At 34.4% G+C, this 144179-nt stretch overlaps 8 protein-coding genes across 8 annotated transcripts in view; 5 read left to right on the top strand and 3 right to left on the bottom strand.

Annotated features, from left to right (window-relative positions):
* Window positions 1-21383, bottom strand: part of rempA (intraflagellar transport protein rempA) — a 24214-nt gene extending 2831 nt beyond the window's left edge. Inside the window, exons 1-16 of the mRNA XM_065355766.1 lie at window positions 20928-21383; window positions 20098-20253; window positions 19451-19675; window positions 14646-14904; window positions 14051-14226; window positions 13650-13842; window positions 9349-9563; window positions 8944-9124; window positions 8632-8857; window positions 8120-8335; window positions 2947-3103; window positions 2688-2825; window positions 2461-2609; window positions 2186-2363; window positions 1806-2092; window positions 1442-1718 (exon numbers count right to left, since the gene is read on the bottom strand). Of these exons, the coding sequence (XP_065211838.1) occupies window positions 1442-1718; window positions 1806-2092; window positions 2186-2363; window positions 2461-2609; window positions 2688-2825; window positions 2947-3103; window positions 8120-8335; window positions 8632-8857; window positions 8944-9124; window positions 9349-9563; window positions 13650-13842; window positions 14051-14226; window positions 14646-14904; window positions 19451-19675; window positions 20098-20244 (3024 nt within the window). The 5' untranslated portion in view covers window positions 20245-20253; window positions 20928-21383. The remainder of the gene's footprint in view (window positions 1-1441; window positions 1719-1805; window positions 2093-2185; window positions 2364-2460; window positions 2610-2687; window positions 2826-2946; window positions 3104-8119; window positions 8336-8631; window positions 8858-8943; window positions 9125-9348; window positions 9564-13649; window positions 13843-14050; window positions 14227-14645; window positions 14905-19450; window positions 19676-20097; window positions 20254-20927) is intronic.
* A 15757-nt stretch (window positions 21384-37140) lies between these two features.
* On the top strand, window positions 37141-42771 carry LOC135839646 (uncharacterized). The gene is made up of 2 exons (XM_065355768.1): window positions 37141-37239; window positions 37316-42771. The coding sequence occupies exon 2, from the start codon at window positions 37317-37319 to the stop codon at window positions 39006-39008; it is 1692 nt and encodes a 563-aa protein (XP_065211840.1). The 5' UTR covers window positions 37141-37239; window position 37316; the 3' UTR covers window positions 39009-42771.
* A 13052-nt stretch (window positions 42772-55823) lies between these two features.
* LOC135839648 (very long chain fatty acid elongase 4-like) lies at window positions 55824-119862 on the top strand. The gene is made up of 9 exons (XM_065355770.1): window positions 55824-56537; window positions 89463-89599; window positions 89879-89917; window positions 92842-93032; window positions 103703-103789; window positions 109768-109824; window positions 111942-112047; window positions 118509-118645; window positions 118934-119862. The coding sequence occupies exons 2-9, from the start codon at window positions 89563-89565 to the stop codon at window positions 119156-119158; spliced, it is 879 nt and encodes a 292-aa protein (XP_065211842.1). The 5' UTR covers window positions 55824-56537; window positions 89463-89562; the 3' UTR covers window positions 119159-119862.
* A 4210-nt stretch (window positions 119863-124072) lies between these two features.
* Window positions 124073-125916, bottom strand: LOC135839643 (methionine--tRNA ligase, mitochondrial-like). The gene is made up of 2 exons (XM_065355764.1): window positions 125653-125916; window positions 124073-125573 (listed from the first exon to the last, which is right to left on the bottom strand). The coding sequence occupies exons 1-2, from the start codon at window positions 125827-125829 to the stop codon at window positions 124086-124088; spliced, it is 1665 nt and encodes a 554-aa protein (XP_065211836.1). The 5' UTR covers window positions 125830-125916; the 3' UTR covers window positions 124073-124085.
* Window positions 125917-126159: 243 nt separating this feature from the next.
* LOC135839647 (polycomb protein eed-like) lies at window positions 126160-132331 on the top strand. Its single transcript, XM_065355769.1, has 7 exons — window positions 126160-126366; window positions 126485-126618; window positions 126693-126864; window positions 126955-127254; window positions 128931-129170; window positions 129242-129394; window positions 129469-132331. Exons 1-7 carry the CDS (start codon window positions 126316-126318, stop codon window positions 129670-129672), a joined length of 1254 nt encoding a protein of 417 aa, XP_065211841.1. The 5' UTR covers window positions 126160-126315; the 3' UTR covers window positions 129673-132331.
* A 680-nt stretch (window positions 132332-133011) lies between these two features.
* LOC135839649 (mpv17-like protein 2) lies at window positions 133012-134519 on the top strand. Its single transcript, XM_065355771.1, has 4 exons — window positions 133012-133559; window positions 133626-133861; window positions 133937-134065; window positions 134409-134519. The coding sequence occupies exons 1-4, from the start codon at window positions 133403-133405 to the stop codon at window positions 134442-134444; spliced, it is 558 nt and encodes a 185-aa protein (XP_065211843.1). The 5' UTR covers window positions 133012-133402; the 3' UTR covers window positions 134445-134519.
* Window positions 134511-134885, bottom strand: Rpp25 (ribonuclease P protein subunit Rpp25). The gene has a single exon (XM_065357294.1). The coding sequence runs from the start codon at window positions 134883-134885 to the stop codon at window positions 134511-134513; it is 375 nt and encodes a 124-aa protein (XP_065213366.1).
* Window positions 134886-136209: 1324 nt separating this feature from the next.
* Cnb (Centrobin) lies at window positions 136210-141193 on the top strand. The gene is made up of 11 exons (XM_065355767.1): window positions 136210-136401; window positions 136479-137276; window positions 137347-137446; window positions 137516-137749; window positions 137817-138029; window positions 138107-138289; window positions 138375-138601; window positions 138677-138893; window positions 139013-139132; window positions 139208-139264; window positions 140713-141193. Exons 2-11 carry the CDS (start codon window positions 136507-136509, stop codon window positions 140773-140775), a joined length of 2184 nt encoding a protein of 727 aa, XP_065211839.1. The 5' UTR covers window positions 136210-136401; window positions 136479-136506; the 3' UTR covers window positions 140776-141193.
* The last annotated feature ends 2986 nt before the right edge of the window (window positions 141194-144179 follow it).

Genomic DNA, 144179 nt, shown 5'->3' with positions numbered 1-144179 from the left:
TGACAATTTTTACAAAAATTGACAGTATTTGACAATTTGAACAAGGTTGACATAGATTAGCACTTTTTAATAATTTTGACAAAAATTGATGCTCTTTAACAATTTTAACAAAAATTGATGCTTCTTGAAAATTTTAACATAAAATTGACACTTAATGACCTTTTTTGACAAAAATTGACACCTTTTCACACTTTTGACAAGATTGCACTTTTTGACAAAATTGACACTTTTTGACAAAAATCAACACTTTTTGCACTTTTTGACAATTTTGACAAAACTTTACACTTTTTGACACTTGTGACAAAAATTAATACTGTTTGACACTTTTGACAAAAACGGACACTTTTTGACAATTTTGGCAAAATTGTGTCTATTTGCACAAAATTGCACTTTTTGACAAAACTTGACACTTTTTGACACTATAGTCACCAAAATTGACACTGTTTGACACTTTTGACCAAAATTGACACTTTTTGACAAAATCAACACTTTTTGCACTTTTTGACACCTGTTACAAAAATTAACACTGTTTGACCATTTTGCTAAAAATTTACATTTTTTATGTTCTCCCAAGACACTTTTTGACTACTTTTTCAAAAATTGACATTTTTAAAAACAATTTTGACACTTTTTGACAATTTTAACAATTTTGATAAAAATTGACAATTTTAACAATTTTGATAAAAATTGACACTTTTGACAAAAATTGACACTTTTGACAAAGATTGGCCCTTTTTAACAATTTTGACAGAAATTTATGCTTTTTGGCAATTTTAACAAAACAACAAGTTCTTTTTTTAGCAATCTTGGAAAGAAACTGTTTGATGATTTAGGCAAAAATTGGCACTTTTTGACGATTTTGACAAAGATTGACGCTTTTGGACAATTTTGACAAAACTTATGATGCTTTTTCACACTTTTTGATACTTTTGACCAAAATTAACACTTTTTTTTGATAATTTTTACAAAAATTGACATATGTGACCCGCTCAGACAAAACCACCCATTTAGAGGAAAAAAAGTGCCCGAAATAATGACGTTTGAAATGAATTCTAAGGGTTCAAAGATCAGATTTTTCAGAAATAAAGATTTTTTGAAATTTCGTCGAAATGGTTGGTTTTGTCAGAGCGGGTCACATATTTTGACAAAGATCGGCACTTTTTAATAATTTTGACAAAAATTGATGCTCTTTAACAATTTTGACAAAAATTGATGCTTCTTGGAAATTTTAACAAAAATTGACACTTAACGTTCTTTTTTGACAAAAAATGACACTTCTTAACACTTTTTTTTTTACAAAAATTGACACTTCTGACAAATTTTGACATGGTTTGACACTTTTGGCAAAAATCAACACTTTTCGACAATTTTTTACGAAAATTGACATAATATGATATAAGGTCATTGGTAGTTCCTTTTGCTTCGAAGTCGAGACACTTACTTTACAGATACGTATCGCGTTTGCATACCCATTCGATTTAAGGAAAAAATTGACCGCATTTTCTGTTTGCCCGACGCTTTCGTAATGCCTAGCCAAATGATAACAGGCGGCTGGATCATTGCTCGTGTCAGCTACTTCGGCAGCTTGTTCGATGTTTTGTAAAAAGCAGTGAATACGCACGATTGAATAATAGTCTTTGGCTTCTTCGTAGTATTTCATGGCTAATTCCATGTTTCTGGTGCTTTCGACGTATTGAGCCCACCATTTCATTAAAGCTCTGATGAACCAAAAAATTCACTCGTGATTATGTAGGTAAGTTAAAAAAGTAGAAAATGATAATTATATAATATTATGCAATTCTTACGGATCTTTGGATTTTTGAACGTATTGTTCCAAAGCTACCGGATTATGCAGGAGTAATTTCGGAACATGTTTTCGATACGTGTTCGCCATTTCGTACATTTTGATCGCCTCGTGAATATCGCCTTTCTTCTCCAAATATCTTCCATACGCGTCGTAAGTATTGCGTAAATTGATACGATTTTTCTTCTCAGCCAATAAAATCGCCTCGTCCCAACGATTCGCGCATTGGTACATTTTATTCAACAAATCGTATCGTTTGGCTGATTTATACATAGCTTCTGCGTCCTCCTGATGGAATCAGGTCGAAATTTCTAAATTAATTACAAGCGTTTTGATGCAGCTGTATGAGCTGCAGAAGGTAGGTATCTAAATTTTCCATACCAGCATCCCCATATGAATAGCTAAAGCTGCCAATTTCACCTCGATCTGCGATTCTGAAGAAATAGTGCGTAATATTGATACACCTCTGGCATCGTTCATATGCCCTAAACACACCTGAGCCACATCCAGTCTCCTCTTCTTGATACTCATACGAGTGAGATTTGTCCAAACAGCTACACTGCAAGCAGACAATGTAAGCAATTCAATATTTATACTACATTATTATTGTCAATGTGCAACGAACTAATTTAAATTTCAATCTCGCTCCAACATACTTTTTAATCGTGCTAATGGTCTTAAACGCGTCGTCTAAATTACCTATACTCAAATTGAAACTAAATTTGATTATGGCGTTTTTCAACACATCGTCGTCAGCAGATTCTTCTTCAAAATAATTCATTAATAGGTTTTGCACGCATGCGTACTGCAATAAGATACGAGAGTACATTAAAACGAATGAAATCATATACGTGTTATGATTTATTATTGTCATTATTATTACGGTATCAGTTGCAGATTTTTTCAACGTAACGAAGTACGGTATATCGACTCCCAACAGCTTTATGAACTCAGTCGATGTTGTTTTCGTGTCTTGCAACACGACGCCTTTTTCTTTTGAGATAAATAACGTGTTTAGTTTCTAATAAAAAATGAAAAAAATTCACCCGAGAATTATTATTATTAACTAAGTACATTAACATTATTGTTTACTTTTTTTAAAACGTAATTTCGTAACGAAATATTTTTTCAAAGTCACCTACCGGTAAATTGCGACTGGTTTTGTTTTCACTCGAAAACAGAGATTCTTCTTTGCTAGGCTCTTCGGCTGATTCAGCCTCAGTTAGCGTTTTGGTTTCGCAAATCAACATATTCGGTTCGCTCGAATCCCAGTAGTGGCCGGTGATGTATTTTTTATACCTGCGAAATTTGATAAATGCGGAGGTGGAAAATGAAAAACGAAAAAAAACGACGATTTATAAAAATTGAAACCAAAATTTCTAAACCCAAACAATATTGTTTTTTTTGGAGTGGAACATTATGCTTGATAATTTGAAAGGTCGCCAAAGAAACAAACAGCCCCTCCCTCCATTCAAGGCTGAATGAGATCAGTTCAGAGACGGGACGAAGTGGAGTGCCGGGGGCAATTTTCATCCCCCTCCCCCTCCTTCCAGCATTTTTCATGCAAATTATCCGGATGTGGTTCGAACAAATTTTGGAATGGAGGAGTTGGAAGCAAAAATATTGAATAATGTGGAATGTTCAAAAACGATGCTTTTAGTCCGGCATATGACAATAGGAGTAATTGCACCCCCCCCCCCCCCGCCGATCATCCGGGACAACTTTTTTCTTGAAGGGGACATCCTAAGGAACATTTTAAAGCAAACTTGCTCAAAAAAAAGTTGGCCTTACTTACAAAATGGCGGCCATTTTGATTGACAGGTTAGCTGAAATCGCAGATTTTGCGTTTCAACAGAGGACTTGCACGAGATTTTTCAAACCTCAAGTGCTAAAGTGCGTTTTTCGATTTTTGGTGAATTTTTGAAAATCCAATTCAGGCCAAAAATGAGGGAAAAAATCAAAATTTTACCACATTGACCAAGAAAGCTGAAATTTGGGATATACCCTATTTTCGACATGCCAAATCGATTGGAAGCGGTTTCAACCTGTTTTGAGCAGTTCTGGAGCCTGCAGCTGGTTTTTGAAACTCGAAAAAATTTCATCAAATGGAGATGGAAAGCTGAAATTTACTCTACACTCCAATTTTAACACCCTCTGAAGACGACTTCAGGTGGGAGGTTCAAGTCATTTTAGAGCCTCCAGTGACTTCTTTGAAAATTACTGGAGCCTCCAGTAGATTTTTGAAACTTGAAATTCCCGCAAGATTAATTTATCAAATGAAGTTGGCAAGCTGAAACTTACTTCGCAGACTACATGGTCGTTTCAAATGGTTTTGAAGATTCCAGCTACTTTTAGGAAATTTCAATTTTCCAAAAAAACGCCATACAACCTATCAAAAAGTCGCTGGAGGCTCCAAAACGACTTGAAATCTACCAGCAGTCAACTTCGTAGCGTGTTGAAATTAGTTTGCAGAATGAAATTCGACTCTCCATCTCAGTTTGATGAAATTTTGGGGAAATTTCAAGTTTCAAAAATCTACTGAAGGCTCCAGTAATTTTCAAAAAAGTCGCTGGAGGCTCTGCAATGACTTGAACCCACCTGAAGTCGTCTTCAGAGGGTGTTAAAATTGGAGTGTAGAGTAAATTTCAAATTTCCATCTCCATTTGATGAAATTTTGTGAAAATTCAAAGTTTCAAAAATCTGGTAGAGACTCCAGTAGTTTTCAAAAAGTCGCTGGAGGCTCCCAAATTAGTCGAACCCACCTGAAGTTGTCTTCAGAGGGTGTTCACATTGGAGTGTAGAGTAAATTTTGATTTTCTATCTCCGTTTGATGAAATATTGGGGAAATCTCAATTTTCAAAAATCTACTGGAGGCTTCAGTAGTTTTCAAAAAGTCGCTGGAGGCTCCAAAACGACTTGAATTTCACCTGCAGTGCTTTGTAGCGTATTGAATATAGTTTTTAAAATAAATTTCAGCTTTACAACTCCAATTTCATGGAATTTTGTGGGAATTTCGAGTTTTAAAAATCTGCTGGAGGCTCCAGAACTGCTCAAAACAGGTTGAAACCGCTTCCAATCGATTTGCCATGTCGAAAATAGGGTATATCTCAAATCTCAGCTTTCTTAGTCAATTTGGTGAAATTTTGATTTTTCCCTCATTTTTGACCTGAATTGAATTTTCAAAAATTCACCAAAAATCGAAAAACGCACTTACTCGTATGCCCCCTTTGAGAAAAAAGTTGTCCCGGAAGATCGGGGGGGAGGGTGCAATTACTCCTATTGTCATATGCCGGACTATTTTGACAAAAAATTTCAACTGTTCTATTGCAAGGTTTGTATTGAAATCCAAAATCCGAAATTCGCTATTTTTTTCATGGTTTTCTTTATTCTTTTGGATTTTGAAAATTAAATTTAAACAGAACATTTTTGATTTTGTTCGAGCAAAAGTCTTGGAAAATTCACAGTTTGTGAGGTGCAAAGAAATAATTTTCAATTCTACAAGATGTCTAACGCATAACGGTCCTTCAAGTCCTGCAGTAAGGGTTTTTTCTATCGGTTTTTCAATCAGATTTCAAATTATTGAATCAATTTCTCCTTTTTGCGGAATTTTGAAGAAATTTCTTGTAGAAGGGCTCATTTGTCGACTTTTTTAGAAACTTAACTACACATTTTTGAGAGCTCTTGCTCTCTCTTTGCTCGGACTGTTTGCTCTTCTTTTTCCAAGTAAGAAACTTATTGTTAAAATTCAAGAAATGTTCGGAGTTTGAATCAAAAAAAATAAACTTCTCTCGCTGCATAAAGAAACTTTTTTCTACTTCTCAAAACATGAATTTTTGAAAATTCGGGCTCATTTGCTTTTCTTTTTCAAGTTTGAATTTGAAAAAAAATCATAATTCAAACTTTCAAAAATATTGATGCAAAAATAAAAAAACACCTTTCTTCATACTTAGGTACATATCTCTGGAAATACTCATTTTCAAGAGCATTTTTTGCACTTTTGCTTCGCTCAGGCTTGTTTGCTTTTCTTTTTTGATTTTAAACTAAAAAAAAATCAGAATTTGAATTTCAAAATTTTGAAGCAAAAAAATAAACTTTTTATACCTAAGTTAACCATCACACAAAAAACATGTTTTTTTTTATACCTCTTCAAATACCGACTTTAAACAGCTTTTGCACTCCCTTTTTTTGATTTCGAATTTTTCAAAAAAATCATCATTTTGAATTCCATTGTTTTAATGTCCCTTGGAGTACTAATTTTCGAGAGCTTTTGCCTTCGCATCACTCGGGCTTGCAATGTGTTTTATGCTTATTTTTGTGCGGGTAAAGTTATTACATTTGGCAATGAGGAAAATGTTTTATTAAAAAATTTTTTTGTTTTGCAAACAAGACACCAACACACAAGACACCAGACAATGGCTCCTAGATGCAAAAACCAACAGCCAATGACACCAACATTCAAAGAGACACCTTTTGCTGGCTTTATGCCAAGTTTCCAGCCATATATATTTTACAATACAACAACGAATATAAAATTTCCACTTTGCTGAATTTTCTCCGCACTCAGAAGAGTGGCGATACTGTAAACAAAGGTTTGAGCTTGAAATCAACTTGCACGGCTTAGATGACAAACTTTATGCAAATCTAAATTTATTGCTAAAAAGGATTAGTCTGGACTGTTACCACATGGTGAGTGATCATTTTGATCCAAGACGAGTGATAGATTCAACTTATGACAAAAAAGTGCTCTTCCTTGACCCTTTATTACCACCCTACAACTAACTATCTGTCAGAGTGAGTAAAATTTGTCCAAACCACCAGAAAAAAACACGCAAAATATCTCTCAATTTGTAGAAGACCTACATTCAAAAGCAGCGCTGTGCAAATTCAGAAAGACATTAGATAAAAGGTCGTGAGATCAATTCCTGGTTGGCATAAACAACTCGTCAATGCTCGAAAAAATCTTAGCCAAACATCCAGATGAACATGCTACATTTGACGATGTTGTAAAAACAGCCAATCTGAATCTACTCGAGTCAGCTCAACTGCAACACACACATCAATCATCACATCATCAGCTGAAATGGTAACATCAACTCTACACAAATTACTCCCTTCCACGCAGAATGATGTGATGATAATAATTGACGCTTCAAAATATTGTATTCATTGTGGTTGTGAATGTCGCAAATTTGATGTAAAATGACCAGTTGCCCAAAACACATGCCAAAGCTGTGACAAAAACGGTCATTATCAGCAGTGCTGCCAGAGCTCAGGTAAAGTTGAACTCAAAAACTTCAAATCAAAATGTCCCAGTACAGAGCCAACAGCATCGGTAAATGCGATATCAGTGGCACACAATAGTAACAATACCGCTTCTGCGATCTATAAATTTGTTCATGAGGTATTGAATGGTCTCCAACAGAAGAAAAGCCTATTGGCAATTCTTTGTGACTTATATCCAAGGCTTTTGATAGGGTGGATCATAAAATTCTTTTAGAAAAATTGGAGAAATATGGTGTTAGAGGAACACTATCACATTGGGTCAAAAGCTACCTGTCTGATAGAGTTCAAATTGTGAAAATTAACAATAGCACATTTTCTAATGCAGAACCTATTACACAAGGGATACTTTAAGGATCTATCTTAGGTCCACTGTTCTTCATTATTTTTATCAATGATTTATCAACCTATTTTGGATATAGTCTTACAGAATTTGCTGATGATACAACAGCTCTACTAGAAATTAATGAAGGTGTTGACACTGATCACATTCAGGGAATTATAAATAAGTTAAGTATATAGGATATGTAACGTATAGATGTAACACTGTTCATTATGGCAGTTGAAAATAAACTTAAAGCGACGTGGGGGTAAAGTCATTACACCCTGCATAAGAAATGCCCACACCAAAATATTTTTTTGTTATTTAGCACTTTTTTGCTCTGGTATCAGCCCTGTAGGTATCAATTTGGATATAATTCTTAAATTTCCGAAGTAAATTTCTCATTTTTGAAAATTCTTGAAAAATTTCACGGTAGAATAATTCAAATTTGTTCGAGCGAAGCGAAAGCACAAACGTTGAAAAAATTGATATAAATTTGAAAAGTAAAATAACTGATGCAAAAAGTTGATTTTTGCAATTTCAACATATTTTAAAAATTTCAACAATAGTTTTTGGGAAATTATATTTTCAAAACTAGGAATTACCCAACTTTTTTCTACTCTATTAATTTTCCCCAAAAATCCCCTACTTTTCGCCTAATTTTTTCGGAAGGGGGGGTGGTGGAAGGTAGAGATGCGATGTATGGAACTTACCCAGAGTTCTGTAAATCTGTTTCATTGAATTGGTAACTCAGCATTTGGTCACTTTCGATATCCCAGATGTAAATAAAAGGAGATGGTATCAAATTAGAATTTGCGATGGTAAATGACACCATTGATCCGTTGCAATTAGTCCGAATGAGTACCACTTCTCCAAAATCGCTTATAGCTTCAACCAAGTCTTTGGGATGCGCGTGGGATTTGGCTTCTCTGACATGGAACAAAAAAAGTGAAAAAGTGATTACAGGTCTCAGAGTGGCTTGCTTGTTCAAAGACTAGTTCCAGATCCTGTGCTCATTTTCACAATCTTGGAGAGGGGAGGGGAGATATTGGGCCTGATTAGATCAGGAAAATAACTTGAGCAGATCTGAGCATACATCACTGATTAGATTCAATCAGACGTGTCTAATCAGATTTGATTTAATTTGAAGTCATTTCCCTTCCCTCTACAGGAACCTGGACCTAGTGGTAGGAAAATTTTGGAAAATTGAAAAATTCATCCTTACCGACGGGATAAATCCCAAATCTGTAACATCCCGATAATAGTTGCGGCTATCAAATAAGACTGATTCAAGTGAATAGCTATCGGTTGCCCATCGCAGTCTAAATTTTGTTTAACAGTTCCTTGAAAGGTGCATATCAGCAATTTACCATTCTGCAGAACTGAACTGGGCAATATAACGAGGCTCTGTTCGTAAATCACCAGTGATTCGCATTCGCTATTGAAAGTACCTTTGAGAAAAATCCATTCCATAATCAATGAACATAATTTATTTATTTCAATTTTGCCAGATTTGAAATCAAAAAAATGAATTTACCTAGAACATTCAAAGACGAAGTTCCAATGAATTGATACACAGCCACAGTCTTTCCACTCCAAACAGCTACATGGTCTTCGGAAACTGCCACTCCGATTATTTTCAAATCCGTATTGAGTTTTATTTGCGTTTTCTTTCGGCTTACTATAACCTCATTAGCTGACGTTTGAACCCCGCAAACCTAATGCATAAAATCAATGATACCGAATAGTGAATGCATATTCTCTCTAGGACGATTTCAATACTGCGTAATATTCGTATGTATTTGAAACAAAACATAAGTACGAGCTAGATCTACCTAAGCTACGTTTGAAAAAAAGCTCACTCGCGACAAAGTAGAAAAAAAAGAGTTTTTTTTTTTTGGAAAACCTTGACCTGTAATATTTCGCTCTTATCTCTACGTACTCGTTTATTATAATTTGAAGATAATTCGTGTTCTTGTAATATGAACAAAGAATTCTCTGTAACAATGACAGAATGTTGCGAACCCCACGAACTATATAATGCGCTATCCTTCAATTTACACGTCGATATTTCTTCCCAGCAATTCACACCGACTGCCGCATGGTTCTTCTTCCACATTGTAATATTACCGGTGTCTGAACCACCGCATAAGATACCTGATTATTAAATATTATGTACAGTTAATTCGTGTCATTTTAAATATATATAATTAATGCGGACTAGGCATAAGAATTATAAAAGTACAAATAAGTAGCGGATAGGCGACTAGACGTGCATAAATAATGTTAGTTTTCGGCCTACAATCTACAAGAAAGTGATTTGTTTTTTACTTTTTCAACTTTTTTGTACGTAAGTTTGGCAAAAGCTTCGCTGCTATTTTTAAAGGGTTTCAATTTATCCGAAAAATGTAAGTAGAGTGGTCGAAAAGTGACAAAAATATGTAATTATTTTGCTATTTAGATTTTTAAATTCCCATTTTTTTCTTCAATTTTTTATTACAGTTCCATCACATTCATTGAAATTCTTCGTTCAACACTTCCGCATTCCTACTTTTCTCAGCCATTCATTTTCAGGTTTCTATTACCTACTCATCCTGTTGAAATATGAAAATTGTACATCCCGAGGTCATTTTTCTCGAAGGAGGGAGGAGGAGGGTGGTTGAATGTAACTTTCTGATTCCGGAAGATGTGCAAAATCTTCCTTCGTTTGAAAATTTTGAAAAAATAAAGAAAAAATAACTTGAAAATGTAAAAGAGCTCTGCTTGAAATTGAAAATTTTACGCATCTATATACCTTTGATAAGTATTCCAAAAGTTTATAAAAAATTCTTGCAAAACCGTTTAGAAACTCTTTCAAAATGAGCGTGGAAAAATCCATCAACGTGGGAAATATCCCTCGAAAAATTAAGCAAAAATCTATCTAATGTTCGTCAAAAAATTTACTAAAATCTGTCGAAAATTGGAAAATTTTCAAGGATTGACTACGGTTTTTGAAAATAACGTGGTCTGAAATCCGCACGATCAAAATTTTAGCTGCTCAAATTTGATTTTTCGACTTTTGGCGATTTTTTGAATATTCAAAATTGGCCATTTTTTGGGATTTATGCTTGTTATCAAAAATGAGTACCTACATACTTAATGCTCATTCGATAAATATGGTGGAAATTAGTCCTGAAACTGGTATAAATTTCCCTGAACCAAATTTCCTGGTCATTCTCTCTATAGCCTTCGGCGCGATTTTAGATTTTTCCAGAATTCTAAACTTTCTAGATGGAAACCTCGAGTGTGATTTTTTGATCATAATGTTTTCAATTACGACGGGAAAATGCCGGTCAAAAAACACATCTGAGATGTCCGTTTGGAGGTTGGCTCAAATAAAGATTATAATCGTCGAATACTCATTAGTGAGGTCGAGCATAAGCTACAAATCGAATTTCAGCTGCCCAAATGAAGAAATTTTAAATCCCGAAGGAATCGAAAATCACGCTGAAGGCTCCAGAATGGCTCGAAATTGTGAAATTCGGGTGCGGAGGTGGGTGGGAGGTAGCTAGTCTTAGACAAGTTACTCGTACAACTATTTAAGCAAATTTCAAAAATTTCCTCCCTATAATAATTTTGAAATTTCTTTACAAGAAAGGTATTCCAACTGGCAAAACAAATTTTGAACCAGATAGAGAGGAATCGAAAAGGACCCTTGAAATATAGAATGCCATAAGCCGAGATTTCAGGTGCTGAAATTCATTTTTCGATTATTATCTTTTAAAAATTCAAATTGACAAAATTGAAAAAAAATCAAAATTTCAGAAAATTGACCTAGAAAGCTGTAGTTCCGTTTGTATCCTATTTCCGACCTACCGAGTCGATTGGTGACATTTTCACCCTGCTTGCAACGTTTTTTTCGAAAACTTCAGAAACCAGAAATCTACCGGAGACTCCAGAACGGTTCGAAACCATCACCAAATCGACTCGGTAGGTCGAAAATAGGCTTCAAACCAAATTTCAGCTTTTTCGTTCTTGCGTTCTCAAATTATGATTTTTTTATCTATTTTTTTTTTCAAAAATAATCACTGGAGAAAATTTTTGATTTGAACCGTCACAAAAAGATTTTGATAATACGTGCTTAATCGACCGAAAGAATCGCGAAGATGGTAAATCCGAGTTTATAATTGCTGAATTTCATTTTTATCCTATTTACAGCGATTTTTTCGAAAACTGGAAAAACCAAAAATCCGCTGGAGGCTCCAGAACAGTTTAAACCCGTCACCAATCGTCTAGGGTGCTTGAAAATAAGATATAAACCAAATTTTAGCTTTCTAGGTCAATTTGCTGGAATTTTAATTTTTTCTAATTTTTACCCAAAATTGTATTTTTTTTTTTTAATTCAAAATTGGTTCAAAAATGAAAAAAATCAAAATTCCACCAAATTAACATTTTTTTTTCGTCAGAAATTGGTCAACAAATTTTTAAAAATTCGTCAAAAAAACCAAAAAACAATTTCAGCGTGTTAAATTTTGCCTGCTGGTGGCATATTTTGGGGTCCTTCGATCGTCGATCCTCCTATTAGCCCGGCATATGACAATAGGAGTAATTGCACCCCCCCCCCGCCGATCCTTCGGGACAACTTTTTTCTTAAAGGACACATCCTTAGGAACATTTTAAAGCAAACATGCCCAAAAAAAAGTTGGCCTTACTTACAAAATGGCGGCCACTTTGATTGGCAGGTCAGTCGAAATCGCAGATTTTGCGTTTCAACATAGAACTTGCACGAAATTTTTCCAACCTTACAAAGGTAGATCGAAAGATCATGCAAGAATTTATCACCTGTCAAAATTTCAAGGGCTAAAGTGCGTTTTTCGATTTTTGGTGAATTTTTGAAAATCCAATTTAGGCCAAAAATGAGGGAAAAAATCAAAATTTTACCAAATTGACCAAGAAAGCTGAAATTTGGGATATACCCTATTTTCGACATGCCAACTCGATTGGAAACGGTTTCAACCCGTTTTGAGCAGTTCTGGAGTCTCCAGCAGATTTTTGAAACTCGAAATTCCCACAAAATTCTATCAAATTGGAGTTGTAAAACTGAAATTTATTCTAAAAACTAATTTCAATACGCTACGAAGTACTGCAGATGAATTTCAAGTCGTTTTGGAGCCTCCAGCAACTTCTTGAAAATTTATGAAGCCTCCAGCAGATTTTTGAAACTTTAAATTCTAACAAAATTTCATCAAATGGAGATGGAAAGCTAAAATTTACTATACACTCCAATTTTAATACCCTCTGAAGACAACTTCAGGTGGGTTCAAGTCATTTTAGAGCCTCCAGCGACTTTTTTGAAAATTACTGGAGCCTCCAGTAGATTTTTAAAACTTGGAATTTCCCCAAAATTTCATCAAACTGAGATGGGAAGTCGAAATTCATTCTGCAAACTAATTTCAATATGCTACGAAGTTGACTGCTGGTGGATTTCAAGTCGTTTTGGAGCCTCCAGCGACTTTTTGAAAGGTTTTATGGCGTTTTTTTGGAAAATTGAAATTTCCTTAAAGTAGCTGGAAGCTTCAAAACCTTTTGAAACCATTATGTAATCTGCGAAATAAATTTCAGCTTGCCAACTACATTTGATAAATTAATGTTGCGGGAATCTCAACAAGTTTCAAAAATCTACTGGAGGCTCCAGTAATTTTCAAAAAAGTCGCTGAAGGCTCTAAAATGACTTGAACCCACTTGAAGTCGCCTTCAGAGGGTATTAAAATTGGAGTGTATAGTAAATTTCAGCTTTCCATCGCCATTTGATGAAGTTTTATGAAAATTTAAAGTTTCAAAAATCTGCTGGAGGCTTCATAAATTTTCAAGAAGTTGCTGAAGGCTCCAAAACGACTCGATATTCACCTGCAGTACTTCGTAGCGTATTGAAATTAGTTTTTAGAATAAATTTTAGCTTTTCAACTCCAATTTGATGGAATTTTGTGGGAATTTCGAGTTTCAAAAATCTGCTGGAGGCGCCAGAACTGCTCAAAACGGGTTGAAACCGTTTTCAATCGATTTGGCATGTCGAAAATAGGGTATATCCCAAATTTCAGCTTTCTTGGTCAATTTAGTAAAATTTTGATTTTTTGCATTGACAAGTCCTTATCCCTACCTAGACCTACTGATGACAGATGACGCTCTATGACAACTGAAATACATATTTTAACTACTTGAGCAGATAGCTAGGTGCTTAAAGTGCTTATACTTAATCTCATATACCTTTTGAATCTAAATACGACACAGTGGTAAATTTCTGAGGTTCGCCTTCTTCGCCAAATGTGCCATGCAACAAGTATGTGTCGGTAGACTCTACTTCGAAAAATCGAATCGTATATGTATTAGTCGTGCAAGCCAGCAAATCATCCCCAGCCCAGATCAGGACCGAGTCGTTATCCACATCGTTCAATTTCACCTGTAAATTAAATCATACATAAATCTGTAAAGAACCAGCAAAATGCCAGTAACCTCAATTCATTCAAGGAAAGAAAATCCACATCAGCAGATTAAACGTAGCCTATTTAATAACCCAAAACCCTTGGGGGGGCGATAAACCCAACTTTTCAAGGAGCACAGTAAGTATAAGGAAAGCAAGACGATGACCAATTTGATATTAAGCTTACCCTTCCAATATTTTTAAGCTTGCCATCGACTTCTGTATTGTACGTATTCAACGATCCGTCAATCAACATCACGATTAGTATATTTTTTCTATCATGATGCAGTATGAGCTTAATATCATTATCCATTTTCGAAACATTGCTCACAGTGCCATTTTCATTGACGTAATTTATATCATCTGTAACATAACGTATAAGAGTACAGGGTGATCGCAAAAAATTATGATCATTAAATCCAAAACAAAGCAAAAGAAAAACAATAAAACTGGATTTTCCCTACGGAGATCAACATATTACATATTATTGCGCAGAATACCTACATTTATCGCCAATATGCATAATCGAATAGGTATACACAGCAGTGTTGTCATTATGGCAAAAATTCACTAATTTGAGTAGTGATATAAAAATGAAGAAAAAAAAAACTCTCGCGACGAAGGTTGTTTACTTGTAATGAGATGTAACCCGGAACGAATGAATAATTCTAATGCATTTACACGCCGCGCCGCCGTTTAAAACGACTAGCTAGGTAATTGGTTCGTAATAATTAATTCGTCGTAGTAGAAGGTACAGATAGGTGTAGGTAGAGGAGGAGTACCTGGCAACGTAGCCGCATAGAAACAAACATTATCGGTGCTGAATGTTGGACGAAATCCGCCGGTTTTAGGACGCCACGCGCTAAACATATCTAGAGCTTTTTCATCGCCTTCCACAGCTTTTCTAGCCAAACTGTTCACATCGAGACCAGGTTTGGTGTTACAGTATTCTATCGAGAAAGGTATTCCTTGGACCGAGCTTTGGAATATTCGTACGATCAAGGAACGACTGTCGGTTTTCCAAGCGACTATGTTTCCTGACTGAAAAATCATCCGGTTGGTTAGTTCCAAATGCATGAAAGTATGCGGAGGCGCGACGAAGTGATATTGTGTCGTGGGGGGGGGGGCTGAAATATTTCCAACGTTTGTCGCCAGACTTTCGCCCTCGCTTTCCTTTGGACCAATTTGTTTCTTATTTTGAATAAAAAAAATCACATTTGGGCCCCCAAAAATCCAAAACAGAAATGAAAATTTTTGAAAGTCAGATAAAAATATGATATCAATCGACAAAATCGACATTTTTTTCCCTATATGAGTTGGCAAATTTTCAGTGGAAACCCCCCCTCCCCCTCTCAAAATCTGCGGATAATTTCATCCCTAGAAATGGGACCGGACCGAATTATAATTGCATCCGGCCCGCATTGGCTCTTGGCGGCCCTGAAAACAGTGCTCAGCACGTTAAAATTTTGATTATTCAGGATATCCAACAGGTAGTGAAAGTAGTGAAAAAGTAGTGAATTTTGTTTTAAAAAAGTACCCAGTGAAAAAACGAAAAAATTCAAATTCGTTCCTTTTTCTCGATCTTTGTTCTGTAGAAAAGAACTGATTTGTCGACTTTTTCAGAGCTTTTCCCTCGCTTCGCTGGGGCTGTCCGCACTTTTTCCACATGAAAGACTTATTGTTCAAATTCAAGAAATGTTCAAAGTTTGAATCAAAAAAATGACTTAAGGAGGCTTAAGGAGCCAAGGGGGATATAATATAATAAATTGAGTTTTGGTGTGGATAGGAAGGGTTGGTGGATGCATTTGAGATGAATTTGTTTGGTATGAGTGTTCTTCTAAAATCTGGGAGTAATTCTGCTGCTTCACAATAAATGCTATTGGAGAGGAATAGGGGGCTCCTATACAGATCCTTAGGGCTGAATTTTGAATTGTTTTTCGGATATTAGAAGTTTTATTTGAGATATTTGCAAAACATGGGCTTCCATACTCAATTTTACTGCAAATTAGAGATTTATACAAGTGGAGTAAAAGTTTGCGAGATGGATTATACTTGGTATTTTTGATTATTTTCAACAGATTTAAGCGTTTCATGAGATCTCATTTTACTTTTAGGAAATGAGGAGTCCATATTGAGTTTTCTATCAAAAGTTGAGCCAAGAAATTTAGTAGTGGCTTTGAATTCAAAGGAGTGTCCTTTAAAGTTGAGAATGAGATTTGGAGAATCTTATTTTTTTTGGTGAAAAGTATACAGTGGGTTTTTGATTCTGAGAAGGTTAGACTATTAGAATCTGCCCATGATTCAATTTTTTCAAGGGTTTCTTGAATTACATGAAAAGCCAGTTGAATATTATTTGAACGAAAGGAAATGTTTATATCATCAGCAAAGATTCTTAGTGAAATGGGTGTGGAAACAACATCGGAAATGTCATCAATCAAAAGTATAAATAAAACTGTGCTTAGAACTGAACCTTGGGGATCTCCATTTTCAATTTCATAATATTCTGAGTATGTATGTATTGTTAACTCTCACTCTAAAAGTACAGTTTGTTAAGAAATTTTGAATAAAGGCGGCCAAATGTCCTTTTTAGTGTGCGTAGCACACTATTGGTTTCGCTTTGAGAAATTGGAAATTGACATTTCAATTACAATGAATGTTCTCTTAAGCTATCCAACCGTTTTTTGTACCTATTGGACACCATTTGAGAATCATTAAGGTGGAGGGAATAGATTAATTTTCATTCAATTCGGATGGGTAATTGCTGAGTAATTGCAATTTTAGTTCATTATTTTAATGCATTAAATCCTAAAAAAGGGAAAAGGGGACTTGTAGAACACCTGCCGCTCATTGTACCCTGCTATATCCCCAGTCTATTCCATCACCAGCTGTGTTTCATTGTACCCTGTTACACCCCCGGTCTGTTAGCTGTAAATTCCAAGTGGGAGTGGTTTGGTGGGGCGTTTACCAAACAAATATATTATTTTAATGCCCTAACCCTCGTAGTGAATTCGTGGCTGAGTGGTTAGGGCATGCAGGTAGGAATAGGAAATTTAGGGACCCAGGTTCGAATCCCCGTGAGGTAAGTAGGTAGGTGACAGATTTTTCGTAGGAAAATTGGATAGGTAAATGCTTTGGAGTTACCTATGTAGTACATGATAATGGGGCAAAAATAATGCTGAAATTGAGTTATGAATTATGATATCATTTGCTAACTAAAAATTCATTTCATTAATTTTATGTCTACCTATAGCCATAAGTATAGTTAGAATTACCTTGACATGAATAATTTTTAACTTTTTACTTATAATTCAAAAATTACTTCAAAATGAGTAATTAAACTAATTTTTGTACAATTGAAACATGTAATTTTTATTATCATGATTTAGTAAAAATTATTAAAACAAAATGATTTTTACTATTGGTAAGTACCTATAGTAAAAATTTATTAAAATGATAATTTTTATGTACTTTATGATTACAGTAAAAATTATTGAATGGGATCTGGTACTTAATTGTGCTAAATACCAGTATTTAGTTAAATTTTTTTGTAAAAATTACCCATATTTTTTTCATGTAATTTAGAGGCAATGCGAATTCTTGACATATTTTATAAGATTTAATTCTTAATTTAGAATAAAAAGCAAGTTCTGAAAATTGGTTTGAAAATTTATAAATTTGAAGACAATGGAAATTCTAAAAAAAATAATATGAAAATTTGTATTTAGAGACGCTGAGAATTCCAAAAATTGATTAAAAGTTCTGTAAGTTGCAGATAATGTGAACTTGAAAATTATATGAAATGAGTATTGTAATATTTATGAAGAAGATGAGAATTCTGAAAAATTGGAGGCAATGTGAATTCCAAAAATTGAGTAAACGTTTTACAATTTGTGGACAATATGAACTTGGAAATTGAATTTGAAATTTTTTAATTTAAAGACAATAAGAATTCTGAAAAATTATTCAAAATTTGACTATTTAGAGGCAATGTGAATTCTAAAAATTGATTGCAAATTTCCTAACTCAGCAGCAATGCAAAATTCTGAAAATTTATTGAAAACTTTATGAAATTGTAGCGATGGGGAATTCGAAAAATTGATTTGAAATTTTGTAAATTTTAAAACAATGGAAACTATGAAAAACAACTAGAAATTTCTTAATTTAGAAGCAATACAAGCTTATAAATTATTCTGAAATACCTATTGTAATTTGGAAAATATGAAAACACTGAAAAACAATTCTTATTTTGAAGCAGTGAGAGTTTCAAAAATTCTCATCACTGTGACATGGTTGATTCACTTATGGACTACCTAGATGTAATAACGGTTATAGCTGTAGAAAAGGCAGCTAGCTACGCACACTTTGCAGCTAAGCAAGCTGTCTAGTTTTCTAATAGAATGTAATTTTTAGAGAATTTTATAACACCAGGCTTTATCATATGCCTTTTCAAGATCAAAAAAGACTGAAAGAACACTTTCTTTATTCTGGAAGGCTGAACTGATTTCTTTTTGGAGACTAAAGAGGTGGTCTAGGGTAGATCTTTTCTTTCTGAAACTACTTTGATATATGCTAAGAGAGTTTTTGGATTCAATATACCAATTATTAAGACGTTTAATAACCATTTTTTCAAGTATTTCGCAAGGAACTGAAGTTGAAATGATAAAATTGTATTTTTGACATCCGCTTGTTTGAAAAATTGTTTGGGGTGTTTGAAGACATTGGAAAAGCAAAAAATTCTAATGTAAAATTTTGCCTCCCTCTAGGCTCCCTTTCCTTATAAAATCTCTAGTGTTTAAAAAATGTCCTGCTAAAGTCCTGATTTTTTATTCTGTGAGCTCATTTGTATTGTTTTTTTAAAAATAATTTTGATTGAAATTAAAAAATACTTTATATAGAAATTTTTTTCCAATTTCAATTTTTTTTAAAAATGTCCCTTTGAAAAATTTGACTTTGTTAATTTTTTTGTGTGAGTGGCGGAGGGGGGGGGGGGGGGTGGTCGAGTGGATAGCATTCTGAAAATTTGGTTGAAAAAAGGTAGTGAAAAAGTAGTGATTTTTTCAAAAAACAAAAATCCGTTAGATATCAATTATCAATATACTAGTTCCTATCATGTTATTGTGGGTAAAATTTCAATTTTTGTCAGCAAAATGACGTGAAACATCCCTTCCCCCCTCCAAATAGCGTGACTTCAATCCGCCCCTGATGTTCAAAAACGATGCTTTCATACTTGACAAAAAATTTGAATTGTTTTATTCCAAGGTGGATGTACTGAAATCAAAATATCGAAAATTCGCAATTTTTTCGTGTTTTTTAGCCTTTTTGGTCTTTGGAAATTCAAATTCAAAAAGAAAACAGAACATTTTCGATATTTCTCGAGGAAGAAGTAAAACTCCACGTTTTTTGATTGGTAATTGTTTGATGTTCTCTGCTTGCACAATCTGTTTCCAACTTTTTTCAACTCATCAAATTTTCCTTAAAAACTCCCAACTTTTCTCCTACTTTTTTTGGTAGGGGGGGGGCTCGTTCGGCACGCCTCTGAATGTACGTTATGTTTAAGTATAAGAAATGAGGTACATGAATTCATTACTTCGTCCATCGAAATCAATCTGGTTCCTAGTTCGGACCATTTTAAAATTTTCACACATGTTTTATGAGATGAAGGCACGTTGATGAAATCGGATTGTCCATTCCATAATTGAATATCGCCACTGGTTAATCCAACTGTTAGAATTTTCTTGTTTGGATGCCACGATAAAACCACAGTGTCGTTGTTTTCTTGATACAATTCATTAACATCGGCCAAAGCTTCTCCCTAAAACGACATAAATGCAAAGAATAATTTTTCCACCATAGCCAGACAATAATAGTAAAATTACCTAGAACCAAAAGGTATACATATATTCGAGTTATTTGTTTGTAGTACTGTCATGTCGCTGATGTAAATACACCACCCGGAAAGTTTTCCAAAAATTAGCATTGATTAATCGCTTATTATCGAGAACAATTATCGTGTAATCGTGAGCAAAGCTTTTAACACATTTATTTTACGTGTTTTTCTTAATTAAGCGCATTTAAACGATTTTCGCTCGTTTTTCTCTCTAATATATTGGAATGTAACGTTTCGCTTTGAAAAAATACGTATATTTATGTCTCGAAAATGTTCCACCATTTATAATCATTTAATAATTATATCCGGTATGTGTGGCTGGACTGGCTGAGCCTGACGATAATTACCAATTGATCAAAAACGGTGACGTACGTCGTTAATGGCTGAAGTGTACGAGTTCCTACAGCTAAAAGTGGCAGTTGATTGTGCCACTGGACGTAGCTTACGAAATTTCCACTTCTCGTGTTCACTTTGAAGTCGAAATATACGCTCATTTTTCTGATCTGAAAAGAGAAATACCAGATTTTTTTTTTCAGTAATTGGCGTAACTAAAGGATTAATACCGCTTCGCAAATACCACTACCTACGTACATATGTATAAGGTGCTCGTGTAAGGAAAATTTGCACCTATGAAGAATAAATATAAATATACGCTGTTGTACGATACGATATACGAGTACCAACCAACCAATAAAATTCAAAACCAGATACCGAAATTCTTCGAACGAGTAACAATTTTATGTGCCTATCTTATAGGTAACCTTGAAAATTAAACGAGAATTTTATACATAGGTAATCGATAATAATAATAATAATGCTCGATACAACTGCATTTGATGATACCGATGAAGTTATTACGTTATATTTGTGATTTTAATGTTTATCTACGTTTGATTACCTACAATGAAGCTGTGTTAGGATGCAGTGGGCTATAGATATTCATTCGTGTATTTGAATTTATTATAATTTTTTTTTCTTCAAAAAATACAGGTTTGATTACATAACGTTATGAAGAATCTGTCTTATTCAGTTATTCTGTTAATTGAGGAAAATGTCGATCTATATTAGCGAGAAAAAAATTAACCTCCAATTTACTACTACATATATTTACATAGTTGCTGTTGTTATTTATTTTTTTTCTATATAAAAATTCATCTCTACTAAAAACAATAATTACCGTAGTAGATGCCGCCGAAAGTTCCAGAAATCAAAGCTGTCTGATTACGAGTATGATGAAAATTTCGCTGCAAAAAACATGTTCGGTGCAGAACGTAGTAAATGAGAAAACTCGTTTGGTAAATTACAACCGCGCAGTTCGTTCAAGTTTTGCTTTTTTCCGATTAATTGCAAGTTACTTCTGATAGAATTTATGGAATATTATACATGTGGATGAAAACTTATACTATACCGATCAGTGATCATAACAAACGGTTGCTATGGAAGTTCAACGTGTTTGAATTTTTACATGGCTATGGGCCTATATTATGGAGGAGTGCTCGTAGATAGTTACCTACGCGTTATCACTGTTAGAAGGTTTTGTTTACGTTTTATTAATGACATTTTCCGAGTAATTTTATACTTACGCCGATAACAACTGAATTTGAATCGCCGGTAGGTTGAAAAATGTAACACCAGACTGGTTAATTACCTACTTGCGATTATCTGATTAACCGAAAAATTGAGAAAGTGCTCCAATTTCGAGCTCGTACATTCAAGGATTATCATAACATAAACATATTTGGTTCACTTGTTGACCTGTTTCAGCGATGAGAGCAAAGGCCTAAAATAAAATAAAAATGCTAAAATTGAACGGGTTTAATGTATATAAATGTCAAAAAATCAATTTCTATACTGAGAGCCAACATAAAAACATGAATAGGTATCGAGATTTGATCATTGAAGAAGAGGGTATCAAGGTATTATTTCAACATTGAAAGTTACAAAATGCTATCTACTTACCCCTTTCATTGAAAAATAAAATTGCAATTTTTTCCATCTCTGTTTGAAACTTTCAAGTATTTTCTACAATTTTTGAGCTGTTGTAAAGGGAGGAATTGCGCCATTTTCCGTCGCTTAGGTGAGGGAAAATTGTTCTCCTTCTACCTTTCGCTCAATTCTCTTACGTAACCACGCTATCTAGCTGTTTAGTTCGCGTTAGTGAAGTGTTTCACGTTATCCGATCACAACTTCAGTCAATCACGGACTCACTAAGCGAGAGCTTAGTTTCCATTCGATAGATAGGTTGAGGTGCGGAGCCCTATCAGTACGTTCGACGTATGGAGCACGTACTTTCCACCTTATAATTACTGGGATATGGAATATCTTTTACGTAATGGACTATCGGATCGGATCGTGGTTACTCAAGAGATGAACTGCAGCATCTCTAAATTCTCTTTTAGAGTCATTCATACTGGACCTGCCCTATCCGGCATGAATGCCCTTGTCCCTGGGTGGTGTTTTTAACACACATTTGCGACTACATGTACTCGCTTCCTTTAAATCAAATCGTAATTCTATTTACGTAATATAGTCAGACTATTTACATATAATGCTTAATAACCAATAAAGCTAATGTAACGTTATAGTCGTCCGAGTATTCATTTATATTATTCTATGTGTATAATTTCTCATCTCATATTTATCTCCGAAGAGTAGGTATACGAGGCGGTAAATCGCCAGTGCCTACCTGTGCATAGCACTAGGTATAGGTCTAACTAGGTCGTTAGGGTGAAGTTAGACCATGTAAGACATTAGCACCGCAGGTGCGAATAAAAGTTAAATAGAGTCTTTACATTTGGCGCCCAACGTGGGGCACGAGTGCCATAAATGCCATAAAATTTCCATAGAAATCACGAAGATCCAAGGACCAAATACCATCAACCAAGGTCAACTTCAACACCCATACCTACTTTTCACATGTGTGTGTTTAGTTCATAAGATGTTATTCAATAAGATTCTTGGACCATAAATCACCATAAAGAAGTCATTTACGTAAGGATTTGATCCAGCAGTCAATGGATGGAAATATGGTATCATTTATGGTTCGCATTCATTTCATATGTATTTTTACGTAATGGAAAATGAACCAGTTATTTCATCAGTTCGAGAAAAGTTCATGTTTCGAGAAGATAGGAACGCGAGTTCATTACCTATTTATCAAGCAGTGACATGGCAGTAAAATACAAGTTATTTGCGCTTTACTGCACGAACATTTTCGACTTATAAATAGATGGGGATTTTGACATTACATTATTTTAATGTGTTCAACAACGCGAAGTAGGTACTTACCTACGAGTCGGCGATTATATTCGAGCATTCAGCATTGTTACAACGGAATTACGTTCAAACATGTTACCATGATAACGGAGGAACGTGATTTTTGCTGAATTTAATACAATAGAAATTGTGTTCAAGTTTTTATGGGAAAATACTAACTCTACAGGCATTGTACTCTGGCCTATAATCCCCACCTCCGAGATAATTTATCTCTCACTTTCAACGGAGCTCCGAGCAATCGATACGATATGCGAATCATTATGTTTATTTCTCTCGTATGAAGAAGTTCTCAATATCGTTTCACTTTGCGTAACTTAGCATTTGCTTTCGTTATACTTCCAAACTTACGTTTTTCGTTAGTTTTGTTACAGATACATTGTGTCTCTTGCGTAATTAATTGCGTTCCAGTTCAATTCCAGTTCCAGTCAAACGGTTCAATTATTGAAATGGATTCCAACCAATCTAATAACGTGGGAAATGTCAACGGACAATCCAATGGTCAAAACCAAGGTAACGTTCCAGTCAATCCAAACCAGTCTGGATACTATGTTCAACCTCAAGTTTTCAATCCAAACGTGACTCAGTGGCCTCATCCTCAATATTTTGCGAGTTCCACTCAGATTATGCCTCCGAATGGTCAACCTCCGATACCATATGGAACCCCTGGTTTCTACTTTCCAAATCAATCTATGGTTTATGGTCCACCTCAACCAATCCAATACATGGCTCCTCCTCAAGGTAATTCTCAGTCGGTCCAGCCAACTCGAGGCACTGCTCAATCTAATCCTCCAAGCCAAACTCCGAGTCAAGCCAATAATTCGATTCACTCAAATAGCAACCAAACTGGCAATACTACTGTGATTCCGAACCCAGTTGTTTCTCAACCTGGTACCTCAACTCAAAATATACAAACGAGTTCGAGTACTCAGGGGCAGAATACAAGTACGAACCAAGCCACTCAACCTCAACCAACCAATCAACGTATAATGAATGGTCAGGGCCATCGCTTTCATCCTAAATCACGTAACTTTACAAAGTATCGAGAAGATCTGAAAGCCGTCGATCAAACTATAGATCTTCCAGTTACGAAAGCTTGTGCGAGGTTTGTATCAGCTCGAGGGTATAAAATAGGAAAAAACGTTTCTAAAGTTCTAAACTTACGTAATAATGAAGAACAATCTCGTACCAGTCGTGCACATAATAGTTTACTAGAAGAGTTACACGAATCTATGAATAGACGCCCACAGAGTCAACCTCCTCAATACCAACCTCCTCAGCAGCAACACACTGCTACACCACCTAATATTTCCGATCAAGAGGAAAGAGAAGAAAGTGCTTTTACACTTGAGCAAACTCTGCAGTGGTGTGATTTTGACAATAGGGCTGCGTGTGAAAACATAGGCAAGGATGTCTCCAACAAAAATTTATCAATAGCTGCTATTTTAGATCCTCCTAGGAGAGAAGGCCAGGCAGTACGTCGAGTTTATAATTTTGATGCTCTTGATCATTCAATGGGATTTGATGGCGTTGAAATAACGGTTCCGACCCCAACCGAGAATACTGAGCTACAAGATCATATCAAATGGTCATTAGAATGCAATGAGGATCGTATCAAATCTACTGAGGATATGCAATTACGGATACGTTCTCTTGAAAAGGAATTGTCAGACACTAGAGAGGATATTAAAGATGTATATAAGAGACTATCTACCCAAATCGAAAGAGGATTTCTATACTTTCGCGAAGCCATGATCAAAGATACCCGTACAATAAAGAATTTATTTCACGAATCATATAAACAAACACAACACATTAACCATGTAGCATTAAGTGGTATGAGATTGGGCCTTGCTGCTACGGACGAGATGGCAGAAATCAGACCTATGTGCGAAGATTTGTTAGATGCTGCATCTGACACTTATGAGGTCCTACAACCTATGATTAGACGTTTCAATGAGATTAGTCCAGTCCCATTATTTACCTCAAATGGTATACCTAATCCACCACCGACTACTCCACAACCTCAAACTACCAATCCCACAATTCCAGCAATTATGTACCCACAACCGCCACCAGTATACAATCATACGATTCCATCAAACGCTACATCATCTAACGTTACGTCAAACGTTATACCAACTGATACGAATGTATCAACTCTTAATAACGTTAACACCGCCAACAATGTGGTTGATTCAACCCAAGATCAAACTCCACCAGGTATTGAAATTCTTAAGGAAAGTGGAAGGTTAGCTCAGACCAAGGAAGTTATGGAAAGTATGATTAATAATTCGGGATTAATTTATAAAAAATCGAATGGAGAAGAACAAATCGTGGAATTCCAACTTGGAACGAATCATCTCATGAAGACACCTGATGCCAATCCCAGGCAACGGCAGTTAAGTTATGACTTAGATATTGCAGAGAAAAATAATTACAAATTGAAATCAAAGAATATTTTCGACAACAGACACAGGTTGACCAACACCAACTTATTTGAAGTAATTTCCTTTGTCCTCAAATTTGAACAACAAATGTGTAATAAAGGTGCATCCAACTCTCAATATATTGAATTTTTCAACGAACTTTTAATTAGTGAGGCTGCCATCAACTGGAAAGATTCACTCAAAAGATCATTTTCTTTTTATTACAATCATCGTACATCATTCATTTTAACTATGTGGAATCAACAACAACACGAATGTGCAAAAGCACATTTCCGTACGATCAATTTAGCTACCGATTCAACTAAGAGCTGGGCTCTAGATTTTCTAAAATGGTACACTATCCTTGGAGATACTAATATGACCGATGACGATCTTATTTCTACCCTACATTCAGTTGTACCTAACAATATGCAACATCATTTTGGTCTTGAAATCACTTGCAATAGAGTAGCATTCGAAAAACGTATCCGAGATCTAACTATTCGACAGTTACCTACATCGTTACGACAACCCAATTCGTTACTATACCAATCTACCCCAATTCTGCCTGTTAAGAAAAACAAGAAATTCAATAAATTCGGCAAAGGTTTACAATCCAACTCCAAACCTAATCAGAACACCACTGGGGCATCCAACCAATCAGCGACAGGAAATTCTGGTGCTCAACCGTTTCGAACTCAAGTTAATCACACGGAAATCTCCCAGCCGTCATCCTCTCAAACACAAAATGACGGAGACGATTTCCAACAACACCAAAATGATGAAAGTTCAAAAAACGGGGAAGACTCCGACTCCTCCGACGCAGAGGAGGGGACGGGGAACAACGATCAAGAATAAATAATACATTACGTAAGAAAAAAGAATTCCCATTTTCGGAATACGAGTTTTTCGGGGATTCTTTAGCACAAAAATTATCTGAAATAGCCGAATGCGATATTACGTCTTCTTCGATTTTACGTAACGACATTGCAATTCGCGATTTACTACACCAAATCAAGAACAACAAATATAATAAAAAACATGCTATTATTTCATTTGGTCAACGCGAATTAAATAGCAAATTCGTGGATTTCAGTCAATTTGCTAAACTCTCAGATCAATTAATGGCTACTCTCATCGATAAGAAATTCCAAGATATTATTGTTCTATTTCCATTAGTTTTACCACCTAAGAACAACTTGCATCATGTACAAACCACACGATGGCATGCATTTCAAAAGTTATTTTCTGCTTTATCAAAGTTACGTAATGTACGGGTCATTTTCGAAACTTCATTAATTTTCACATCAGTTAATCCGGATCCCTACATTGATGGCAATTATATCGTTGATGAAGATATGCATGGTAATGTAAAGCCTGATATCACGAAATTCTTCAAAAACAATGCCGGTATATTCTATCCAATACAGCAACTGAATGAGAAATTGAAAGAAGTTTTCACAGATGTAGCTTTTGATTCCAGTCCGGTGATTATTCGTCCCAAATCCACGGATACCTCTGAAAAAGACAGAACCATCTACAATGAATTATTTGAAGCCAATAGACTTAAGGAATATGAATATTCAAAACCTAATAATTACGATCCAACGTTTGATTTACCAGTAAACGCTTTCACTATCGATTTCCGGCCACCTATACCAGAACCCGAGTATGAATCTGACTACATTATCAATGCAACACGTGAACAATTAGCAATTTGGTATCACACGTATAAAACAGCTCATCTTAACGCAAAACGAATCCATAACAAGATCATAAACACTGATGAAGATAATATCGAAAAATTAGTTGACATTGATGATCTGGAAATTGGTATCTATGATAACTCCGACGGTTTCTTCAAACACGTACCATCTTCTAACGTAATCGACCACAAATACAAGCACGACGGGAAACGTTTCATTAAATCGAAAGATCTTGAAGATAACAAACGAGTACCAGCTTCTGAAACATTAATCGTAACGAAAGAATCAAGAGTTTTAAGTGATTATGACCTGTATCTTAAGTGTAAAAATATCAATATCAACGACTTTGAATTACCTTACACTAAATTAGTTCAAGGAGTAGCAGGTTGTGGCAAAACGACGTACATATTGAGCAAAATACTCCACGATGGATCCGACTTAGTACTATTTCCAACTAAAGAAGCTGCTATCGATTTCCGTAACCGATTAGCTAAGAAATGGGGTCTATCAATAGATGATGTCGAACTTTTACGTAATTATCGAACTATTGACTCATATTTAATGCATGGGAATGATTATCAATACAAACGTATCTTCATAGATGAAGCTTTACTAGTTCATTACGGTGCAATCTTATTCGCTATGATGAAGTCACGAGCTAAACGCGCGGTGTTGATAGGAGATGATCGTCAAATTAAATACATTAACCGTTCACCTTTGAGGAAAACACAGTACCAATTAATACCCAATCAATTAATTGATGAAAAAGAACATCTATCAACATCTTACCGATGTACACTTACTACAGCTAAATTACTCACCGATTTATACGATGGCGGCATGTATTCAACATCTGTGGTTCATTCTGAGATGGAAATCTTCGATTACTACTCAGTAGACACTATTCCACGGGTCTCTGGGGCACAATATCTTGTTTTTACGCAACACGAAAAAGCTATATTGGAAAATAGAAAGTTCAAAGTCAATACGATACACGAGTATCAAGGTAAACAAAATGATCACGTTATTATCGTACGCCTCAATAAACAACGCAATCCTGTTTATGAAAGTTTATCCCACGTAATAGTAGCCCTAAGCAGACATCGTAAAAAATTGGATTACCATACCGTTGATTCTAAAGATCTGTTATCATCATTCATTCATCGCACGAGTAACTTTACAATTCACGACTATCGCAGCGTTAGAAAAGGTGATGGAGAAATTCCATGGAAAAATCACAATGAATACACGTTAGATTACCGCAATTCGAACATCAATTATATTCTAAATATTACCCAAAAAGGTGCTCAAAATGATCAATCCGTGTTATCTCAACTGAACCGAACCGAAGTAGAGATCAAAACAACAGTAGTCAGTGTAGGCATTGGGAAAGGTAGTTATCCCGCACAGCTCGACACTGGGGCAACCCCTAACGTAATCTCTGAAGAAACGGCTAAGTATTTGATGGAAAATCACTCCGAAGATATGGATTACATTCCATTATCTGAACCAGTGAGTTGTGTATTAGCAAATGAACAAATCGTAGAAACTGCTCATTACGCATTGGTACCAACCATACGATTTGGCAAACACACCTTGAAAATTCCCTTTTACGTGATGAAAAATTGTAATCAAGTATTCTTAATTGGAATGCAAACGATGATTCAACTCGGGATTGATCCTAGAATACACGAAGGAGTAGCTTACTGCCAGCCTACACCAAAACATGATATTGATTCAATACCTTTTCTAAAACCAGAAGAATACGTTACGAAATTGAAATTAAATCATGTATCAATTCAACAATCTTATCTTCCAGATACTTACATGCTATTGAATCGAGCCAATACGTTACGAAAATATTATAAGCTGCCTGAGGGTGTTACTGATACAGGTCCAGAAATTTATCTCAATCGATTACGAGCTGACTTAGATGAAGCTGTATCTGAGAACCGAATTACTCTTCAACAAGCGGATCATGCGTACAATATTTTAGCTCCATTTAAAGACATTTTCAGTAAATTTCCAGGTCGTTCCAAAGGAAAAAAGGAAAAATTGGAATTTAACATACCCGAAAAAGACATCATTTATAAATGTGGAAAATACAATCCCTCGAAAAAAATGATGGAAGCTGTTAAACGGGAGATTCAAATTATGCTAGCAATTGACGTGATAGAACCTTCCAACTCGAGATATATCAACCCTATCGTAATCAATATCAAAAAGAACGGCGAAATGAGGATTTGTTTAAATCCGGTGGATCTTAACCCAATTTTAAATGAAAATTACAACGAAGCAGGCCTTTTGGATCGTATTATAACGGAATATGCGGAAGCCAAATTTTTCAGCACATTAGATTTTGTTGCTGGATTTTGGCAAATAGTACTTGAGGAACATTTTCGTAAATACTGCGCATTCCAAATCGATGGTAGAGTATATCAATTCATAAGACTCCCATACGGCCTAAAAATATCTTCTGCGTTGTTCGTAAATCTTGTTAATGATATCATTCCAGACAGAAAGGGTATAACCAAGTACGTCGACGATATCTTACTTCGTGCAGATACCTTCGAGGAGATGTTGGAATTAATGGTTGAAGTCTTTGAGATATTACGTAAGAATGGACTCAAACTAAATGCCACCAAATCCAGATTTTTCAGAAGAACAACGGATCATCTAGGATTTGATTTGGAACCAGGCATCATCAAGAAACAATCGAAGAAAATATTGAAATTTTTAGAGTATGTCGAAAAACATACAAACAAAAAAACCGGTAAATTCGAGTTGAAAAATGCCAACGAAGTACTAGAACTAATTGGGTTAACAGGACTCTACAGACGTTTCATTCCATGCTATCAGCAAATCTTACGTAATCTTTACAAACTAACCGAAAAAGGGGAAGTATTCGTCTGGGGACCTGATCAAGAAGAAGCTTTTGAAAAATTGAGAGCAGAATACATCAAGGACTTTGTTTTAATTTCACCTCGAAAAGGATACGATTTATACCTAGACACTTACACGTCATCTGATGCGATGAATGCAGTATTATACCAAACTGTGAAGGGTCAAGACGAGATCGTTATGTTTACAAGCTTCAGCTTTAAGGAACACCAAAAAGCGTATACGTTAATCGAACGTGAGATGTATAATTTAACAAAAACAATTCGCAAACTCCAACTGTGGCTACATGGAAGAACAATACATGTAAGAAGTGACTTAAAATCAATCGTAGCCAATTTTGAAGTAATGGCCGAAATACACCGAAAAGCGGCCATTTGGATTACACAACTAAACTGTTACAATTTGATTTACGACTTACGTAAGAAACATAAACGCTGGTTTGGAATTCAAGCTCCGGAAATTACGTTAAATTACTGCAACTTTGCCAATTTAGTATCCATCGAACAAAACGTTGGAGATAAAATCAGAGAACGTCTCATATCAAGTTTACGTAAAATCGATCAATTCCAAAAGAAGGACAAAACTTGCAAAGGAATAACGTATCGATTAAAAGTCCCTGATGAAAGATTAAACCAACGTGATTTAGAAGCTAAGAAAAGATTAGCTATGCGATTCTCAATACATACTCAAAACGGCAAAGAAATCTTGATGTTCAATAACAAAGATGAAACAGTAGTTCCAGTTCTCCCTGATGAACTTTTTACTGATACGATGACACATCTACACGAAGTATTTGGACATGTAGGTGCGAATAAACTGGACACTCTATTCCGACGAATGTACTATTCTGCGAACTCAAAACACTATGTACGTTACCTTACTAGTGCATGTTTATACTGTAAAGCAAATAAGAATTACGGTATGAAGAAACCAATTGAATTTGCTTACGTTAACGCATATCGACTAGCAGACGTATTATCAGTTGATTTATTAGGTCCTATTGCCAACGAGTCAGATGAACCAAAATACGTATTCGTAGCCAAGGATGTTTTCTCTGGAAAAATATGGTTACGGTTACTAATTAGTATTAAACAAAAAGCAGTAGCCGATACGATGGAAGAAGTTATTAAAGAAATCATTACGTTAGGACATAAAATACGAAAAGTAAACACTGATAATGCAGTACAGTTCAAGAATAATATCTGGAAGAAGTTACTCAAACGTTATCGTATTCAAAATGGAAAATCAACTCCATACAATCCTCAATCGAATATTGTAGAAAGAACGATGAGATTAATTGGAGAACATCTTCGAGTAAAAATCAACCTTGATAGTGATGGAGCTTACACTCACCATGGTTGGCATCAGCATATCAAAACCATCGAAAATGAAATTAATCATCGTCCAAATGAAGTTGAAATAATCCCAGATGAATTGTGGCAATTACCAGGATTTGAAACCGGCCTACCTGTAAATTATGTACCCATCAATGCCAAACTTGAATTAAAAGCTACCAGACGTAAAATTAAAGAAAAGATTTTACCTTCGGTAACCAGTGCTGAGCTTATGGAAACACCATTAGATATGCTAAATGATGTATACACTGCCAGCGATGGATATGTGTGGATTTTTGTAGATGGAGCCTGCGCTGATAACGGAAGCGAAGACGCAGTAGCCGGCATCGGAATCTGCTGGCATCCAGAAGGTACTAAAAACGTATCTGAAAGAATCAATCACGAAAAATACATCAACACGAATAACTTAGCCGAATTAATAGCACTGAAAACTGCTATGGAAATAATGTTACGTAATAAAGTCACCAAATTATTGATATTTTCGGATTCGCAATACCTTACTACTGCAATCAACACAGAATACAATAAATGGAAAGCTAATCAATGGAAAAATTCGTCAAACAAACCTGTGTATCATAAAGAATTATTTGAAGAAATCGTAGCATTAAAGATACAATTTGAACATTTCCAACTCCACCACACGTATGCAAGACAAACCGACTACGGAAATTGCATAGCTGATCAGCTGGCTCGTAAAGCTGTATATACAGATGATTTTGACGATTCAAGGATTGATGAGATGACAAATCATCAAGCACTAATCAATCTAAACGCAGAAAAACGTAAATTAAAACGACAACAAGAAGAACAAAAGTTCAATGATAAACGAGGAGATTTACGATTACACCAACCTGGTGAACTGGTGATGATTACGAATCACAAGCAATCTTCATCGGATAAAGGAACAACCGAAAAATTGTATACAAAACGTTCTGGTCCATATCTGATCGTCGTACGTGCTGGAAAAAATTGTTATGAATTAGTACACATCAAATTTAGCGAAGATAAGAAACTGATAAGCGTTCGACAAATTATATCCTACCTAACGTTACATCAACAAGAAATGCTGCGTAAAGAGCCTAAACTCCGTTCGAAGTTCAATAACAGAACGCTGGAGCAAAAAATGCTGGAATTCACGAACCAAAAGGAACTACTAGAAGAATTTGTTGCTAAATCATCAACCAAACAAGCCAAAAATAACAATGATGAATTCAAAATGATAAAACGAAGCTTACGTAACAATCTGTCGACTGATAAGCAAGCTGAATTTGACTCAATCCTGAAAGAAGTTGTCAAAAACGACACAGAACGAAACTTGATCAAGTCCACTGCTAACCAAAGATACAACCTACGAAAACGGAATAAAAAACTAAATTATGATGAGAGTATTGCGCATGTTTCAACCAAACAATACAGAAAGCGGTTTCTAGCTATCAATTATCTCGTTGTTAAAATCCTCTCTGACTCTCAACGTACTAACTTCATCAAGTTATATTCGTCCGTGCGAAAACCTGAGTGAATTTTTCAAAATTGATTTTATTTTGGTGTTCACTTACGTAATACCGATTGAACGTGTTGAATTTCACTTGCGAAGAATTCTTCCAGTTTCCAGTTCGTTATTATTTACGTAAATTGTTCCAGCAATATCAAGGTAACATAATCTCATATACATATAATTAACATCGTTACAATTACGTTATGGAAATTTGACCGCATGTGTAAATCCACAGATGGCTGACAACTCGACGAATGATTATTCCATCTCGCTTCCAACATGTGGCATTTGTAAGTTTGCCCTCCTGCCAACTCAAGCACTCGTGAGGACTTCATCATGTTCTCATGTGCTTCATGAACGTTGCCGTAAGGAAATAATCTATGACTTCGGACCTGAATTCCGCATTCCTACGCCTTGTATGGTGCCTATGTGCACTGGGCAGTTGGATGATCGAACCATTTATCCAGTGACTTTTACAGTGCAACGGTTTCCTCTATTGATCGACGAATCGGAGTACCTAGAAAACATGATAGATCTCGAGCGACAGCTGTCTGAACTACATGTTGAGCATACAAATATCCGCAGAGAGAGAAGTCAACTAATGATAGAGCTTCACGAAGCTAATCATCGAAACTTACTTACTGAACGTAGAGAAGCTAATACGATTAACGAATTGCGACTACAGATTGAGCAATTATCAATAGAAGCACCAAGAACACAACGTAACGAAAACAGACCCTGTGACAATCGGAACGTACTTGCCGAATGCCATCATTTCTTACCAAGGACTTTACGTAATGTAATGGAAGTAATCCGGGAACTAGATTTACATATCTGTACAAAAATACCTCAGACGTTAATGGATTCCAACTCATTCGAACGAGATCACGACTACGCTTACGTTACGAGATACTTAGCAAATTCGCCATCTGGTAGCACTACGACTTACTTCCTAAACGGCGTCATGTGTATGGGCGATGGCCTAGTACACGACTTAGTGGATTTAGCGATTACCAATAATCAAGAAAGAAGAAAAAGATGGAGGACTAACTCATTATCCAGAGCCGGAATCACAAGAAAAACATTAATCGAAAACATCGACAAATATTTGATCAGAATACCGCGATCGATTCTAATTTCTTTCGGCGAAGCGCAAATCGACGATGCGGCAAGAAAGCATGAAACCTACGACGACATCAAGGCGATAATAAAACATCTTATCTACCGCGGCGTTAATCAAATATTCCTAGCACCTATACCGAACAGAAGAGTTGGATCAATTAATCACCGTGCGAGAAATTGCTACAGGGCATTTCTACAAAATCAAGCAGATGGTGTTATCGTACACTACCTACGAGGGCTGGAAGAAATCATTGATGAGCAAATTCCAGATTACGTTATCGGGTCTCAATCTCTAGTATTGTCACCAGAAACACATCTACAGATAGCTTTATTCTTAATCGAACGATTTGTTGCACACGCAGACTAAAGACATCTCTCATCACTTTCACGTAATAAATTTAGTTCAATAATCAATCTAGAAATAGAAATATCGATTCACATTACGTAAGATAAACCTGTAATAAGAAGAAATATATCAATTTTAGTTATTAGTTATAATCTATATCAAGAAGAAGAATAAAATTATCATTTTCCTTACCTGTGTCGAATTATTTTGATAACATACGTGTTCAATTTATAACCTGAGTAAAGATGACAAAAGCTGAATATCATTCTCAAATTAAGGAGAAGTAAATTTTAATTCATCACTGCAAATTTCAACAACCACTCGTAAAACAAAAATTGCAACATACAAAAACATTCAAAGTAGTTATCAGCTGAGAAACCATTTTCCAAAACACATGAAAGGCAGTGGTGGGGATCTTTTCCGTAAACCAATCAGAAATGTCTTCTAACACATTTCAAAAGTAAACAACTAGTTGAATGTGTTTTGTCCGAATTTGAGTAATTGCTGTACCAAAGTAAATTAAAAATTATTAAAACACTGTGTTAAACCATAACTGGAGTATTCTAACCGGTAGCATCGTTTATAGTGGCGATTTTAATATCGTGTCGAAATGAACAGAGACAAAGAAATGGATCGAGAAGGTAAGCTTCAACAATCACTAAGATACCAAAGTAAATGATCAATAAACCAACATTAAACACGTGAAAATGTTCAACAGACGTAAAGCCGAAAGTATACCGCGAATTAATGTCAGCAGCCGAGCCAATTCAAAATCTAATGACCGAATATGGTAGAAGAAATATCGAACTAGAAAAATCAATTGCAATGAAGGATGATAAAATCGCGACATTGGAAAAAGACCTAACCCGAATGGAAAAACGGTTCCACCTAAACGATCAAGAGCTACGTAATAAAGAAAAAGGTTACAAGATTTTAGCAGACGATTTCCGAAAAGAAAAAATGTTCCAAGAGAATTACCGTCAACAATTGGAGAAGAAGCTAAAAGACAGAGACGAACGATTACGTTACGAAGAAGGGGAAAAAATCAAACTCGAAAAGCGAATTGCATACCTAGAATCGAAGCTGAAAGAAACCGAACGCGAATGTAATCAATTAAGACAACAATTCAACGCTGAGTATACAAAATCACGTAATACAAATCGAGAAAGGTACTCACAAGAAATCACGTCATCGACGAAACAGCATCATGAATCCAGTAAGAAAAGAAAGATACATAGCGACGAAGAATCCAGCCGTGAAAACCATAAACGCAAAAGCGAAGAAAATCGAGAAAAGCCACGATTACGTTATATTAACTACAACCCGGTGATGTACTACGAAGGAGTACTTTTCCACGACAGTAAAGTAAAGACGCAGATGCCTATCGAAATCGACGTATTTTCTTTAATGAAAGACTGCAAAAAGCGAGGCTTCCAGTTCAATCAGTCACTATTACGTAACGAAGTAGAAGACTTCCATTTCGAATGTCAATGGGATTACGTATCTACGTATCTACACAAAGGTCCAAAAGGAAACATCATACGTTTATTTTACATCAATAACTACCTCACAATTGGCGACAGTTTTTTGTATGCCACAGTACGTCAAGGTTTACACAAGAATAAAGTTATGCAATCAATTTACGTCAGTAGCGAACTAGGAGGAGGAACTTTGTCTCCAGGACAAATCAAAAGACAATTAGCAGAAAACCTACGTTATATTACAAGCAAGGTGATGATATCATTCGGCCTACACGACATCGACACGGAAATTTACCAAAATGCATTGAATAACACTCGACAAACATTGGACCTAATCATCAAAATGGGAGCGAAAGAAATCATTGTATTCCCGCCAATCGAACCATTTCAAGATGAAGATATGCAGAAAAAAATTACGTGGTTCAAAGACTGGTGGAGAAATATTGGAAAAGAATATACAGACGTAAAAATTGAATATCTTGAAATAGTAGAAGAACTTAACATCAAATATCCAAGACCGACTTTCATAGACTCTCGCCGAAATGTGTTTATTATGCCGCAGGCATATTTCGAAGCTGTAAAATACCTCGCACCAAAGATTCATAGGTAACTAACGTAATAAAAAGGATCGAAGTTTACTATACGATGAATATATCCAAATGGCTCGTTAAACCAAAATTTAACATACCACCTGTTAGGTTATCTTTATACTAATGGAAGAATCAAATTTTACGTTACAAAAAATCACTACTCGAAGAAATTCGGATATTATAATTACAGAAGTCGATTGTAAAATAAATATTTTTTTGTAGCCGAAGAAGAGGCATTTCATGTAACGTTTGCTACATATGATTTAGTCGTAAGAATTTGTTACCACATTTGTTCATTTATTGTTAAACCGAAGATGTATTATTGTCATTACGTTAGAATTTATTTTGTTTGTGAATCATTTAACCATTTATTTACCAAACATAAAATAATCAAGAAGATCAACAAAATTCAAATTATTTCATAGACACCACACCCACCAAACATAGGCAAACGAGATATTCACCACAACATCACCTCTCTAGATGAATTAGACAATAAACAAAACATTGAAACACATTGTGTAATCAACCGTAAAGAAAATAAGTAAGACATAATGTGCTTTGCGATGACATTTAATTAATTCAACGTGAAATTTTAATGATATCTGACGATAATAACAAAGAAGAACGACAAAAGGTGAGCACCATGCCATTACAAGTTTACTACGTAGAAATTGATTAACTAATTACTGACCACTGCATAATTTCCAATAGTGTGACCGAAGAAAAAGCTGATAATTCAAGAATTAATTCGAACGAATACGACAAGCTTTTCCAATCTACAGAATAAGGTAACTCAATTTAATACGGCAATACATATAATAAACCAATCAAGTATTTACAACAATATATCTATTTGTCGATTAGAATGGCGAGCAAAATGATAGACGATTCATTGGACCTGACCGAATATGAAGCGAGCGTCAAGATGCCGATATGTGCAATATGCTTACTACTGATACTGGACGATGAATACTCAAAAGGCATAGCAGTCCTTGATCGGTGTCGACACATTGCACATCAACGATGCGTTAACCTGATGACCTGCGTAATCATCAGCTGCGAGGAAAAAGAAAATCCAGGAAGATGCCAGATCCCTAAATGCAAAGAAATCTTCGAAGTGGAAAAAACTCGTGCAATTAGGATAGCAACCGACGATATGGCAAGTGTCATTGCTCGATATGTAAATTACAATCGTAACCTGAAACTCCAACTTAATGAATTAGAACAAACAGTCGAGGACCTACAACAGACGATTAACACCCAAAGCAATGATTTAGACCAGAGAGATTTTCGGATACGAAACATGGAAGAAGATTTAGAAGGATTTAGAAAGCTTTTGTTCGACAAGGAAATGAAACGCGTTTACGAAGAAATGAAAAAAGAAGACGGAGTCAAGCTAGGAGATGAGTTGAAATTCGAAGAAGATCAATTCGGACACAATCCTCACCTACGAGACGTGATGAAAACCGAAATTATGACTATAACGTTGGAAAACCCTCAACCATCAGCGTCAGGATTAAATAACGTAACGCAATCAACTTCGGAACGCTTGCATCAGCCCATGTTGAACCCAAATAACGTAATAACAATTGAAAACGACACCGAACCCATCTATATCGAACCATATCAACATTGGAAAAACTTAAAGGACAACAACAATTTTTATTACGTAACGTTCAAAGATCCGATTGAAATAAGACCGATGGTGATGCACAACAGAAAAACCTACGACATACCGATCGAATACAACATCAACGAATTACGAAGAGAATACTTCAAGAAAGGATTTTATTTCAACAGTGACGTAACAACACGATATTCTGAGCGATTTACCGACAAAATTCAAACCGACTTTATCACCCAATATACTTACAAACACCCTCGCGGATATAACGTTAAATGCTATTTCATGGGAAACTATATGATGGTCGGCGACGGGGCACTCTGCGCCATGGCCTGGGAAGGCCTATACGAAAACAAGCCTCTACGGACAACTATGATGAATTCATTACTACTGACAGGCACCCTATCCCCGAAGAAACTAAAAAACCATCTTATACATGCTATTAGACAATTGCCTCCCATGTTAGCAGTATCCATCGGAAACCACGACGTCAGAAAAGAAATCTATCGTAACGTAATAAAAAACACGAAGCAACTATTACACCTAATGATCAGCAAAGGTGCCAAGAGGATTCTACTGATACCCATGATCTATTCCTATGCAGCCATGGAGAAATATGCGCTAAAAGCAGAGCAGTTTAATAAATGGTTAAAAGAAGAGGCGGTGAAAATAAAAGGCGCAGATCTTATTTATATGGAGCAGTTCGAAGAATTATACCAGAAGCACCCGATTCCATATTTTATAGATCGTCAAGAAAATATCTTTCCAACATATACGGCGAACTACGAAATGGTTTCTTTGATAGCAACAGATATACACGATGAAAGCGAATTATTCCTGACTCAAGTACCCGAACAACCTGATACGATAACAGAAGAAAGATACAGAGAATACGAAGAACGCATCGGTATTGAGACATTACGTAATGCATAATTAACGTAATAAAGTATATCCAAAACGGGAATATATCGTGTAAACCTATATGAGAATGTGTATATGCTATAAGACTAACGTAACAACTAAGCAATTCCAGCAGTCGTGGAATAAACTATGCGATTTATATTTATAGGATATCCTGCATGTATACTATTAATATAGTAATTATTAAGATAACGTAACGCATCTAATAATTCCAGCAGTCGTGGAAATTTCAATGATGTTCCTTACTAATGTCCTAAGTATTCGTCGCAGGTTTCTTTATGTTTTTACTCGTTACTTATTTTATAGGAAATAAAATAAAATTTATCATCGTGAGAGCAAATTTCATTTATTTAAAGAGCAATCTCATTCGTTAGCACAACTCTAACAACACACAGCAAAATCGTACAAAGTGTTCGAACAAAATAAAAAAACCAAACATGAAATAACGTGAAAAATAAAACCACAGTTAAAGAAGTTACAGTGAGACATTGAGATAACAAATGGTATTTTATTTCGTACAAGTACAACAGCTTAGTAAAATTCAAAAGTTTAATGCTACCAAGAAGTTATTACAAATAACACATCGAAAATAATCCACCAAGACAATAGTTACACGTAAGTACAAAACAATACATCAATAAAATATGTATAAAGTACATTGGATTACAATATAGAACGTCCAACAGACTCTCAGACACGTGTAGCAGATCGTCGTGCTTGGCCAAAGAAAAATTTTCATCTTACGTAATCCGAATTCGATTATTACCAAGCGTATCCAGTTCCGTTCAATCCTGGGCACCAGATTTCATCTTCGTAACGTAATTCATGGAAGAAAAGCCGTATTCTGAACCAACTAGGAAGAAAATGGAAGCAATACGAGTAAACATCATTACTTGCTCAAGCTGCAACAAATCACTTGGGCAAGGCCCAGACCAAGACCGGACAAATGCGAAATTAAAACTAACTTCGTGTAGACATATCTATCACGAAAAATGTCTAACCAATCTGTATATGGCTTACGCACCCGGGACTGAAAAATGCGTATTCTCTAACTGCAATACATCGCTGATTCTTGCATCTGACGTCGAGATACAAGCAAATAACATCCAAATTACGACTGTAAAAGATGATTCAACGTCACCGGCAACTTTAGTAGAACAACTATGGAAGTTACGCAAAGAGAACCAAGAGCTGAAAATAGAAAATAACGATTATATGAACGAAGTCGCTAAATTAAACTCCGACGTAGAACATCTAAATGATCGAGTAAAAGCATCAGTAGAAAAAATCATATACCTGAAAAAATGTGAACCAATCGATAACGTAACACCGGAACACAAGTATGACAATCCGATCGATGAATTTATACAACCTTTAAGCGATGAAGAACAGAACCCGGCAGAATCAACATCTAACGAAAAAGAAATCGATGAATCTCAATTCGAACCGAAATACGAAGACACATCGGACGAGGATACGAATTGGAAACATGAACATCTACAAAAAGAAAAAACAGATGAATTCAAAATCCCGCTGGTTAAATCAACTATTACGAAAACAGCAACATTACCTGCTAAATCTTCACCGAAGAAATCACCACCGAAAAAACTATCATCGCCAACCAAAACCAGCAAAACTATGATTCAAATACGCCGCAAGTCTCCTGAAAGAAAACCGATTAATACAAAAAATCTAAAAGTAATACTTAAGCCATCAGGTTCACGATATGTACCAAGAACGCCTTTACGTAATACTCACCGACGAAATGCTATCAATCGATATAGAACGAAATATGAACAGAATAAGTTCGAGTCCATTATAGATAACAACCAAACTCGTAGCCCTCTCAAGCCAGGACATTTTGGAGCGATTCGTGACGTAAAAAATTACCGAAATCGACTAACAATCCCAACCTATGACAAAAAAGAACAAGTAGTTCATTTACCGGTAACCAGAAAGATTTTTCAAGAAGAAATCAGAAGAATGACACTAAAAACATCCATACCTGATGAATTCGGTTCGACGTGTAGAAAGTTTCGATATAACCTATACACAACCGGAGCTACACTTACGTTACGAAATAAAGGAACGGAGACTATTTTCTTTTTGCAGCAGTACTGGATGCTGGGCGATGGCCTGGTACATCAAATGGTCCATTTTGCGATAGCCGGTGATCAAGCTTATACTGAAAAACTAGAATATAATGATTACGTAAATGGTTTTATATCAACAACAGATCTAAATAGATCAATTTCAAAAAACGTAACAAAATTACCTAAAAAGGTGCTGATATCGATAGGTCATAAAGATCTTCATGAAAACGCCAACGAAGAAAAATTGAGAGACGATTTTAATGCGCTGATCAAGACGTTGAGTACTTCAGGCGTAAAGAAAATCTATGTCATACCACCTATAAAACACACGGTACATAGTGATAAAACGAAGAAATTTAGAAATTGGCTAGAAGCTATCAGCATTTCGAAGAAAGATACACATAACACAAACTATATAAAACAGCTTGAAAGCATACTAGATCGAACGTTACCGGAAAAGATAGTCGATAAGTGTCCTTTTCTTGATCACCGTATCATTCTGGAGGCTGTTCTGGGTTTACTACCTCTTCTTGCTGAGTAAACATCTGTAAATACGGAATCACGTTACAAAGTATCGAAAATCTAGAACCTTATCAACCTTACGTAATTCATACTTCCCGGAATGAAACAGACATTGCAACATGAAATCAAACTACAGCTCATCACATGGAACCTGAAACAATAAATAAATTCATGTTAGTCATAGAATAGAATAACGTAATAATGTACGAAATTTATACATACTGTAATAGTCAATAATTTTCACCACTAATGTATGTACATTAAGCACTTTTGATTTGCCTTCGGTACTTTGATTCATACGATGTAATGTGACTTTTCTTTATTTTGTACAGATATACTGTTTAGATATTATTTCACTTTATTTTACGTTTATAATCTTTAATTTTCCCAGAAGTTGGATACATTTTTTTTATCTTCTTCTACATTTTTTTTTATTATTACTGCTTTTTACTGTATCACAGTTGATAAGAAGATGTTTATTCTATTATTTTGTTTATTTTAATTATTTCAATAGCAACATGTAAACACCCGGGGCAAAGGATAGGGCACATAGGACATTCTCCCTTTTTAGTTGTTAGAGTGGTTACATATTCCTATAAGTAATCACTCGGGGCAATGTAAAGGGAGGAATTGCGCCATTTTCCGTCGCTTAGGTGAGGGAAAATTGTTCTCCTTCTACCTTTCGCTCAATTCTCTTACGTAACCACGCTATCTAGCTGTTTAGTTCGCGTTAGTGAAGTGTTTCACGTTATCCGATCACAACTTCAGTCAATCACGGACTCACTAAGCGAGAGCTTAGTTTCCATTCGATAGATAGGTTGAGGTGCGGAGCCCTATCAGTACGTTCGACGTATGGAGCACGTACTTTCCACCTTATAATTACTGGGATATGGAATATCTTTTACGTAATGGACTATCGGATCGGATCGTGGTTACTCAAGAGATGAACTGCAGCATCTCTAAATTCTCTTTTAGAGTCATTCATACTGGACCTGCCCTATCCGGCATGAATGCCCTTGTCCCTGGGTGGTGTTTTTAACACACATTTGCGACTACATGTACTCGCTTCCTTTAAATCAAATCGTAATTCTATTTACGTAATATAGTCAGACTATTTACATATAATGCTTAATAACCAATAAAGCTAATGTAACGTTATAGTCGTCCGAGTATTCATTTATATTATTCTATGTGTATAATTTCTCATCTCATATTTATCTCCGAAGAGTAGGTATACGAGGCGGTAAATCGCCAGTGCCTACCTGTGCATAGCACTAGGTATAGGTCTAACTAGGTCGTTAGGGTGAAGTTAGACCATGTAAGACATTAGCACCGCAGGTGCGAATAAAAGTTAAATAGAGTCTTTACACTGTATTTAAAAAAAAAACATTCGGTGTAATTTTTAAACATTTTCAGAATTGAAAAAAATTTCAAGTTTTGTTCAAATTTTATCAGTTTTAGAAACTTTTTTCAAATTTTTAAAACCATTTTTGCAATGTTTTGAAAAACCATCTAAACTTTGAAAATTTTTGTAATTTCTGAACTTTTTTTGTTGCTTTTAATACGTTTTTTTACTTTTTTTTTTTAGCTTAAACCATTTTAAAAAGTTTTTTGAAAAAAACATAGTTGCAATGTTTGAACATTTTTGCAACTTTTGAAACATTGTTTTCAATTTTTGAGACGTTTTTTGAATTTTCAAGCCATTCTTGCAAGTTTTTTGAACAATTTTGTAACATTGAAAAAAAATTGTCATTTTTTAACACATATAGTGTTGACGCATATGAACATTTTTCAGCATTCGTGCCTTTTGCAATGTTTAAACATGGCTTAAAATTTTTGAACTTCGTAGCAAATTTTTCGCACATATTTTTTGCAATGTTTGTGCATTTTTTTGTAATTTTTTGGATATTTTTCCAATATTTGAAACATTATCAACAGTTTTTGCAACTTTTTTGCAGTTTGTGAGGCGTTTTTTTGGAGCTTTTAAGCCATTTATGCAAATTTTTAAAAGGAATTTTGCAACATTTTGAAACTGTTTTTTAAAACAATTTTATCGGTTTTTTGCAACTGTGTTTCAATACTTATATTTAAAAATTTCATGTTTTAAGTAGTTGAGCATCTTTGCAATTTTTAAAATATTTTTTAAAACTTTCACACTTTTTTTTTTGGAATTTTTGCAGTCTTGCTGGTAACCGTATGCCTACCGAGGCCCTGGTTGACCAATGTGGTCGTAAGTTGTAATGTGGGAGAGCGTCCGTTGTTGGTTTGCGAGTTTGTTGCGACCTATCGCGTACTTAGCCACTGAAAGTAATGCCTACGATTTCCCCAAGTCATGAGGAGATCCGTACAGTACCACTAGGCCCAGTCTGAATACTTAGGATGATGCAATTTGTCTGTCCCATAAGGCCCATTCGTATTGCAAGGAGAGGGTGTAATATCTGTACGTACCACAGGGCCTGTGCAGATATTGGAATGAGTGAGATAAGTAAGTACCACGGGGCCTGTTTGAATCATAAGAGATTGAGGAAAATATCCGTCCATACCACGTGGCCTGTTTGGATATGTAACTGAGAGAAGGAGAACTCAGCAGCAACTACACCTGGACCAGCAGGCCCCTGTGTAGGTAAGCAAAGTCTGGAGAGAGAAGGAATAAAGGCAACGCACCTGTACAACCACACACACCTGGAGTTGAATGGGTGCAAGAGAGAAGAGAGAAGAGTGAGAGAGAGAGAGAATGCGGGTCAAGAAAGGCAACACCGAGTTAACAAGAGAGATGTTATTTGGTTGTAGATATTCACAAGACTAGTTTCTAAGCTAGATACAGCTTATATTTATATAAAACCCCTTATTTCTATTGACCAATAGAAAAGAAGCTAGCATGTAACCTTTTTTTGATAACGTTGTTTTGTAAATGTAAGTGGTTAAACTAGAGCCCTGCGCCGCCGCCACCACCAATTTTTCACACATTTTTTGAGCCACCGCCGCCACCGCTTTAAAAATGTTTGAAGCCGCCATCACCGTCGCCGAGTAATTTGCTCGGCTGAGCCGATTTAAATCACTCAAATGGCAAATTTCAGGGAAATTTTCCCCAGATTTTGGATTTTTTCAAGTGGCTAAATTTTTCAATTTTGCCATACACTACCTAGAATGATTTCTCTTCTCAGCTTGAAAAAGAATGCTTATTTGAGAAGTTGAATAACTTCCGCAAAAAATTTGTATTTTGAGGTAATTTTATGATTTATGGAAAATTACCTCAAAATTTCAACTTTGTAGTTGGCTGAGCCTCAGCCGAGTAAAATTTTTGCTGCCTCCGAAAACGTTGGCTGGAATTGGCTACACTGCCAGCCACAATGCTGCACTCACCATAGCCGCCGCCGATCATTTCGTCATCGGCGCAGGGCTCTAGGTTAAACCAATCACATTACAGAAAACTGTATAAGGAAAAAGATTCAGTTTAGGTATACTGGCCAGTGTTCTTCACTACAGTATTACATTGTATACAGAAAGAGCGACTTTAAAACGTATATGTATCACTATAGTATGTATAGGGTGGTTGCAAATGCATCCGACTCACAAGAACCGCTTTCAGATATCTGGAGGAATTCCATTAGGTCGAGTCAAATGTAACACAAAGGCTCTCTTGCTTGTCCAATGCGATCACAATACCCCTGCAGCAGCATTATTCGCAATTTTAAACATTTTTTAATAGTTTTTGAAACGTTTTTCGCTACTTTCAATCCATTTCTTATTGCTCTTGGCACAATTTTGTTGTTTTTTGAAAATTTGAACCTTTTTTGTTTGCAGCTCAAGTACGGAATATTTTGTGAAATTAAAAAATGAAAAATTCACGTTTAGGGTAAAAAAATATTTTTAGATTTTTAAGCTGTTTTGTAATCTTTTGAAATGGCACCATTGTAATTTTTAGCATTTCTATCAACTTTAACGTCTTGTTTTCCGATTTATACCTAAACCTTTTTTTGTGGGTTTGTAATTTTGTTGCAATTCTTGAACATTTTTACTGTTGAAAAAAAAAATCGCCAGCTTTTATTTATTCATTTGTCTTACTTTTGTAACATTTCAATTTCAAAATTTTTGCAAACGTTTGCAATAAATTTGCAATTTCCTAGAGCAAGCGTGCAGTTCATCGTTTTGAAAAAGAAAATGTTCACTCTCTTTTATAATTTTTAAACCTTTTTCTTTCAATTTTGGAAATATTTGCTAATTATTATCAAAACACTGTGGTCACATTTGAAAACAATTCTAAAACTTTTTGATGCAATTCAGTGAAACCATTTGCACCTTTAGAAGCATTGTTTGCAGTTTTCAAACAATTTTGCTATTTTTTAAAGGAAAAATTAGTACCTACTTTTGTACAAATATTTCATATTTATAAGGTTTTGGGCACCTTTTTTTTTTTGCAAACTTTTAAAAAAAGTTTTACAATATTGAAAGCACTGCTCACAATTTTAATGAATTTTGCTATTTTAGTATTTTTGAACCTTTTTTCAGTTTATGGAATATTTTTTGCAATTTTCAATTGTTTTTGCTCGTTTTCCATATTTTGATTTTTTTTTTATTTTTATTTTTCAGGTGTCTCGAGTTCTCTGCTGATATGCAAAACAAACAAGATTCCACCTCTCGCTACGCCTCAGTCGCTCTCGTGGAACTTGGGTGTTATTTCGACGACCACATTGCATGAAAATTGGAAAATGGGGATAATTATACATCTTTACCCGGCTAACATGTTTCGCAGATTGGAAAAACAGAAGGTAAGTGCTAAGTGGCCGTTCTTCTCAGAATTATGCACGATTAAGAATAGAATATGCACCTCGTCAATGCAAATTGCAAACTCTCGAACTCGTTCCTAAACAGTTTATTGGTTGAAGTTGAAAACCCCCGTGAAATAATTGCTGCCTTTTTTTACTATGTTCCAAATTATTTATTTTTTTCGTTCCTGTACTGTACTTCGTTTTGGATTAATTGCTTTTGTAATTTGAGTATCTTGTAATACAACGAGCATTGTGAATGATCACTGTTCACTGCGTGTGTGCATAATCTACTGGATCAATCAGCGATATCGTTTCATATGACTTGTCAAAATGACAGATACGATGTGTGGAATATGATATGTGTGTATGTTTGGATATACTTAATTTGACGAATACGCATTAATGTGTACGAGTATTATTTAACCGTACATTAAATACGCTAATAAATTTTCATTCATATACCGGTACTACCGTTGTCTCAGACAGATATTAAAAATTTCGAATTATGGTTATAATAAAAGCCAACTTGAACTTTGTAAATACGTTATAAATCAAAAAACTCATTCAACCAGAACCGGATTCAGACGAATCAATCAGAAAATCATTATGACATAATTTTTTAAGTAAAAATTTTCGTATTCGCTTACGCAATTACATTTATTCAAGTGCAAAAATACTCGTACCATTTGAAGTTGCAGAATTCGCTCGTTACGAAGCAATAATTTCAATTTTACAAATTAATTTTCCTATATCTATGTACCTATATCGTCTTTCTATTCCAACGACCTTGGGCAAATACCTCATTAGTGATTTAGCAATATAATTTGGAAATGAATTTTCCAGTTATGCATCAACTTTTTCATTTTTATATTGATCGACAAACAACAACATTAAAACTCTTATGCATCGTGCAAGTGTACATCTAACTAAGGACATGGTGCTTGATTGTAATGAAAATCAACACAGGTAGCTCCGTAGTTAATGAGCAGCTTACTTCTGAGACGTATGTCTCATTCATTCTCCCATCCCTTTGATAGAAAAATTTGGATAAAAAGATGGGAGTGTTTGGAAAAAATTGGGTGAGTTGGAAAAAGTCGAAAAATTTGGGAAAATTGGGAACCAATCATTTTCCTTTTTAGTCCGGCATATGACATCGTATATGAAGTAATTGCACCCCCCCCCCCGCCTCCTCCTCTTCCGATCCTCCGAGATGACTTTTTTTTCAAAGAGGACATCCTAAGGAACATTTTAAAACAAACTTTGCAAAAAAAAAATTGGCCTTGCTAACAAAATGGCGGTCATTTTGATTGACAGGTCAGCCAAAATGGCGTTTTCCAACATAGGACTCGTACGAAATTTTTTGAACCCGACTAAGCTAGATTGGAAGAGAATGCAAAAATTCATCACTAGCCAAAATTTCAAGTGCTAAAGTGCATTTTTCGATTTTTGGCGAATTTTTGAAAATCAAATTCAAGTCAAAAATGAGGAGAAAAATCAAAATTTTACCAAATTGACTTAGAAAGCTGAAATTTGGATTTTTGACTTGCCAAATAGATTGGAAACAGTTTCAAACCGTTTTGAACAGTTCTGGAGCCAGGAGAAGTCGACAATATTTCTACCGGATCCTACCTTATCGTTTTTCAAATTTTTCAACTTCTAAATGAACAAATTTTTTGCATCCGAAATCGATACATTTTTTGCATCAGAGGTTGATCAATTTGCGCATCAGAAATTAATAAATTAATTCTTTCATCGTAAATTACTCACTTTTTGGCATCAGCAATTCATGAATTGTTTGCATCAGAAATTGACAAATTTTTTGCATCAGAATTATATCAATTTTTGCATGAAAATTTCATCAATTTTCTACATCAGTAATTAGTAAATGTTTTGCACTCAGAATTTGATGAATTTATGCATCAGAAATTGACAAATTTTTTGCATCAGAAATTGATAACTTTTTTGCATCAGAATTCCATCAATTTTTGCGTCAGAATTTGATCAATTTTTCCATCAGACAGTAATCGCTTTTTGGCATCAAAAATTGACAAATTTTTTCTATCAGAAATTATCAAGTTTTTTGCATCAGAATTCCATCAATTTTTTCATGAAAATTTCATCAATTTTTGCAGCAGAAGTTGGTAAATTGTTTGCATCAGAAATTGATAAATTGTTTGCATCAGAAATTGATGAATTTTCTACATCAGAAATTGATACATGTTTTGCTTCAGGATTGGATCAATTTTTTCATCAGAAAATAATTACTTTTTTGCAACAGAAATTATCAATTTTTTTGCATCAGAATTCTATCAATTTTTTCATGAAAATTTGATCAATTTTTGCATCAGAAGTTGATCAATTGTTTGCATCAGAAATTAATGAATTTTTTGCATCAGAAGTTGATGAATTTTTTGCATCAGAATTTGATAAATGTTTTGCATTAGAAATTGATGAATGTTTTGCATCAGAATTTAATGAATTTTGTTGTTTGAATCAGAAATTAATAAATTGTTTTCATCAGAATTTGATCAATTTTCGCTTCAGAAAGTATCCATTTCTGCGTCAGAATTTGATCAATTCCTGCACCAGAAATAAATTACTTTTTGCATCAGAAATTAATAAATTTTGTTGTTTGAATCAGAAATTAATGAATTTCTTGCATCAGAATTTGATCAATGTTTGCAGTAGAAATCAATATATTTGTGCATCAGAAGTTGATCAATTTTTTTCATCAGGAAGCGATCCATTTTCGCATCAGAAATTGACAAACTTTTTCATTAGAAATTGATGAATTTTTGCATTAGAAATTGATACATTTTTTGTTTCCATTAGCAATTGGCAAATTTTTTGGATAAGAAATTGATCTATTTTTTGTATGAGCAAGCTATCGATTTTTTGCATTAGGCAATAGTTCATTTTCAGCATGGAAAAGTCGTCAATTTTTGCATAAATTATTCATTTTATAGCATCAGAAAGTTGTTCATTTTTTAAGTCGGAAAATTGTTTATTTCAGGCGGTGGTAAGTTGTTGATTTTTTGCATCAGAAAATTGTTCTTATTGCATCAGAGATTTGTTCTTTTTAGACATCAGAAAGCTGCTAATTCTTTGTATCAGAAAATTGTGCATTTTTTGCATTAGGCAATCGTTTATTTTCAGCTTCGGAAAGTTGCTCATTTTTGCATCAGAAAATTGTTGAGTTTAAGTATTAATTTTATTGCTACAGAAACTTAATAATTTTAGGCATCGACAAGTTACTATAATTTCCTGCATCAGAAAATCAATCATATTTTGAATCAGAAAATTGATCACTTTCTGCACCTGAAAATTTATCACTTCTTTCAGCGTATTTATAGTGGAATTAATAACAATTTTGGGAAATTTTTGGTTCAGAATATCAAAAGAAACGCTTTCATCATACTTTTTATACGTTTTTTCAACCAAAAAAAAGGCATTTTTGTTTTTCAAAAATGGCTTATAACAGAGAAAAAAAAGAATATTCCCAAGAATTTGGTATTTTCTAATTTTCTATACAAAATTTTCTCATAAAAAATACGATATTTTTTCAGGAAATGAACTTTTTTTTGCCCCAGTTCTTCCATCTTCATGCCTACTGAAAAAATTGAAATATTTGAATTTCCGAAGGTCAAGAACGTGTCTCGGGGAAAATGTTTTCTCCAACTTTATCCTCCTCATGCCTTAAAAAATGCTTTTAAGGCTATAAAAATCAAATATGATTGATGAATTTGTTTACCCGTAACTTGAAACTGCAAACTGAAGTTATAAATTTACCAGACAGAACGAAGGTCGAGTTTCTAAAAATAAATCGAATTTTCACATTATAGACTGAAAAAGTGCTATATTCAAATATTTTTAGAATGAAAAATGTTCGAATTTAGTAACCATTAAAATAAATCCTCGAATTCTCGGGGCGTAAGTAAATTCGAATTCAAAACTTTCTCTAGATTTTCGAGAAAAAAAAACACAAAACTTGCAACGATATTTTTTTTGATGGGAAATTTACATTTTAATACTTTATTTTTACTGAACTAAAAAAATGTTCAGCCTTTCAAAAAAATGACCTTTATTGTCATGTTTTATCACTGGTAACAAGGTAGGAGCCAGAAGCTGAGTTGGCGAGTACATCATGATAAATAGTGTCATTATTTTCATAACGAACTCCGCAAAAGATGCTCCTACCCTACCTTGATTTGAAATTTAATGTAATAACCCATACCCATAACCCATGTTATGTCCGACGTATGTATCGTACTTGAATATAGGCGATAAAATAATAAAATAAAATGTAGACCAAAACGAGGTCAGCATAGCAAAAAATTTAAATAATATAATAGCCAGCGAGCAGATCTAGATATATAAAATGAAATTCGTAAAATTGTAACCAGTTCATTTAATTGGTAAACTAGCTACGCTAGTTAATAAAAATTTCGCTCGAAAGTCATTAGGATACGATTTAACAAATCATTGTTAATTTGTTGATTTTTATTACCGGTAATTATACTACGAGTATTATTCTCTATTGACAGAAAAAAACGCGATTCGGCGATTCGGCATACGAGTCGTCAAAGAGTTACCGGGTGTTTTTATAATTTTCGGCTCACGAACTTACCATAGAGAACATATAAGTACAATAATGTGTTTGCTGGTAATTTTGAAAACTGCATTAGCCAGGGTTTTTCGAAAGATGATTTCTTCCGAGTAGATGTCTAATTTATTCAGTTTTCAAGTTCTTATCAGGTTGACTTAATTTCATTGCAAGTTGTACAATGTATGTACATAATTATGTGCAACAAGGCCAGAGGCATGACGAAGTGTTTTGTCGTGCTGTGGAGGGGGAAGAGACTGAAATTTTACTCATTTTTTCGCCAAATTTTAAAACTTTTTAACGCATAGAATTAAGAATTTTTCACTAAAAACTTAATTTTTGGGTACCCCCTCCCCCAAAGGGACCCTTAGGAGGGTCCAACTGCAAATCTAACTTCATACACGTGTTCAGCGAGTTCGATTCATATGATAACGATACCCATATTGTCAATCTTCTTTCGCCCCAAAATGGGGGAGGAGGTGCCTATGGCACCAAAATTGGGGTTTCAAGAAGTTGGTTGGTTTTATATCGTTTTTGGAGGCCTGCGTGCGAAATTGCAGAGTTATGTTACTGGCAGTATCGCTTTTTTGGTGATGTGGTGACACAAAAAATACAATTTGAGTGTTTTTTGGGTTTTTGAAAGAGGAAAAATTTGAAAAAAAAATACCAATTATACATGGTATTCCTGCAGATATATTTTTGAAAGAAGAAAAATTTCGTGTGTTTGAATTATATTCGAAGGTATGACGATTTCAAATTTTATTTTGTCAATATCTCCCACCTGGGAGGCCGAAAAATGTTGAAAAAATTCATGTTGCTAGACTAATGTCTCCTCCGTAAATTTTGGGTGAATTCAAAATTTCTTATTCAAAACTCGTTGAAGCATATTTTTTTCAGAAAAAAATTTTTTTCGCCATTTTGTGAGCAAGGGGAAGGAGGGGTTGACTTCAACTTTTTTTAAAGGTACCCATCAATGTGTCATCAAAATTTCAAAAATCTGAGAACAGGGGTATTTCCTTTTTTTTTACCCGGGAAATACTCTTCTAGCCAAAAATGAGGGATGAAATCAAAATCTTAAAAAATCTACTGGAGGCTTCAAGAATTTTCAAAAAGTTGCTGGACGCTCCAAAATGACTTAAACTCACCAGCAGTCGACTTGAAAGCGTTTCTAAATTGGAATGCAGCGTGAATTTCGGATTCCCAACTGCATTTGGCGAGATTTTGTGGTAATTTAATGTTTCAAAAATCTAATAGAGGCACCAGAACTGCTCAGAATGGTTTAAAACCCTTTCCAATCGATTTGGCAGGGCAAAGAAATAGGGTATACAATACTTGTATTCCAAATTTCAACTTCTGGGTCATTATGGTAAAAGTTTGACTTTTTTTTAAATTTTTAGCTCGAATATAATTTTCAAATTTGAACCGGACGAAGCTAGATCGAAAGAGCATGCAAAAATTTATCACCAGCCAGAATTTCAAGTTCTAAAGTACATTTTTCGATTTTTTGGCGAATTTTTGAAAATCATTCAATTTAGGTAATCCAAAAATGGGGGGGGGGAGGGAATCAATTTTACCAAACTTACCTAGAAAGCTGAAATTTGTAATTTGTACGTACATATATCCTATTTTTGACCTGCCAAATCGATTGGAAACGGTTTCAAACCATTCTGAGCAGTTCTGGAGCCTCCAGCAGATTTTTGAAACTTGAAATTTCCACAAAATTTCATCAAATAAAGTTGGAAACAAAGTGAATTTTATACTTCCAGCTATATTTGGTAAAATTTTATGAAAATTTCGAGCTTTGAAAAATCTGCTGGAGGCTCCAGTAATTTCTAAAAAGTTGCTGGTTGTCTACAGGAGTTTGTTGACCCAAAATCACTACCTTCTAAAATATTTTTACCCACCCCTCTCTCCCTCCCTTCCTCCCTCCCTCCGATCGATTTTGTAATTTTTGTAAAATTTGGACTTCGAAATTTTTCACATTGGAATTTACGTTTGTTTTCAATGTGATATCAATATTTAATGATAAAACCATCGCTACATGGAGGGTTTTTTTTTCATTTTTAGCATTGATTTTTATATTTTTATGCGTCAGGGTATCTAACAGGTAATGAAAGTAGTGAAAGTAGTGAAAAGGTAGTGAACTTAGTCAAAAAAGTAGTGAAAATTATAAAAATTCAGACGTGCAACAAAAACCTTCAAATCATTGAAAAAAAAGTTTTTTTTTTTGATGAAATTAAAAAATACTTTGTAATTTGTATAGAAATTCTCTTCCAATTTCAATTATTTGAAAATTTTTTCGCGAAGAATCGGTAATTTTTTGAGTGTGGGGGAGGGGGGTTCAAGTGGAGAGCTTTCTGAAAATTAGGTTGAAAAAAGTTGTGTAAAAGTTGTGATTTTTTTCAAAAAAATTCGTCAGATCTCAGTCTAATTTTTTCTATTTTCAAATAGATCTTGATAAACACGAATAAAAATCAAAATTCAGAAGAACAAAAAATCGTGAAAATGAATTGATTGAGAGAAATAGAAACAAGACGAGCATTTTTCCAAGTTTCATTTTAAAAAATCAAGACTTTTTGGAAATTTTGACAAAAAATCGAGACAAAAGTACAGAAATCAGGATGCACAAGAGGGTATTTAGGTGTCTTGTTTTTTCAAAAAACTTTCTGTTTCTGTATGGAAATTTGAAAGAATTCCTTTTCAAAAGTCCTGCTTTTTTGCCAAAATTGCAAAAAATCTTGCTTACGAGTATTTCCGTTTTAGTCCTTCAAATTCAAACTTGAATAGATTTTTTGACCTGCTCCACCACCCCCTCCCCCCGGGGGACTCATGAAAACATTTTGAAAATTTTTCAGCTAAAAATCCAACCTGCTGCCAAACTTACTCTCTATTTTATTCTGTTCGCTTTTCACGATTTTGATTTTTGATGTATTTTTTCTTGTTTTCTTTGAAAAATAGAAAAATTGTGGCCAGACAAAAATTGCCTGGAAGAAATTCTGATCTGATCCCACTGGTCCCCTCCTCTTTCCTCACTACAATTGAATCAGCTGAAAAAAAATTTTGGCTAATAATTCTGCTTCTCTGACTTGTTCTGTTATAATTATCAAGGAGCAGTTTTTTTTCACTGGAAAAATTTAATGATTAAATTATTGACAGTCGTGAGTGAATTTAGTCAAAAAGGTTGAGAAAAAATGAAAAAATTCAGTAATGCGTTCATTTGTTTTTCCCCCTCCAATTTCATTTTTTTTTTTAAATTTTCCTGTGAAAATTTGACTTTGTTAATTTTTTGTGTTTGTGGGGGGTTGGGAGACGATCTAGAGGGAAGCTTTCTGAAAATTAGTGTACAGATGCTGTACTATGAATCAAATAAACTCAAGATGGATAAATGTGTTTTGTTCGTGTGACACATGGAATAGTATGTTTTTGGTGACGCTGAACACGAATATGACGTCAGATTTTTGATTGGACCCCATCCACAGCCCACTGTGCGGCCCCCAATAATTTTTTTTGGACTTTTACCTACTGGGGCATGTTCTGGGGGCCATGGGTGAAGTCGATTCGAAAAACTAAGGCAATATTCGTGTTCAGCGATATCGAAAACATACTATTTTATATGTCACACGAATGTATCCATTTTTTTGGGGGGGTCACCCCCTTTGGGGAGGTGCTGGGGGCCGTGGATGGGGTCCAATCAAAAATCTGACGTCATATTTGTGTTCATCGTCCTCAAAAACATACTATTCCATGTGTCACACGAACAAAACATTTTTTGAATTGATCAAAGTATCATAGTTTTGGAGGAATGGGCTGCTGAAGTTGAGTACCTCGAGACAATGTGAAAATAATGGAAGGCCCCCTCACCCGCCCCCTAAGGGGGCTAGAACCAAACTAATTGCGGGGTTCTTACTTACTGGGTGGGTATATATTGTAAAAAAAATTTGAGCGAAATCGAAAGACATGACTTTCAAAATCGCCTCTTTTTGGTTGAGTTGACATGGAATGACCCATTTTCAAAAATTCGCCAAAAATCGAAAAATGCCCTTCGCATTTGAAATTTTGGCTGGTAATGAATTTTTACATGCTCTTTCGATGTGGCTTTGTCCAGTTCAAAAAAATTTTATGGGAGTCCTATGTTGGAAAGCAAAATCTGCGATTTTGGCTGACCTGTTGATCAAAATGGCCGCCATTTTGTTAGTATGTCCAACTTTTTTTGTGGCAAGTTTGCTTCAAAATGTTCCTTATAGGATGGCCTCTTTTAATAAAAAATTTGTCCCAGAATATCGCCAGATGGAGGGGGTGTGCAATTATTCCTATGGTCATGTGCCGTACTATAGAATTAGTCACTGGTTTCAAAGGCCATTTTCATTACCCTGGATCATCTGATGCTCGATCATTTCTGAAAAAAAAAATTCTCGAATCACCTACCGTTATTTTAATTACTCGACGGGGAAAACAATCTCGATCGAAAACCTGATTATTAAATTTAATAGGCCTAGATCATAATACAAGATCGAATATTCTGTCATAAACCCCCCTTTCATCTCGCTCTCGGTTTTCCCCTTTGAAAAAGCGGATCTTCGTACGTACGTAAATTCGACGATTAAACCATCAAAATAGTATACGATACGTAACGTACGCACGCTTATGGCACCTCGTTAGATGACCGATTTATCCGTTTGAATGAATCAATTTTCACGTGTGTGCGAAAGATCGGCATCGGCATCGGCTGCCGCATCGAACTGGCTTGGCGCGCCAATAATCAAGAGAGAGGGAGCATAGGAAAGGTACGGCGAACCTGTTGACATTGATACGCTAGTTCGGAGGATTTGCGGACATTCTTAATCGTATAATCGTAAAATGGTCATCGTATAGTGACCGCGCGTCGCGATCATCAGTCGAGAGCTGTGACTAGTGAATTAATACATTTTCGAATCGCCGCCGAAAAATCATCGACGAGCTTTTTCAAAAGTGTCGTGTACCCATCGTCCGCGTCATCGAGAAGAGACTTCGTTGATGAATTCGTTCGTCGCCGGTTGTCGACTTTTTTTTCGTGATTTTTGCCCCTTTACGAGATTTTCCGGTGACATTGAAAATGACCATCGAATTAAACAAGCGATACTTGATTAACCTGTCATAACCTTTCTTTTTTTTTTTTTCTTTAATCGAGTAAACTTTATTAAGGCGTCACCTTAGTATATCAATATTGTTTTCAGTGACGTTCGCATTAATAGCTATTATATCGAACATTTCATTAAAAAAAAAATTATCTGAAAAATCGAGTTTTCCAACATTTGATTTTAAAACCCGGTTTTCCAATATTGCCGCGCTCTTTCTCCCTGTATATTTTTTTTCTCTCTTTTTCAACTTATTCTATAACAAACAAGATAACATAATGAGATTGAGAATTTTCGTTAGTTTTAAATCAGTAACTGAGTTAAGTTGTTAAGTGCGTTCGGTCCGATTGTACTTATTGCGATTTTTCTTCATTTCGTATTCGAGTGCTTCGTTTTTTGTTTTTCATCTACGATCGTCGAATATTGTATCATTTTTTCGGGTAAGTTGAGTTTATTGATGTTGTGATTACTATTTGTAATTTGCTGCGTTTTTACATCTTTACGTAGGTATAATAATATGTAGATTTATTATACCTTTACTTACTACAGTCGATTTGTGATGTGATTTCCACCGCTATGTATTATTTCTTTATACCAAAGTCATTAAGATTCGCATATTTGTACGCGTTGATGCGCGTAAACCGGTAAAATATTTTACATGTTTCGATGAATTTACGTATATTATTAATGTACATGCATAGTGTGCCGCTTATGTAACAACCACCGGTGCTGGATATTATAACGTCCTATCTATGGTAATTGATGTGGTGTTTGTCGAATAGGAAAACTAGTTGTTAGTTATATATTAAGATTGCTCGAAAGTCCTCAGTTTTAGTCAATTTTACAAGTGCGAATGAGATATGAAATTGAAAATACGCGGATTCGGAATTTTTCTACATTTTGAAATCGCAATGAAGTATTTTTCGTTTTGTGTCGAGTGTATCTACATTTTGGCAGAAAAGTATACATTTATGCCATCTCACTGCGTTCATTAGATGTTGACAATTTTGAGACGAGGTAGGTCTAAAAGTTTCATTTTTACCTCACATGCACGATTCGGCGGTTTTTAAATTGTAGAAAATTTCAAAAATCCCCTTTCTTATCTCCGCCTTTCCCTCCAAAAAAAAAATTAATTTCGAATATTTTCAACGAAACTTGCTTCAGAAGAAATCCTTTTCTAGCACCAGAAAAAAAATCGTCGAATAATCTTTCATCTCAGCTCTTCCTCGTGTTTCTTTTCAAGGTTACTTTTCATTACTCGTTTTTACTATACGATATTCGTGTAAAAAGTGCAAAAATAATATTGAAATGTGTTTCGTGGTTCTCATTTTGTGTTTATAATTTTACCTGATTTTTTTTTATGTACCTTTCTTTCGAAAACCACTTCGAAGACCTTGGACCAATTCTGTTCGATTCTAAGTTCGACTTTTTCCAATTTTTATCCTTATTATTTTGAAAAATTGCGACTATTTTCACCAAGCGTCAAATTGTACCTACAGTTCATCAGTCGAATCGAAATTTCCAACCTTTTTGTGTCTCGTCCGTTTCAAGTGGTTTCCACCCCTCCCCCCCATCCTTCAAAAAGAATCTTCAGAGATCTTTCCGAGTTTTTTTTTACCGTTTGGGACATATTTTGTTCGAGCAGAAAAAATTTTCTCTTCATTTTTGTAAAACACTTCTTTAAGTTTTCTTGTAATATCAAAATATATGTATCGTTTCGACCCCCTTCTCATCCTCCCACCCTTCCTCCCTCCCTCCATCGTTGGAAACATTCGGTCGAATTTTGGCGGTAAGTCTAGGTATGTCAACATTGACATTTGTGGTGTAGGGAGGGGGATAGGATGAACAAAAATCAACCTACAATAGTCATCAATTGAGTAAAAAATGCTAAAAATCTTCAATAAGCAGCCGAAAACTTTCGATTTAATTGGCCAAAAAACATTTGTGAGTTTTTTATATCACACTACTGAGTGTAATTAAATTCTCGAGGAAAAAATCATGAATTATTTTTTGGAGATCCTGAAGTAAGTAGTGATAAAATTTTTCGAAAAAATTCTGCAATCTACCCTCAATGGACATGAATACGTAGACGTACATAATAAATTGGAGTCACTCATGAAGGTGTAGATTTTTCAAAATTAATTTAAAAACTTTAATTTTGAATTTTGATCCCTTTTTTTCAATTCAAGAACAGCCATATTATGTAGTTGCTTTTCTTAGGTCCATATTTTTCGAATGGGGGGGGGATACATCTCTGAGTCGATTACAACTTTCGATGATGGTTTTCCTCAAAAATGAATGAAAAATTTGAAAAAAAATATTTTTATGGAACAAAAGTTTGCAAGAATATGACAAATTTTTCCATCTTTGAAATTTTTGAGTTTTGATTGATCACTGATCAAGAACTCGATTTTTTGTTTTTGCGAAAGTTTTCGAATAATTTTTGAAAGCTATAAATTTTCAAAATATATATTTTGGTGATATTGTAAACATATTGGCCCATTTTTCATTTTGATAAGACCGTTCTTGAAGGTTTTTTTTTCAGGGTGTCTAATGGTCCTGGAAGTCCTGTAAGTACTGCCAAAATCCTGTTTTTTTCACTTTTCATCAAAAAGTTCTGCTTTTTTTCAATCAGTCTTCAAATTATCAAATCTATTTCTCCTTTTTCTGGAATTTTGTAAAAAATTTCGTGGAAAAGGGCTCATTTGTCGACTTTTTTACAACTTGAATTACAAATTTTTGTTTGCTCTTCTTTTTCCAAATGAAAAACTTATGGCTCAAATTTAACAAACGTTTGAAGTTAAAATTGGAAAAATTTTGTTAAGACACCCTGTTTTTGAGATTTTGATGGACGCCCTGTTACTTAGGATCTTCAAGGATTGTTTTTTTTTCATCATGGTTAGAATGTCCATATATTTGTAATGCTGACACCCCACAATTTTCATATTTCATCGCATCCCCCTCCCCCCTCCCAAGAAAAAATGAATTAAATCTGAAATGAAATTCATATACAGTTACTTAGACATTATAATTGAGATGTTTATCTCTTGAATATTTACAGTGGAATAATCAAAACAATAATTTCATCAATTCAGAATAGAAAGGTATAAAGTAGCCAACAATAACTAACCAAAAAAAAATACTCCTAACATTTTAACTTACCTACAATCATAAAAATCTTATTTTTATATTAATTGTAATCGCAATTCACAACACTCACGACGAGAAACAAAATATTTTACTTTAAAATTTTTTTAAAATTATAATTCAGTTCTAAAGGGTACAATTTCTTAATGGGTCTAGTTAATATACCCATTTTGATTTTAACATTTGCTGAACGAATGTTTCCATCACTGCTAATATGAAGCTGATCAACTACACCTAATCTCCATTTTCCCCTCAAAACGTCCTCTCCTATTAATACAGGTTCTCCGACACTCAGTATGAGACAAACAGCATTTCTTTGTATAGAATTATTGTCCTTTTTGTGTAAATTGGATAAGTAAACTTTGTACCAAATAGACCAAAATTTCGGATCTAGTATTAACAACACCCAATTTGTTGTCGACTGAAATGTGACTTGAATTACCAATGAATTGAGCTGGAGTAATGACATCTTTAAGATCACCACACACATGTTAGAGGCCTTGAATTTAATACGTGTCATTCTGCTGGTAATGGGTCCATTTGGTTGATATTGAGTTATGGGTGGGGGGGGGGGTGAAGTAGATCTCTGGAGCAATCATATGAGCTGGATAGAAGCCCAAAAAGTGCAAAACAACCTCCAAAAAATCCATGATTAAAAATTTGAAAAGCTCAACTTTTGAGAAAATTGCCTTCAAAGTTTTTTTTCTGAAAAAAGCTGAAATTTCATGTAATCCCAAAACCTTCATACCTAAAATTGAAGATTATTTATTGTTTATAGTGATTTTTTTTACTCAGTCTTTTCATGTTCATGAGTATTTTAAGCCTGAAAAACAATGATTAATAAATTACAATTTCGCATTAAAATTCATTACTCTGTTCAAAAGCAAAAAAAATTACAGTGGAAATCACTTATAACGAGATTGAAGGGACCAGACATTTTGCTCGTTGTATCCGGTCTCTCGTTGTAAAAGGTATTGCATTTAAAACGAGTATCTTGTACAATAACCGAGTATAAAGAGCTTCTCGTTATAAATGATACTTGTAACTCATGTAGCAAAAAAAATGTCAATTTTAATTATTACTATTTTCGACTTGTCAAATCGATTGGAAACGGTTTCAACTCGTATTGTCCATTTCTGTTCTTTAAAAAAATGCTACAAAATCTGTCTGAATTTCAGAATTTTATCAAATTAATTGATAAAGCTGAAATTGGGGATTTAATGAATGTTTTCTGCATGAACACTCATTATAAATGGAAGAAAAAACACTAAAATGAACCAAATTTCAAGAATTTCAGCTCATACTATCCGAATTCCTCGTTATATATGAGCTCGTTCTAACAGGTACCATTTTGTACATCTTTAAATGGCGTTGTGCTCGGGACTGAGCATTTTGCTCGTTGTATTAATTTACTGTGAAAAAAACAAAATTGACTAAATGGGCCCTTCTTAGAAAAACTTTAGTTTTGTTTTTCTCCGCTTGGGGCGGGCGCACCTGCGACCTTGATACTTTAACACGCGATAGTCGGATATGTTCATACATCGAAATCCATCAAAACCTCGATTATCGATTTTCTCAAGTTTTTCACTAAAAACACGATTATCTAGATAAATAGAAACGACCAAATGGGCCCATTACCTACAGAATGACACATATGTTTTCAATATCTTTCAAAGTCGTTTTCAAATTTTCAAAATTAATCATGCCAGAGCCTGATTTTTTTAATACAGTGGAGTCTCGATAACTCGAAGCTGAAGGGAGAAGGAGTTGACTTCAAGTTATCGGTGTTTTTGAGTTAAGTATCGGAGTTCGAGTTATGGAGGTTAATTTTGGTATATTTCGAGTTAGCGAAGTTTTGAATTAGATGAGTGTTTTTTTTTTTTACTAGAATGAAATGGAAACACGTATTATACCTGGTAGAAAATATTAGGTATGGAGTATGGAATGAGATTGTACAATAGGTACCATTGAAGATAACCGATATGTGAATGTGAAAGTATTTTGTATCAATGAGATTCGAATTTACAAGTGTTTTCAACTAGAAATTCGAGTTATAAAGGCAAAACGTTGGCAACGTTCGACTTACAGAGGTTCTTCTTGTCTTTTTCAAATATTTTACTTCGAGTTATCGGAGTTTTTGGACTTTTTACTTTGAGGTAAAGAAGTGAATTTTACATTGAGTCTTATGGAGAGTTGAAGGGAAACAGACTTTGCTTCGAGTTATCGGAGTTTTCGAGTTAACGGAGTTTGAGTTATCGAAACTCCACTGTGCATTTCTTCACTGACAAAATCAAACATTTGTACTTTGTAGACACTTCCCATCTAGGGAGCATTTTCAGAAATAAACTTCCATTCAATATTGTTTTCAAGCCGGAAGGAAACAAATTTGTTGTTCTTTCTTAAATTTTCTCTCCACACATGATCAATGAAGGATTTGAATTTTTTAAATTGTGCAACGTTATCAGAAATGATCTTTTTCAGCATGTTTCTCTCCGCAATAAAACAACAAAAAATGATTAAGAAATCTGTAGCTTTCATACTTTTGACAAGTTCCAAATTAATAGCTTTGACAGTTAAACAGGTGGAAATAAAAACGAAGAATTTCTTTACATTTCCACGACATTTTGTCATACAAAGGACCAAAGTGGGTAATTGACACCAACATAAGTGAAAGGAATAACTTTTGAGACTCGTTCAGTAGGAAAAGGTGGAAGATCAGGAATGATAAATGGACCGCCACCAACTCATCCACAATTAACAGTAACACATTCATTCCACACTTTCATGACAGCTTGTCTACCATTTTCCTCCTTTGCTCAGGGTCTGCGAAAATGAACGTGAGCCCCAATACAAAAAAAATTGATGCACTTCCTAATAATGTATACTTTCTAAGTTTCTACCATGTTTTTCAAGAACTTATTTGCCTATTTATTTATGTATTTATTTTGGATTACTCATACAGAAATTTATAATTCCTCAAGGGCATACTTTTGAGCGAAATTTTGTTTTACAAAATAATATGTAGGTCACTGAAATTTGTCCGATTCACTTCGAATGGGCCCTCTACAGGACCCTTGGAACCACAATCAGTGTCGAGGTCTCGCTGCATGTGCACTTTTTGTACTCTCTCTCTCATAATCTCTGGTATCTCCTTTCTTCTCCTTTCCTTTTCGTCTTCGTAAACCGGCCGTCTGATACTAATGTATAAATTTGACCCATTTCCTGTACGAAAAATTTTTCCGGTTTTTATACTCCCTGACCAAGGTCAAACTCGGTGCATGAACTACTTAAAACTTTATTCGTTATCGTTTCATGTCCTCTTCTTTTGCATTGCTTCAATTTTTTCAATCGATTTAAAAGTCTAGCTCTATATACAGCCAGGGCATCCAATTTCCGTTTGCATTGACCATCGATTAATCGAATGGTAAATTAAAACAGCGCGATGTGTCGTAATCGTATAATTCAGGTAATTTTAGAACGAAAAGAAAAATCGAAACCGTTTAGGTTGAGGTAGCTATAGCCATATGCCATGCTATGTTACGCGGTCTTACATATACATACTCGTAGGTAAGGTATACAAAAGCGAAAGGCGTATCGTTTACGAAAATAAGCTGAATTAACTTAACAAGTATGCTCATAAGGACATACTAGCAGTTTACTTACTAATGAATAAGTACATTAACACCAGCTTACCAACGCAGCAACGCCAATATAGCCGTACGCTGGTTTGTTTGTTTTAATTCTACGAGTATCCATCTTCAGACACGACTAGGCTATGTAGTACGAGTACTCTTGTCTAATAACTTAATTACCACAACAATGACGAAAGTTTCATTAATTTATTCGTGACGTATTCGTTTTCGTTTTCGTTGATCGTTCTTGTACCTACCTGACGAGGCGAAATATTCACCATACGATGCATTTTCATCGATGATTTTTTTTTTTTTACAAATTTCCAGCCACAATCATATCTACTATTACCTACTGGTCAAATGAGCGAGTGAATTTGCATATTCAAAAAAAAAAAAAAAAAAAATGAAAACAAGAAAGAAATTAGCGCGTAAATTTATTTCTAAGGAAATTACTCGTAGATGAATACCTAATTTGTTGGTTATTAGTATTGCCGGTCTGCGGAACATGATTCTTACGAATGACATTTGAATGAATTAAATTCTCATTTTGATCATCATTATCATGGTTAAGGTCTGGTACAATGTTACTCGTATTTGAAAAATTATTTACCATTTCCAAAAAATATCCGTAGGATTTCCCAAACCTATTGCGATGGTAATTTTTATACGAGTAGGTTTTGTTTTTTCTTCGAACGTGTTCGCGTATTCGTAGCCTATTTGCAATGCGCGATGAATTGAACTTAATTCATCGGTTTTGCGAACAACGATGATTTTTTATTAATTTACAATTGTAAATCTTCCTATACATATCTACTTACATAATGCAAATTTTCTAGTTTTCAATAAATTAAAACTGGTTCAATTTCGTGGTTGTTAATTAGTATAGGCATACTAGGTTACTAGATTATGTACTATATTTGGGTGTTATGGGACGTTGATGTGCTTTTTTGCTGCTTTCTTTTGAGATCAAGTTCGGATTTAATTCTTTATCAAATGACCCGAGTCATTTTCTAAAGTAGCCGAGTCATTATTTAACCTTTCACCCCAAAAAAATATCCTAACGGGGGGGAGGAGGATTTTTTAAACGTTGGATGCTCTCATCTCTAGATGACGAAAATCGCTCAGAATGAGCCATGGATGAGACCTTTTCAAAAATGAAGTTTTCTCCAAAAATATGTCTTCCACGAGAAAACGATTATTTATGCACGAAATTGATCTCAAAATTTGCGACAAAAACGGTTCTCATCAATTTTTTTTTTTTTGTAGGATGAACTATTGTGCGAATGAACGTCCTCGAATGTTGAAAAATTATTCAATTCAATTGAAAAAAGTGAATTTGGGGAGCCAATTGGGGTATTTCAACGCTCTCTGAGCTCGAATTTGGCATTCATTTTTGCAAAATATAATTTTTAATCGTCAAAGTGTGCGAATTAATGGTAAAAATTGAATACATCGGTTGGTTTTTCGCAATTTATTTCGACTCTCACGTATTCGAATTCATCTAAAAATGAATACTCATAAAAATCATTGTAGTTTTGTGCTCAGACCCTAATTTAACCCCCCCCCCCCCCTCCCTTTCCTCCCTCTTGGTTAGGATTTTTCGGGAGAAAATATGCAGAATGAGTGGGCTAAAGGTCGTTGCACTTCGGATTACTGCTCGACCTCTCTTTCTCTCTCCCTCTGCTCGATTCTCCGTGGGTCTCAAATGACCCTGAGATCTTCGAATGCGATTAAATTTATTTCCTCAGAAAAATTTTCGACGTTGAATTTTCTCTGCGCGAAATAATGTCTCGTGAGGTCAATTTCTTAATGTTTGCTTTTTACATATTTTTTGAGGGTTCTTTAACCAAAGATGTCATTTCAAGAAATTGCTAAAATACCCATTTTCAGAATTTTTAGGGCAGATAAACGATGCTTTCTTTCAGTTCGTCTGAAGTTTTTACAGAACTTCTTTCAATTCCTTATTCAAAAAAAAATGAAATAATTTAGCTTTTGAAGCCAATAAATGTTTGACTTTTCAGAATAAAAGCCACTCCACTCCACCCATGCCCCTCGTCGCCACCGATTTTGTTTATTCCACGAACATTGGTGAACAGTTTGTGAATTGAGTAATATTTCTGAAGCTTTCACAATTTCCAGGCATTTTTAAAAATTTCAATTCGATAAGAAAAGGTTAATAATGTAGGTACTGTATTTTAAAACCCATAATTTCAATTTGTTCATTTCTAGATATTGACGTTCATTTTTGGCCCTTCCACAGCGATTTGAAATTTGCATAGAAATTTTATAACTCGCTGAAAGCTCCAAAAAGGTCAAATTGCAAACTCAACAGATGGTATCTTGCAGGGGAAAACGCTCCTATTGCAATTTCTTTGAAAATTTGATTCTCTTCACATTTTCTGGAATTTTCAAATTTGGTTTAGAATTCCATTTTGCAGTGATACTCGTGGAATTTAAAACTGTCACAACCTAAACTGGTCACGAGGGTGCCCCTATAAAGCATCAACCAAAAATATAAAGGGGTTTACCGGGTCATCAATGTTATCAAAAAGTCACACTTTTGGTCAAAAATTGACCAAATATTCTCAAAATTGAACGAATTTGTCGGTATTATTGTGGAATTAACCTCCCAGTTGCTGAAAATAATTGACCATTGCCATATAAATTGGTGAAAAAAATGAGCATATTCTAGCAAAATTTTGCGAAAATTATTTGCAAAGGCTGTTGAAATGCAATTGTTTAAATTGAATGAAAAATATTGTAAAAAATTGAGCAAAACTTTGCAAAAATGCTCTGTTATGAAAAAAAAAAGTATTCAAAATTTGGATTAAAAGATGAAGTATGGAAAATAAAATGAAATTGTGAAAAAAAAATCACGTAAGGAATAACGAAAACTGTAAAATTACCTTAGAAAATGACTTGAAAGTTACCGAAAATTGAAATAATTTTATATCTACTAAAACCTGTGTAATTTCAAAAAAAAGTTGTCCAAAAATGAAAATTTGGCCATTCGAAAGTCATCAAAACGCCATTTTTTTCCCTCAAAAAAAAAGGTAGCTCAAAAGTGAAAATTTAGTCTTTCAAAAGTCATAAAAAGAGACTTTCGATTTAGTAGATACTAGGTTCTAAAGTTCATTGTTGGCCCATCCAGAGTGATTTGAAGTTTCTGGATAAAATATAGCTCAAAACTAAAAGTTGTTGATTTGTGGGAGTTTTTGAAAAAATTATTCAGTGATTGGTTCAAATTTCTCAAAAATATAATATATATATTTCTTTAAAAAGTTCAAAAATCACTGTTGAAATCGATTTTTTAAATTTTTTATTTTTCAAAAAAATACCAAAAATGAACTTTTTAGCATTTAAATTTTGGTTACCAGGGTTTTTTTTGCAGAAGAGAAATATGTATTTATTTGGCTCAGCGCCTAAACGCTGTACACAAAGTGATCAATTTTTATACAATAATAACGCGATACTAGGGTAGGCAAAAAATTGTATAAAAAACCTACGAATATAACGATTTGAAAGAATTATTGTTTTATTGCATCAAAAAAGATCTTGAGGATTTTTATGTGTTTTAAGACGATTCATAAGATTTTTGCTAAGTAGGAATTTAAAGTCATCAAGCGATTCCAGCATGAATCGGTATTTTTCAGTAAGTCGTTCAGAGACGGTGTTGATTGATTCTATTTGCAGTTCATTGTGTAAATGATTGTTTTGGAGGAACCATAGTGCGTTTGTAATGATTCGCAGAACTTTGTTTTGTATAATTTGTAGCTTATGTTTGTTAGTTTTTGAAGCTGTTATCCATATTGGCGCTGCATATGTGAATGAGCTATGGATGAGACTTTTGTAAAGAAGTAGACTACAAGATGTAGACAATCTGGAATGACGATTCAGTGAGGGGTAAAGTTTAGGGAGTTGGTGAGTTGATTCCCAAAATGAAAAAAGTGTACGAATTGATTCCCACCTTTTATTTTCAAATGTCCGAATTGATTCCCACTTTTTATTTTCGAGTGTCCGAATTGATTCCCACCTTTTATTTTCGAGTGTACGAATTGATTCCCACCTTTTATTTTCGAGTATACGAATTGATTCCAGCCTACTAGCGTTACCCAGAAGACAATAAAATTATAAATGCTGGGATGGCAGGAATAGAAATCGGAATTTAGTTTAGAATGGAAATTTTCACAGGAATTGGTCGTCCGATTGATGGTTGCAGCATACTGAGCCCAAAGTGCTGGCGGGAATAATTGAGATGATGCTGAGATATAGTTGTCGTAGACATATGTCTTAAATTCAGAAATCTTATCATCGTTCGTTTTCTTTTTACGAATCTCAGTTATGGTTTTGAAACATTCAGGCACATCTTCGGGTGGGAGGAAGGGAAGACCGAAGAAGTACTTTAAATGTTTCCCATCGTCATTGCGGTATTTTTGTAGGCTCTGGTTAGGCCTAGTTTCTGGATTTTCCTCCACCAACACTGAGCCAGATCAAATCAGCAATCACGTATTGTGCTTTGTGGCCAAACTTCCTTCACAGCAATTCGTACACTCGAAAATAAAAGATGGGAATCAATTCGTATACTCCAAAATAAAAGGTGGGAATCAATTCATACACTCGAAAATAAAAAGTGGGAATCAATTCGTACACTCGAAAATAAAAAGTGGGAATCAATTCGGACACTTTCATTTAAAAAAAAATCAAACGGGAATCAACTCACCTACAGCCAAAGTTTACGTAGTTTGAGGTAGGCATCATGTGATTTGAGAACAATATGGTTTTTGAGAGATAGTTTCTGGTCCAAGTGTACGCCGAGATATTCAACTGTTGATGTATTCCATGGTACCACAGTGTTATCGATTTAGATTTCTGGATTCAGTGAGATTTTGCGAAGTGTGAAGATTTTTGTTTCACTTTTGAGATGATTTAGCTTAAGTTTCCAGCGTTCAAACCATGGTTCCAATTCATTGATACCAGCTTGAAGTTGATTACAAGCAATTAGAAGATCATTATTTTGGCTGAGTAAACACGTATCATCAGCAAACATTGCTATTTCATGATCAGCTGGTTTAGGAATATCATAGCAGTATAAGATGAACAATGTTGGACTCAATACAGTGCCTTGTGGTACACCTTGGCTGATTCCTCGAAGCAAAGAGCTTTCATCGTCGATTTGAACATAAAATTTCCTATTTTGAAGGAAGGAAGAAATGAGTTTATGTAGAAAAGTGGGTGTTTTGATTGTAACTAATTTGTGAATTAAACCGCAATGCCATGCAGAGTTGAAGGCCTTTTTGATGTCTATAAAAGCTGCAGTTGTGAATTGCTTCTTTTTGTAGCCATTGTTAATAAGTTGTACCAATCGATGGAACTGATGAACTGTGCTCGTTTTATTACAAAAACCATACTGAAAAGATGGCAAAATCTCAAATCTGTTCCTTTTTCAGAAAGTCCAAAAGACGTTTACAAATGACCCAGGGTTTGAAGACATGCTGTTTTGATCTACTTTGGTTTCGTTCATATCGGAGAGTGCTTTTTTAAAAAATTCCTTTGTCAGTTTCTTAATTTTTGGAGCCCTGCGAAAAATTACAAGTAGATCGGGGTAGAGTGCCTTTTTTGTTGCTTCCTCTCTCAGTGGAACTGCATCTTCGGCGACCTTCTCCCCCTTGAATTAGATTTTTATCATTTTCTCAAGTTATTTATATATTTTGTGCTGTTTATAAAGTCCAATTAGGGTAGGGAACTATAACCCAGGTATGTCAGACGGCCATTTTGTTCCTGGTTTGACGAACTTAGCATTGCAGTATATGGGAATTCGGCAAACTTTAACCGCGTATATCTTCAAAACCATGCACTTTTACAACTTTTTCATAATAACATTTTTGAAAGAGAATTGAATGAGCTTTCCAATGGTATGCTACATGTATCAATAAATTGAAATACATTTAATTGTTTTGAATTTCAGTCATTTTTCAGCACTTCATTTTTGGGTTAAAAATAGTTTGAAATTGTGTGAAATTCACAGCATGTGCTCTAATTCAATGATTACTTTCATTCTATGCCAGAAATTCCGTCATAAAAACCTTGAATCGAAAAACAACAATTTTTTTCGTGAGGAACAAAATGGGAGTCTGACATACCCGGGTTACAGTACCTTAATTAGTGTTCTGGTCGTTTCATCAAAATGCCATCTTTGAAAAAATCATTATTGAGTTTTGAAATTTTCAAAATCATAATGAGAAAATTTTTTCAACTTGCAACTTGTCCCATTAATTTTTTTTGTGTATTTTGGATTTTCCAAAATTTTAAATTTTGCCTAAAATACCTCCAAATTTCCCCGGAATTTTTGCAAATTTTTGGACTAAGCTCCTGAAAATCGAGTTGAAGTTGAATTTTCTGCAACCCATAATTCCACTTTAACATTTCAATTTGAATTTCCATAATTTACGAAGAAGATAGAAATGGTGCTCCAGACTCCAGATTAGGTATATAAAGACAAACTTTTGTTGTAAGATACCAATTAGTCGATGAACAAATTTCCAGACCTGTACCTAAAACACGTATTTCCCAAACTTCTGTTGAAATTCGATGAAAAGTGCTACCTGTATAATTATTCAATTTGGTAAATAAGCAGTTAGGTTCTTAGCCATACCTATGTAAAAGTACGTAGATACCTCGTTCGTGTCCACAAATGAGTATAACTAGGTAGGTAGATACTAGATACATACGTCATTCAATACGTCGTCAAAAAGTCCACATCAAATTCTTTCTTATGCGGATTTGTGCTCGTAGTTCGAGTATCCGCGCATAAATATATAAATCAACCTTGACGATCGTTCGATCGAAAACCCAAACAAAATTAACCGACTCGAACTCGGTTAGTGTGTTCATCGTTCGCTCTCTCTTCAAGTCACCCTCGAGTGATTGTCATTTTCTCGCATATATGGAAACGGCCGGAATAGGTAAATGCACATACTCGTATTCGGTATTATAGCTAATATCGCTAGCCAAGTAGACATAGGCAGGCACTACAGATACAGAAACGGTCGCCGAAAGTGTAACGCATTGTACACATAGGTATATTTCTATCCGTATAATTATCCGTGAAGTATACAAATCAACGCACCTACACATAAAATACAGATCAGTCGACATTTCGGATATTTTGTGTCAATATTTTACGCGTATACTCATTGTGAGAATCGTTTTTAAAAAGCAGTAACCGACATCCGCAGAAATTCCACCTTCGTTTAGGTATATAAATATTCATCACGAATATTCGTCGAATGATGACTTCGCTTCTGCGATCTCCATCAATAAGATCGAATTTTATTTAACTCGAAAATTGGTACATACTCGTAGATACCTGGATCAGGTATATTTTTAACTTTTCATCACAGCGAAATTCCATCATCGTATAAAAGTACATATACAAGATATCTACAATTTTAAGAATAATTTATCCATCCATCATACTAAAATGATGCTCAGATCTCAAAGGCATCAATTTAAACGTCATTCGGTGTAAAAATAAAAATTATAATAAGTAACAAAAAAAGTGATCGAATTTTAAGTAGATAATTACATAGTTATGTACTTGTCTAATAACAAATATGTACCTATCTATACTATGGGTACTTCTACTTATCTTCACGTCATTATTGCATTTTCACTTTTAGCGCGAATTTAATTAACGTTCAAATACCTGAACTTGAATAATTACGTTTAAATAACCGTGTAATTATTGAGAAGGGTTGTAGTATCGATTGAATGATTACCTACCACGTGTAGATAAGTACGAAATGTTGCAGTGGAGATAGAAATTTTGAAACCCGTAGGCAGTAGTTTTTTTTGCAAAAATAACGAATTCAGTTACTGATTAAAAAATAAAAACTTGCGCACGTTTTACGATAATTTTTCCCTCTTTAATTTTCAAAATGAATAATTATTGACGTAGGAAGATCGAATCTCGATACAATTATACGTATGATGCCAATGATTTCATCCTTTTGATGTTGTTGTTGTTGGTTTTTTTTTGAAAAAACCTACTAATAATAATAATTTAACCTCCAAATTTGTGCAAGGTAGTAATCACCACATGAGAGTTTTTTCATTACAAAATCAAGGCCAAATTTCACGATCGCATAAATTTATCAAGTCGGAACGCAAAAAAATGGCGGGAAACCCTTCTCTCCGATGAGGAAAGTTTTAAATCACGAATTTTTGTTTTTTGCCCTAAACTTGTGATGAAAATGTCATTGATAGGAACTCTACAGGATTTTCTCTATAAATTTTTAAAACTCAAAAGTCTGATTAGACGAAAAACCTCGTAGGTATAAAACGAATTTCAAGTTTGACATAATTTTCTCCATTTTATTGTTTTTTTTTCAAGTTCCTTCTCAAAAATCAGATTCAATAATTTATCTTTCCTTCAGTGAAACTCAAAGCGTCAGAAATTGATCATTTTTTCAAAGTTTTTGAAGATCTGACAGTATGTCAAGAATTTATCGCAACTTTTTCTAATGTAAAATCAGATTACGGTGGGAGGGGGGCTGGAGAGGGTAAAATAAAAAAAATAAAAAAATGAATTGATATTCGTTTTAAACGCTTTCAAAAACATGGAAAACGATATGTCACACGATATTTAATTTTTTTTACATTTTAATCGACATTTAGAGGTCTCCCTCCCCTCTATCCCCTCGTGATTTTGCGGATTCTATCACGCAAAGTTCATAATCGTAAATACATATCATTGAAATATACGCTTTCTGGATTTTTAAAAATTTTTTTGAATAATTAGCTGCAGAATTTGGCAAACTTTTGAAAATTTAGCGTTTTCTTTTTTTAAAAAAACTCAATTTTCAACTTTTGAAATTTATAGTGAATACTGTTGAAACCACGCTCGATTACCTTGAAAACGCTGCAAACAAATGTTCTCCAAGTTGCCGCATGTCCCAAAAATTAGACTCCATAGTTGAGAATGATGACGAAAAAGTAGTATAACCTACTTGAATCTGTGATATTTGAAAGGATCTATTCGTATTTCACTTGCAAGAACTACGAGTAGTTTGAACGTTTGGACCCCCGAACTGCGGCCAATATGACGTGAAAGAACCACACTGTGTCTCTAGTTATTCCACATGTTAAAAAAATCCATTTTTTTCAACATTATTGACTGTTTTTTGGATAAGTTGATATCGAAACAAGTGTTGAAATTGATCAAAATTACAGAGTTTGAAACATTTAAAAAAAATGTGCAAAGTTCCAAAAAATTTCTCAGCCAAAAGCCTCCTCCAAGTGTGTACTTTCAGGTTCAGCAGTCATTAGGCATTTTCTGCCACTGAGCGCCACTTCACGAAAAAAAAATTGATGTTACTCAAAAAAATGTGAGATAGCCCGAAAAAAGGGGAAAAATTGAAATTTTCTATATTTTCGAGCGGAGTGCCCTAATGTATGTTATTTGGCCTGCTGATTTCAATTTTCATAAATAATGATTTTACCCAAAATGTAATTTTTGACTTCGGGGGGGGGGGGCTAAAATTGAATTTTCCCGTATTTTCAGGTGAGATGTCTAAATATACATTTTTTCAACTTCCTGATTTCAATTTTTATCCCGATTTTACCTAAAATGTAATTTTTGACACCCCCCCCCTTCTCCACGGGTGAAGAAGTGTGTGGGGTGGGGCAGAAATTGAGATTTCCTAAAAAGAAAAAAAAACGAAACCGAAACTTCTATTTGAAAAATCTATAACTGAATCTTAGAACTAGACCCAAAAATATTGTTTTTTTGGAGTAGAAGATCGTGCTTGAAAATTTTAAAGGTCGCCAAAGAAACAAAAAGTTTTCATTCAAGGCTGGATGAAATCAGTTCAGAGGCGTTATGAAGTGATGTAACGTGACCGGTGGGAGGGGGGGGGGAGTAGACTGAAAATTTTCCAACTTTTTTCGCGAACCGATCCAGGGGTTCCCAAAGTTGTGAAAATTGAGCACCTCCGTTGTCATCTGTTTTGGCCAATAAATCCTAACCCAAGGGGGGTAGAGGGGTGCTCGTGGTCTCAAATTACTCGTATTGGATCACTCTTGAAATATCTACCCATGATTGTTCTCATTTAGTGATACCCAACATTTCAGTGGTTCCCAAAGTTGAATTTTTGTATTCCAAGTTTTTGAAGTCACGCATTCAAACGAATATTGCCAGTAAATGAATTTTGCAATCAAAAAATGTTTCGGATATAAAATTTGCAAAATTTTATGACGATTTCAAAAATGTGTAATTTTTTTCCTTAGCATTGATAGGGGCCGAGGTGAGGGGGCTGGAACGTCAAAAAACGTGATCTAACAAAGTTGCATCCAAACCTGAATTTGAATTTCTCACGAGGTTTTACCGTTGAACTGTTCTCTTCAGTTGCACTTGAGATTGTTCTCGATACACGCATCCACAATCCACTCCCCCACGCCTCACCCCCCTCGCTAGAGCCTCAATACCTACTAAAAGTGCACTTTGAACCTGAAATAGCTTCACTTATGAGTTTTATGTTGTTGAAGTGATGATTCTAATTAACGAACTTTACGTATGTATTTTCCGATACACGTATCCACAATCAACCCCCACACCCCCACTTGAGCCTCCATATTCACTCGAAGTCCACTTTTGACCCCAAGATTGCATTTCACGCCAGAAATTGATATACAACATACTCGTATACCAACGACTATACTAGTGATTTAAAAGATATAAAATTTTCGTGATATTTCCTCGAAAGGGGACCATTTCTTGACCCCGAAACCACCATTACATTTTTGAGGTCGAATTTCAAAACCGATCCAGGGGTTCCCAAAGTTGTGAAAATTGATGTCCAGTGTGATTTTTCTCTGCAAATGTGAATTTCAATTTTCGATTTTGGAGTTGCAGAATAAAGTTTGAAAAAAAAATTGAAATTGATTAAAAATTCTATTTTTAAAGACATCTCATCCATCTTTCATTTTTGAGGTAAAGTGAGTGGAATAAAGTATTGTCACCAGTTCCACCGGAGCCTATTTTGTGAGGGAGTGCGGTGGAGGGATGCAGTGTAGAAGTTTTCCCAAAAGGAAATTTCGAAAATATCGAAAAATTGCCAAACAAAACTAAAAAAATGAAAGAATTAAAAAAAATTCTGGTAACTTTTTCAAAGAATTTTGAATTTTTTCATGTCAAAATTATCAAAATACAAAATTTATAAAGTTTGCCACACTGAGAATTTCGAATTATGGAATGTTATTACCGGAAGAGCAAAAAAAAGTGACCAAAATTTTTCATTTCAAAAAGCTTATAATTATGTACTTCCAAAAATATTTTTTAGGTACTTCCTTGATTTTTTTCTCAAAACAGTACCAGCCACCAGGCAGGGTTATGAAAATTGGGGAATTGCAACTTCAATTTACAATTTAGCGTCCTCTAAAGAAGGAAATACAAAAAAGGCCTGATTGTCTTGTCACTACACATGTATATTTTATTTCAGCATTTCAACCCCTAATCCTATCCTATAATAAATTATTGTTTTTCTTTTTTCATTTTATTTCATAGAATAATTTTGTTGTAAAAATATTACACCTTTCAAGTTCAAAAATGTACTTTTATTGATAATGGAGCAGTAACAGAAGGAGGGGGGATATCATGGCCAAGTGCATCGAGAGGTATCTTAAGTTCATTTGGAGTCAACACTTCAGCAACATAACCTCATAAGTGAAGCTATTTCAGGGAGGGCACTTTTAGTATGTAGTTATTGAAGCTCTAGCGAGGGGGGGTGAGGCGTGGGGGAGTGGATTGTGGTTGCGTGTATCGAGAACAATCTTAAGTGCAACTGAAGAGAACAGTTCAACGGTAAAACCTCGTGAGAAATTCAAATTCAGTTTTGGATGCAACTTTGCTAGATCACGTTTTTTGACGTTCCAGTCCCCTCACCTCGGCCCCTATCAATGCTAAGGAAAAAAATTACACATTTTTGAAATCGTCATAAAATTTTGCAAATTTTTTATCTGAAACATTTTCTGATTGCAAAATTCATTTACTGGCAATATTCGTTTGAATGCGTGACTTCAAAAACTTGGAATACAAAAATTCAACTTTGGGAACCACTGAAATGTTGGGTATCACTAAATGAGAACAATCATGGGTAGATATTTCAAGAGTGATCCAATACGAGTTATTTGAGACCACGAGCACCCCTCTACCCCCCTTGGGTTAGGATTTATTGGCCAAAACAGATGACAACGGAGGTGCTCAATTTTCACAACTTTGGGAACCCCAGGATCGGTTTTGCAATTCGATCTCAAAAATGTAATGGTGGTTTCGGGGTCGGGAAATGGTCTCCTTTCGAAGGAATATCGCAAAAATTTTATATCTTTCCGATGCCATTGTTTTGATAATTTTCGCTTTGGTACCCCTACTAATGGTAATGAAATCCAAAATCAAAAATTGCAATTTTTTGTGGGGTTTTTAGCCTTTTGGCTTTTAAAAATCAGAGGTAAAAATAAAAATTTACAATTTTTGAAGTAAAAAAAAATATTTTCATTATAGAAAGTTTCAACGCCAAAATCAGGCTCTAAAACGGTTTAAAACTGTCTCCAGTCGACTCACCTTGTTGAAATTGGAGCTTGAAGTAAATTTCAACATTCAAAAATGTATAAGCTCCAGAATTACTCAAAACAGTTCGAAACGGTTTCCAATCGGTTTAGGAAGAGGGGGGGTTGAAGATGGGCTAGGTACGTTCTAAAGCTCAGCTTTTTGAGTCAATTTGATAAAAACTTTGACTTTCCACATTTTCGGCTCGAACGTGATTTTGACTCACCCAAAAATCGAAAAATGTACCTTAACACCTGCAATTTTAACTGGTGATGTATTTTTGCATGCCCTTTCGATTCATCTTTTTCTGGTTTAAAAATTATTCTGTCAGTTGAGAGACCTTTTCGACTTTTTTAAAAAAGGGCTGGGGGCAGGGAGAAGGGCGTAGAACCTATCCGAAATTCCTCGCCCCAATTGACTTCTGATAATCGGGAGTCAAACTCGTATATTTCTTCATTAAATAGCGAGTTTCAAACACTTTTTCAATGAATATTTTTTCCAGTTTTCAGAAAAAGCAACATTGACAAAAAAATAAAGTCTTTTTTGCTGTTCAGGCAAAAACCCAACACGTCTTTTCTCAACTTTGACCCCCAAAAAAAAGAACTTCGTAGCAACTTTGGCCAAAAAAAAGTACACTTCTACAATTTTCGAAAAAAAGCAGAACTTTTTTTGCAAGTTTGAAAAAAAGGAATTGTTAGAAAATTTTTTACAAAAAAATAACTTTTTTGTAATGTTGAAAAGCGAGACTTTTTTTTGGAAATTTCAGAACGGGACTTTCTTACAATTTCAGCAACAAGAAAGACTTCTTTGACAATTTCCACAAAAGATCCTTTTTTATGCAATGTATTTTTGACAATTTTGGCAAATCAACATGACCTTATGTAGAAATTTTGACGTAAAATTGATTTTTTTCGGTTTCTTCATTCTACTATGTGGCTATTTCAAAATTTGAGTCCCAAACGTGAATTTGAAAAAATAACGATATTCGACTACGTGTGCCAATACTTTTTATGCCCACTGTATACCATACTCGTAAGACTAAAGAAGCCAGTAGCTATAGCTATATAGCATCGTATTGACGTAACACAAATGTAGCTAAGTAAGTACATATAACTTGCTTTTGCTTGTACATATATGTAGGTAATGTACATACATTTGTACAGCGAGTACATATCTTGTCTTCGTTAATTGATATTCGCAATTCGACCTTATAATCAATTCCATCATCGTCGCGTATATTTTCACATTTATCTCGACTATTTGATAGAAAAAAATATTTCAATCTCGGTAAGTAGTGTACAGCTTGCACAGTGCACCATTCTCCAGGCACGCGGTGGCTGTTACGCATCGTTGATGGCTGCGTGTGAAGTGCAATTATATCTATAATATTACGAAATGGAATTTTTATCTATGAAACAATATAATATGTACAAGTAAAAATAGAATAAAAAAACTAAGTAAGCGACAAAACGTTCGTTGGCCATTAATACCTACGGCGATACGACGACGTGTAATATTACGTTTAATGTACTCATTTTAATCATCGCTCGATTATACATACGTATTGTACATTGTACAGGCTACCTTGAGAATTAAACAAGATTCTCTCTCACTTGTCTAAATGCATATTACAATGTAGGTGTATAGGGATGAAAAATGTACCATCTTCCTTTCACCAAGGACGTTACTTTTTTTCATTGTTTTTTAAGTGCTTTTCTACTCACTCGCAGCGTGTACTTATTAGTTTAAGTATAATTCGTACAACGTGTAAGATAAAAATTGGCATAATAATAGGACTTAGACAGATTAGATGTGTACTTTGTGCGAGCCCGAGTCAAGTTTGTGTTTTATTAACGGTCTGGATATCGGCATCGGCGAATGTACTACTATACGAGTACCTAACGTGTATTTTCTAAATGGCATGTCGAAGATTCTGATATGTGCGTACGGTACGCGTTACGCATTAGGTCAATGAGATCCAGTTTTATTAAATGGAAATGTGGAAATACTTAATTAATTTCATATTTATCTGTTCGAACGCGTGTTTACGCGTTTATTCGTTTTTTTCCACTCGATTTTTTCTTCTTCTTCTACTATACTAATACAGTCGCTTGTCGAGTGAATCGATTAAATGGCTCCAGTTGGATGGAAAATTTAATAATCGAGGTGCGAGATGAATAATTATTTACTAGGTATTAATGGGCATTAGATGATTTGTGTTTTAAAAAGAAAAGTGTTACGTTACTGCGGACTGGAAAATTGGTGGATGTGGTTCCTTATTTTAGTTATTTTACAGTTTGATAAAAAAAATGACAAAAAATTGATCATCAAATCAAATCAAATCAACTTTATTTTTTGCAATAGGCAGCATTGCTGCATTTACAAAGTCGACCTATGTAGGTACGTACTAACAGTGTAGGAAATGATAAAGATATAAAAAAATGAATAATAAAATGAAATAATATGAAATAAAATGAAATGAAGGCGCCGTGTACAGCATTATAGAGGTATAGGATTAGCACCGATATTTAAATATATGCCTTCAATAAAAATAATAGAAACTAAAAAAAAACCTCAAAAAATAAACAACATAATTGTAATAAATTAGAAAAAAATACATTCTAAAAAATTGAGATATTTTATACATTTATAAAAATTCTTAGAATTATTTACAACATCCAAAAATTATCGATTATCCATACAAAAAAATGAAAAAAGAAACAATAACGCTGTATGAATGATCATGAGTATTGAAAGATAATAAATGAAGGGCTAATTGTGAAAGTCGCCTTAGTCATTTTTTTGTTCACACAACTTTAAACATTTTTTTTTCATATTTCATCAATTTTAAAGGGAAAAATGAGTATTGTAATGCATTCTGGGATAGTTGAAGATCCCGATTCGCGCAAATGGCAAAATATTTTGCCAATGCCACTAGGTGTACTAATGGCAAAAAAAAGGCAATATAATGGCAAAGCTCCAACCAATGAGATGACAGCATTTTAACTTTGCCAATGTGGCAAAAGATTAAATTTTGCCAATAAGATTGCCACTGTTGGCAATCTCATTGGTAAATGTTTTGCCACCGTTTTGCCACTAGTGACAATTTAATTGGCAATTATTTTGCCTCTGTTTTACCACTGCTGGCAATCTCATTGGCAATTATTTTGCCAATGATTTTGCCACTCAGTGGCAATCCTATGGCAATTGATTTAGGTACCTGTAAAGAACACATTTGAAATTTGAAAATCGTTTATTTTAACGGTCAAAGTTGCAGGGAATGATGCAATTAATGTCTGAAGTCGAAAATCAATCTGTACCTAATTATATGTACCTGTATACATTCATTGTAGCATTAGTACCATGTGCTTTGTTTTATCTTGTTGTAAGTAGGTACACGCATATTATGTAATTTGGTTTTCAAGTGATTCAGACGTTGTTACAGTATTGTTTTCATTAGACTATCATTATGGAAACTGCATCATCTAAAGACTTGGCTGGTACATGGTGAGCATAAATACACCCAAGTTATGATACCAGATGATGTGATTTCCTCAACGATCACTGTAACATAACGTCTGAATCACTTGCAATCAATTCACAAAATACATACGTGCATAGGTATAGGAAGTTACAGATACCCACAACAAGGTAAAACAAAAGTCATGGTACCTATCCCATGATAGATGTATACAGATATATGGTACTTACCGATTCATCTTCGACTTCCAGACGACATTTTCACGCATCAATTATAGGTACCTAACCAAATTTCTGTACAACGTGTTCACTACTTCACCATCAACTGAAAACTGAACCAAAGTATGAAGTAACCAACGAGGCAGAGTAGAACATGCGCTCGACTCTGCCTAATCTCATCTTATCTTCCCCACTTCTGCGAATAGATTATTTTTTGAAATTTAACGGACAAAGTTTTGTCACTATTGGCAAAATGTTGTAAACGTTGGCAAAATTTTGTCAAAACTAGCATAAACAGAGTGTAATCTGTATTGTAGTAAGTTTTCAAAATTGCCATCACTGGCATTTTCGTCTGGTTTTCATTTCAATTTGAGCTTTACCACTCTTTTGCCAAGAATGGCAAAAAAAAGTGCCAATCAAATTGCCACTGCGCGAATCGGGATGTTTTTTTAATACTTGACCATGAAGTTTTTACATTATCACTGAAGCAGGACAACAATGTTTTCATTGATTATGTACAAAAATCACTGCTGACTAAGGCGACTTTCACAATTAGCCCTTCAAATCAAAAATACAAGGAGTCGCTGAAAGTTCAGTTTCTAATGCACTCACTTATGTAACAGTGTCCATATATTCATCTATTTAATAAAATGCTTTTTTTAGCAGCCATTTTTTCAGAGTTTTAGAAAATAATTTTGATTTTATTTGGAATTTTGTTATAAATTTTTGCAGCCATGAAGTCTATACTAGCTTGGTAAAATTTAGTCCTGAACTGTGTGCTATGTGGTTGTTGGCTATTTCTAGTATGAGGGGTGTTTCATAAGTCATAGCCACGCATCTGTAGCTCAGCTTCTATGAGAGCTACAGAAACGAACGACCGCACGTTGGATTCAGCAGGATTTTTTGAGTTTGAATACAAAATTTTGTGTCGCTAGGTACATTTTTGTGTGTTTGACACTCATTTGAAGTGAAAAGTCATCTGTCGCGTCCGTCCAAATTTGGTAAAAGACGTGCAGTTGTCAATTTTCACATTGAGGAAAAAATTTTGAGGAAAAAAAATCACTGATCTATTGAAAAATGTTGATGGAGAGCGTGCCATGCCATTTTGAACAGTTAGAGCTCGTGTAGGATGATTTAAAGTGGGTAGAGAGCGAATACTCGACAAAAACCGAGCTGAAAGGCCGAGCCCACTGTCAGCTGCGTTTTTTGGCATTTCAGCTCCGTTTTTGTCGAGTATTCGCTCTCTACCCACTTTAAATCATCCTACACGAGCTCTAACTGTTCAAAATGGCATGGCACGCTCTCCATCAACATTTTTCAATAGATCGGCGATTTTTTTTCCTCAAAATTTTTTCCTCAACGTGAAAATTGACAACTGCACGTCATTTACCAAATTTGGACGGACGCGACAGATGACTTTTCACTTCAAATGAGTGTCAAACACACAAAAATGTACCTAGCGACACAAAATTTTGTATTCCAACTCAAAAAATCCTGCTGAATCCAGCGAGCGGTCGTTCGTTTCTGTAGCTCTCATAGAAGCTGAGCTACAGATGCGTGGCTATGACTTATGAAACACCCCTCGTATAATGACTACATTGAGGGGTATGTAATTTTACTATGCCCTTCTTCACAATTTGGGCTATCAGATATATGTATAAGCAGGGTAAGGTTAAAATTTCATTTGAAAGAAAGACATTCTTGCATGATTCTGTGACTTGCATTCGATAGATGATTCTTATTGCTCGTTTTTGTATTACAAAAATTCTCTGCATAAGTCTGATATTACCACTCCCAAAACATTGAGCCATATGCCATATTAGACTGGAACATTCCATAATATGCTATTTTTAAAGTTTGCACATAGCTGACACTTTTTAATTGCCAAAGAAGATAGGTAATTTATTGATGATAGTTTCCCAGCTAAATAGTCTGTGTGATCAGTCCAAGTTAGACTGGAGTTGAAAAACAGTCCAAGTTAGGCTGGAGTTGATGCATACTCCCAAAAATTTTAGACATTCAACTTTAGTAATAGGCAGTGCCAAATTTAAATTTTGTGTGCTGTGACTAAAATACAATAGGTTTGTTTTCTCAACATTTAATTTAATTTCATTTATTTTGAACCACGCTACCAAATCATTCACAACCTGCTGTACTGAGACACCCATATTCATAGGAATCAGTGCTGTAGTGTCATCTGCAAATAGGATCAAGCTACTCCTCACATTTTTTGGAAGGTCATTGACATAATAAATAAAGAACACAGGTCCTAATATTGACCCCTGTGGAACTCCTTGCTCAACTGGGTGTTGTTCAGAGAAATAGTATTCTGCATTTATATTTTCTGTCTTAACAATTTGAGTTCTATTTTTGAGAAAGGATGTGCTCCAATTGAAAGCCACCCCTCTATATGTAATACCATAATTTTCTAGTTTACCTCGCAATATTTTATGATTAATCGTATCAAATGCTTTTGAAAGATCGCAAAATAACCCTATAATGTCATTTTTGTTGTGGAGATTTTCCAAGATATTGTGAATAAGTTGATGAATGGCACTTATTGTATTTTTGTTTTTGCAAAATCCATATTGGGAGCTGTGTAACAAATTATTATCACTGAAAAATGTTGATATACATTTATAGAATAAGCTTTCTAGAACTTTGGAAAACACTGATGTTATAGAAATGGGTCTGTAGTTATTCATGGCACTTCTATCACCCTTTTTGAACGCAGGTGTCACGATATTGACCTTAAGGATATTGGGGAAGGCTCCTTCCTGAACAGACATGTTGAAGAGGCTGGCTAATGGTTCAGCAATGTATAAGGCTTTTGACATATCACGGGTTGCATATCGGTTTGCCTGAACTTCATCAATTTGGTGGGCATTCTTATCAGTGAGCATTAAAATTTCATATTTTGAGCAATTTTCACAAGGTGTTTTTGAAATTTATAGCTTCTATTTAGTTTTTTCTTCAATTTTAAACACTGTCCAGCCCTGTGATGGAAAAAAATCCGCTCTTTGTCGAGGTTCACAGACGTTTTATTAACTTCTTTAAAACTCGGTGAAGAGAGGATTTTTTTCCATTACAGGGCTTAACAGTGTTTAAAATTGAAGAAAAAACTAAATAAAAGGTATAAATTTCAAAAACACCTTGTGAAAATTGCTCAAAATATGAAATTTTGATACTCACTGATAAGAATGCCCACCAAATTGATTAAGTTCAGGCAAACCAATATGCAACCCGCAATACGTCAAAAGCCTTATGGCACTGCTATTTTCAGTATATAGATATCAAGTCCATAGTAGTGTTTTGAATAGGAATTTTTGAGTGAGTGAATTATATTCATGGCCTCAACTGAGTTTGTTTGTGCAATAAAGAATGTAGAATTATTGAATGGGTTTAAATTATCTAAGGGATTTTCATCATCCTTCAAGTTGTCTACTTTTGGTAAATTACAAAAGAATTCATTTAAAGCAGAGGCAATTTCCAGCGGATTGGTTACCATATGGTTTTGGTCCATAATATAATCTATACAGTTATCTTTGTTTTTTGTTTTGATAAGTTCCCATGAGGTTTTGTTCAAGTTTTTGGCAGTTTGGAGTTTTCTATGTATCATTTGCAGTTTTTTTTTTTGCATTTTCAATTAAAGTTTTATATTTTTGTTTAGTTATTTTATATTTTTCTTTTAGGTATGGAGAGTCAAAAGTCTTCTACATACTATGAAGGTCCATTAAATTTTGCTTAACAGTTTTGATTTCAATTTGGGTGGGTAGGGGGAATTTTATAATACTTTTTTGTTTCTCTTTCACTATACGAAATGGAAATGACACATCATAGTGCAACAAGAACACATTTAGGAAACTCTGAAAAGCTGTATTAATGGTATCTGTTTCAGTCCAGCAGTTACTCCAATTCTCATCCTCAAGATTTTGTTCTTCAAAATGATAATATTTAGAAGAATTCTGACGCAGAAATGATACCTATAAATTGTAACAAAAATCGGATTTTTGTTCATTTTTTGTTCTTCGACTGAACACCACTGTTTGAAAGGAACCGTCAGCTTCGCGCAGACTTGATAATTGATAAGTTTTTCTTATTCATTTTTGATGGAAAATAATCCGTACCTATTCTATTCATCCAGTTGTTTATTTCTCATTCTCGTATCTAATGAGCCTACGAGAATTTTCGTTCACGCAGATATGCTAATAATAATTCCACTGTTTATAGGAGCCAGTCACTCATTTACCTATTATGGATCCACGATGAGGTATAATTCCATTCGATCTACTCATCATCATAATTTCAAATATATATATTTTCGATGTAAATCCATCTGTTTGAAAAAAACAATACAATTAGGTGTAACGCGATTACACTGACGTAATATATCTACCTATACAATATAGGTAGCTTACGCACTTAATTATTCCTTACGCAGACACACACATACACCCACCTATATTGTGCGAGTGCGTCAAATTCATTTTAGAACACTGACCCGACCCATCAATTATAAACGTGTGAATACAGGGAATTTTCCATTGGAAAATATTATGCCCTTAATTTAAATACATCGTAGTGTAGCTGTACGAGAACTTGTTTCAATTTCAATGAATGATGATTAACTACGTTCGAATTTTTATACGCGGATGGATTTTTCCTCGATTTGGAAAACATTTTGCTGTTATTTATGAAGAAATTTCCGGAATATTGATATGTTATGTTATTTTCACTTGAAACGTTATTTATTAAAAATTAAAGCAGTTAATATGTAGATTCAACCTTTAAAAACTTTAATCCGATTTTATTAGTGTAGGTATAATTATGATTGAAAATAATATTATTTTACCTCGGATCGAGTAAACTGCTGTACTACACGTTACACTGCCAAGAATATTAAGAATATCAACTACAGTGGACACTAAAAGTATTGGCACACGATATCAAAAATCGCAATTTTTCAAATCAACGTCAGCAGCTCAAATCTTGAAATACTAATTGCTCAAGGTCATTATACCATTGTTTGTGCATCTTCAATAGTGTGGGCAGTATTCAAGAAATTTTTTTTATCAAAATTGTCAAAAATCATTACACAAAATTCCTCAAAAAATGTTCGCCCTCTGTCTTCATTTTCTTCACTTTTCAAGCTTACCATCTCTTTCGGTTTTGAAGACAGACAAAATATGAAAAAATAGATAATCATTTTTTCGTAATCCTAATACCTTCCTCGGGGCTTTTTGCTAGAAAAAGTCCACATATGAGACTTGCCTTTGTGAACAGAAGATCTCAACGTATTCTACAAATGTAAAAATATTTTCAATAATGAAAAGTTATCGTTGTGACATATCCTTTTTTACCTTTTCGGATCCGGTGAGTTTGTATTCTCGGTCATTTTCAAATTCGTCTATTCCTGTCTACTTTCGCAAATCTCGAATTTTGAAAAAACGATTTAAATTTTCTCAAAATTGATATTTTTTTCTATTTTGGTGTTTTTAAAAATACTTCTCAATTCTCATAAACGATACTTAGATATTGCGAATGAATAATAGGTTAAGGATCAATGCCAACTTGCAAACTCAAAGTAGGCACCTGAATCCATCTCTTGGAAGATTTCACTTCCAATAAGTACGCAAGTAGCCAAGTACCAACTATACGAGTACCTACATTAATGAACTTATATACGTACTCGAACTTGTATAGAACCGTTTATCGTAATTATTTCGCAAACCGATGTAAACAAGTCAGCCTTATTTATAGCGGAAGATATCTAGTAGCCTACGCGATTCGCAAACCAGTCTGACTCTGAAATTCACGAGTAAATGACCCTTTGGAGGTAACCAGACAAAGATCGCGTATAGTTCGTTTACCGCAAAATGAAATAACCAGTCTGAAAATCGTAATTCGCGCCTACATGCATCCTATTAAATGCATTTGTGGGATACAAACAAATACTTACACACCTCACCTGCGGCACGGCGCCTCAATCCTTAATAAACCGCGATCAATGCTGGATTAATTATTATTACCGTGTAATCGGTTTGAACGATGCTGTTCAATGACACTGCACGATTCTTAAAGAAGAATCTTTGTTTGTTATACGAATCGAAAGAGTTTATAGTATTTTGAAGGTGGTCACTATACCTGTGACAAGAGTGTGACTGTACAACAACAGGTGGAAAGTTCCATTTTCAAATGAGCTGGCAAAATCAGCGGTTATAAGTAGATGGGACTGATGGGAGGTTCTTAGCTTTATTCGAGAAGTACCTAGGTATAAATAGGATGATGCATGGGGAAATGTGCAAAATTTCGACTATTTGGTCTACGATACTTTGATTTTTACGAAAAATTTAATCTATCTGCTGATATAGGTATTTTTACTATAAGAATTATGAAAATCAGTTCTGAAGCTATAATGGATATATCAAATTCAGAACTGAACGCCTTCTTTTTCAGTCACTCTGAAGCCTCCAGTTCAATTTTTCAATTTTTGAAATTTTCAAAAAAGATCAAGACATCGAACTACAGGCTTTTGAAATCGAGTTCTATCTTGTTTTCGATTTGTTTAGCGAGTTGAACTGACATTTGGCGGGGGAGAAGGGGTCCAAGCGGATTTTTTGAGTGAATTTCATTGACTATTTACTTATTTAAGTACACTAAATTTCTTAATTTAGGAAATACACTCGGGACGTTCTCCTGAAGATCGCCTCAATGGTAAATAAACTCGTTAAGCAGGTCGAAAATGAGTCAAAACTCAATTTTTTAGCTGTTTAAATTATTTTCCAATATTTCTGGAGAAATTCGAAAATCCTTAGACTCCAGAATGGCTTGAGATGGTGAAATTCGGGTCCAAGGGCAACTTCTTTGTAGGTAAAATAGGGTCATTTCGAGTTTCAAAAATTTCACTCTGGGCAAAAATATTCAATTTTCTGCTTTATAAATGTGTTATAAAAAAAAACAAAAAAACAAATTACGAATGAACTCGTTGAATGGGTCGAAAATAAGCCAGAACTCGATTTTCAGCTGCAGAAATCAATTTTCACAATTTCTAGAAAAATTCAAAAATCCTGGAAAAATATAAAATCGCGCTGGAGATTCCAAAATTACAGGAAGTTATAAAAGTCGATGAGGTGGGGAGGAGGGGGGCTTGATATTAGTTTCAGATCAAATTTACGAATGCATTTTTCAGGAGCCCAAAATTTTAGAAAATCGCCGTTTTTGGATTTTCAAACAAAATTTCCAAAAATCGAAAAATAATTTGGACTGCTGAAATATTGGTTGTAGGAGGCTGGGGCCATGTTTTTTGTTTCATTGATTGTGCTCCATAACCAAGGGGGAGGCAAGGGTTTGAGATTTTACAGAACCAAGGAGGAGGCAAGGGTTCGAGATTTCACAAAACCAAGGGTGAAGCAAGGGTTTGAGCTTTCACATGCCCAAGGGGGAGGCAAGGGTTTGGGATTTTACAAATCCAAGGGGGAGGTAAGGGTTGGGATTTTACATAACCAAGGGGGAAGATTGGGTTTGAGATTTTCTTGTTGAGTCTTTCCAATGAGGGTTGAAAAATTTTACATGACCAAGGGGGAGGCCAGGGTTTGAGATTTCACATAACCAAAGAAGAGGCAAGGGTTTGGGATTTTAAATAACCAAGGAGGAAGATTGGGTTTGGGATTTTACAAAACCAAGGGAGAGACAAGGGTTCGAGATTTCACCTAACCAAGGGGGAGGCAAGGGTTTGAGCTTTTACATACCCAAGGGGAAGCAAGGGATTGAGATTTTACAAAACCAAGCGGGAGGCAAGGGTTTGGGATTTTACAAATCCAAGGGGGAGGCAAGGGTTTAAGATTTCACATAACCAAGGGGGGAGCAAAGGTTTGAGATTTTACAAAACCAAGGGGGAGGTAAGGGTTGCGATTTCACATAACCAAAGGGGAAGATTGGGTTTGAGATTTTCTTGTTGAGTCTTTCCAATGAGGGTTGAAAAATTTTACATGACCAAGGTAGAGGAAAAGGTTTAACCGTTTGAGATTTTCCTGTTGGGTTGTTCTAATGAGTGTTGAAACATTTTACATAACCAAGGGGGAGGCAAGGGTTTGAGATTTTACACATCCAAGGGGCAAGGGTTTGAGATTTTACATAACCAAGGGGGAGGCAAGGGATTGAGATTTCACAAAACCAAGGGGGAGGCAAGGGTTTGGGATTTTACATGACCAAGGGGGAGGCAAGGGTTTTGGATTTTTCATAACCAAGGGGGAGGCAACAGTTTGAGATTTTTTTGTTGAGTCTTTCTGATGAGGGTTGAAAAATTTTACATGACCAAGAGGGAGGACAGGTTTTGAGATTTGGTAAAATTTGCTGTTGATTTGAAAGGTTTAGAATAATTATGCAAAATCTACAAATTCAAAAAGTGCTCTAAATTTTAGACATTTTTTGAAAGCTAACAAGGGAACGATTTGAGGTATCTATACTTCCAATTTGAACTGGAGCACAATCAGTGAAACAAAAAACATGGCCCGAGCCTCCTACAACCAATATTTCAGCAGTCCAAATTATTTTTCTTTTTTTTACGTACCCAACAAGGGAACTTTTTGAATTGGTGCTTTCCGATTCGAACGAAACCGAATTAGATCGAAAGAGCATGCCTTAGAACCCCTGTAACTAAAATTTCAACTCCTAAAGCCCATTTTTGGGTTTTTGGCGAATTTTTGAAAATTTTAAAAATTTTCAAAAAAGCTATTTCGAGAGCTTTTTCTTCAACTTTTTACAAAATGTAATGATTTTTTCGGCAAAGTAAACCATCCTCCTAGATTTGCTATAGGTAGGTACTTAAGCTATTCTGGAGTCTCTGGCGATTTTTCAATTTTCTTCAAAAATTTCAAATCGCTCCGGAGCTGGAGGAGCCAAAAATGATTTTTTTGAACTTATAACTTTTATCTAGGCTTATTGGAGAGGCACTGGGCATTGAGCATCCTCTCGACTGTTTTAGAAGTTCATTTTTGACCCCTTCGAAGCAATTTGAAATTTCTGGAAAAAATCAAAAATACCTGCAGGCTCCAGAATAGTTTAAAACTAGTAGGTTTTGATGTGTGGGAGTTGAATTGAAGGAATTATTCGTATTGGTTCACTTTTCTCGAAAAAATTTGTATTTCACAAAAAAGTTTGAGCATCGTACTTGAAAAACTGAAAATGGTGCAAATTCGAACTTGTTTTTTTTTCAATTTTTCGAGTCGAACGAGCTGAATTCACCATTTTGATTCCATTATACGAACACCAGGTATTTTTAAAAAAGATGTTCAAATTCAATTAAGGCGGAAATAGCCGCAGGAGGTTGATATTGTTTTTGTTTTGATTCAAATAATCCTGAAAGACTGACCAGTTCAAATGAATGAAAAAAAAACGTCGCAATATTACTTTGAAAAAATACTATACCTACACACACACACAGAGAACCCGTTTATTCGTATACCTACGCGCGATTTTACAGACGTAAGGTGGGAAAATTACTCATTGTTGAATTTACAACTTGTTTACGTGGTTTGAATTTGGAACATCTTTCTAGGCGCTACTTGTATTAAGTACATAGGTAGTAGGTACAAAAGAAAACGGTATTTTATTCGTGTACTTATAATAGCTTCAGGTGTTAATCTGATAGTTGTTTTTTTTTTTTTTCAACAAAACGAATCGATTGACAGTTCACACGTATTTAGTCATAATGATGAAATATTACCGGGGTTTCCTGTACTTAAGCTTCAATGCATCATATGTAGTCAAGTTTTTTTTTTAGGAAAATTAACAAACTGATGTACTTACGTAATTATAGTACGAGCGATATTTATAATTATTTAATTCGGCGATTTACAAATTTATAAGCGAGTTTGGTGTTTGCTAATCTGATAAATAGGTATCGAATCATCGCGATATTTGAATATTTCAGCCGATTACTGATCTAACAATAAGTCGCTTATTTTAATGACTCGAAGCGTTGAAAGGATAATATAAACCAAGTAATTTGTTTTATTGCCAGTGACTGTACTATAGGCCATGAATCACCTCATTTATATCATCAGTGTGTATATACCTAATTGTACTTTATTATTATTATCATTTTTTTTTTTTTTTGAGAACAATTAATTAATGGCGAGTAATATTTTATGGAGGATATCTCCCTCATTGTGTATTCAATTTTATAATTTTACTAGTGAAAAATTACGCGTTAGTTAAACTCGACTTGGGATTTTTATAGTGAAATTTGTACCTATTTATAATTTTGTTTATTCTTTGTTTTTCAGGTTTGCCAACCCCTGGCAAGGTATTCGCAAAAAACTATCGCAATTGGAGTGCAAATACTCGAATATATCGCTATTCCTGCTGTATCGCTGAACAACCATCATGGAGGCTGTGGCAACGCAATACGAACACGCTGCAGGTAATGACCATTGCTCCACTATTCACCTACCCCCTCCCCCCCACCGATATATGCTACATGATCCAGAATTTTCAACGAAATAATCAGATGTGGTGAGACAACTGACGTCGACATTTTCTTATTTTCGACAATTTTGTAGCTGGACTGAGAATTTGGAACATTTGTTCGATAACCGAATGACAATCGAATTTTTCATAATTATGAGTACAAGTCGTACAACCATAAAGTATAATTACCTATACCATTACTGATTAGCGTTATTTTTTTGCACCATTACAGATTCAATTCCAGAAAGTCAAAACCTGTTCCTAATATCGAGTAAGTTCAAGTTGACTAAAATCTTTGTATAGTTTAAATTAAGTTGAATTTTGTTTCTTTAACACGTGACATTGGGTATCGCTTTCACTCGCAAATTATTCAGCTTGCAAAATGTGAGACGAGTTTGGATTTTTATAAATCATCTTTATAGTCCGGCATATGACAATAGGAGTAATAGCACACTCCCCCCCCCTCGATCCTCCGGGACAACTTTTTTCTTACATGGGACATCCTAAGGAACATTTTAAAGCAAACTTGCCCAAAAAAAAGTTGGTTTTACTTACAAAATGGCGGCCATTTTGATTGACAGGTCAGCCGAAATCGCAGATTTTGCGTTTCAACACAAGACTTGCACGAAATTTTTCAAACTTTACAAAGGTAGATCGAAAGATCATGCAAGAATTTATCACCTGTCAAAATTTCAAGTGCTAAAGTGCGTTTTTCGATTTTTGGTGAATTTTTGAAAATCCAATTTAGGCCAAAAATGAGAGAAAAACACAAAATTTTACCAAACTGACCAAGAAAGCTGAAATTTGGGAGATACCCTATTTTCGACATGCCAAATCAATGGGAAACGGTTTCAACCCGTTTTGAGCAGTTCTGGAGCCTCCAGCAGATTTTTGAAACTCGAAATTCTCACAAAATTCCATCAAATTGGAGTTGTAAAACTGAAATTTATTCTAAAAACTAATTTCAATACGCTACGAAGTACTGCAGATGAATTTCAAGTCGTTTTGGAGCCTCCAGCAACTTCTTGAAAATTTATGAAGCCTCCAGCAGATTTTTGAAACTTTAAATTCTAATAAAATTTCATCAAATTTCATCAAATGAAGATGGAAAGCTGAAAGTTGCTCTACGCTCCAATTTTAACACCCTCTGAAAACGACTTCAGGTGGGTTCAAGTCATTTTAGGGCCTCCAGCGACTTTTTTGAAAATTACTGGAGCCTCCAGTAGATTTTTTAAACTTAAAATTTCCCCAAAATTTCATCAAACTGAGGTGGAGAGTTGAAATTCATTCTGCAAACTAATTTCAATACGCTACGAAGTGGACTGCTGGTGGATTTAAAGTCGTTTTGGAGCCTACAGCGACTTTTTGAAAGGTTGTATGACATTTTTTTGGAAAATTGAAATTTCCTAAAAGTAGCTGGAAGCTTCAAAACCATTTGAAACCACCAAGTAGTCTGCGAAGTAAATTTCAGCTTGCCAACTCCATTTGATTAATTAATGTGGGGGAAATTTCAAGTTTCAAAAATCTACTGGAGGCTCCAGTAATTTTCAAAAAAGTCGCTGGAAGCTCTAAAATGACTTGAACTCATCTGAAGTCGTTTTCAGAGGGTGTTAAAATTGGAGTGTAGAGTAAATTTCAGCTTTCCATCTCCATTTGATGAAATTTTGTGAAAATTTAAAGTTTCAAAAATCTGCTGGAGGCTCCAGTAATTTTCAAAAAAGTCGCTGAAGGCCCTCAAATGACTTGAACCCACCTGAAGTTGTTTTCAGAGAGTGTTAAAATTGGAGTGTAGAGTAAATTTCAGCTTTCCATCTTCATTTGAAGAGTGATATTCCAAAACTCGCTTTGTCCATTTTTATCAAAGTTGGGTTTTCAGTGGTACCTGTTAGATGAAGTATTAACTCACATTCCTACATCATCAACCTACCAAAATGAGGTGTTAAACTCACCTAAATAGACAATTCACTAAAAATTAAAAAAAAGATAATGTTCCAAAACGCGCTTTGTCCATTTTTATTGAAATTTTTTTCAGCAGTATTTAATGGATGTAATGTGTATACCTACACTCCTACATCTTAAGTCCACTCGAATTAAGTGCTAAACTCGCCTAAAAAGCCAATTTACCCGTTTAAAGGGAAACTGTTTTTCCTCTCTCCTGAAAAGTTGTGAAAATGGACAAAGCGAGGTTTGGAATATCACTCTTCATTGATGAAATTTGATGAAATTTTGTGAAAATTTAAAGTTTCAAAAATCTGCTGGAGGCTTCAGGAATTTTCAAAAAGTCGCTGGAGGCTCCAAAACGACTTGAAATTCACCTGCAGTACTTCGTAGCGTATTGAAATTAGTTTTTAGAATAAATTTTAGCTTTTCAACTCCAATTTGATGGAATTTTGTGGGAATTTCGAGTTTCAAAAATCTGCTGGAGGCTCCAGAACTGCTCAAAACGGGTTGAAACCGTTTCCAATCGATTTGGCATGTCGAAAATAGGGTATATCCCAAAGTTCAGCTTTCTGGGTCAATTTGGTAAAGTTTTGATTTTTTACCTCATTTTTGGCATAAATTGGATTTTCAAAAATTCACCAAAAATCGAAAAACGCACTTTAGCACTTGAAATTTTGACAGGTGATGAATTTTTGCATGATCTTTCGATCTACCTTTGTAAAGTTTGAAAAATTTCTTGCAAATCCTGTGTTGAAACGCAAAATCTGCGATTTCGGCTGACCTGTCAATCAAAATGGCCGCCATTTTGTAAGTAAGGCCAACTTTTTTTTTGGCAACTTTGCATTAAAATGTTCCTTAGGATGTCCTCTTTAAGAAAAAAGTTGTCCCGGAGGATCGGCGGGGGGGGGGTGCAATTACTCCTATTGTCATGTGCCGGACTATTACGTACCTATATTATCTACAGAAATAGCTTTAAAATAATCTATGAGAGCTCTTGATTTGAAATTTCGCTTTCGTGCCCTCTCATCCTCATGGCTGTCGAGAGCCAATCAAGTATTTTATCGGTGCAGCTGATTTTTGTAAATTTGAAGCTCTTCTCACATAGGTATTTCATTTCACAAGTTGATAGATTTTTGCAAAAGTAGCTTAACTACTCATTTTTTTCTCCTCGAATCGACAGATGCATTACTACTTACGTTACTTACTTATCTCGATTGATTATTATTTATTTATGATGGAAATTGCGTTTTACAGGTAAAGAAGTAGACACATGGTTTCTCATGAGCAATCCTCTGCCGGTGCTCGGTGTAGTCGCATTATATCTTTTATTCGTAACGAAATATGGTCCAGAATTCATGAAGGATCGCAAACCTTTAAATATCAAATTTATCATTATGGTGTACAATCTATATCAAACTATTTACAACGCTTTTATTGTATCCAAAGTAAGTATTTCCTAATTTTTCTTTCTATAATTATTGAAATTTATCAATAGTATGCACATTTGCATTAGAATAAGTATAGGTACCTATAAGAAAAAAAATTACCTCTTCACTCGAAACCACAACAACAATATGTAGGTAGAAAATATTTCAAACTGATCGTCGGTCCCGCGTGCCCTTTTTTAATCGCCTGGTAGGTACCTTGAAGTAGGTACTCGTATTTCTAAAATTACCAAATATCCGACATATCTGATGATTGAAATTGATTTCGAGCGTTTGTTTATCTAAATATGGAAATTCGACCTTAATCCGATTACCTACTCGGTATATTGTTTTCAAATAATACCTACTTTTTTTTTTTTATTGGTGGGATATTTTCGTGCGATTTTCGTAATACGCCGCGAAACAGCTGTGACTCCTGTTATCACACACCGCATCTCTCAGCACGTTATAAGTAAATCTTTAAGTATCTAATTTCAATGGCGATAACACTATTGAAATGAGATAATACCTACCTGAACGAGATTTAGATACATGTTCAAAATTGCTGAGAGAGGATGAAAACTATTCGATGAATGAAAATCAATTTTTATCGTTGAATGAGGTTGAAAAAGGTTCGAGTGTTTGGTTGAGGTTATTTTGTATCACGTTCTCAAATTTGATTCCAAATTTTGGGAGAAAATGCCCCTGGCCTTTGAAATTCTCCATTTTTCAGATTATTTAGGTGTTTCAAAATGATATCAAAATTTATCTGCATTGATGTAATCTTCGAGTAATTTGAACCGTATAAAATGAGAATTTTTAGCATGAAGAGGAGTGTTTTTTCTTTTTTGGCACAAATGGTACCAGTTTTTCTACGTAAGAAGACGATGGTTTTTGACAGTGGAGAGCCACAGCATTGTTTTGACACAAAATTAATGTTTTTGAGCGTTTTGGAATAAAATGTTTTTTTTTTTGGGCCAAAAATAGGCATTTTTTGGGATGTGAGGGAGTATTTCTTGCCACAACAAAAACTTCAATTTTGGCCCAAAATAATCAATATTGTCGAAAAGTTAGTGATTTTGAAAAAAATTGGATGTTTTTGCACGAATGAATAATTTTGGCTCGAAATAGGCATTTTTTTTTGGGACTCAAGAGAGTAGGTATTCACTGTCACAAAAAAAAAACACTTTTTGCGCAAAAAGCAGATTTTTTTGATTTTGGGGGGGGAGGGGAGGGGAATGAAAAATTTTGCCTCGAAATAGGAATTTTTTGGCACACGAAAGAGTGTTTATTGCCACAAAAAAAACATTGAGTGATTTTGAAAAAAAATCTATGTTTTGGCGCAAAAAGCAGCACTTCTTGGCACTGATGAACAATTTTGGCATTACATGAGAATTTTGGATCGAAAAAGTATGCATTTTTTGGGACTCGAGAGAGTGTTTCTTGTCACCAAAAAAACACACTTTTGGCCCTAAGGAGCAATATCGTCAAAAAAATGAGTGATTTTGAAAAAAAAACTGTTTTGGCGCAAAGGAGGAATCAATTCACCAACTCTCTCCAAAACTTGCGTTCGAAAGATTGAAGACTATATCCTACTCACTCAATAATGTTGGGAAATTTCAAGGCTAACTCCTTTTCCATGAGATTCCACTTGATATTTTGGGTGAATGGACTTCTCTAAAACAAATTTACCTAAATACATATATTTTTACACTCTGCGTAGTAGGTAATTCAAAAAAAAAATTGTTTCAAATTATATCCTTAACGTAAGAATTTTTAGGACATCCTATATAATTGGTGCGGAAATATGCAGCATCAAAATTAAAAACGCCCTTTCATTAGAAACCCACCATCACATGGTTGGAATCACCTCGCTATATCTTCCATCCAATCAAATTTTATTACTACCTGTACCTCTACCTACCTTGGAATGCTGTGGAAAAAAAACAGTCCTGCGGTAGGTATAATTTACCAGCCTAAAAAGAGTGAAGGAACTATAATATCATCTGCGTAAACCACAAAACAGGCTACTTGCATGGTGGCAAATCCTGCATACTACATACGAAACATCCTGTAGAGTGTAGGTCTAGGTATGGCTACGGGTAAATCGATCTCGATCATTTCTGGTCACTAGGAAATAAATGTTGCTATATAGAGAACGAGCATTAAATCAAGTTCAAACACCATCACTTCCGAGTGCTGTAGATATTCCGTTTCCGAGACTGCAGATCGTATATACGACGAACGCAAGGTATTCTAGTCTACGAGTAGAAAAACAAAATAGCTACGCTTATATGTTATTTTTTTTAGAAAAGGAAAAATAAATAGAAAAAATAGCGTAAACGGGAAATTATTGTGGAACCTTGAATAAAGCTCATAGTAGATAACTTTCTCATTTATAAGAATTCCCACGTGACCGGGTATTCGTACGCTATAAATGAAAAAAGAGACCTCAAGGTTTCGTTCTTACGTTTAATTACTTTGGGCTAACGTTACGAATTAATAAAGTGCTACGACGTTGATGCAACCGATCTTACTCTATACAAATATGTATATGAACATCGCAAAAATCTTTAATAAGTTTTTTATTTTCTGCCGTATGTGTATTAACAATACACGTTTCATATAACGATAGATCGTAAAGTCGAATGACTTCGAATAATTAACATGCTGGCCAAATACAACGTAGACGAGTTTGAGGTGATGTGTGTGTTTTGGAGATTGTGTACCAAAGGTTTCGCGGATTGCCAAGTCAGGTTTGTTTTGAATACTTTGTATCGTATCGATGGATTTAACGACGTTTTTTTCATTAATTGCCTTATGAGGGCCGCAGGGGTTGGTATTTTTTGTGTCGAAATGGCGTGATTTTGAGAAATTAAATAGCTTCTGCGTTATTCGATTTTTTTAATGGGTGCTGTAAAAAAAATGCAGTAGCAATGATTTCATTTGTTGGCATGTTTGGAATTTTTTTTACACGAATAACACATTTTTTTCTTAATAAAAGAACTTATTGTTGCAGGATTATTAGTGTTTCTTTTGAAAAACGTTTGGTTATGGCTTTTTTCCAAAATTTGGCATTATATTCCCGCGCACAATTTTGTTGGCAGAAATTCAAAAAAAAAAACAGAAAATTCATGAAAACAATTTTCAGAAAAGCATTCAAAAAATCTAAGGTGTTTAAAAACTCCATAAGTACTTCTGCAAAAACCTCATCAAAATGAATAAAATCTTCAACAAAAAACAGTAGGTACGAAAAATTGCTTACATGTTGAAAAGTTTGTCAATAATTCCAACAACAAAGTTGGAACCATGTCAGTAGCTGAGCACGAAAGAGCAAATCTTCAAACTCAGAATGCTTATTGAGAAACCTTGCGAGTACAATGTTCCAGCAATGTTATGTTTTGTGGACTACAAAAAAACATTCAATTGGGTTCATTGGCAGAAGTTATGGGGGGGGGGGAGGGGGTCCTGCTGGAGATGGGTGTTTCAAAGCATCTAGTGTGGCTGATCAACAGTATGGCAAGGAATCAGCTAATATCCTGGCACTCCTGGCCAATAGGACAGCATCACAAAAATTCTACCCAGAAAAAGGAGTTCACCAAGGTTGTGTATTATCTCCCCTTCTATTTGATATGATATCTATAGAGACTACATCATCTGGGAAATGCTGCAAAAGACCATAGATGACTCAGATGATGGGAAGAAGGTTTCTTAATAGGCGGCCAACCACCAACTAGGGATGCTAAAGATAGTAAATACTGCTGATAATAACAGGACCTTTCATTAGTTCCGATGTTTTTGACCACTACCCGCTTAGCACTGACAAGATCGTCAGTGGCCTCGACAAAAGTATCGACATGATTTTACATGATTGTTTATTGAAAAAAGTCGGATCATTATCCACAAAGGGGTTAATCTAACTACCTTTAAGAACCTTTAAGATGATTGATTAAAAATTGACACTATTTTCAAAAACTATGATGAAAATGCAGATGATTGTCATTGCTGTCTACATTTGTATCTACAGTCATGTGCAAGATTTCGATATATTGTAGATACCTTTGTAGACCCATGATTGATATCAAAATTCAGGTCGTCTTGTCGATCCGATGTTGATGTCGACTATAAGATCGACAAAAGCATCTACAAAATTTTGATCTTTTATAGTTACTTTTGTCAATCTAATAATAGTCATCAACTTTGGCATTGGCAAGACTACCTTACAAAAGTATCTACAAAATGTCTTCATCAAGTAGATACTTCTGTAGATCTTGTAATTGGCATCAACCATCTGGTTAATATTAATGAGGAAGTTGATGTCAATTACAAGATCTATAAAATATTTTTAGAAATTTTGAAGTGTTTTCGACTCATTTGTCAATGTGAGTCGACAATACAATAAGAAAAATTTTCCAAGTCTAGAATAAGATGGACTGAATATTCTTTTAAGCTGGGTTTTATCCCTACCCAGGGCAAATTTTTTCTTTCAAAAACATTTTTTAGGGTGAAATATTTTTGAGAATAATTTCACTTGAATCAGAAAAAGAGTTTTGGGCACATTTCGCACATTTTCAATCAAAATTTGCTTCTTTTAGACTCAAAAAAATGACACCAATGTTGAGACCTTTTGAGACAAAAAATGAAGGGAGACGACGGTCGATTTTGATATCAACTTCTCACTTGTCATGTATCGACATTGGTGTCAACAAATGTTGTGTTGACAAGTGACGGATTAGAGATCTCATCTTTGATCTTTTCCATCGACTTTGGCATCGCTTGTGCTATGCGGGTATTTCCTAGAGTGAGACAGTTGTCTTGTCAAATCCTTATTGTGAATATTGTGATAGTACATACACATAAACAACTTGCCATCTTTTCCACGAGAATCACTAAAGATCCCGGAACTAAAACAAAATAGTTTTGGTGTTGGGATTTCAATTTCTGTCTTTTTTCCACAACTTCATTTTGATAAATTCTCATTTTACAACATTTATCATCATTCATTCAGATTATAATAAAAATTACTCAACAAATTAAGCAAAATATGCATTTAAAATGTTAAATTAATTACACCATCGGATTCCCAATGTCAAAATGTTCCATTTTTTAGACCCCTCGCAGGGTCCATTAGTCAATTTGGGCTTAAAATCCTAAAACTGAAACCGATTCATCCCAGTACCAAAACAACTTTTTCAATCAATCAATCCCATAGCAAATCCCAAAACCAAAATGAAAATTTAGAAGAACGAATCCCGAAACCAAATTCCAATTCCAAAATCATTTCAGTTTGGTACCACAGCTCTGCAAAAAAGTGAGAAAAGTGAACATGTTCTAATTGATTTGAGGATCATACCTTCTCTCTACTTTCTCCATTCTGAATAAAATCAAATCAAATTCCAGAAATTTTTATTTCTTATTAACAAATGCAGAAAAAAAAACTCTTAAATGGATGATATTCGCCAAAAGTCGAAATTTAAAAATACATTGCTATAAAAAGCCAAAAATTGAAGAAACAGAGAAATATTCAAAATGATTTAAGTTACTTACATCAAAATGTTGCTGTTACTCACATATTTTTAATTCTTTTATTTGTTTATTTTACCGTTTTTCTCATTAGTTATCACCAATGATGTTATTTTATCAATTATTGATATACTTTTACCATCTTACACCCTTACTTCATAGATATAATCAGATCAATCACTCAATATCTGTAGAGTCAAAATTCCTGAAAAATAATGACAAATGACGAAAAATTATAGGAGTAAGGAGTGGAGTAAGAGTGTTGACAGTTCCTTTTGAGTGAGTAAGGAGTGAATAAGGTAAGGTTGCCAAAATCATACTAGCACCCAAATCATACCAGATACCGGAACTAGCCTATCTGAAAATAGCACTTTCTACTGATAAAATATGTTACTAGCTTCCATTTCAAGGCAATACCACCTATAGTAAAAGGCCTGAGCGCTGTTTTGTGACGTCATCACTATTGGGGAGTACATACTCCGATAACACTATAGAAATGAATGCAATATTAATGCACTAGAACGAAATAAATCCCAAGAACATTTTATTTTGCGTTTTAAATCACATTCTGATATTTAATAATTAATTTAAGATCACTAAGGAATGATTTAAATGAACAAAATGAAAAAATGAGGTGATAAACAACACTGTTTTTCAACATTGAAGATGAAAGTTATGCATACACATGACAAAATTATACCTTTTGGAAGATATTACAAAACTCACTGGTGAAATATAATGAATAATTGTCGAATTTGTCCAAATCCCACTAAATTAAAATGATATCAACTCTAATTCCAATGTGTGTATTCCATTTCCATTTTCAACTACAGGTAAAAAACCACAGGACAGATAACTGTTTAGTTTCTTCAGCAGTGATATGATCGATAAAAACAATTTCTCTGATTTTGCTGACCAACTTGAGTGATAAAATTGATGATTCGAACACTTTCAGCAAATTGGTTTGAGATTTTGATGGTTTCTTGATCAGATATCCATTGTAGTTGGATGGTTGTATTCTTGTATTCACTATGCAGGTTTAAAACTCATTGAAGATTTTATGGTGCACTATTCATTTCACTGCAACGTTATTCAAGTAAAACACAGGCACTAGTACACATCAGTTTTCATTTTTATTCACTTCACAAGATATCTACACATCCAAATCACACAACAGTCACAACACAAACAGATCGCGAAAAATTCACTTTTGTACAAAAATAAATGATAATCCAACACCACCAGTAGATGAAAACAACAATATTTCATCACTGTACCACATTTTAGAACGAATTTAATTAATTAGTCATCATTTTAATAACTTTTTCAACGAAAGTTTTACTCAATTTCACGAATTCGCCATTTAATCATACGTTAAAATTCAAATGGTAAACACAATCGAGTCCCCTTAAGGTGTGACGTCAGAAGGTGATAACGATTCAGCGCTCAGGCCTTTTACTATAGGTGGTATTGTTCAAGGTCCCTGATACCAATATTGGCCAAATTGAATCATTTGTGTTTTTTTATCACGTTTTTTTAGAAAAATTGCATCTTCCGTTAGAAAAACTGACCTGTTATGTAACGTAAGTGCGACAAAACAATTTTGAAAAGCTAAGTTACGTTTGATCCTCGCAAAAGTATGTAATATTACCTACATTTAGAGATATTTATGAAAAAATGTCATCAACATCAACCTGAGTGAGAGAAGATTGATGTTGAAAAATGCAAGTTGCTCAAATCGTACTTGTTGATGGTTGTTCAAATCATACCATGATTTCAATACAGATGTAATGTCATCAACCGATGAGAAGAAAATATATGGAATATGGTCTGCGGATGATATGGAGGGCTCTTTGGAGGAATATGATGAATATGAAAACCCAACCCCACCTTTCTTTGACATTTTAGAGGCATTGTAAGAAGTCGATCAGATGTAGGACCACATAAGGAAAATTAAAATTTGATTTTGAGCCTTACGGTGGTGGGAGGTCACAGAGCTTTATTTCTATCAATTTCATTCATGGATACAATTTGAGAAACTGGTGGTATGTATGATTTGAGCTACTAGGTCCCTAAATCGTACCTTTTTGAGACCTTTGCGTGGATTCAAATAACACCTTTGCTATTTGAAATGCAGTTTTGGTTTTTGCGCTAAAAGTTAGGCAAAAGACCAAGGTACAATTTGGTGCATGAATGGTTTCCAAAAATTAATTAGAGCACGGTCCCGGTTGAAAAAACTAAAAAGTGGTACCTACGATTTGGGCAACCTTACCATATAATGAGTAAATTTCAAAATTAGGAGTGTAGAGTGGAGTTTGGAGTGTGATGAAAATGCTTGGAGTAAAAAGCATTCCTCCGGAGTTCTGAAACTAGCACTATTGCAACACTGAATTTATTATTCTATTATGTATTGGCAATTCCAGTAAGGGAGACTTACTGTATCACAAATCACAACATTTTTTCGCTCAAGTAGTGATTTTATTTTCAGCTGATAAATTTATTAAGGAAATTGAAATCCTTTCTCATTTTTTCAAAAAATATCAATTTTTGATCAAGAAATAGGTAGGTAGGTAGGTACTTACCTGACATTTTCAAACTAAATTTTACTCACTTTTGAACCTCTAGACTTGTAAAATGATAACATTTCTTATAAATTCTGATTATTATTCACTTCAATAAAAAGTTTTTAATCTTTCCCATATTCATCACTTTTCTATGGAAAAGTTGAAAAATTTTGACTTTTCCATAGAAAAATTAATAAAATTCCACAGCCAATATAAATGCTTCCATTGTGAATACAAATTTGACTTTTCTGTAGAAAAATTCCATGGCCACTATAAAGGAAGCTTGAATCCAACTTTTCTTTGACACGTGTGGTGGTGTGGTGAGCCGGACACTTGGAGTGGAAATACCAGCTGGAAAAAATCTTGAAAATTACCTGCTATAAATCAAATTTATTTTAAAATTCTCATTACATAGGTACTACATAATTTAATCAACATTAAATTTTTATTTTAAAATAGAGGAAGTCTTACATCATTGCATCCGCTACCCCCCGTCCTCCTCTTGGAACATAATTTTCATCAAACATAACGCATGTACAAGTGTACATATTATAGCAGCATATCTATGTGTGATATACTTGTACCTATGTACAGTAGGTATGCATGAAGGAAGAAATAAGGTAAACATGCCGCAAGCGTGCATGTTCAATGTACTCTGCTCTGGTAACCAGTTCTCTGGATATTTGAACCTGAAAAATCAGATTATCGATACCTCGATGGCAAATCGAACACTTAAGTAGAGGCTATATAGGTACCCGAATAGGTAACCTTAAACTTGAACTCTAAATAAATGGTATTTATAGCGAATGTATAGCTTACGGTTAGAGGAATCGTTTTGCGATTTACCTACGTGTTTATTTTTATGATACAGTGGGCGTTTCTTACATGATCTGGGTGGTATTATGAACATGGAAATTTATAATAATTATTAACGCAGGCCTAATACAACGTTAACTCGAGTCTATGATGGAAAAAATCGTTTTTTAAGTGAGAACAGGAAAAACGTGTAAATTCTTTATTTTGAAACATTGAACCTTCAATTTAAAATAGAAGAATTGGAGTGTGAAAAAAATGTAAATCTCGTTAATAGCTTATTAAGTGGTTTTATTCGTCGGAAAACTCCAATTATGTGAGCTCGATCGTGTTTGGATTCGAGCATTTTTGTTTTCTAGTTGGAAGTCCTGCTTTTTTTATTTCGAAATTTTGGACGCCCTGTCTTCTAAAAAGAGAAGTAAAATCTATGTCTGAGTAGTCGAGAGGTTCCCTTATTGTGAGTAATCGTGTCATCGTGTCAAAAATTACAAAAGAGGACATCAGTGACCTATGAATATATTTACTGCGTTTGTCGACTGCGAATTAATAAAAATGTTGAAAGCTTTCAGTGTACTTTGACCGTACTAGGCCTATATAGTTCACATACTCGTAAATACTTACATCAGACTTCTAAATTTAGGATTTTAGTTCACACCTCGTGAAATTTTTTTTCGAAAAGGAGTGCCAGGAAACTAAACTCTAATTGCTCGAAATCAAGTTCGCTTTTCACTCGTAAAATCGCAATATGTCGATGAATTATGAGATCTCGATAAAACTAAGGTGGAAAAAAAAAATCAGACAGTGTATTCAATTAACCTTAGCACCTTCTCCTTCACCTTCGGCGTATAGGTAGTCAATAGCTTCTTACGAAAGCTCGATTTCGTGCTCGTAGGATGGATTCGGATATACCCACCTGTATTCAGCAGGTTACTAATTATTACGTAGTTATGCATTCTCATTATCGGTGTTTCTCGTTTCGGAAATCATTCATGTACGAAATTAAATTTGATACAAATTAACTGTTGGTGTTCTTTTTTTTTTTTTTTTTTTTTTTACTGCATTACTGGTTTTTATAACGGGAAATTATTTCAAAATGTGTGTCGCTTTAGTTAAAACACTATAATGTGTGATATATTTTTTTTCATTGAACACAGCCACATGTTGCTACTATATTTACTACGTTAGTCTTGATACGATTGATAAAAAAAAGAGAACTATATTAAATTCAGGCGAACTTTTAATACCTACTTCTTAATTACCCAACGCAACCAGTTTTTTGTAATTTCGACCACCAACTGGTATCGACTATACTTAAAATGTGGTAATAATTGGCTATTAAATTATTACACGCGCTATTGGTCAAATCAAATACCATACTATACGCACGTGTCTGTGGCAGGTACTCGTATCGAAATTTTTTAAAAACCCCGCGAGGGCGCGTTTATTTGATCAATAATGGGCACGCGTTTGAAGAAATGTAATGAAATGATGATGATTAATTAGATATGCAACGTTTTCGTCATCATGCGTAGTTACTTACACATTGATCAAATATGGAAAATTTCCCCAATGACAATGACCGACTGAATAGTAAATATATATTATTAGTCGTTCCTATTTCGATTTTCACATACTCGTGCTAGAATTTTTTCCCCCCTTTATATAACCTTGATGTTGTAAGTAATATTGTATGTTAGTTTTTTAGTTTTTGGAATAATTTATCTCGGTTTATTGTTTAGGCCTACTTTTTGTGTTTTTATTTATAACATATTTTTTTATTTCTTTTTGTAGATGTTTACTACGCCTGGAGCTGTGAATTATATATGGAAACATTGTTGCCATCCTGTTGATCCGGCTGTTAATCCGTATTATAAACATGTGAGTAATGTTTTCTCGAGATTAAGTTACTTGTCGTGTGGTGAAGTAACGTGTATTTTTGGTGATTCGAGAATGTCAAAAGACGGAAGTTGAATAATTATGGAAAATTCTATATTTTGAGTTGAAAAAAAAATATCATTTTTTGGATGAAATGAAGGGTACAGAGAAAAAAATAGATACGTCGAAAATTTTCAAAAAATGAGCTCAAGGTCGAATTAAGTAAATCCTCATTGAGGAGTGAAAAAATGTACTCCATTTAGATTTTGAAAAAAATCTATGTTTTGTAGTGAAATGGTCTTTAAGAAATAGAGGAAGAGAGAGAAATGAACCGAGACCAAATCAGAGGCAGAAGGAAGAAAATTACAACGTTGATAACTACTTAGAATGCGCAAAATTTTTCATCATGTCATCTTAATAATCGATTTCCATCAAAATTCAAGTCATTGCAAAACACTAGTTGTTATCGTTAGATTTAGAATGAATGCAGAAGGGCAATTATTACAAGAATATAATCGTGAAGGGGGTGAAGATGAGCAGTATTCCCTAGGAAAGGAATAGTTGCTTATGTCCTAGCTAGCTCAGTATAGGGTTGTTGTAATCATCCTAAATAACGGTACACATTAATTACGAGATACAGTACTTGATAAACATAACTCGAATGTACTTATTATGCATGTATATGTGTCATCCCGCAGGTAATGGGCTCATTTGGTCGATATTGAGTTATGGGTGGGGAGGGGGTGAAGTAGACCTCCGAAGCAATCATATGAGCTGGATAAAAGCCCAAAAAGTGCAAAAAAAACTCCAAAAGAAATCCATGATTAAAAATTTGAAAAGCTCAATTTTTGAGAAAATCGTCTTCAAAGTTTTTTTTCTGAAAAAAACTGAAATTTCATGTAATCCCAAAACCTTCATACCTAAAATTGAAGATTATTGTTTCTGATATCAAATACAGTGGAACCTCAATAACTCGAAATCCAAGGGGAATGGTCATTCATTCAGCTTGTAGAGGTTTTTGAGATAATCAGTTTCGAGTTATGCAGGTAAGATTTTGAGAGCAATCGAGTTATAGAGGTTTTACGAAATGAATGAATTGAGAGATATGTAAGTGCATAAAAGATAGGAGTGGATAGAAGTATGAATTGAAATATTCAAGTTATAGAGGTAAATGCCAGACAACGTTTGACTTATAGAGGCTTTCTCACTATTTTCGGCAAAAATTTAGCTTCGAGTTATGACTGAGATAATGTAAGTGCATAAAAGATAGAAGTATGAATTGAAATATTCGAGTTATAAGAGGTCCTGGGTTCAAATCCCGCTAGAAACGCAGGCGTCAATGTGTAATGTAATGTATACATTGTAGTGCATTTAACATCTATTACATGTTGAGCTCCGAGCACCAGAACGGCAGAGGCAACAGAAATGCACGCAATCTGTTGCCAGTATCAAAAAGCTGTAACTGGTTGAGCACCTATAGGTAGCGGTGATTACTGAACTCAGGGTTGTAAAAACCCGGCTTGCGATGTATGAGCTACTTTGTAGATAGCGTAGAAAGCAACGGGAAACTACTACGTATTAGCTCAAAAAATGTTGATTCCCTAGAATAATTGCAGTGGCATATGGGCATTCGCCTCACCCTGTTAGGGTACCACTTAATGCGATTTCCAATGTCCTGTAAAGGATTGGCGAGTCCGCTATCACCAGGAGCGCTACTGTCACATGTTGATTATGGGATACGAGGTTATCACACACCATTGTTGATTATGGTGGTGTACAGATTCAAGATGTTTTTTCAATTAATTATTAAATTATATTATTGTTTTGACGAAAGTGGATGATTGTAATGTGAAAGGAATATGATGCCATATATCACAAAGTGTACATTATTCTCAAAAATCATCTTCATGAGAAATGATACTGTACTAGGGTGTCCAAAACTTAGTTCATGTTATCAAAATTCGTGTATATCTCGAGAACGGAGCCTTTAGCAAAAAAAAACTGATGACATTGATCTGAAAGTAAATTTAATCCTCTACAATTTTGTTCATAACATTTTCCATCTTTGGATGTACTGTTCCCTCAGAAATTCAACTTTTATGCCAAAACATACAAATGCCAAAAAATGAAAAACTGTTTACGTGCGTGTATCTCAAGAACCGCTGCATCCTAGGGAAAGTTAATTACACTCCACTAAAAGAAAATTTCAGCCTCTACAATTTTGTTCATAACTATTTTTATCGTAGGATGTACTGTTTGTCCAGAAACTCAACATTGATGTCAAAATGCATGAATTCAACATTGTTCTTTTTTTGTGAAATTCATGTTTTTTGACATAAAAGTTGACTTTCCTGACGAATGGTGTATCCCAGTGAAAAAATGGTAAGGAACAAAATTGTAGAAGATAAAATTCCCTTTCCGATTAAGGTTATCAGTTAGTCCTAGGAGGCTCCGTTCTCTAGATGTATGCCAACTTTTACAATAAACCCATTGTTATCCTAATGTTTATTGTAAAATCATCCCATAACCAACAGCCTGCAACCAAGATCTGTAGAGCGCGTACTTTGGTAGCGGACTTGCCAATATGGAACCACGATGATGACAACAGAGGTAAACACCCGACAACGTACGACTTGTAGAGGCTTTCTCACTATTTTCTGTAAAATTTTAGCTTCGAGTTATGACTGGTTTGTGTAGTAAATTTCGACTTATCTGAGTAAAGTCAACATTGAGTGTTATGGAGATTTCAAGGGGAATGTAGGTTAGTTCGGCTAATAGAGGTTTTCGAGTTGAAGAGTTTCGAGTTATCGAGGTTCCACTGTACTCAATCTTTTCATGATTATGAGTATTTTAAGCCTGAAAAACAATGATTAATAAATTAAAATTTTGTATAAAAATTCATTACTCTGTTCAAAAGCAAAAAAAAAAAATTATTAAATTACATTTTCTGTCAAAATTCAACTTGTAAAAATAAAAATCGTAAAATTTTTTTTTCAAATTTCTTCCCAAGGTGCGATTTGAGCCCATACCTCCTGTTCCGCAATCCGTTATCAGTGCCACATGGCTAGCGCTGCACCTACAGGGTGCTCAGAAATATCGAGTACCCCTAAGAAAGTTTTTCATTAAAAATATAGTTTGGCAAAGTGAAATAGATGCATATGATTGGTGGAATGTTATCCCTTCAGTCCAACAACCAATCATGTGCTATCGTTATTATCATTCACTGTGACCAACCAAAGTATTTTAGTATAAAACTTTTTTAGGGGTACTCGATATTTCCGGGCACCCTGTCTGTACATAAAACGTGTTTTTTAATGGTATACATGTGGCAACTAGGTGCAGTATAATTTGGAGGGGATTTTTTCAGAAGTCTTCGGAAATGAATTTACTGCGAAAAAACAAAATCAACCAAATTGGCCCTTCTTGGAAAAACTGTAGTTCCGTTTTTCTCCGCTTGGGGCGCACCTGCGGCCTTGATACTTCAACACGCGATAGTTGGATATGTTCTACATCAAAATCCATCAAAACCTCAATTATCAATTCTCACTTTTTCACTAAAAACACGATTATCCCAATAAATAGAAACGACCAAATGGGCCCATTACCTATGGAATGACATAATTTAGAAAACATTACTCCAAAATGTCAACTTTGAAGCAATTGTAGCCAGCTGAGCCACCAAAGAGTGAAATTTTTGCAGCGGCCAAGACCTTCGGCTGGAATTGGCTCTGCTGCCAGCCACAGTGATGTGGTTGCCATAGCTACCACCAATCATTTTGTTGTCAGCGCAGGGCTCTAGTATTAATCAGAAAAAGACTATGCCATGGTCTCCCAAAAAGGACACCCCCATAGCATTAATTATATCAATATGTGACAAGGAACCAACTATGGCGAATTGCCGAAACCAAGTGAAGATTTAGTGTCAAAATATTACGTTATATGTCTTGCGATCATGTGATCTCAAGAGCAAGATCTATAAGCTTTTAGCAGGAACTCTGGGTTGACACGTACCACTACATTTGGCGGGATCGTTTAATGACCTGACGTCATTCTACTTATAGATTCACATTTACACGTCACCAAATACTTTCAGTATAGGGCCTAGCAGGGTGTCTACTCTACAGCATAAAAAAAGTACAAATTTACGAAAAAAGCTCAATATTTGAAAATGACCCAAAAAAGTATGAGAAACTGCTCAAAATGTACAAAATTTATGAAATTTGTACAAAATTTTGAAAAGATTTAAATGTTAATTTGCTGACAAAATTACCATAATGTATCCTCAAAATTTTTATTTTCTTCAAAAGCTTTTGCCCTCGCTTCGCTTGGACTAAATTATTGTTTTCTGTATTTTCTCAAATTATTCATTGTGTTTGGAAAGTAGCTAGTTTTAAATGAACTTTTTAAAATGTCATTGGTGGAAAAACTGGATCGCATCGGCTCTCAACGACCCAGACTACACCGCTCTGATTTTTTTCCAAAAATTTTTATATGGTCGATGTTTTTACTAAATATGTAGTCATTGAACTAAAATTTCGCGCAAAAATTGCGAGAAAAAGTGATGAAAATAGGTTGAAACTTCGAAAAGTGATGAAAAAAGTATCAAAAAATGATGTCAATCAGAAAAAAGTCTGAAATTTCAAAAAAATTAGGCAAAAACTGGGTGAGAAAGTGTTAAAAACATTTTAAAATTACATAAAAATGCGAAAAGCGCTTAAAAATCACTTAAAAATTATAACATTATCCGATGCTCTAATTACAATAACTGATGGAATTTCAATGTAATGAGATATAAAAGATCGGGACCGGACAATTTTAATAACATAAAGCGATTTATAACATTAACCGTTATAATAATAAGCGATTTTTACTGTATTAAAAATATAGTGTACGAAAAAAATACGATAAAAGTACCTACGAAAAAGGTACGGAAATTTTGTTTTTTGGATTTAGTAGACACCCTGCCTAGGAGCTGGGGTACATAAAATGAGCACCACCATAAGCGGTGAAGGCATACTGCACTATGTCACACTAATTTTTAGACTTTTGCTAAATTTTTTCATGATAACCCTTTTTCAACTTTTGCTCCAAAATACATTGAAAATGTCTGTTGAAAATCATCTCAAATTGAAAAAGTTTTATTAAAATTTGCCCAAAAATAGCAAAACAAAAAAAAATGTGAAACATTGTGAAAATGTATTAAAAATAAGCTAAAAACACCCAAAAAGCGTAAAAAAATTCATAAATAGTAAATACACAAAACTGGTGAAATTTTAGCAAAATTTAGAAAAATTCTATTATGAAAATGGCAAAAAACATGTTTTAAACATGTTGAAATTGGCGTAAAAACGCTGGAAAAAAGTACTAAAATTATCAAAAATTGCAAATAATTAAAATTGTTTGAATGACATGAAAAAAAATATAAATCATATTTTAGCAAAATTTTGCGAAATTTAATGAAAATCGCATATAACAGGATTTAAACGTATTGGAAATGACTTTAAAAAACCTTAAAATTATGAAAAACGAATAAAATTAAATTAAAATTGTAGTGAATAGAAAATGTTCAAAAAATCGTCATAAAAAGATTTCTCATCGAATTTTTTATTTTTATTTTTTTGCAAAATTTAACAAATCCTATATTTTGAGTTTGAAAAATTTTCAATTAAATTGCTCAAATTTTCATTGTGAATCATTCTATAAAATATGTTCTCATTGTTCTCTATGTTTTGAAATTTGAAAATAATCTCAAGTTTGTATCTTTCCTTATGAGCATTTAAGGAAGAGTACAATCTTATGTATGCATGTGTTCAATTTGTTGCTGATACCATATTTCTTCGAATCACCTCGTTACTAAAATTTCGTTTTTTAGCTATAATTATTATTTACTAAATTATGTACCTATGTACAATACTTCCTACACGATTACCAATGTTACGATAATTAAAATTAATATTTGTTTGTTTTTTTTTTCTTTACAGCTAAACGAAACAGCCTGGTTTTTCTTTTTCTCCAAAATTATGGATCTCTTAGATACAGTAAGTATGATGCTTGTTTGACCCTCACGCACTATTTCTTACCCTTAGGCAAAATTATATCATATAACACTATCGTTTCACCTACGTCGCATTTCCTAAACGTTTCCATTTTGGTAGGTAAGGTAACCTGCCCTAATATGGGAACCTTTTTGTAGAACCTGTATCACTCCGAACCTATTGCATATTTTTTAATTCTGTTTCCACTAAAACGTACTCAATACTCCAATCTACAACCCCCTTGTGTTGATTAAACAAAAAAAACAAAAATTATATGATTTTTTTTCGATCAAAAAAAAATTGCAATTTTGACAACAAAAAAAAAGTGGTCCTAATATGAGACCCCATGTTTTTTTTTTTAAATATAGGAAAAAAATGGAAATAGGATATAAAAACATTATATTTTGGTTAATAAACAATACAAATCGTTTGTACAGGATATATATGCCATTTTTATCAGTTTTGGTGTGCATTGGGCACATAAAGTCTAAATCTTCAGCTGTACATAGTTCACAGGCCCATTATTCAAATTTCATCCAATGTTAAAATTTTAAATGATTTTATTACGTTTTAAAGTGTTTTATGTCCATTTTTAACCTGTTCCAAGAAAGCTCAATGTAATTTGTATTACAAGATGGGGTCTCATATTAGGCAACTCATGGGGTCTCATATTAGGAAATCAGTGTTTTTTTTTTGATTTTCTCTAAATCCATAAAATCATAAAATAAATCACCAAACATGCCAGAATCATAAAATATAACATCTTGGCAGCACATTTATGTAAAGATATTAAAATTACCTTGCCTAGTTCCGAAATAATGCGTCCCCAAATACACCTCTAAAAATATTTCACGAAGTAAAAAAAATGTTATTGGCAATGTAATGAAAACATTTCACAGAAACTTGCCAGTTGAAAGGTGCAGCCTAGTTATTGACAAATACCTACTAGTACATGCAATCAGCTCTGGAGTGGGCTAATAAACAGCTGAGAAATCGAAGGGTCTCATATTAGGCAGGGTCTCATAATAGGGCAGGTTACCTTAGGTATCTACCTAAACTACCTGCGCGGAAAACACGTAAACAAAATGTAAAATAAGAATGTTTTTCATGTAGAATAAAATTGATCGAAGCACGAAGTCGAATATCCGCATTTTTTTCTCGCGTGGAAAAATTGAGAAATACGACATCGTGTTATAGAGTTTGAAAATAAAAAACAAACAAAAAACATAAAAGGGGAACGGTTCGGCTACCTATAAAGATACTACACCTATGAAAATAATTGAAAAGCGATAATTAACCGAGAGGGATTACTTAATTAACTCGTATAAGATCTAGATTATTATTTAGCATCGGAGTTGATTAACGTCAGTTTCAAGGCCGAAATCTTTCACAGCAGTGATTCGTTGCACCTTCCTCCGCCTCGACAATTTTTTTTCCTACGTACGTTTCGAGAAACGAGATTTTTATATATTCTGCAACTTGTTCGCGAGTATTATTATTAAAAATAATACGGTTTATTCGATTATCTCGTTACGAAAACCACGAATTGAAAATTCCGACATTTAGTACGTAAATAGTCGCATACTGTGCGAATGTGGCTTTCTCCGGGATCATTGAGCTCAGTAGGAGTGAAAGAAACACGAATGTCGATGACATCGTGTATTAATTTCGGCCAGAAAAGTCGTCAATAGGATCTGAATCTAGACTTGCCCACGTCAGTGACGTTACCCACATTCGTAGGCTACCTTGTCGGGGAAATCCAAATTCCACATCGTAAAAAAAATTACGAGGCGGAGACGAAGGGGAAACGGATTGGAAAAACATTCGAGTTGATCTCCCTTTTTCGTTTTGGTTTTGGCTGCAGACCAATTGCATGTGTGTATGTAAATCGATTAAATATACCGCGCGGTAGACTAGACTTAGACTTACGATGAGATTGACGATAATTATGAGGAAATTCTCGTCGAGTTTACAGTTTACGTAGGTTAGGTAAATTTTTTCCTCTAAGGTCATCGAATAAACAAAGCTATCATTGTTAAACGTAGTTCGAGTTACGATACAGATACCTACGTCTGTCTGAAGATATGTAATTACGAGTGTATTTCTCTTTATGTTTACAGGTATTTTTCATTTTGAGAAAGAAACAAAGCCATGTTACCTTTTTACACGTGTACCATCACGCTAATATGGTACTTTTCACGTGGGTCTACCTGAAATACATCAAAGGTATGTAAGATTATTCCTTACCTATACAATGACCAAATATGTGTTTGCAATTTGCATCGTGTTAAAATATAAAATATGCATACGGTAGCTATAGTTGCTGAGATATGCCTTGCAGATGTCTGATGACAATTAATGTCACTGTCACAGTCACACAGCTTCAACCACGTGGGCTTATAATATATGTATTATGGATTGGTCAGTCTAGGAAATGTACCTATATAGTTTTTGTTGAGACGTAATTCTTTGTTGTGCATGTGTATTTTTTATTTTTATTTTTTTTTCATTCGATGTGTTTTGGTCATCACTAATAATATTTTTGTTCTTTCCTTGAAATGTTTCTTTAACACGGCCATTAATTATGCGCCGTAATTACTTACCTAACGATGAAATGAGATTAGTATCTGTCAGTAGGTTTTCCGTTAGCGTTGCTACCGAATATTAGATGAGCTGAAAATTAATTCGTTATTAGGTATATTCTGCTGCTAATTTTGTCATGTCCTTTGGTTGAGGAAATACTGGAACTAATTTTATAGACGTTGAATAAATTTTACTCGAAAAGTTGGAATATCTGTTGAAAAGATTTTACCCTGGAAATGCTATAAAAGGGTAGGTACTCCCGAGTAAAATAGGTAAAATGCCACTGTTCTCGGATTTTTGAAATTTTCATGAAACATTGTTGGATACCTGTAGAAAAAATGTTGGAAGTAAAAAAAAATCACCACTCTTGCCCACAATGGCGAAAAAAACACATTTTTCGGAGGGGGGGAGGAATCGTACTTCAACGGGTTTTGAACAAAAAATTTTGAATTCAGCCAAAATATATAGAGGAAACACGAATCTAGCCACGTGAATTTTTTCAACATTTTTTGACCCCCCTCTCCTCGCCAGGGGGGGAGATATTGATGAAGAAAATTTAAAACTGTCATACCTCCAAACCTAATTTCGGCACACGAAATTTTTTTCTTCCAAAATTTTTTTCAAATTTTCCCTCCAGGTGGGTCATTTTTAAAAACTCAAAAACACTCAAAAATGTGTTTTTTGTGTCAAGGCACCATCAAAAACAGCGATACCTACTGCCAATGGTACAGTTTTGAAATCTTGCTTAAGGACCTCTTAAAACAGTAGAAAATTAAACGACTGCTTGAAACCCTGAATTTTAGAGCCATAGGCACCCCCTCCCCCAATTTTGGATCGAAACAAGATTGACAATATGCGTATCGTTATCATATGAATCGAACCCGCTGAACACGAATATGAAGTTAGATTTGCAGTTGGACCCTTCTGAGGGCCACATTTGGGAGGTGGGTTGCCCAAAAATTGGATTTTTCGCGAAAAATCTATGAAAAAAGTTTATTTTTAGTGAGAAAATTATTAAATTAATTGATGTGAGTTAGCAAGTACATTTAAAACATTTCAGGTACCTATCTTTGTAGATTAGGGTGGATCGCGATAGGGATAGGGAGGGTCAAAAAATTTTGAAAAAATTCACGTGGCTAGACTTGTGCCTCCTCTACTTACTTATACATTTTCAGTGAATTCAAAATTTTATATTCAAAATTCGTTGAATTATGATTTTATCCCCGAAAAAAGTGTTTTTTTTCGCCATTATGGGCAAGAGGAGGAAGGGGGTATTTTTTTGGCTCTAATATTTTTTCTACAGGTACCCACAATGTTTCATCAAAATTTAAAAAATTCAAGTACTGGGGAATTTAACCAATTTTACCATTTGGTCGAATTGCAGGAATCTTGTGCTTTTTTCAGCAATGTTGAACCCCCCCCCCTCCATTTTAAAATTAGTCCGTTAGAAAGAGTGAAAAAAGGTTCGTTGAAAAAATTTTTCATTGATACATTTCAAACTTTTGATTCATTATGAAAAGTTCAGCTTTCACTATGAGATAAGAGAGTTCAGTTTTGAACTTTTCAAAAGATTTGAAATAGTATATTACAACACAGTAGACGAAAGTGAATGATTTCTTGTCGAGTGCGAAGATTGGCGGAACGAGCCGAAGGCGAGTGGAGCCAATGCACGAAACAAGAATTCATTCACTTTTGACTACTATCTTGTAAGATATTTTTCATTATAAATGCTACGAAAAGTATAGCATTTTACTCCTGTTTACACACCGCGAAAATTTTTTCCTACTGTGATTGAAAAAATTCCTCTTTCCATCCCTAGGGATGGAAAAGAATTCTTTTCCATCACACTGTGACGGAAAAGAATTCACATTGACTAATATATTGTAAATTCTTTTCCATCACAGTGTACGAAAAAAGTTGCTTCAGATTTAAGAAGTTTCGAGAAACCTATGAGTTGTAAAAGTTTGACAGTTTCATGAAGTGAAAAATATTACAAAAGTGAAAATGAAAATTATTCCAATCACTAGGAGAGAGAGAGAAAAGTATGTATTTATTCGGCTCAGCCTCAGCGTGTAAACGCTATACTTAAGAGGGTAGGCAAAAAATGTTATAAAAACCTACAAGTATAACGATTTGAAAGAATTAAGTATCATTTTATTGCATCCAAAAAGATCTTGAGGACTTTTATGTGTTTTAAGATGATTCATAAGATTTTTGCTAAGTAGGAATTCAAAGTCATTCCAGTGTGAATAGGTATTTTTCAGCAAGTCTTTCAGAGAAGGTGTCGATTGATTCTATTTGCAGTTCATTGTGTAACTGATTGTTTTGGAGGAACCATGGTGCGTTTGTAATGATTCACAGAACTTTGTTTTGTATAATTTGTAGCTTATGTTTGTTAGTCTTTGAAGCTGTTATCTATATTGGAGCTGCATATGTGAATGAGCTACGGATGAGACTTTTGTAAAGAAGTAGACTACAGGATGTAGACAATCTGGAACAACAATTCAATAAGGGGTATCGTTTATGTAGTTTGAGGTAGGCATCACGTGATTTGAGAATGATATTATGGTTTTTGAGAAATAGTTTCTGGTCCAAGTGTATGCCCAGATATTTAACTGTTGATGTATTCCATGGTACCACAGTGTTATCGATTAAGATTTCTGGAGTTGGTGAGATTTTGCGAAGTGTGAAGATGTTTGTTTCACTTTTAAGAGGATTTAGCTCAAGTTTCCAACATTCAAACCATGGTTCCAATTCCTTGATACCAGCTTGAAGTTGATTACAAGCAATTAGAAGATCCTTATTTTGGCTGAGTAAACACGTATCATCAGCAACATTGCTATTTCATTATCAGCTGGTTTAGGAATATCATAGCAGTATAAGATGAACCGTGTTGGACTCAATACAGCGCCTTGTGGTATACCTTGGCTGATTTCTCTAAGCAAAGAGCTTTCAGCGTCGATTTGAACATAAAATTTCCCATTTTGAAGGAAGGAAGAAATGATTTTACGTAGAAAGGAGAGTGTTTCAATTTGTGAATTAAACCGCAATGCCATACAGAGTTGAAGGCCTTTTTAATGTCTATAAAAGCTGCAGTTGTGAATCGCTTCTTTTCGTAGCCATTGTTAATAAGTTGTACCATTCGATGCAACCAATGAACTGTGCTCATTTTATTACGAAAACCATACTGAAAAGATGGCAAAATCTGTTCCTTTTTCAGAAAGTCCAAAAGACGTTTACGAATGATTTTTTCAAGGATTTTGGATAGAGAAGAGAGAAGACTGATAGGTCTATAATCGTTAGGAGACGTTCTTCTACATACTTTAATGAAGGCATGGAAGATACTTTTAAGATCAAAGATTTGTTTGCCTGCTTTGTTTGCATGAACATCAATAGCATAGACTGGAATCGGCTTTTGGTTTTGGTAAAGGCTGCAGACAGAACTGGAATGCTTTCTTTATGAAGAGTATCTTGAATTTTGTCGTCTGTAATCGAATAGGGGACATTCTTCATCACCACAGACATTTTTTTCTAAAGAATTGTCTCTTATCTTCTTCAAATTTTCTGGTCAAATTATGAAAATCATCAATGTCTGTCAAGAATATCTTAAGAACCTGATTCGTTGTTTTGGTTTCAAATTTTTTTGTCGTAATTTTCTTGATTTCTAAGAGTTCGGACATAATATAATTCGCAACATTGGGGAGAATAATCGGAGGGATTCTAACCTTTGAAGTTTCTTTTGAAGTCGACAAATTCTCTTCAGGTTCTTCCACTGCAATGGAATTGAATTTGTTTTTCGTACAGATGTTGGGTGGAGCAACATTCATTGGATGTTTAACAGCTCTTTTAGGTAATTGAAAGTCACCATCATTTGGAACTCAAGGTTTGGCGTTTTTCAATTCCAATTCGGCTAGTAAGGCTCTCTTGTTATCAATTGATTTCTTCAATATCGGATCAGTAATATTACTAGGCATTTTAATACATTGTATGAGTGTACTGAGATCCACTAAGGTTCAACTAAGAAACATCACTGGGAAAAAATGCATTGTAGAATACCTATGCTATTTGGGACTGTTCTCACATTCTGCATTTTTTTGTTGTTTTTTTTTGAGTATTTTGATTGACCTATAAACCAAAAAGGAAAAAATTTCAAAATGTTGGAAAAAGTGATTTGGGTAGGGAAAAGTAGGGTTTTTAAAGTGTTGATTCTGATTCTAAGATCAGTTCGACCTTTAATTTAAAATTAACCCCTCTATAAAAGTCCTAAAGGTTACTGGAAGGAGAGTAGGCTCCAAAATTTTGAAAAATTCAAAATTAGAGTTACCTATTTAAAAAGAGTTTGGTGCCCGAAATGTGGAAAAATACTGCATGGATATCGAATTTTGGGTTTTCGAGGGTATTCTGTTTGGAAGTTTGTTTGACCCAAAAATTGAAATTGAACTCTCTAAGAAGGGCGGGGGGGGGGGGAATGCCCAAAAAATAAAAATGTGAATAAAAATTCAATATGGTAGATAATGAAACGAGTTTTTAAGAAACCTTGACTCTAATATTTTAAAATTATCGTGAACCTGAAACCAAAATTGAGCTGTCTAACATCGGGGGGGGGGAGGAGGGAGGTTGCAGTTGGTACCCAAAAATGTCAAAAATAGTTCAATATGGTATTGAAATGAATTTTCAAAAACGTTAATTCTAATTTCAAAACTCTTGTGACCCCAAAATAAAAATTTGCTGTGTTTTGCGAAATTTTGAGACCATAGCTTCTTTACGGGGGAGGTTCAATTTTCATTTTACGAATCTCATTAATTTTTTAATTTACTTATTTCAAATTTATGAAATCATTGGTTGGTTTAGGAGATTTGTATCGGGAAATCATGTTCAAACTCGAAATCAACCTACCTAAATTATGATAAACGATACTTATGGAGCATGATTTTAATTTATTTTCTTCAAAATTTGAGCAAAATTAAAATGGAGGGTACTGGTGGAGCTGTATAGTGTGAAAGATTAGACTCAAGTATACAGGGTGCCCAGAAATATCGAGCACCCCTAAAAAAGTTTTCTACTAAAATACTTTGGTTGGTCACAGTGAATGATAATAATGATAGCACATGATTGGTTGTTGGACTGGAGAGATAACATTCCACCAATCATATGCATCTATTTCACGTTGCCAACCTATATTTTTAATGAAAAACTTTCTTTGGAGTGCTCGATATTTCTGGGCACCCTGTACTTCTAGTTCTAGGAGTCTCAATTTTAATTTCAGGATCAAAGGGATTCTAGAATCAGAATCAACGTCTAATTTGATACCCATATTTGTATTTTTTTTTTCGAATTTAGACTTTCGAGCACTACTAGAGGGGGGGGGGGTTCTAATGGTTGAATTTTGATTTTTGGGTTAAACGGATTTTCGAATCAAAATCAGCGTTTCCGAAAACCTACATTTTGATATCCATATTGTATGTATTTTTTGAAATATGGAGCCCTATAAGCCCTCCCCTGAGAAATTTATTTTTTGATTTTGAGGTCAAATGGATTTCCAAACTGAAATAAAAAATCCTTTAAAATCCTATAATTTTGTTCTCATATTGCATTATTTAAAATTTTGGGCCTCAAGCCATCTGCTGAAGATCTGTTGCCTTAATTTACTATTCTTGAAAACCTGTATTTCGATATTATCCTGATTACTTTTCTCGATAGTTTGGAATTTTAAAAAATGGTCAAATTATGTATCTTGATAGCCCTTTCCCCTCCCCCCGACCCTCTCCATTTTAATTTTGATCAAATTTCGAAGAAAATAATTTAAAATTATGCCCCATATTTAATTTTGGATTTATTAATGATAAATTCTGTCTTTTTTTTCTAAACATAAATTTTAAAAATAAACTAGAAACGAAATTTCTCCAAAAAAAAAAAAAAAAAATAGCTCTTACGTATGTACAACGATATTGTAAATACGTCATTTTAATTACCAAATTATTCGTCAAACATGCTCTAAAATTGCAGCAAAAACTCCAAGGTTAAAAGGGAAAATATATCGCGTTGAGATTTTTTGTTTTCAAGTCATTTTTGAATTAATTAGGTAAAATTTTTATTCTTTTCAGGCGAACAAGGAGCCGTTGTCGGATGGATCAATTCGCTCGTGCACACCGTCATGTACAGCTACTATTTCCTGTCGACATTAGGACCTGAAATCCAGAAATACTTATGGTGGAAACGTTACATTACGAAAATGCAAATGGTACTTAATCTTTTATATCTTGTTGTACATTACGTATTTTGTATATGTAAGTAAAGATGAAGAAGAAATGTCGGCGTGTAAAAGAGTATAGTCCTAAATTTCGATGGAAATTCTTGCCCTTGTAAATTTTAGTATGTAGATTTTCCTGGAATTGATATAATTTTGCGAAGGCAGAGAAAGAAGGGTCATTAGCTCGTTTCATTGCGATTCGGCTATTTAAAAAAAAAAAAAAAAAAAAAAAATGGAATTTCACGCCGATTAATTTTTATACCTATGTTTGAATTTCAGATCCAATTTGTGATAATTATCGTCTACATGACCGGTCTGCTATTGGCCAAATGTCAATTACCCAAGACCTTAACGATGATGTTGTTCTTCCAAGGAGTCACATTCTTAGTCCTATTCGCCAATTTCTACATCCAGTCTTATATAGTTAAAAATAAAACGGAAAAAGCTGCGGCAGCAACGGCGGCGGCTGCGGCGACGGCAGCTGAAAATAATAAATTAAAATAACGAGACCTCGTTTTAGAAGAAATCTGTTCGCAAATTCGACGACAAAAGTGAAGCATTTATTAATACGTTTGATACTACCTTAAGCGAGCGAGAAAAACTGCCGTGAAAATGTCGTACATAATACTAAGTACATCAGTATTGCTCAAAATTTGGGTGATAATCAACTCTCTTATTTTTTTTTCTATCGAATTTTTAATCGTGACGACGTTTCGCGTCTATTTTAATGTGATTTTTTTTTGTACATTTTAATATACGTATTAGAATATATTAAACTGTATAAAAACGTAATGTTTACATCTAGTTACCAAATTTTTCAGAAATTGTGAATTTGTAAGCAATGTAGATATGTGTGTAAATATGTACATTGTAGTACCTGTTTCTTTGCTACTTACGTAAACGTAATCCAAGTCTAAAATTGCCAATAATTTTTCAATTTTGTTTCTTTTTTTTATTTAGGTCAATGTACGTACGATCATTGTTGTGGTTGATTTTAATGTATTTGTTAAGTTTAGTAATGTAATAAATTATGTAACGAATAGAATTACGAGTATGTATTAAAAAATTTACCTACGTTAGAAATATTATTTATATATATTTTTTTCTCATTTGTACCTTTTCGTCGATTGAGAAAGATAAAGTGTATGAAAGATGTTAATTTATTTTTCTCTTCTTCCGCCATGCTCAATAAATGTTGTTTTTTTGTAGACTTTATAATTTATTAATTATTACGTTCTTTTTCTCAGTTGTTTATATTCGCGAATTTTGCGTTAGGATTTTTCTAAATGATCCACCTTCCCCTTGAAAACATGCATTTTAATACCCCTCGTGATATTTGGGCCCAATTTCACATTTTGACCCTCCCCATCAGCAGCCACTTTTGAGGTTTTTGATCAAATGCAAATTTAGGAGGTTTGAAAACACGCATTTCGATACCTCACATGGCATTTGAGCCCATTTTCACATTTTGACCCTCCTCAACAGCAGCACCTTTTGTGTTTTCTGCCAAAATGATATCAAATTCGTGATCAGAGGGTTCGAAAACCACTTAATATCGAATTTGGGATTTTATCATTGAAATTAGGTCCAGAAAGCTCAAAAAATAATTAAAATGCGAATAATTTATTGAAAAAATCTTTCCTGCGCCTTATTTCGTAAAGATATGCAACTCATATGACATCGTGCAAATGACCAGATCAGTTTATATTGGCTAAAATTCCACCAATGTTAATAGGAGAATATAAATCATTCGAGAAAGTAGCAAAGTGGTAATATAACAGAATCTAACTACCCGCAATTTTTGCAATTTTTTTTTTGAAAATATTGCAAAATTGCCAGAAATGTGGCGAGGGAACAGAATTTTTGCGGTTCCCTCAATTTTGAGGAAAATACTCAGGTAGTTAGATACTGTGATGCTAAACATTGGTACGCGTCACAATATCTAACTACCTTTTTTTTTTTTCGCTGAAAATACTCAGGTAGTTAGATACTGTGATGCATACGCGTCACAATATCTAACTACCTTTTTTTTTTCGCTGTAAATTGCGGGAGGATGTGTGTGGTGGTTCTCCACTACGACGAGGAACATTCTCGTGATGTTAAGAATGCCAAATCACTTACAATTACATCTACATTATTGAAAATGTTGAAATCGCTTCACTCTACAGTATGACACAAAAGTAGTGCTCGGCCCTCCGTGGCTTTTATTTTTAAGTGGAAAGAGCTAGCGAGATGAATGAAGCGGCATTGAGTAGGCAAAATAAGGGATTTCAAAAGCGACTTTGAAAATTTCAGGTCCATGCACACTGCACAGGGTGTCCACAAATTGAAAACCCGGTTTGGTCAAAAAATTCAAACTGGTTTTTATAGGCCGAGGCCCTATGTATTTCACACTCTAAGGCGACAAAAACTTGATTCCAATTTTTGAAATTGGTTCATTTATTTGCTACCAATTGACAAAAAATACTCAAAAATTGTGGATAGAGAAAAAAGCTTGAAACAAAAGTTGTTGAGCGTGAAAAATTACACAATTCTGTCAAATCACATTTTGAAACCGGTTCATTATTGGTTCGCATTTAGCAACCAGATTTTGACAATCACCTAAAAATTGAAGATAGAGAAAAAAGCTTGAAACGAAAGTTGTAGAACGTGAAAAATTGAACCATTTTCGCTGATCGGATTTTGAAACCGGTTCATTATTTGCAAGCAGTTATTGAACATTATTCAAAAATTGTCCATAGAGAAAAAAGCTTGAAACAAAAGTTGTAGAGCGTGAAAAATTACAAAATTCTGTCTAATCATATTTTGAAACCGGTTCATTGATTCGCATTTAGCAACCAGTTTTTGACAATCACCTAAAAATTGAAGACAGAGAAAAAAGCTTGAAACAAAAGTTGTAGAACGTGAAAAATTGAACCATTTTCGCTGATCGGATTTTGAAACCGGTTCATTATTTGCAACCAGTTATCAAAAATTATCCAAAAATTGTAGATTGAGAAAAAAGCCTGAAACAAAAGTTGTAGAGCGTAAAAAATTACACAATTCTGTCAAATCACATTTTGAAACCAGTTCATTGGTTCGCATTTAGCAACCAGTTTTTGACAATCACCTAAAAATTGAAGATGGAGAAAAAAGCTTGAAACGAAAGTTGTAGAACGTGAAAAATTGAACCATTTTTGCTGATCGGATTTTGAAACCGGTTCATTATTTGCAACCAGTTATTAAACATTATTCAAAAATTGTCCATAGAGAAAAAAGCTTGAAACAAAAGTTGTAGAGTGTGAAAAATTACAAAATTCTGTCTAATCATATTTTGAAACCGGTTCATTGGTTCGCATTTAGCAACCAGTTTTTGACAATCACCTAAAAATTGAAGATAGAGAAAAAAGCTTGAAACAAAATTTGTAGAATGTGAAAAATTGAACCATTTTCGCTGATCGGATTTTGAAACCGGTTCATTATTTGCAACCAGTTATCAAAAATTATCCAAAAATTGTAGATTGAGAAAAAAACCTGAAACAAAAGTTGTAGAGTGTGAAAAATTACACAATTCTGTCTAATCATATTTTGAAACCGGTTCATTGATTCGAATTTAGCAACCAATTTTTGGAAATCAGCTAATAGTTGAAGATATAGAAAAGAACTATAAGCAAATAAGTTGTAGAGCTTGAAAAATTGAACCATTTTCGCGGATCGGATTTTGAAACCGGTTCATTAACTTGCAACCAATTATCACAAAATACCTAAAAATTAGAGATTGAGAAAAAACTGAAAAAAGCATAAAATAAAAGTTGTAGAGAGTAAAAATTTGAACCATTTTCGCGGATCAGATTTTGAACCCAGTTCATTGAATTTGCAACCAGTTATCAAAAATTACCTAAAAATTCGATATTGAGAAAAAAGCTTGGAATAAAAGTTGTGGGGCATGAAAAATTACACAATTCTGTCTAATCATATTTTGAAACCGGTTCATTGATTCGCATTTAGCAACCAGTTTTTGACAATCACCTAAATTGAAGATAGAGAAAAAAGCTTGAAACAAAATTTGTAGAACGTGAAAAATTGAACCATTTTTGCAGATCGGATTTTGAAACCGGTTCATTATTTGCAACCAGTTATCAAAAATTATCCAAAAATTGTAGATTGAGAAAAAAGCCTGAAACAAAAGTTGTAGAGTGTGAAAAATTACACAATTCTGTCTAATCACATTTCGAAACCAGTTCATTCTTCGCATTTAGCAACCAGTTTTGACAACCATCCAAAAGTTGGAGATAGAGAAAAGAGCTATAAGCAAAAGTTGTAGAGCGTGAAAAATTGAACCATTTTCGCGGACGCAGGCCGGATTTTGAAACCAGTTCATTAATTTGCAACCAGTTATCAAAAATTGTCTAAGAATTGGAGATTGAGAAAAAAGCTCGAATTAAAAGTTGTAGAGCGCAAAAAATTGAACCATTTTCACGGAACGGATTTTGAAACCGGGTCATTAATTTACAACCAGTTATCAAAAATTACCTAAAAATTCGATACCTATTCTAGAAAAAAGCTTGAAATAAGGTTTTTGACAATCACCTAAAAATTGAAGATTGAGAAAAAAAATTGAAACAGAAGTTACAGAGTGTGAAAAATTGACACATTTTTACAGATCGGGTTATTAAAATGCCTAATTAATTTGCAACCAGGTAACTTTTGATGACTTGCTGCGAATTAATGAGCCGGTTTCAAAATCTGATAACCAAAAATATACTTCAACTATGTTTCAAATTTTTTAGTTTGTTCTCTATCTCCAATTTTTAGGTGATTGTCAAAAACATGGTTGCTAAATGCGAACCAATGAACTGGTTTATTCAAAATGTGATTGAACAGAATTGTGTAATTTTTCATGCTCCACAACTTTTGTTTCAAGCTTTTTTCTCAATCTCCAATTTTTAGGTAATTTTTTATAACTGTTGCAAATTAATGAACCGGTTTCAAAATCCGATCAGCGAAAATGGTTCAATTTTTCACGCTCTACAACTTTTGTTTCAAGCCTTTTTCTCTATTCACAATTTTTGGGTATTTTTTGTCAACTGGTTGCAAATTAATGAACCGGTTTCAAAAACTCAAATCACGTTTTTGTCGCCTTAGAGTGTGAAATACATAGGGCCAATAAAAACCAGTTTGAATTTTTTGACCAAACCGGGTATTCAATTTGTGGACACTCTGTGCAGTGTGCATAGCCCTGCAATTTTCAAAGTCGCTTTTGAAAGCCCTTATTTTTCCCTACTTAACGCCGCTTCATTCATCTCGCCAGCTCTTCCCACTTAGAAATAAAAGCCACCGAGCACTACTTTTGTGTCATACTGTATAACATGTTTCTTCTTTTTTTATTCAAAGACAAGGGATGAGAAAAAGGGAGAATAAAAAAAATATAAGTCAAACAACACAAAAACCCCTATTTATTGACAATTTTTCTATACAACACAATCGATTCGTTAGTTAAAGGAATATCTTCACATTGACTAGAAACATCAGCCCAGCTCGGTTTCATATTCTTCCAACCAGTTCTACTCGAGGAAACATTGAGCTTTTGGAACAACTGGTGTGAAATTTCAGGCACAATGGGTAAAAGAGCAATACCACATATTCTTAAAACTTCCATAGTTACATGCAAGACAGCCGAAAGATTGGCAGCTTCTTCGGGAAATTTCTTCATTTCCCACGGTTTACATTCTTCGAAAAACTTGTTAGCTAAATATAATACGTTGAGCACTTCGTAAATACCTTTATAAAAATGTAAATCTTGATACGGCTGCGAAATGGCGTGTTGTAACGAGCAAACACTTTCTGATAAACTTTTCAGCGTATCGTGATGATTTCTGAGCATTTCATCGAAACGTAACGAGTCAAAGGACGGATACACCTGTTGCAAGTTCACCGATTTACTGGTACATCTGTTCAACAGGTTTCCAAGCGTATTGGCCAAGTCTGCATTCAACATGTTGATCACTTGAGCCTCGCTATAATTTCCATCGCTGTGAGGAACACCTTCTTTGAGTAAAAAATACCTGAAACCGGAGGAGGTAAACTGATCGATTTTTTCGAACGGATTCACGACATTGTTCTTAGACTTGGACATCTTTTCATCGTTCACCATCCAGTGCGAATGAACGAATAGTTTCCTAGGAGGTTCTAAACCAGCAGCTATCAGAAACGCGGGCCAATAAATACCGTGGAATTTGAGTATATCTTTGCCGACAACTTGCACCGTCGGAGGCCAAGTTCTAATATTTGGGTATCCGGCAACGGTCAAGTAATTAACCAAAGCATCCAACCAAACGTATACTGTCTGCGAATTATCATCTGGTACAGGGATACCCCAAGGTATACGAGAAACTGGTCTGGAAATAGAGATATCGAAAGATCCATTATCTTCATTCAACCATACCAGAAGTTGTTTGTGGAATTTCGAAGGGGTAACTTTCGTTTCGTCTTTTAACCAATGCAGCACATCCGATTTCACCTTGCTCAGTTTAAACATATAGTTTTCTTCTTCGTTCCATTCTACCGGATGTCCTGATACTTCGCTTACTTTTATTTCGCGTCCGTTTTCTACTTTGGTGACAAGTTGATTCTCGGTGAGGAACATTTCATCAGGTACGCAATACCAACCGCTGTAGTGATCTTTGTATATGAATCCTTTTGAAAATAACTCTTTCCAGAATGTTTGTACAGCGGTTTTGTGATCCGAGTCGGTTGTACGGATGTAATGGGTGTAATTTATACCGCATAAGTCGAATAAGTCTTTGTATTTGGTGGAGATTGTATCGCAATATTTCTTTATCGCTATCGGATCCTTGTTTCCGGTTGCTTGTTGGACTTTTATCCCGTGTTCGTCAGTACCAGTGCTGAAAATGGCGTTTTTATCCGGATTTCGTAGAGCCTGAAAATGAAATATCGAATATAATTTGCTGGGCAACTTTAACCTACGTGTAAGGAGGATTTTTTTACAATAAGAATACCTCAAATCGATGATATGCATCTGTTATAACTGCGCTGTAAAGATGACCTATGTGAGGAGCAGCATTTACATAGAAAATTGGTGTCGTGACGAAGCTGGTGGAATAATGTTTCCTGCAGAATCTCAAAACCTGAGAGTATCTTTTAACACGGATGTTATTCATGTTAGAAAAAATCATCCAATATATAAAATTTAAATGAAAATTGGACTGAAATTGAATTCTAAATTTTTATTTCAAAACCGGGTGATAAGAAACGTTGACTGATAAGCTTTTTCACGTTTGCCTGTTTCCAGTTTTCCAAACCAAAGCCACAATTTAATTTTTAAATAATTTTTAGAAAGTTTTGCTACTAAAATTCGATTTTTTGCAGCTTAAAAAATTGTTTAAATTTGAATTACTTTGGAAAAATCGTACATTGTTTGAAAAATTTGAAATTTATAGGTATAAACCGTTATGTTTCCGAATTACGCATCCGGGTTGTTTACTGTTTTGTGTGTGTTTTGCCGGGCTTCCGGGCTTGGACTGAAAGGGTTAATCAACTTTCACTTTTTTTCTCCAAATTTCCGGATTTTCGGCTCAAAATTTGGTTGTAGACCTTCGAATAGGTATTCTATAATTGAATTTCAATCATTACTCATCAAGTGACTCCGTAAATTTGACGCCATGAAGAACAGTAACAATTTATCCGACCAGAATATCGAAGAATCTGATGATGTGAGTTGACCATTCTCTTCTTTCTTTCACATCCCTGTGATAAGTTTGCGATAAATAATGTTTGAATATCATCTCTTGAAAAGATTCTCGTGATGTAATATTACAGTTATGTTTTTAGGACGATACTTCCAGTGTGGGGAGTGCAAATACAGATACCAGTAACGCTACACCTACGTACAGAAGTAGAAAAAATCGTAAAGGTAGATCCAAACACAGTGTAACTAAATCATCAAAACTGCAATATAAATTCTCGTATGCCGCTTATTCGTCACATTTAGCTAAGTTCAATATGCCATTGTCCATAATTTTGAATTTTCCTCACGCAGATCTAGTTATAAAGAAGATCATTCTCAGCCATTGTTCAGCGTACTGTTCAATCATTTGATAAAAGAACCACTGATATTTGCCACCGTTGGAAGTAATCGTGTTTCAGTATACGAATGTTTGGATAATGGGAAATTGAAACTTTTGCAATGTTACGCAGATCCTGCAGTTGAAGTATCCTTTTCACGATTGATGCAATTACTAAACATTTTTTAATCAGTCGCACTTTTCGAGATACGTATTTCTTTAATTTGAGTAATTCAGCCAGAAGAAAACTTTTACACATGTGCGTGGTCGTACAATAGCGAAAATCATAAACCAATTCTCGCAGTCGCTGGATATCGAGGCGTAATTCGTATCCTGAGCATAAGCACATTGAATTGCATTAAAGATTACACCGGTCACGGGAATTCAATAAATGAGTTGAAGTTTCATCCTGTAGATACCAATTTGTTACTTTCAATATCTAAAGATCATACTTTGAGACTTTGGAATATCAAAACGGATGTGTGTATTGCAATTTTCGGAGGAGTAGAAGGTCATCGTGATGAAGTACTCTCAGCCGTAAGCGATAATATGTGTACTTCTACATCACAAGGGCCCACTTTGTCGATTTTAGTTTAGGAGATATTAACCAAAACGTGTAAGAAAGTCGATTTTGACAAAATTGGTGTTTTCACGGTTTTGGGTACCCCTAACCTGGGTACATCACATGCCATTCGCGGATTTTTGATACCATGACTTTTTACAGACTTACAGCACTAAAAGCGAAAAAAGAAAAAGGGCCCATGTTGTCGATAACCGGTTTTTCATAATGTTCTCCCTCCAACAACCGCATGAAACCACCTGAAACATGTTCGTTAAGAAAGGGCCCACTTTGTCGATACCAAGCATTACATTATTTTTATTTTGGCCAAGTTTTGCATATTATGTGAGGGCGCATACGGAAAGGGACAATACAACCAAAAATGAATAAATATTTTTTTCCAGAAATTGTTGTAGAAACTCTTTGTGTCTTTAAGAATCGAATGGAACCTTCCAAACCCTCCAATAACTCCTATTTTCATCGAAACTTTTTGTTTTTTTGTGAAGCATGCTTGAATTTATTACTCACAAAAGTAGAAAAATGACGCAAAAAATTTGAAAAAATAAGTTAAAATGTATAAAAAATGAAAATTTTACAAAAACTCGTGGCTTTAAAAAGAAATTGATATAAAAAAATCATAAAAAATTTTCGCCCCTGCAGAGACTCGAACTCCCTACCTCTGGCGTGATAATCCACTAATACAGTCACCTAGCCACCGGTATTGATCTTTAAACTCGGATTTTTAATAGTATATAACTAATTTTATGGTGAATCTAAATAATAAATACGAGTGAAACCAGCCGCAAATGATTTTTATTTTTAAAAAAAATGAAAGTTGAGTACTTTTTTTGCGATCACAAAAATGGGTACGACTTTAGAGATGAAAATGACCGCAAATTCGTATTCTTCATGAAAAAATACATTAAAAACATAATTTGAAAAATATAATTGATTCCAAAAGCTCACCAAAACTAACTGAAATAATTGTACATTTTTTTGCATAAGGTGAAAATTCAGTCCTTTAGTTTTCCGCGTTTACCGGACGTACGGTACGTCCTAGCAAAAATCTGATGACATTGATCTCAAAGAGAATTAAATTCTCTACAATTTTGTTTACATGAAATTTTCGTAGAACGCTTAATTTCGAAACTTTACGCCTTTAAAGTTGAAGAAACGTATGTAAATTTTTTTAATTTTTTGAAAAAAAACAATGAAAGTTAAGCAGGTTTTTTTGCGATTACTAAAACGGGCATGACTTTAGAGCAAAACTGATCACGAATTCGTGTTCTACGTGAAAAAATACATTAAAAACGTCATTTTTAGCATAATTTTGAGTAGATATTAGGTTTTCAAAAATTTTAAAAGCTTACTAAAATGTTTTTTTTTCCTCAAACTTTAAACGCGTTTTTCTCAAAACTATGTTTTTTAAAACTTTGACTTCAAAAATCTGTAAAATCGCGAGATTTTCACTTTAAGACCCCCAGTTTGGACCATTGGAACCGAAATTTTGTCTAGTATGGCCCAGTGGTCTTAACTCCATACCGACAGTATGGGCCCTTTTGACGTAGAAGTACACATATTGTATTCGAACGCATTCAACTTTGTTATATAATTGAACAAATTTTTGATATTTTTTGGTAAATGTGTACTTTAGGATTTCGATTTATCCGGCACTCGTATCATGTCTTCCGGAATGGATCATTCGTTGAAGTTATGGCAATTAGATACCGAAGATGTTCAAACAGCGGTGGAAAAATCTTACGAATTTATCGGCTGTCGTTCATCACGACCTTTTCAAACTGCCATGGAACATTTCCCAGAATTCTCTACGAGAGATATTCACCGTAATTACGTGGACTGCGTTAGATGGTTCGGTGACTTCGTGATATCCAAAGTTGGTATAATTTTTTCATAATTTCGACAACTGTTTTGAAATATTTTTGTTAATTTTTTATTCATTTACAGTCGTGTGAAAACTGCGTGGTATTTTGGAAACCAGGCCGAGGTGAAAATGGCGAAACGAAAAATAGTGATAATAACGTATCTATTATGCATAAATTGGAATTGAAAGACTGTGAAATTTGGTTTATACGGTTTTCGATGGATTATTTTCAAAAAGTATGCGAGATTTTTCTTCCAATTTTGTCATTGCAGATTATCTCGGCAACTAATGATTCTTTTCTCCATTGCAGATCTTAGCTTTGGGAAATCAAACTGGAAAATTATTCGTGTGGGATTTAGACGTTACTGATCCTTCGATTATTCGTCCCATTATATTGAGCCATCCTCGGTGTACTTCGGCTATTAGGCAAACGAGCTTGAGTCGCGATGGATCTGTTTTATTGTCAGTTTGCGATGATCAGACTATTTGGCGTTGGGATAGGGTAGCATCGTGAGAAGTATTTTTTGTTTTTTGTTTTTTTTTGTTTAATCAACGTTGACTGAAATGTTAATCAATCATTGTGGTTTTAAAGGAATTTTTAAAGTGAAATTATTTTAATGTAATAGTCCGGCATATGACAATAGGAGTGATTGCACCCCCCCCCCGATCCTCCGGAACAACTTTTTTCTTAAAGAAGACACCCTAAGGAACATTTTAAAGCAAACTTGCCCAAAAAAAAGTTGGCCTTACTTACAAAATGGCGGCCATTTTGATTGACAGGTCAGCCGAAATCGCAAATTTTGCGTTTCAACATTGGACTTGCACGAAATTTTTCAAACTTTACAAAGGTAGATCGAAAGATCATGCAAAAATTTATCACCTGTCAAAATTTCAAGTGCTAAAGTGCGTTTTTCGATTTTTGGTGAATTTTTGAAAATCGAATTTTGGCTAAAAATGAGGGAAAAAATCAAAATTTTACCAAATTGACCCAGAAAGCTGAAATTTGAGATATACCCTATTTTCGACATGCAAAATCGATTAAAAACGGTTTCAATCCGTTTTGAGCAGTTCTGGAGCCTCCAGCAGATTTTTGAAACTCGAAATTCCCCCAAAATTCCATCAAATTGGAGTTGTTAAGCTGAAAATTATTCTAAAAACTAATTTCAATTCGCTACGAAGTACTGCAGGTGAATTTTAAGTCGCTTTGGGGCCTCCAGCAGATTTTCGAAACTTTAAATTTTCACAAAATTTCATCAAAATGGAGATGGAAAGCTGAAATTTACTCTACATTCCAATTTTAACATTCTCTGAAGACGACTTCTGGTGGGTTCAAGTCATTTTAGAGCCTCCAGTGACTTTTTTGAAAATTACTGAAGCCTCCAGCAGATTTTTGAAACTTGAAATTTCCCCAAAATTTCATCAAATGATGATGGAAATCTGAAATTTACTCTACACTCCAATTTTAACACCCTCCGAAGACGACTTCAAGTGGATTCAAGTCATTTTAGGGCCTCCAGCGACTTTTTTGAAAATTACTGGAGCCTCCAGCAGATTTTTGAAACTTTAAATTTTCACAAAATTTCATCAAATGGAGATGGTAAGCTGAAATTTACTCTACACTCCAATTTTAACACCTTCTGAAGACGACTACAAGTGGGTTCAAGTCATTTTAGGGCCTCCAGCGACTTTTTTGAAAATTACTGGAGCCTCCAGTAGATTTTTTAAACTTGAAATTTCCCGCAACATTAATTTATCAAATGGAGTTGGCAAGCTGAAATTTACTTCGCAGACTACATGGTGGTTTCAAATGGTTTTGAAACTTCCAGCTACTTTTAGGAAATTTCAATTTTCCAAAAAAACGTCATACAACCTTTCAAAAAGTTGCTGGAGGCTCCAAAACGACTTGAAATTCACCAGCAGTCAACTTCTTAGCGTATTGAAATTAGTTTGCAGAATGAATTTCGACTCTCCATCTTAGTTTGATGATATTTTGGGGAAATTTAAAGTTTCAAAAATCTACTGGAGGCTTCAGTAATTTTCAAAAAAGTCGTTAGAGGCTCTAAAATGTCTCGAAATCCACCAGAAGTCGTTTTCAGAGGGTGTTAAAATTGTAGTGTAGAGCAAATTTCAGCTTTCCATCTCCATTTTTTTGATGAAATTTTGTAAAAATTTAAAGTTTCAAAAATCTGCTGGAGGCTTCACGAATTTTCAAAAAGTCGCTGGAGGATCCAAAACGACTTGAAATTCACCAGCAGACAACTTCGTAGCGTATTGAAATTAGTTTGCAGAATGAATTTCGACTCTCCATCTTAGTTTGATGATATTTTGGGGAAATTTAAAATTTCAAAAATCTACTGGAGGCTCCAGTAATTTTCAAAAAAGTCGTTGGATGCTCTAAAATGACTTGAAATCCACCTGAAGTCGTTTTCAGAGGGTGTTAAAATTGGAGTGTAGAGTAAATTTCAGCTTTCCATCTCCATTTTTGATGAAATTTTGTGAAAATTTAAAGTTTCAAAAATCTGCTGGAGGCTTCAGGAATTTTCAAAAAGTCGCCAGAGGATCCAAAACGACTTGAAATTCACCTGCAGTACTTCGTAGCAAAATTGAAATTAGTTTTTAGAATAAATTTTAGCTTTACAACTCCAATTTGATGGAATTTTGTGGGAATTTCGAGTTTCAAAAATCTGCTGGAGGCTCCAGAACTGCTCAAAACGGGTTGAAACTGTTTCCAATCGATTTGGCAAGTTAAAAATAGGGTATATCCCAAATTTCAGCTTTCTTGGTCAATTTGGTGAAATTTTTGATTTTTTCCCTCATTTTTGGCCTAAATTCGATTCTCAAAAATTCACCAAAAATCGAAAAACGCACTTTAGCACTTGAAATTTTGACAGGTGATAAATTTTTGCATGATCTTTCGATCTACCTTTGTAAAGTTTGGAAAAGTTCGTGCAAGTCCTATGTTGAAACGCAAAATCTGCGATTTCGGCTGACCTGTCAATCAAAATGGCCGCCATTTTGTAAGTAAGGGGGGGGGGGTGCAATTACTCCTATTGTCATATGCCGGACTATAATGAATCATTGTGTTTTTAAAGGCTTTCTTAAAGTGAAATTATTTTAATGTAAGGGTACATTTTTATTTAACATCATGTGAAAAATAAAATATGATGATTTTTATTCCAGATTTTTTCATTTTCATTGCAAATTTATGATAAATTCAAGATATTTTTTCGAAGAAAATCGTTCGGTGCAGGTCAAAGATATTTAGGCCAAAAACGGAGATTTTGTTCTTTTTATTGAAAAATTTGGAATCACTCACTACAGCCAATTGTTAGAAGAACTCAAAAAATTTAGTGAAACATTTGAAGTGACTTTATAAACGCTTTATTTTAGAGGAAACGTCTAAAATATCGTCTTTGAACGTTAGAATGTGGACAAAGTCATTCATTTTGTATAAATCATACACTTCAACTCTTTCGTACTCTTTATTTTGCTCCTATTGTTATTTTCTTCTTGCAGCCCTGATTTAGGAAAAAATGAATTAACGAATTAATCCGATGTGATACAAATTGAACTATGATTAGTTGAGATAAATAAAATATTCTAATTTTAAAAGCCTATCATCGTTATGCGTGTAGTATACTTGTAACGAAATGCATTTTATTTACGCAATCAAATAGGAAGCATTCATTATCACGTGACCGGATTAATTTGATCAGGTGTCGAGTATATCGTCGTAATCAAGCGAGCAAACACTCATCAGAAGAGTCGACTTATCTAAAACGATGACAGTAATTCCTTGTTGCATAACATTCTTTACAATCACAACGAGTGTTTAAATTGTTATCTAGGAAGAGTTTGCACTCGTCTATTCTACAAAAAAAAATTAGTTTCGATGAACAAAATTTTGGAATCCTTTAAAAAATGACCGGCTTTAATTATTAGTATAGTGATTGCATCGATAAAAGAGCTACTTTATCTTCTAAACACAGCAATGAATTATGATGTAACTTGTTGTTTTTAAACACGAATTTACAAACGATCGACCGATTATTTTCCACGTGTAATAAGCACTTGAGATACTGAAATTAACATGAACATGTTCTCGTGCTGTCTCATCACTGCGTATTGTAATGTCATTCACTCGAGTGGTAAAATGTCTCGAGATAATCGTATAAAAATATTTCACTATTGAACTCGCAGCTACTGGGTGCGAACAATTTGTACTCAATTTTTGTTTTAAAATTATGAATTCTTTCAGAACTATAATCAATAATTTATTCAATAAGCATTTATTTATCACTAATGTAGCCAGTAGTTCACTTCTGATGGCCGCCGGAGATGCGATCGAACAAAAAATGGATTTTGCTGACAAAGGGGAGAGTCATAAATGGTCCAGAACAGGTAATATTTTACATTTTTTTATATTATTCGTAATATTTGTGTTAATATTGTCCTTATTGGTTATAGGCAACATGATAGGTGTTGGTCTTCTCTTAGGACCTCTACAGCATATATTTTATAAATGTATCGACGAAAGGTTTCCCAGTCGAGATATCAGATCTGTATTCAAAAAGATAGCATTAGACCAAATAATAGCATCGCCGGTGTATATTGTAGCATTTTTCATTTGCTGTGGAACATTGGAAAGAAAAATTGAAGAATCTAAGAAAGAAATCAAAAATAAATTCTTCGATATTTACACAGTAAGAATTACTCAGACAACCTTTCCATCAAAGTGAACGACAAGCATAGAGTATTTGTTCCTTATTTTGTTGTAGGTCGATTGTCTCGTATGGCCACCTTCACAATTTATCAATTTCTTTTTTGTCAGTCCTCAATTTAGAATGTTGTACGTGAATTGTACCACCATGATTTACGATGTATTTTTAACCTATATCAAACACAAGGTATAAAAAAGTACACTATCAACAAAAAATACATAATTATATTCGTACAGTTAATACGTTACATCACAAAAGGAACAACTTACAGGGTGGACAGAAATATCGGGTACCCCTAAGAAAGTTTTTCATTAAAAATATAGGTTGGCAACGTGAAATAGATGCATATGATTGGTGAAATGTTATCTCTCCAGTCTAACAACCAATCATGTGCTACCATTATTATCATTCACTGTGACCAACCGAAGTATTTAGCAGAAAACTTTTTCAGGGGTACCCGATATTTCTGTCCACCCTGTACAACTCGATATCCTCGAATTGTGACTAAAAAATGTATGTTCACTTGCAGGATACCAGTTCATCGTCGAGTGGAAGACTCCAGTAATCAAAGAACAAATTAATTTAAGTATTTTTATAATAAAACAACGTATGTACAATAGAGAATACAATACTATCTCGATTCTTTGTATAAATATATATGAATGGCAGGAATTTCTCGAATTACAACCAACTGATCCAAGTTCTGCAGTTTAGGGTCCCAGAATTCTTTCACTTTTCGGTAACAAATACTAGTTTTTTGCGACAAGTTGAACTTTTTCTTGGTCATTTCCGCACAGGAGATGGCTTTGGAGACACCGGCGCCAGATCCGCTCCATACTATATGAGGTAAAGAGTCCAATTTTTGCCAAGCAGCTTCTAATAAGTTACGTATCTTACTACCGGCTGATACTTGCATCCATATAAAATCACTGGGAAGGTCGGCGATTGAGATTTTATCCTTCTGCCATTCTTCTTCTTCGTTTTTACCTTTCGTATAATTATTCATAATTTTAGAATTTAAATTTTCTCATACTCAAATGAAAAGAAAATCGAGGAAAACTTCACAAAATGTTATCAAAAATGATAAAAATTTTCACGTGTTATTATTTTCCCAGTCTGTACACATATTGAAAAATAAAAATTCTCTTTTCATGTAAATCGAAAGTTGAAAAAATTTGAAAATTTGATTTTTTTCACGTTTTACGAGATAATTTGCAAATACAACAATTAAAATGTGAAACAAAAGCTACATTTAATTCATGATTGAGTAATTTTTTGAAAAATTTCCATTTAATTCAGGGATGGAAGAGCCGGGAGCGAGCCGGAGCCAGAGTCTGAAAGAGCCGGATTTTTTGAGGAGCTAGAGCCAGAGCCAAGAGCCAAGTAAATGAAAGTGCAGAAAAATATCAAGAGCTCTCTTGCAAAAGAGCCTTTGACTATATATACATGGACTGCTATCTCCTATTGTTGTTGAATGGGAATCGTGAAGCCAAAGCAATAGAGGTACTAGATCGGGACATGGGCTCTGAGCATGCGCGAGATTTCGTTGCAACGAGCGTAGCGGTTGTTGGAACGTAGGAGGGTGTTCGTCGCTCCGTGGTTCACCGTGATTGGAAGGTGCGAGGGTGGGTGGGATTCCTGCGCGCGCATGAAAATTCCCGATGCTCCCGATCTAGTACCTCTATTACTTCGGCTTCATCGGCAACAATGAAGATAGTAGTCCATGTATATATAGTCAAAGAAAAGAGCTCCTTATTTTACTCAAGAGAGCCATCAACATAAGGAGTCTTTAACCTGGAAAGAGCCAGAGCCGAGTGGGAGCCCACAAAATTTTTCAGGCTCTTTGGCTCCCTAAAAGTAGAAAAAAAAGTGGAAAAATGCGCACAATTTTATTGAAAATTCAACTTTCAACTCACATTTGTGAAGAAAATGAATAATTTCTACGTTTGTTATCTCATTGAGAAATAAAATGAAAATAAATGCAGTATATTTTCATTTTTTTCATCATTTTTCACGAATTTTAAGTTCTAATTTAAAGAGCCAAGAGCCAGAGCAGGAGCTGCAGTGGGAGCCAAGAAATTGGAAGAGGGAGCTGAGAGTCAAAGAGCGGAGTTGGAAAGAATTGAGGAGCGAGCAAGGAGCCAAAGAGCACATGTAAAGAAAAAGAGTGAAGAGCCAAGAGCGAGCCAGAGCTAAAACTTAATGGGGAGCTGAGCCAGAGCCAAGAGCGGGAGCCCTGAATTCAAGGCTCTTCCATCCCTGATTTAATTACATTTCATTCTTTAGCAAAAATTCTCTTCAGCAGGGAAAATAGCATTCACCTTCCGATGCATCGTCATGGCAACATGTGAGTAGCGTTTTTTTTTTCAGTTTGGAGTTCAAATTTTGAATTGTTTTTCGAGTAATTTTCTTCAAATTATACTCGAAGTAGATAAATTATCCGAGTATATTTTACTTCCTCCATTTCCATAGGATGTACCCAACACAATGAAGCTTTCAGTATGAATATGGAGCTGTCCAAGGTAACGTAATCTACATTTCAAATCCTCGTAGTCGAACGTTCCAGTCACCTCTCTAAAATATTACCTTCTTTTTACAGATATTATCTACGTTATTGATCGTGAATAATGAGCGATACCGATGACACCGACTATTTATTACTAATACCTCCAGATTTCTTTATCGTGAATTTATCAGAATGTGATTCACCGAACTACTTTGATACTAGTCTTGGAAAAGATTCTGGAATAGGAACAGCAGTAAATACTCGTATTATAGAAGATTTTTACGACAGATCGTTCATAATGGAACATTCCAACTACGATGATGTTCACGATACATCATTTCTATCGTTTAATTACTCGAAGGATTTCGGTAATCCGAACAACGATCCGTTTTCGAAAAATTCGCCCGAAAAGTTTTGCAATACTTGGCCTCTGAAGATGGACGATTATCAGTCGAATTTCACGAATAAATTGATGAAAAACAGCGAATTAATGCAATTGAAAACATCCACTCCTAATTTAGTTCCGAGGAACCTTCTTGCTCAGAAAACGTCGAATGAAATTAAAAAACAGATTAACGAGACGTCTGTGTCGAATAATAGCACAGTGTCTTCTAAATTCAATCTTAGTCAGGTTGATAAGTTACTCGAAGAAATGGAGAAAGCTCGTAACGAGATAAGGACGAAATTACAATCGAACAGAAAACAAATTTCATTGATGAAAAATCATTTTTATAAAAAGACAGACGAATCGGATAAACAACCTGTTTGTTTGAATGAGACTGTTTCCAAGTTGGACGAACGTATTAGGAATATTAATAAAGAAATCAATAGCTCTTCGTCCAGCACAACTTCCAGTAAAACGAAAATCAACGATTTATTATCATTCCCCAGGTAATAAAATTTATTTTAATCGAGAATCTGTTAAGATTAAATTTTAAAATGTTCGTTTTGTTTTCTTCAGACAACCGAAAAGTTTGCTGAGTATTTCTAAAGTAACTTCTGAAACGAATAATATCGAAACATTGCAACAGAAATTAGAAGCAGAAACATTGAAGAGAAAAGTAAGCTGTCTTTTTTTTTGTTCCAAACTGTACGATTATTTGAAATATTCACCGTATGAATTCTTTCAGCATTGCGAAGAAATAATCCAGCAGTTACAAGGTAATCTATTAGAACAAGAGCAAAATTTAGCAGTTGCATTGAGAATCGATTCCGAAAAAGAAGACTTCATTAAACAATTACAAACCGGTTGGACTCAGTTGGTAGATCATTGGAAAGAACTGGAAAATCAACGACAAGAATTAGCATCCATGTTAGAAAATGAACGTACTGAAGCTAGAAAATTGGCCGATTCTTCGTCTCAAGTATAACTTGATTGCTTTTACATTGACTTTATTACGTTTATTAGTTTAACTTGTCATATATTCGTAGAAAATCGAAGAACTAGAGAATCGTTTGCATGAAACGTACGAATTGGTTACCGAATACGAAGAAAAAAATAAAGGATTAGAAGAATCGTTCAAAGAATTACAACAGTCTCTCGAAACCATACGTACAGAATTTGATAAAAAAGTTACCACTGTCGAACAAAACGTTAAACGATTCGAAAAAGAGAAAACGCAAGTCTGCGAGCAACTAGAACAGGTAATGAAATTCACTCATTGCGAACATAGCATCGATGTGAATATTCTCATTTAATCTGCGTCTTTTTTTTTCTTCAGCAAAAACATTCAAATTTCGTTGCCGAATCTCGTATCGCTGATTTAGAAAAATTAACCAATTCGTTATCTCGAGAAAAACAGGATATTTCGGAGAAATATCAAAAAGAAACGCAAATCGTCGACGCTCTAAAAAACGAAGTTGTCAAGCTGAAATTGAATTGTAGTCTGGCAACCAACGCGGAGGTAAATTTTCACTGTTCGAATGGTTGGCTTTATTTTCTAAAAACGAAAAATCTATTAAATTCTATCAAATAATCGATTTTCCCAGGAGACTGCTCAAAAAGAATTGAACAAATTGAAAGAAGAATTCGTTAAAGTGAAAAACAGCTTGAGAGACTACTACCAAAAACAACTAGACAACGTGTTGAAAGAAAAAATACAAGAATTCCAAAGACAAATCCAAAACGCCGAAAAAATTATGCATCAAGAGCTCCACAAACAAGAGAAACTAACCGGTAGTAAATTCCAAACTGTGATAAGCAAGCTACAAAATGAGTAAGTCGTGTTATAAATAAAAATTAATTTTATTTATTAATCGATTCGGAGTAATCTAAAAATTTCATTCTTCAGGCATAAAACCGAACTATCCGAAGAACGCAGAATTAATTCGAAACACGTGAATATTTTGAAATTAGAACTGAAGGAAAGTCGTAAAAAAATCCAAGAGATGGAAGAAAAGCTGAAATTAGACTCGTCTTCGAAATTAGAACTTGCTAAGCATGTTCAATCGGCATTCGAAACTCAATGGAAAGATACGATGAATTCGTTGGCTGGTAATCATTCCAAAGTACGAATTTCATTAATATTTCATTTTCGAATTGACAATTTTCATACTCGTAATTATTGATTTTTTTTGTTCGTTCGGTTCATTTTTGGAAAAATAATAAATCACTTATATTGTTTTAGGATTTACGTTCGCCGAATGCGAATGAAAGATTTTTATTCGCCGAAGAGACCAGTGTGAATGAAGACAATTTATCGGAAATTGACAAAACAGCCGTAGATTTACGAAGATACGTCGAACTGGTAAGAATCATCGTGGAAATTTCTTCTAGTCGAAGCAATGAATTTTTGAAGCTTGCAATCTTTATTATTTTTCAGTTATTGGAAAAGCCACCTGGTAAACCGGTTAAATCAGTTTCATCGCAAGATATGGATGTAAGTTTTTTATTCCTTATTTTTATCGAGCGCTTTATTATTAATTCGCAACAGATGCTATGCACTTTTTGTCATATGAATACCCATTTTGAATTCTGCAGACCCAAAAACTTGACATTTGATTTGTTTTAGTGAATATTGATTTTGTTGTAGAATTATGGAAAGGGTACGATGATCTCATTTTTTTTACTTCTTGAGATGCTATTTGGTAGAATTATTGAGAAAAATTGAAAGAAAATGTCTTATAAATTCTGAAAATGAAAAATTGTGAGATGATTTTTGTGCAAGACAAATCAAATGGATGAACTTTTACTTTAAGAGAGAAAAATATTTGAACTACATTGAAAACTGTGATTTCTGTTTTTATGTCTTGATGTGACAGATAATTTTTTAGCCTTCTTAGCATTTGAAAAAAAAAAACAAAAAAAACATCTTGGGATGCTTAACAGTTTTGCTCATCTTATTTTAGTTCTGTAGTTGGAAAAAAAGTAACTTTCCTTTCACCCTAAAAAAAATGAAACATCTGAAAAAGCCTTTGCCTCCCCCCCCCCCCTAAAAATGGTCGAAAATTTTGTAAAGATGTCCTGTTTTCACATTTTCTTTGATCAAATAAGTAACATTTTTCATTCATTCTGTTCTTTTTTTATGAATTTGATTTTTTTTCTACATAATTTGAATTTGAAAAAAATCTGGAAACTTCAGAATTTGAAATTCAAAATTTTTTCTCGTCGGAATGTGTTCTTAAGTACCTAATCAGAAAATCCAAAAATATACCAGCTTCCTCCTTCAAAAAAAAAAAAAATGAAAAAGCACTTTGAAAATTTTTTTGTTGAAAGCTCTAGATTTTTAAAAATCTTTACTTGGAGGAGTGATATGGAATTGGAAGATAAAATCGAAAAAAAATGGCAACTCTCCCCTCCCTCTCTCTTTCCCAAGAAATTTCTGAAAAAATTACTCAAATGTTTAGTTCTTCAGTCAAACTTTGAAATTTTCCATTTATTCTCTTCCTCTTTCTTTTAGAATTTCGATTTTTTCTATTTTTTTTTTCGGATGAAGAATTGAAAGACAAAAATTTCAAAAAAGTCCCACTTTTCCACCGTCTTTTCTCCCCCCCCCCCCTCCAAAGAAAATGAATGAAACCTTTACAAAAATAACTGGTTCTTCTATTTTATTAATTCAAATTTTGAATTTTTTTCCAAAACAAAAAGTAATCGATTCAGAATTTTGAATGAATATTTTTTCGATGTTCTCTTGAGTAATGATAAAAAAACCTTGTCCACCGTTCTAAAAGATTTTTGAATCTGATCACCGAAAATTATTACATCACCATCACGCTAACGCTTGTGCTTGAATTTGCAACTTAATATACGCCGATAATCGCTTGATTGTAAGTAGTTTAAAGTACGGAAAATTACGTAGGTACATTAATTGAAAATTTAATGATTTAGGATCAATCTTTTGAAATCCACAAACATCTTAAGAATGGGAGAAAGCAGCCGCCCTGGAGGTGAAATTAACTACATATTATTTATTTTTTTGAATAAATAATCAAATTCGAGCCATTATTCTTACTTTTTAGAACCGGTTGACATTTTTTTTTTTTTTTTTTTTTTTATGTAAAATATGTAAAAAAAATATTACCTATTTTTTAAAATCATCATTTTTTAAAATGAATTTTTATAAACTCTAATTTTAAGTTGTACTAGTACATTATTGATTTTCGTATCAAAATTTTTGCTCATTTTGTGTTATTCGATCTCAGTGAAGTAACGTAAGATTTTTTTTAAAAAAATTGCAAATGCAATAATAGGGACTTTTTCCCCAGTGTTTAATTGTGAAAATTATATTTTTCATTTCAAAGTAATTTTCCATTACTTTTGTAGACAAATTTAAGCCATGTAAGCGAAAATAAAAAAGAATATTTCATGAGATTGAAATTTTATTGAAAGTATCACTCACAAGCTGTTCAAATTAAGCTGCGACACTTTGGGCAAGTGTCGAGTAACACCTCGAACCTGTGGCCAGGCCCTTGGCATCTGCCTAAGGGGTATGGGTCGTGATGGACAGATTTAGGTAGCACCTTTCCAAGGGCCCCCGAGGGGTCTGAGGGAAAAAATGAACCTTATATTCGTGTTTCTCGACCCAAAAAACCTATATTTAGACATACCACTCGATTTTTTTTTCATTTTTATAAAATTTTGATTTTGGTAGCACCTACCCAAGGGGTTTGAGGGGAAAAGGACCACAGATTCGTGTTTCTCGATCCATAAAACCCATCATTTAGACATACCACTCGATTTTTTTTCATTTTTACAAGATTTGATTTTGGTAGCACCCCCCTCCCCCCAAGGGGTCTGGCGAAAGAAAGGGCATCGGATTCGAATTCCTCGTTTACAATCACAGGGTGTCTACCGGCATTTTTTGCCCGAAAATCAGTACCTTTTCACTACCTTTCAAAAAAAAAAAATCACTGCCTTTCAAAATATTTCTACCCCCCCCCCCTCCCTCGCACAAGAGCGATTTTTCTTTCATTTATTTTTTTTGGTTTGAACTTTGTAATTTTTTACATTGGAGTAAGTACACGTTTTCATCACTTCAATGATTTTATAACTATTGCTACATTTATTCAAGTCGTTACAATTTCTCATGTGTACAAATATGTTAAAGAAAAATACAAAATGAGCGACCTCGAACAATTAACAAATCAACTAGGTATTTCGAGAATAAAATTCTTTCAAATACGAAAGATTGAAGATTTTTTTAATTTGTAGCAGTGATTTTTCAGGGTGTCTAGTCCAATAAAATTTCAAAATAAAAAAGCAGGACTTTAGCTGGACATTTTTCAAACACTTGGGATTTTCCAAGAGTGGAGGCGGGGTGGACGAGACAAAATTTAGCATTGAAGTTTTTCGTTTTTACAATGTCTTCAAACATCCCAAGATTGTTTTCAAGTAAGCTGATGTCGAGATTATAATTTTGTCATTTCAATTTTTGATTTTATTTTCATCTTCAAGGGTCTTGTTACTGTAATAAAATTGGGCTAATAAAAAACTTTAAAAAAAAAAAAATTAATGGAAAATTTAAACAAGATTAATTGGAATAAAATTGAAGACGTCATAGCAAAAAGGACATATGTGTGAAAGTTGTATTTTGAGAAAAAACTGTTTGAAAGTTTGAGTGCTTGTGAAGTTTAGAAATGTGCATATTTGAACATGGTGACGATTTTATCTTATTTTCCCACTATCTATATATATGAAATGCTATGCATCATCAGTCTGGAGGAAACTGTGTGTTAGCGGTAAGCGCTCAAACATTTCGAATTATATGTCCTTTTTGAAGCGAAAAATTGGCCAGTTTTTTTTTTTGATTTAAAAATGTTTTTGAGCAAATTTTTGATTTAAACCAGGTAAATAATGGTTGATAACACAAAATCGACCATGAGTAACCCATTATCTCTGAAAAAAGATCGCTATGTTGAGTAAAAAAAAAAACAAAAACAAAAAAGACAAGTTTTTTTGGCCAATTTTTTTTTATTGATTTAAAAATGTTTTTGAGCAAATTTTTGGATTTAAACCAGGTAAATAATGGTTGACAACACAAAATCGACCATGAGTAACCCATTATCTCTAAAAAAGTAAATTTTTAGTCGACTTCACAGTTTTAAAATGGCGATATCTCACTGGTTTTTCGACTTTGCGAAGTGGGGGTGGTCTCATATGATAGAGTAAGGTCTGAATAATAATAATATGGATTCGTCTCAAAAAGGACATATGTGTCATATATACCCCTTTTTGTTATGACGTCTTCAATTATACAAATTTTTCGAAAAAGCTGTCAAAATTCGTATTTTGAGGGGTATGAAATAGTAGAGAAGTTTTATTATTTTTGCTTCAAAATTTTAAAACTCGAGTGATTATTTTTTTAAAAAAAGTTCAATTTTGAAAAAAAAGCAAACGAGCCCGAGTGAAGCGAGGCCAAGAAAGCTTTCAAAAATTCATGCTTCAAGAATGTGGTTAGGCTGTATTCGATGTCCTCTATCTAATGGTGCAAGAATCGTTGAGATCGGTGAATGTCACTTGGGGCACCTCCCTTGTAAGTAACTTAAGCGTCCTACGAAAATTTCACCTCAACGAAATTGCAGATAATTTAATTCTCTTACGGATTACTGTACTAAGATTTTTGCTCGAACGTATGGTTCGTCTGCTATAAGTATGTTTTTTTTACACGGATTCTCAAAAATCTGGTTTTTGGACGTTTTTTGAATCTCTTTTTGAAATACTTTTTAGATCCCCACCACAAACTTTCAAAACATCAGAAGTCTTCTCTCTCTAAGTAAAATCCATAATCCATTTTCAAAAGCTACTATCCTAACAGATTCTGGTGGATTTTAAATCTGCCAAAATCCAGATTCTCGAAAATCTGCCATAATCCGTGTAAAAAAAACAAACCTTATATGTATGAAGAAAACTGAAGGAGTAAATATTTCAGTGAGCTTTATTTGTGAGTTTTGGAAATTTGTTTTTATTTTGGTTCAAAGTTCAAACACATTCTTTACGGCCTTGTTCTTGCATTCGCTCACGGTGATGTTTACTTACATGTTTGTAAATATGTGATGTGGTATGTGGTCTGTGAAGTGTGGCGGTGTTTAGAAAACAGAATGGTTATGTGTAATTGTGTATAGTGAATAGTTTAGTTTTAGTATATTGTAGAGATGGCGAATGCTGAATTGGTAGTTCGTAAGTAGTGTGTATCCCAGTATGTATTAATTCACGTTGTTACATTAACCTAAGTATAACAGGGGGTATGCTGGTCCACCATTTTTTCGCGAAAGCATTTTTTATAACTCGAAAACTATGACATTTTGGTAGCCACTAAAATTTTTGTACAAGAGTACTTTTTTGTAAAAGGCGAATAA

This window comes from Planococcus citri, chromosome 3 (assembly GCF_950023065.1).
Source record: "Planococcus citri chromosome 3, ihPlaCitr1.1, whole genome shotgun sequence".
In the NCBI taxonomy this organism is placed as follows: Eukaryota; Metazoa; Arthropoda; class Insecta; order Hemiptera; family Pseudococcidae; genus Planococcus; species Planococcus citri.
This window is presented reverse-complemented; position numbering and strand designations above follow the sequence as displayed.

Coding starts and splice junctions, on each gene's coding strand:
- LOC135839646 (XM_065355768.1), top strand. CDS start 37,317: ATGGCGAGCAAAATGATAGACGATTCATTGGACCTGACCGAATATGAA.
- LOC135839648 (XM_065355770.1), top strand. CDS start 89,563: ATGGAGGCTGTGGCAACGCAATACGAACACGCTGCAG. Junction 89,918..92,841: donor AAACCTGTTCCTAATATCGA/GTAAGTTCAAGT, acceptor TGCGTTTTACAG/GTAAAGAAGTAGACACATGG. Junction 118,646..118,933: donor ACATTACGAAAATGCAAATG/GTACTTAATCTT, acceptor TTTGAATTTCAG/ATCCAATTTGTGATAATTAT.
- LOC135839643 (XM_065355764.1), bottom strand. CDS start 125,829: ATGATTTTTTCTAACATGAATAACATCCGTGTTAAAAGATACTCTCAG. Junction 125,574..125,652: donor ATGCATATCATCGATTTGAG/GTATTCTTATTG, acceptor TTTCATTTTCAG/GCTCTACGAAATCCGGATAA.
- LOC135839647 (XM_065355769.1), top strand. CDS start 126,316: ATGAAGAACAGTAACAATTTATCCGACCAGAATATCGAAGAATCTGAT. Junction 126,619..126,692: donor AAACTGCAATATAAATTCTC/GTATGCCGCTTA, acceptor TTCCTCACGCAG/ATCTAGTTATAAAGAAGATC. Junction 129,171..129,241: donor GTGACTTCGTGATATCCAAA/GTTGGTATAATT, acceptor ATTCATTTACAG/TCGTGTGAAAACTGCGTGGT.
- LOC135839649 (XM_065355771.1), top strand. CDS start 133,403: ATGAATTCTTTCAGAACTATAATCAATAATTTATTCAATAAGCATTTA. Junction 133,862..133,936: donor AATTCTTCGATATTTACACA/GTAAGAATTACT, acceptor ATTTTGTTGTAG/GTCGATTGTCTCGTATGGCC. Junction 134,066..134,408: donor TAACCTATATCAAACACAAG/GTATAAAAAAGT, acceptor GTTCACTTGCAG/GATACCAGTTCATCGTCGAG.
- Rpp25 (XM_065357294.1), bottom strand. CDS start 134,885: ATGAATAATTATACGAAAGGTAAAAACGAAGAAGAAGAATGGCAGAAG.
- Cnb (XM_065355767.1), top strand. CDS start 136,507: ATGAGCGATACCGATGACACCGACTATTTATTACTAATACCTCCAGAT. Junction 137,277..137,346: donor GATTTATTATCATTCCCCAG/GTAATAAAATTT, acceptor TGTTTTCTTCAG/ACAACCGAAAAGTTTGCTGA. Junction 139,265..140,712: donor TTTCATCGCAAGATATGGAT/GTAAGTTTTTTA, acceptor TTAATGATTTAG/GATCAATCTTTTGAAATCCA.